This window comes from Dasypus novemcinctus, chromosome 14, assembly GCF_030445035.2.
Source record: "Dasypus novemcinctus isolate mDasNov1 chromosome 14, mDasNov1.1.hap2, whole genome shotgun sequence".
Lineage (NCBI taxonomy): Eukaryota > Metazoa > Chordata > Mammalia > Cingulata > Dasypodidae > Dasypus > Dasypus novemcinctus.
In genome coordinates this window covers 18,630,704-18,764,492 of record NC_080686.1, presented here as the reverse complement: position 1 = coordinate 18,764,492, position 133,789 = coordinate 18,630,704, and the positions used below count along the sequence as shown (strand labels likewise).

General features: G+C 38.0%; 2 protein-coding genes and 1 non-coding gene across 10 annotated transcripts; 1 reads left to right on the top strand and 2 right to left on the bottom strand.

Annotated features, from left to right (window-relative positions):
* Window positions 1-12,216: 12,216 nt before the first annotated feature.
* Window positions 12,217-68,731, bottom strand: TGS1 (trimethylguanosine synthase 1). 3 transcript variants are annotated; one of them, XM_058275541.1, is made up of 13 exons: window positions 68,151-68,731; window positions 51,772-51,836; window positions 49,781-49,953; window positions 48,608-49,430; window positions 45,635-45,752; window positions 43,376-43,462; window positions 40,580-40,754; window positions 38,778-39,084; window positions 35,598-35,753; window positions 34,113-34,256; window positions 29,223-29,439; window positions 28,494-28,572; window positions 12,217-14,990 (listed from the first exon to the last, which is right to left on the bottom strand). In XM_058275541.1, the coding sequence occupies exons 1-13, from the start codon at window positions 68,714-68,716 to the stop codon at window positions 14,868-14,870; spliced, it is 3,033 nt and encodes a 1,010-aa protein (XP_058131524.1). In that variant the 5' UTR covers window positions 68,717-68,731; the 3' UTR covers window positions 12,217-14,867. The 3 variants fall into 3 exon arrangements, with proteins under 3 accessions (XP_058131524.1, XP_058131525.1, XP_058131526.1); XM_058275542.2 differs by having other exon boundaries at window positions 67,967-68,292; XM_058275543.2 differs by having other exon boundaries at window positions 35,598-35,750; window positions 67,967-68,292.
* LOC111762058 (U4 spliceosomal RNA) lies at window positions 32,012-32,152 on the bottom strand. Its single transcript, XR_002795271.1, has one exon. It is a non-coding gene; the product is annotated as a U4 spliceosomal RNA (small nuclear RNA).
* Window positions 68,316-109,970, top strand: TMEM68 (transmembrane protein 68). Of its 6 annotated transcripts, XR_011645623.1 has the most exons (10): window positions 68,333-68,429; window positions 69,794-69,888; window positions 78,497-78,536; window positions 79,415-79,808; window positions 91,906-92,073; window positions 94,504-94,697; window positions 96,337-96,521; window positions 99,424-99,484; window positions 101,158-101,297; window positions 108,566-109,970. XR_011645623.1 is itself a non-coding variant. In XM_004450145.5 (8 exons), exons 3-8 carry the CDS (start codon window positions 79,484-79,486, stop codon window positions 108,668-108,670), a joined length of 993 nt encoding a protein of 330 aa, XP_004450202.2. In that variant the 5' UTR covers window positions 68,316-68,429; window positions 78,497-78,536; window positions 79,415-79,483; the 3' UTR covers window positions 108,671-109,970. The 6 variants fall into 6 exon arrangements, 3 of the variants coding, with proteins under 3 accessions (XP_004450202.2, XP_071063919.1, XP_071063918.1); XR_011645621.1 differs by lacking the exon at window positions 69,794-69,888 and having other exon boundaries at window positions 68,316-68,429; window positions 96,337-96,454; XR_011645622.1 differs by lacking the exon at window positions 69,794-69,888 and having other exon boundaries at window positions 68,316-68,429.
* Window positions 109,971-133,789: the final 23,819 nt, after the last annotated feature.

Sequence of the window (133,789 nt, the reverse complement as noted above, 5' to 3'; positions counted from 1 at the left end):
AATGAAAGAAAGTGCAGCCTGCCCAGGAATGGCGCCGTACACAGGGAGAACTGACACAAGATGATGCAACAAAAAGAAACACAGAGTCCCGTGCTGCTGACAACAACAGAAGCGGACAAAGAAGAACAACAGTAAATAGACACAGAACAGACAACCAGGGTGGGGGGGGAGGGGAGAGAAATAAATAAATAAATAAATCTTAAAAAAAAAAAAGGGCCATGAGAAGGAGGATTCAGGAATGCCACTAAGATTTTTGACTTGGGCAGAGAGATGACTGGAGCGGCCATTAATGAGTTTTTTAAGCTGCAAGCGACGTGATCTGCTTTACAATTTAGAAGGACCCCTCTCCTGCAGAGCTGACTAGGTTGATGGGGAGCAGCCCTGGAGTTGGGAGGAATGGTCAGGAGGCCACTGCAAAGATCTCTGTCAGAGATGAGGGGGATCTAAATGGGGATGTTATCAGTGTGATGGAGTGGGGGAAAGGAGACGATTTAGACTTATTTAGAAATTAGAAATTCTGGTAAGATGGATGTTGACAGTGGAAAAGGCAAGGACAAGACCTGAAATTTTGGTTTGGGCAACCAGATGGATATAGCAGCTTCCATGGCTTGCTTGCTGTATTAGTCAGTTATTGCTGCATTACAAATAACCCCAAACATAGCAGGCTATTTATTGATCTCACAGTTTCTGTGGGGCAGAAATCTGGGTATCTCTGGCTCATGGTCCCTCATGAGGTGGCAGTTGATCTGATGGCCGGGAGGTGGTCTCATCTGAAGACTTGACTGGGGAGGGGTCCAATTTCAGGCTTGCTTGTGTAGTTGTTGACTGGCCCCAGTCCCTTTTCACAAGGGCCTATCCATGTGGCAGGTGGGTTACTTCAGGGTAAGCAATCCAAGAATGCCCAAGATAAAAGCCACAGTTGTTTTTCAATCTAATCTCGGAGTGGACATCCCATCACTTCTGCCACGTTCTATAGGAGAGCATCAATAAGTTCAGCTCACAAAAAAAAAGACAACAAAAAAATGTAAAAAAAAAAAAGTAAAATAAAAGTATATTTGTATTGATTAAAAAAAAAGTTCAGCTCACAATCAAGGGGAGGGAGTTTATACAAGGGCATGAATACCAGGAGGCAGAGATTCTGGGAGCCACCTAGAGGTTGGGTATTGGTCAGAAACTATGCTTTTAGTAAAAAAGTTGCCTACTCTTGGTTGTCCGTTAATTAGATTTTATAAGGTATTGCAAAATGAAGCAAAATTCCAAGAAGAAACAATTATGAAAATGAAAATCAGTTTTTAAGTATCACATTAATTTTACTAAGGAGTGATAATTAAATCTGATGACAATGTAAAAATCTACTTCTAATACCATTTGTAGATTTTTATCCATTTTTTCTTCTTTTCATGCTATGATGTTTCCTGGTTTTCATTTCATATGCTAGACCATACAATTTCAAAAGAGCTGATGTCCACCTGTTATAGTTACCTGGGTAAAATGCAACTAGAAACCATTTCTCTTTAGAGAGAACCCTGGTGTCAGAAGTGTAACTGCTATTAGCAATCTGACTGGAAATGTAAAAAATTGTAAACCCTCGTTGTGAAATTCAATTCTGGGGAGACGAATCTCCAATTGCTTCAAACTATGGTTTATGTTTTCACCAAGAGAAGAACACGGGACTATATCAAGGCAACATGTCTTATCTAGAACAGGTGTTAACTTTTGTGGCTATAAATAAATACATGTGGTGAGTCCAGGCAGAGGAAGAGAGAAGAACCAACCACCCAAGGGGACTGGTCCCAAAGGGTAGACTTGAAATCGCGTTTCTCAGCCCACGCTGGCTCTCCTGGGCCCTTCTGTGTTTATCCTGAGGTTGAACAAGGACAGGCGAGGACAGCCTAGACATGCTGGCCCCTGCAAGGCTGGGCAACCACAGGACCACTTTCCTCACCTGACGAAGGGGACCTCAGACTGCCCTATTTTGTCTTAGAGAATATGCCATATATGTAAAAACGTTTTTAACTTATTTTTTTCATGGAGGTGAGATTCACATAACATAAAGTTAATCATTTTAAAGAGAACGATCCAGTGGCACTTAGTACCATCACCATCTGGAACTGATTCCAAAAACTTTTCTTCACCCACAAAGGAAATTCATACCCACTAAGCAGGTGCTCCCCATTCCCTACCGCCCCAGCCTCTGGCACCACTGATCTGCTTCTTCTGTGGCTTTACTTATCCTCGTGTAAGGGGAATTGTACAAGGTTTTTCCTCTGGTTTCTGGCTTATTTTATTCAACATGATGTCTTCAGGCCTCATCCAGGTTGTAGTACTGTATCAGAACTTCATTCTTTTATATGGCTCCATAATATTCAACTGTATGTACAACAATTTGTTTATCCATTCATCTGCTAATGGACACGAGCTGTTTCCACCTTTTGGCTTCTGTGACTAGTGCTGCTATGAATATATGCGGACAAGTATCTGTTTGAATCCCTGTTTTCAGTTCTTTTGGGTATATACCTAGGGATGGAATTGCTAGGTCATGTGGTAATTCTATGTTCACCTACTGAGGAACCACCAGACTGTTTTTCCATAGTGGCTGCACCATTTCAGATTCGCGTTGGCAACGTATGAGAGTTTGTTTCTTCACATACTTACTAACCCTTCTAATTTTCCATTTATTTGGGGCAGAGATTTTGTTAAATTATGCTAACATATTTATAACATAAAATTTTCCATTTTAACTAGTTTCAAGTATACAATTCAGTGTTATTAATTACATTCACAGTGTTGTGCTACCATCCTTACCAACCATTACTGAAACTTTTTCCCTGCTCCCCTACCCCCAGATAACCTCTAATTTACTTTCTGTCCCTATGAATTTCTATATTCTAGGTATTCCACATAAGTGGAATCATACAATATTTGTCCATTTTCCTGGCTTATTTCACTCATTATGTCTTCAAGTTTCATCCATGTTGTAGCACATATCAGAACTTCATTCCTTTTTACAGCTAAATAATATTCCATTGTATGTATTACATTTTGTTTATCTATTCATCAGTTGATGGACACTTGGGTTGCTTCCACCTTCTGGCTATTGTGAATAATGCTATGAACATTGGCTTGCAATGTTTGAGTTTTTACCTAGACGTGGAATTGTAATTCTAAATTTAACTTTCTAAGGAACTGTCGAACTATTTTCCACAGCAGCTGTACCATTTTACATCTCCACCAACAGTGTACAAGGGTTCCCATTTCTGTGTTCTCACCTACATTTGTTATTTTCATTATTAAAAAATAATAGTCATACTAATGGGTATGAAAGGGTATCTCATTGTGGTTTTTTCCCCTTCCCCTTCCCTCTCCCCCTCCCCCACCCTGCTGTTTTAGCTGTCTGTGTCCATTTGCTGTGTGATCTTCTGTATCTATTTCTCTTTTTGTCTTCTCATCTTTCTCCTCATCAATCCCCTCCCGGGTTCACTGGGATTCGATCCTGGGGACCTCTGATGTGGAGAGAGTTTCCCTGTCAATTATACCACCTCAGTTCCTGGTCTCTGATGAGCTTCACCTTGACTCTCCCCTTTGTCTCTCTTTTGTTGTGTCATCATCTTGCTGTGTGGCTCACCACGTGGGCACTGGGCTTGCTAAGTGGGCACTCAGATGACCTCATGGGCGCTGGCTCACTATGCGGGCAAGTTTCTCTTCTTTTTCACCAGGAGGCCCCAGGGATTGAACCGGGCCCTCCCATATGGTAGGCAGAGGCCTTACCACTTGAGCCACAGCCACATCCCTCATTGTGGTTTTGATTTTGCATTTCCCTAATGGCCAATGACGCTGAGCATCTTTTCATGTGCTTATTTGCTATTTGCTTATCTTTGGAGAAATGCCCATTCAAGTATTTTGCCCATTTTAGAAATTAGGTTGTCTTTTTATTGTTGACTTGTGGCAGTTCTTTACATATTCTGGATATTAAACCTTACCACATATATGATTTCCAAATATTTTCTTCCATTCCGTTGGTTGTTTTTACTTTCTTGATAATGTCCTTTGATGTGCAAGCTCTTAATTTTGAAGAAGTCCCATTTATCTATTTTTTTTTTCTTTTGTAGCTTGTGCTTTTGGTGTAAAATCTAAGAATCATTCGCTAATACAAAGGCCTGAAGATATTTCCCTATTATCTTCCAAGAGCTTTATATTTTAGAGCTTCTGTTTGGGTTGTAGATCTCTTTTGAGTTAATTTTTGTATACGGTGTGAGATAGGAGTCCATTTTTTTTTTTTCATTTTTATTCTTTATCCATTTTTATTCTTTTTCCAGTTTTCCCGGCACCAATTTTTGAAGAGACTCTGCTTTCTCCATTGAGTGGATTTGGCACCCTTGTAAAAACTCCATTGGCCATAGATATGTGGATAGAGATTCTCTGGAAATTTCAACCCTTTAAGTTTATAGCATCCCATATACTGTAAAATGCAAATCTGGAAATTTCACATTCCTGTTTAAGTCCTACAGCTCCTTATCACCTAAGGATAAAATCTAAATTCTTAAGCATTTTAGACTTAATAATAAGTTATCAAAAGTATTAAAATGTTCTCCAGAAATCTAGAAATGCACTATTCAAATGGGTACAACTAGCAACTAGCAGTATGTGGCTACCGAATATGTGAAATATAGCTGGTATGGACCAAGAAGTGTTGTTGAGTTTAAAATACACACTGGATATCAGAGTTAGTAAGAAATAGGAAGTAAAATAATTTTAAACTATTGATTAATAATTATATCGATCACAGTTGAAATGATACTATTTCGGATACAAAGCACTAAAGATATTAATAAAATCTATTTCACCTGTTTCTTTTTACTTTTTATATGGAAAATTCATAATTACCTTTGTGGGTCACATTATATTTCTATTGGATAGTGCCAATCTAGATGATTCTCATTAGCATTCTTTTGTTTTCCTACTGAGGTACCTACCTTAAATATGGAATACCTTACCCATTCCAAGCTAGAGAATGATCTCACTCTTCTCTTGCTGAAAAGATAGCTTTGCCAGGAACTGGCAGTCTGTTGTGAAAGTGAGTTAGGAATTGCATACGGGCTGGTGATAACGTGTCTCTCTTCTTGAGATCCCTCTTCCAGCTGCTCTCAATTCATCTTTCCTTGCCATCCTGTCTTGCAAAAGTCACTGTTTATGAAGAGGGACTGCTCCCTCACCTCTGGGCTGCCAGTCTAGCTAATGCCTTTATGTCGGAGAGATCCCCCAGGGAAGGACTTTTCTTCTGGGTCTGTGGAACAGCAAGGATCATGGATAGAATTAGGTGCTCTGTGTATGTGGATGACAAAACAAAAAACAAAAAGCAAACTTCTAGCAGTACCTGTGTTCTGTCACAAATACAAATTAGATAGTTTCTTGTTATATTCTAGCAGTTGCAGGTATCTTGAAATACCATTTACTTGTGTCACTATTTGGAAATTCCAATACTTATCAGACCCTCCAGTGATCTTATTTTATGTATTAATTTAAAAAGCATGTGTATTGCTATATAACAAATTGGTTCCTATAACATGTAGGTTATATATCAAACTTTTTGGAAATACTTTGAAACTTATACAACAGTTGCAAAAATAACACATACCACATACGGAGAATTCCAACGTACCTCTTCTCCTGCCGCCCTGATACCTAGATCCACCAATTTTACATTTTGCCACATAAGCCATTTATCTACCCATTTACTGAATACTTGAGTGTAGATTGTATATGTGCATACAACATGCTCCTTAAACAATACTGCCATGTACACATCCTAAGAACAAGGATATTCATTTATGTAACCACTTTAAGTGCAGTTACCAATTTTAAGATATTTAACATTGACACAAATCTTACAGATTATATTCCAAATTTTCATATGTTCCAATAATATCCTTTTGAGTCTTTTCTTCTTCCTTGCTAGATCCTATCCAAGATCGCCTGTGTGCATTTAATTGCCAGTTTCTTTACTCTTTTTTTTTTTTTTCAAACTGTGGGAACATATATACAACATAAATTTTCCTATTTCAACTATTCCCAAGTGCACTATTCAATGGTATTAATCACATTCACAATATTGTGGTATGCTCACCACCTGCCAGAATCAAAATTTTCCTGTGTTCCCAAACAGAAAGCCTACACCCATTGTGCATTAACTCCCTCTTCCCCATGCCCCCAATCCCAAACCACCTATACTCTAATTTCTTTTTCCATGACCTTGCATATTTTGACATTTTGTAATTACCATGGTACTTAAATTTAACATTTTAAATCTGTAACAATCTTGCTTGCTTTGCTATCCAACTTAACTTCAATATACACAAACTATGTTCCTATACTCTCTGCCTCCCTACCTTTATGTAGTTCTTCTCAAAAAGTACACATTTACACATTTTGAGTCTAAAATCACTGCTTTATCATTATATTTTATGCTCTTTAAATTCTGTAGAAAGTACAATGTGTAAGTTACAGACCAAAATTACAATAGTACTGGCATTTATCTTTATCTTTGTCATTACCCTCACTGGAGATTTTTCTTTATGTGGCTTCAATTTATTATTTATTGTACTTTCTTTTCAATCTGCAGACCTCTTTTTATCTCTTGTAGAATAGGTTTTGTGGTGATAAACTCCCTCAGCTTTTGCTTGTCTCAGAATGTCAATCTCTCCTTCATTTTTGAATGACAGTTTTGCCCGATATAGAATTCTTGGTTGGCAACTTTTTGCTTTCATCACTTAAAAATGTATCCCACTGCCTTCTTGCCTCTGCAATTTCTGTGATGAGAAATCAGCACTTAATCTTAACGAGGTCCTCTCATATGTGATATGTTGCTTCTCTCTTTGGCATTTGACAGTCTGATTGTAATACACCACAGCTTGAGTCTACTTGGGTTTATCCTCTTTGGTGTTTGTTGAGATGTATATATTTATGTCTTTCATTAAATTTGGGAAGGTTTTAGCCATTATTTCTTCAAATATCATCTGCTCCTTTCTTTCTTCTTCTGGGACTCCCACAATGAGGGTATAAGTGAGCTTGAAGGGGTCCAAAAAGTCCTTCCATCTCTGTTGACTTTTTTCATTCCTTCTTCTGCCAGCTCCAACTCCTCCTGGACCTGCTGGGGAACTTTAAATTTCTGTTACTGTGGTCTTTAGCTCTGGCTCTTTTTCATAATTTCCATCTGTCTTTTAAAATTCTCCCACCAACCCTGTCCCCCAGATGGTTCCCTCATCTGCTTGCTCATTGCTTTTTTTCTTCTGTTCGTTTTTTCTTTAGGAGGCACCAGGAACTGAACCCAGGACCTCCCATGCAGGAGGTGGGTGCTCAGTTGATTGAGCCACATCCGCTCCCACTTTTTTTTCTCATTTTGTTTGCCCATTGTTTATTTGCTTGTTGTCTGCTCATTGTCTGCTCACCGTTTGTTTGTGTTCTTTAGGAGGCACCAGGAACTGGACCTGGGATGCCCCACGTGGGAGGCAGGCACTCAGTTGCTTAAGGCATAGCTGTTCCCCTATTGAAATTCTTTCGAATTGAAATAACAAAATAGGTTGACCAAGAAAAAAGTGTTGAAGCATAATAGTAATTAGAAAAGGACTCTTATGAAACTCTTAAGAAACATATATACAAAACATAAATGAAATTCTAACTATGGTATTAAAATTTCAGATTATTTTTCAACAAAATAAAGTAAAATAGGAAAGGGGAGTAAAAGTATGCTGAAGAAGGACATACTTCCAAATTTACTCCAGTCATTGAAAGAAAAATAAAAGCTTAATTTTTTTTGATAAAATTTCAAAAGCAAAATAAAATTTTATGCTAATACTACATGATTAGAAATAAGATGGATAAATTGCCAAGTATCAGGGGAAAATAAATGCCAAAAGTCTAGCAGATGGAAATAAACTAAGTATTTTGAAATGAGATTATTCTGGCCTATCCCTAAATGCTATCAGAAGTTTCCTTATAAGGGGGAAGTGGAGGGAGATTCCACAACAGAAGAGGAGGCAGTGTGTACAAGGAGGTAAGACTGGATTGATGTGGTTCAAATCAAGGAATACCAGCAGCCACCACATGCTGGGAGAGGCAGGGAATGGATTCTTCCCTCCGGGGAGCACAGTCCACCAGTACCTTGATTTCAGTGCAGTGAAAATGGTTTTGGGCTTCCGGCCTCTAGAGCTATGAGGGTATCAAGTTCTATTGCTTTAATCCACCAAATTTGTAGTAATTTGCTAAAGCAGCCACAGGGAACTAATACAGTGCAGTAAGGCAGGGAATTAAACTTTTCTACTATATAAATGACAAACATGCACGTTAAGCTAAAAAACCCACATAACATTCTTTTGCACGGTCGTTTCTAAAACAGTATGACACAGAACAGGTGAAAAGTAAGGGATGGACCTTATCAGGGACAGAGACAGAGTGAGAGGGAATTTTAGAGTCAGAAAGAATAAAATTCAGACCAAAAGTGTTGAACTGGGCAAGGAACACTACTTTTTATTAATGTACAGCTCACCAAGAAAATATAATAATTGTGATAAACTTGTGTACCTAATGTAATAGTGAATCATATCAAGAATGTTAACCAAAACGTATTCTGTGTTCTGGTGCCAGGTCTAAAGGACCTGAGTACAGAAATTAAGAGTAAGCATTTAGAAACCTACAGCGATTTAAAATTGCAAATGTTTTTATTGTATTTTACAAAATTATCAGTCTCTCAATTCATGTTCATAGACTGGAAAACTAAATATCATGAAGAAGTCAATATTACACAAACTGATATAGAGATTCAATGCAATACCAATCAAAATTCCCAAAGCCTACTTTACAGAACTAGAAAAGGCAGTTACCAAATTCATTTGGAAGGGAAAGTGCACCTGAATAACCAAAGGCATTCTAAAGAAGAGCAACATGGGAGGAATTTCACTGCCTGACCTTGAAACATATTACAAAGCTACAGTGGTCAAAACAGTATGGTATTGGCATAGACAGACACATGGATCAGTGAACAGAACTGAGAGTCCAGAAGTGAACCCTTGCCTCTATGGTCAACTGATTTTTTACAAACATACCACATGCATGTTAATGGGACAAACCATTCTCTTCAACAAATGGTGCTGGGTGAACTGGATATCTATAACCAAAAGAATGAAAGAGGACCCCTACCTCACTCCCTATACAAAAATCAACTCAAAATGGATCAAAGACCTAATTATAAAAGCCAGGACGATAAAACTACTAGAAGAAAATGTAGGGAAACATTTTAAAGACCTTGTGGTAGGTGGTGGTTTCTTGCATTTTACACTCAAATGAAAGAAAAAATAGATAAATGGGACTTTTCTTTCCTCAAAATTAATCGTTTGCACCTCACAGGACTTTGTCAAAAGGGCAAATAAGCAGCTGTTCCAATGGGAGAATATACTTGGAATTGACATGTCTGATAAGGGTTTAATATCCATGATATATAAAGAGATACTACAACTCAATAATAAAAAGACCAACAACCCTATTAAAAAATGGACCAAAGACTTGAATAGACATTTGTTCAAAGAATACAAATGGCAAAAACAAAACAATAAAACCATGAAAAAATGTTGGACATCACTAGAGATTAGGGAAATGCAAATCAAAGCTATAATGAGATATTTCATACCTACTAGAATGGCCACTATTAAAAAGAAAACTACAAGTGTTGGAGAGGATGTGGATAGATAGGAACATTTATTCACTGTTGGTGGGAATGCAGAATACTACAGTTAACTGTGGCAGACTGTGTGACAGTTCCCATAGAAGTTGAATGTGGACCCAGCAATACCACTAATAGGTATATTCCCAGAAGAACTGAGAACAGTGACATGGATATCTGTACCCTCATGTTCACAGCTTGTGTTAATCATGATTGCCAAAATTTGGAAACAACCCAGGTGTCCATCAACTGATAAATGGATAAACAAACTGTAGTGTATTCACATGATGGAATATTATGCAACTGTAAGAAGAAATTACATCGTAAGGCATATGACGACATGGATGAACCTGGAGGACACTGAGTGAAGCAAGCTGGACACAAAAGGACAAATACTGTATGACTGTGTTACTATGAATTAAATATATTGTGTAACATATTATATATTTTATTTAAATAGAATGTAAGTATAAATCCATTTATAAAGACAAATTTGATTAGTAGTTATATTGGGCTAGGGAAGGAATGCTAAGGGGTGTGGAGCTTTTCTTTTTGGAGTAAAGAAATAATTCTAAATTTTTTTGTGCTGATATATACACAACATTGTGATTATACTAAAGGCCATTGATTATACACTTTAGATAGATCGTGTGGTAGGTGAATACATCTCAGTAACACTGCTAAATAAATAAATGGGCAAAAAGAGAAACAGCAGGGGAAACAGAGATCGACAGGTGAAGAATTTTCTTGCTTATTTATTATACTCTGATAATGATTGTTGAAGTGATGAGTGCACAACAGTGTGATTATACCAAATACCAATGACTATATACTTTGGATGAATTGTATGCTTTATTAATATGTATCAACAAAATTGTTGTTTAAAAAATACATATCGCACCTGATGCTGGTGTGGTTAACGGTGTGTGGCCTTGCACATTAGCCCATCAGACAAGACACAAAGACCCTGATTGGATGGAGCTGCTTAAACAAGTCTTACATGTTTCTGTTGGAGTGGGTTAGGAAAGTATTTTAGGGAAAGGCAACTTGAAATTTACAGGAAAATGTGTCAGGGACACAGAAGGTGATTTTAAGCATGAAATGTCTGGATCATTAGAATAAAGATCTGCCAGTAAATTAAAAACAACAAAAACAAACTAACAATTGGTCTGTATTAAATTGGAAAAAAATCCAAACTAGTCCTTCACTATGGACAGTTTTGAGACGCACTGATATAAAGCAAAACCTATTAGAAATACTAGGAGAAATAGACATTCATAATCACAGTTGAGTTCAGTATGCCATTCTTAGGTCTTATAAGGCCTCCAGTAATAAAGGATTAAGACCCTTCCTGATTAAGCTGGCCACATCTTAACTAGAAATAACATCTTCAAGAAATCCAATTTGGGAAGCGGATGTGGCTCAAGTGATAGAGCTTTCATCTACCATATGGAAGGACCTGGGTTCGATCCCTGGGGCCTCCTGGTGAAAAAGAGCAAGTGTGCACAGGCAGCGAGCCAGTGCCCACGTGGTGAGCATGAGGGCCCATGTGGTGAGCCAGTGCCTGCACGAGTGCCCGTGTGGTGAGCCAGTGCCTGTGCAAGTGAGTCACACAGCAAGATGATGATGCAACAAAGAGAGAGACAAGGGGAGTCAAGGTGAAACACTGCAGAAGCCAGGAACTGAGGTGGCACGATAGGGAAACTCTCTCCACATGAGGAGTCTCCAGAGGAGAAAAATTGAGAAGGCAACACAGACAGCAAAAACAGCAGGGCAGGAAGAGGGAAGGGGGAAAATAAATAAATCTTAAAAAAAAAAAAAAAAAAAAAAAGGCCCAATTTATAATGGGTTTGCGCACACAGGAATGGATTGAGGTTATGTTTTTCCGGGGTACATAATTCAGTCTACCATAGGTTACTATGTGCCTGTTTGGGGTGAAGGCACTCTTGGTAATGGATAATACCAATGGCAGCACAACACTGTGAATGTAATTACCACCACGGAATTATGTATTTGAATGTGGTTCAAGGGGGAATTTGTAGGGTGTACGAATGTTAGGAAAAAACACCCAACATAGGACTATATAACACAGTGAACCCTAATGTACCCTAAGGATATAGTTAATAGTATTATTTTAATAATACTGTTTCATCAGCTGTAGCAAAGGTACCGCACAAATGGAAAGTGTTAATAATAGGGTAAACTGTGCATGGGGTACACTGGAACTTGCGAGATTTTTCTGTAAACTACAACTTCTCAAATTAAAAAAAAAAGGCAGATATACATGTTCTAGTGTGGAAAAATATGCAAGATACAATAAAAAGATCAGGTTTCAGAACAGTATAATTCTACCCCACCCCAAACTGTATATGCATTATGCATAAATTTTTATTGCTTAGTAAAATGTCTTAAAGGATACATACTAAAGTGCCCTGATGCTTACCCTGAGGAAGGGGAGGAGAAAAGTGAGATCGGTGTGAAAAGCAAGAACTTAATTAAGGAGGTTCTCTGTTTCAGTTGTTTATTTTGCATTTAAATTGCTAAAGTACATAACATTTTTATAAAAAGTTATTTAATAAATTTTACAATTTTAACAAGGGAAAATAAAAAATACAGGCTTGGACTAGAACAGGTTTTATCCTAAGCAGCTCCGAGTGCCTCATTTTTTATTCATTTCTCATCTTTGAACACAGGGCTTACATAGAGTTTTTGAAGGTCCTCTTGAGCACTGACTTTTTACAGTCTCTCTGTGTCTAGTGGGGAGGAATGTTTTAATCTCGGTTAGACTTCCTGTTCTACCCGTACAAGTTCATGTGTGTTCAGTAAGACAAACTGGTTTTAATAGGAACAATATACAAGTTAAGGAAATGTGTGAAAAAGTGTATGTGTAAAAAGTGAAGTGACAAAAATCCAAAAACTAGAGATTTTAGTGATCTGCTTTTACCCCCTGGAGTGATACCCCAGCCCTAGGGACTGTGCACACAACTGCCTGTGACCAATTAATTCTGCATTATTTTAAAAGCCGTGATAAGTATACAATATATCACTGATGCTATGTGAGGAAAAAGTATAAAAACCAAGAACATTTGAGTTTTTGACATTGCCAATTAATAATATAAAAAAAATTAACCCTCAACAACTAGCTCAACTGCTACCGTACCGCAGAGTAATTAGACAAAAATTGCAACCATTTCAAGAAACTAAAATTTGCACTGCTTCTCCATAACCCAACAAAGTTGGTTTTCACTTTTCTTGAATAATTTTCTAGTACTTCCAAAAAAAAAAAAAAGGGAATGATTTCATCCCTCTAATCCCAGAGATGTTCTGTTAACATTTAACACACACTATTAGATCCCAGAGTTAATATCCCCCAATGGCCAGAGTCCTGTGTCACTGGTTCTAGGTCTAATTTCAGTAACTATTTCTACTACTTGTAAAAAAGGTTTATATATACTTTTCAGATGAATAATTAAGCAACACATATTATTCCTCCTTTAGTGCCATTTTAATAGAAAAAATAAACTCCTATATTACAAAATATACTTATTATTTTTGCAGTGGACAATTAAAAAAAAACACTAACTCTACAAAATAAGAGGATGTTAACAAGGAAATTACATATGAAGCAAAGAACATAAAACGAAGAAAGTTCAAGAAAACAAGCCTGAATAAATGTATTTATATTCTGGAGGTGGTAAAGATCTTTCTAAAGGATATAAAATCCTGAAGCAAGCAAGAAAAAAACTGATAAATCTGACTACATAACAATGAAAAACTTAATGTGTTGTAAAAAAAAAAATTACAAGCTGAAAGACAACAACAAACTGGAAACATATTTGCAATACCTACTAAAGACAAAGGGCTAGTGCTTTACTTCATAAAGAACTCATACACATTATTTAAGAAAAAGATAAACATTCAAAAACAAACTTGGTAAAGGATAGGAATAAGCAGTTTAAAGAAGTCAAAATTATTAAAAAAAAGAACCCAAATAGATGAAAATAAACTCAAAAAACCAAATAGATGAAAATATACTCAAATCTCATTCATAATTAAGAAACCCTATACAAACATCAAGGTACCATTTTTCTCACCAATGAGATAGCAACAAAGAAAACGTTTGCTACCCAGAGCTGGAGAATGTGCAGGGAAACACACACCCCTTCCATGGCTGGTGCACCACCAATGGGCCCAACTCTACTGAAAGGCAGTTTGGCAGTATCTGCCCAAATTAAAATGTACAAAGCCCAGCAATCTGACTGCTGGAAAATTACTCTATGGGTATACTTGTTCAACAGTATGCATTATACCTATGGACAGTGCAGAATAGTTGTAATTGCAAGAAACCAAAAACAGTCTTAAGTGTCCATCAATAGGGAAGTGCTTAATATGAGGTCCTGGGTTCAATCCCTGGTTCTCCCCCAAAACGAACAAACACACACAATAAAAAAAAATGAGGTAGATCTGTATGTACTGACAAGGAAGGCTTTAAGATTGAGTTTAAAAAAGGGGGGGGAGGGGAGTGCAGTAGAGAACACTGTTACCAGTGAGAAAAGAAAAGCTGTATCAGGGTATATGGTAATTCCTTTTGGTGCCCCCCCCTAAAAGGTATACAAAACTGCTGACTATGATTATCTTTAGACAGATAAAAAGGATAGGGGAAGGAGGTTCAGGGCTTTTACTTTTCATTTTGTACCATTCTGTACTGCTTATTTTCCTAGCCTTAAATAGGCAACAGTATTTCAATAAAGGTTAGATGGGTGGGGAGAATATTATTCATTGTTTTCTTTGTATCTCTATTAAACAAACATATCATTTGTGATATCTATATAAACATTAAAAAAAGTAGTTCAACCAAAACAGACAAAATTTAAAAATATATATACACACTGACATTAAGCACAGGGATTAGCCTCTTTTCATGAGACACTTACTATCCTAAGGTTATGATGCACATAGTTAATATCCTCCTCCAGTGATCTCAAAGCACTTCATTAATATTCATTAACCTCCCATTGAGTGACAAGTTCCATTCCATATGCTAATATAGGGTGTCTGGCATGAAGTCTCGGTGAATACAGGGAGGAATTCCAAGTGTTTTTATCTAATGATGTTCTGACCACTGCACGATCTTTCCTCCCTGTGTCCCCTTCATTTACGGTGCAGAGGCTGATTTTCGGATCAGGTCACCAAAATAAGCAGTGATTGTCTTCAATTTATTGTTAAGAAAATTTTGCTCTATTTCCACTTGCCCTCCAGGACCAGCTAAGGAAGCAACCTAAAAATAGGAACAGAGGAAAGTCACACATATGTAAGCATGATTTCAGAACAAATATTTTTTCACATTGTTTTATTAGATAATAGGAAGACTCTGGCTTTTAATTTAAGCCCTTTAAATAATGAGGCATCTCAAATGATCACTGCTACTTCCCAGGTAGGTATCAATGCAATAATTTTGTGGCAGAAATACCTGCTGTTTCAGACACTTTTGCTATTATAGGTAAAACCATGCTGCTAAGTTGCTGTATGAGCCTTGATATCGCCAATGCAAGAAGCTAAAGAACTAAGAGGGAGAGGAAATGAACAGATCCTTTCCAAGTCACTGGGTTTATTCATTAACAAAGGAATTTAAAGAATAATCCCTTTTGTGAAACACTTCCTCTTGTTCACTGTATCTTCTGCATCTACCCTCCCATTCATTCAACAATGACTAACTGCTACATGATAGCAGGAATATATCAGAAAGCAATACAGACACAATCCCTAATGTTCCTGAGGATTCTACTCTCTATCGCCCATTATTCCCCTCCGAATTGGTCCCTTGCTGTTTACCCAACTTGGACCACCTTCTCTACCTGTTGCGCTTTTTGAGATCTATTAGAAAATAATGACCAAACCCTTTATTAGCAAGCTAAAAGCACTGTGCCCTCTACTCCCTCTCCATATAACTGACATCGAAAGGATGTCAGTCAAATGACTAAGAACATGGGCAGTTAGCTAAAGATGCTTTTGCTCCATAATAGTAATGCTTGCATTTGACTTTGTAATATCTCAAACTAGCAATGCTTTACCCCAAGTTCTCCTATAGATACGGTTCTGTTTGGTTCAAATATTTTTTCTATCCAACTTCTCACAGGCCTATTATCTTGCAAATATATTACCTACTAACCCAAGATTACTTCATCAGGGCAGTTTATCCAAGTATCAAGAAAGATCAAAGGAGAGGGGAAGCCAGTGGGACCCTGGCCTGTCAGAGAACATAAGACAGGAAGGGACAGAAAAAGGGACACCCAAAGGATTAGGGACAGGTACAAAAAGATGTGCATTTTCTATATTTAATTCTGTAACTGGAATTGGCAAAACTGTAGTTGTGTATTTTACAAAGAGGGGTGCATAGCCGGTGTAGTTTTGTTCAGAGGGCTGACAGAGTCTAATCTCAGCTGTACTGCACAGCATTTGGTAAAAGGCAAATTTTATTGGGCATTACCAATGAGTATGAATTTTAAAGTATTTCAACTGTCTCTAACTTAGGAAAAAAGGGACAGATACAGAAATAGGGAAGAAATAAGTCATTTTATGGTACATTATTTAAAGGAAAAAAAAGGAGTTATTCCACCTTGGCAGGAACAAGGTCAACCTCAATCCTATGCCCCCAAAGGAAGATAAAAGAGATGGGCTGTTTTTTTCCTTATTAACAGAAAAAAAACAGAAGTCAAACACAGAATTTGTTATAATGATATAGAACACATATGCGTATGCCCCACTGTTAATAAGGAATAATATTAAAGGGAAATTAGGCATTTAAAAATAGCCAAGTAGTCTCATAGGGGCAAGTATTTCTTATAATAATTGCTGTATTTTATATTTTGTTATTTTCATGGCAATCTGATTTTTCACAAGGAAGGGCAAAATGAGGAATTCTGCCTTTAACCAAGAATAGGCAATGGCCAACATATCTAAAATACCAAAATTTTTAAAAATTACATTATAACTTAAGTTCGTCTTAGCCAAAAAACTAAATACAATTTTTGTCATGTGCAAATAAACACAAGTGAAAAAAGCAAATGTACATTCAATTTAGAAAGTCATTTCAATATGCTGACAAATAGGACCAATAAAACAAAACAAATCAATACTAAAAAACCCCGAAAGAATACATAAACAGGAATACTATCTATGTTCCTAAAAAGAGCATTCTGTGGAAAGGGAAAAATAATTTCTCATATTTACTTGAAAAAAATTTAAATGGTACTACACAAATGTATAGGTATTATTTCTGACATAGCTATAAGTAGGATTACATTAAAAAAAATTCTCTGTGAAGATAGTTTCTTTTCCTTTTCTCCACGCTAGGATTCTTAACCTTTTTTTTCCCATGGAATCCTTTGCCAGTCAGGTGAAACCCATGGACCCCTTCTCAGAATGTAGTGGCAGATAGTTTTATGACATTCAACATTGGCAAGGCTTTAAATTAAATTTTAGGATTATTCAAAATGATGTTTTACAACTTTCCCATAGTTTTAGCACCTGATAACCTAACATGGTTCAACATCTGCTCAAATGGTCATTTTTGGCAAACATCTAGAAATTTGAGTTTTCCCATGGTGTTATAAAACCATCTCTGCCACCCCTGCCAACCTTTTCGCAGGCAGTTATCTACTGCACTCAGAACATACCACATCAAAATAAAAATCATACAAAGTCTATGCTATAGTGCTTATTATTTAATAAATATGTCACACCATACCAGTATGTACCCACAAGAATAATGCTTTTTTGAATTTTCAATTCCAGCGCATAGCTCCCCTGAATGGGTCCACGAAACCCTGGTTAAGAACCCCTGCTCTGCACTGTTTAGAGGACTCCCTGGACTTGTGTACTCTGGAGAAGAGACAGGCATGGTGATGTGCTTACATGGGAATTTCCTGAGGTATATGACAAAAAAGTTAAAAACAGACCAAAATCTCTCTGCCTGCATTGATTTCATTTTGTAGCTGGGAGAGACAGATGATAGACAAATAAAACCAGTGTCATTCCTGATACTGGAGGAAAAGGAAAAAATGTATCTGTGTGCCAAAATATGAGAAAACAAGTTATCTATTGGTGTTTAGAAAGGGACTTTAAAAAAGTAACATGCTACTTTCAAATGATGTGATTAAATCAACCAGCCTTTCTATACTTTACTTACATCTTCACAACTGCACGTAATTTATAAAACATTTGAATTTTGGAGTTGGAAAGACTAAAGATTCTACAGTTCAAGTCAATAAAGAATGCTTTGTTTCAAGCAGACAATGCCAGCAACTTCCGGTTGTCCTTATTTCTTACCAGCAGGCTTAACTGATAAAACGTTATTTGGATTCTTCCCCTTTTTAGTTAAAGTTTAATAAACTGAGGGAGGGAAAGAGAGAGAAACAGAGAGAGGGAAGGTGGGAGGGGTAAGTAAGTAGGCAAATAAAATAGCAGCTCTGGGCTACATGCTTTGTTTTTGGAGTTTTACCTAAATATCTAGATCTACCTAAAGAAACCCCAGTTAGTCTGGACTGGAACTAGAACTAAGGACTATATTTTGATAACGTAAATTTTATTTTAGGCAATAGTGATTTTGGGGGATTGGGAATATAGAAACAGGAAAAAAATCACAATTAAGGAGGACTTCAGTAAAAGTTAAGGGATGGGAGATTTAAGAGTTATACACATATTCAAAATACCATCTTTAAAAGCAAAAACAGATTTCAAGTAAAAATGCATGATAACCAAATGAATGAGAAAAAATAACTTCCAGACTGGATTCTAATGGAAAAATATGTAATAAATACCAAGGGCAGCAATACTTATAAGAAAGCACAGAATAAAGCACTGAAAAAACATCCTATTACTAACATTGAAGAATTAAATCTGAAACATGCAAAACCTTGGTTCAAATGAAAAGATGACAGGTGAAAATGAAGAATATTCTTCACAGGGTCTCCAGCTCTCATGGGACAGGAGCAAGGAGCATCTGAAACACTGACTGAGACTAGAAACCTCATGTTACACAAGGAAGTGCCTTACACTTACACTTCAAACACTGTGTGTTTGTCCTAGGTCTTCCTTTGTTATATCCAACTAAAAACTACACAAAAATAAAAAGTAGGTAGGGTAAAAAATTTCTGATTAACAGTTTTCTGGTAGGTGAAAAAAGAAAAAGTGTTACCACTGGAAAACCAGGTAACAATCAAACATGCTGATATGCATTAAAATTCATCTCATTTCTTTGCACATTGTGTATACAAATGAGATTTCTATGCTTAAGTGATACATTTTTTTTCTGTTTTAGATGATTTTTAATATTACTTCAGGCTGTCACAGATATTTTAATGCTTCTTTCTTTTTTCAAATATTTACTTGTTGAAGAAAACAAATGTGATTTTAAAAGGCCACCATCATCAACAGTTGAAAAGTAAAAAAGCCTCCTTGTACTTCACAACCTATCCTACTTTAGTCTCCTAAGAGAGGGCTACCAATAACCAGTTCACTCAGCTTTGTCCCTCATCCATTCTCAGAACCAGATACCAGAAACATGCAGACTGTCCTTAAATTGAACAAGTTACACAAACCACAATGGATGAGAGGAGAAGGAAGCCCCTGGCTACTACCACAGGACACGCAGGTGGCAGAGTTAGAACCTGGGCACTCTTATTTTCTATTCAGATCGTTTACTCAGAAAACTTACTCAAAAAGGAATAAAGGAAATATACAGGCTAACATTCAGAAGTATTTCAGCAAAATTGAAACTTATGAGGCCAGTTTCCCAACCCCTATGGAGAATAATACATGCAGTATAACAACAAACAATAGATCTAGTTGCCCAGTGCAGACTTTCCAAGGGAAAAGCAGGTGATAAACATTAGAGGCTGACCTAATTTTTATCCTAATTGCAATGTATGATTAAGCAAGGGATATCACTAGTTACCAGGAGAGATAAGAGAATACCTGTGTGGCAGATAAAGCTCAGCAGCAAGGGTCTTCAATTTTTTCCATTAATTTTTAGCCCAATTGTCTTTTTCATTAAATGGGGATGGAAGAGAACACACAGTAGAAATTCTACCCTTTGACTCCTGTCTTCTAAAATTTTATTCATTGGCTCCCAATTTCATGGTGCGCTAATTACTATGATAACTGATAAAACTATCTTTTAGGTAATTAACATGGTCTAACTCTGTCATTGTGTTTCAGAATGACTAGGCTCACAATGAACTTTCTTAGATTACTCATGAAAAATAGCCAACAGATAAAAATCTAGAAAGTTGTTATGATGATCCAGCGAAATGTGCATGAGAACCTTATAAATTCTATCATTCACTCAAGAAACATCTATGTAGTATGTGAATATAAATGCAGGGCACTATTACTTCATAGGAATGAGTGTGCTTCTGAGTGTTCTGAGTTTTAAAAGCTTGCCGTTTCCAGGTTAAGCAGTTCCAGATGTATCAGAAGCCCAATCCATGGTTCTTGTCTTTCTTCCCTGCTTTGAGTTCCTAAACATGGACTAAAGGCTCTTCACCTGTTGGAATGACTTTATGATACTTATCAATTGGATATAATTTTGGCTATATGATAGTGTGCTGCCATTAGATCAGATTTCTGACAGATTTCTTACCAATCCTAATATTTACAATTCAGTAAGGACTCAATTTTCCAATTATTAAATAAGCAGATACTACAATTACTTAGAACTAAGTTTTTCAAAGAAATCAGTGGTAAATATTTATTGCATTCAACCAAAACCAAACATTAAAATGCTAATGAACTAAATTTAGTTACATTTAAATTATTTTCTAAATAACCATATTATGTAATAGTTCCTATATTTCTAAGTAGTTTTTTTTTTCAATTTTACTTCTCTCCCCTTTTCCTCCCCTCCCCTGCCCCAGTTGTCTGTTCTCTGTGTCTATTTGCTGTGTCTTCTTTTTGTCCACTTCTTTTGTTATCAGCGGCATGGGAATCTGTGTCTTTTTGTTGCGTCATCTTGTTGTGTCAGCTCTCCGTGTGGGTGGCGCCATTCCTGGGTAGGCTGAACTTTCTTTGGCGCTGGGCGGCTCTCCTTACGGGGCGCACTCCTTGCGCGTGGGGCTCCCCTACGCGGGGGACACCCCTGCGTGGCACGGCACTCCTTGCGCATATCAGCACTGTGCATGGGCCAGCTCCACACGGGTCAAGGAGGCCTGGGGTTTGAACCATGGACTTCCCATGTGGTAGACGGACGCCCTACCCACTGGGCCAAGTCCGCTTCCCTCTAAGTAGTTTTAATTACTCAAATGCATAGCTCTGTTCTTCTAATTCCGTATGGTGAGTTTTAGAAATGTTACCTATTAAATAGGTAACATGTATTAAGTTATTAGATCCAACTAATATACTATTAGAAGTAGGATAACTGCTACAATTATAAACTTTTCCTTTCTTAGATATGATGGAATGGAACATAAAATGGCAATGGGAGCCTCAAGACCTCTGCCAAAGAGAAAGAAGAAACAGATCCTATGGTTAAATTTAACATCAATTTCTATACTTAGAGATACAACTTTAAACAACTGCAGGATAAGTTTCATTTCCAGACTTAGGTCAATCTGTAAATATGTTCCTCTATCATTTTATTTATCAGGAAATAAAATAGGTGGGTCTCGACCCAACTGTTACAATGATGTCTGTCTGGGTTAGTCATGGGAGGGTGGAGTAGGTCCACTAGATAAATAACAGGAATTACATAAGGCGGGCCTCCTCCAGTTGATATCCAACACACTTCCTAGAGATGTTGCTTGATGTTGCCCTGCTTTCTGTAGTGGTATGGACATATAATAAATATGTACCTGAAAAGTACAAATGCTTTCGTTTTTCTGAGGTTAAACATGGTAATAGTTACGAAGTCAAACAAGGGTAAGGTACTGTCTTATCAAACTAACCAGGACCCATTCCTCTCTTCCCTCTGGCAAGAGACAGGGCTTCTTGGAGTAGAGATTAATTCACAAGTGTTTCATGCCAAAGGGGGTATCTGACAAGCCTGGCTGTTCAGCTTCCTTGGTAGACTAATAACTATCCTAGCTTGCTCACAGAGCCTGATCCATATTGTATAAGTTTACTTACATATTTGGAAAGCATGGTAGATTCAAAGCTAGTATTAGCTGGAATTTTATCACTGCCAAAGGAAAGGAGTGAAGGGAAATATACCAACATGCAGGCATCAAGTTGACAAAATACACTTACCCTGGGCTCTCTGGACCAGATCTAATCAGTCTCTGAGTTTCAGAAAGTGAGATATACCTTACCTCCAACAACCTATTACAAAATTTTTTTTCTAAATCTATTTAGTTCTTGAGTTTGAGAGTGAGAGTTTGGATAGGAAGGGATACCCATCCTGGAATAACCCCCAAAGAGAAAAAGGGAATAAGAGAACAAGGTCAGTGAGGAACCAGAAAAACATTTCACTAGGTACTGACAACAATTTCCCTTATATCTCCTACAAGGAGATATTTCAAGACAAGTTGTATGTGGAAAGCCAAGACGAGCTGTGTTGTATGGAGCTGACATTCAGTGAATATAAATATTCTCCAGGGTACAAATCTCCCTAATGGCAACCTTCTTCAAGCTAGTTTGTCTACCAAAATTGGGTCAAAACTTATTTCTTTTTATCTCCTCTTTGTCAAACAAAATTTCATTCCATTAATTGTCACAGCTCTCAGTAGGTTCTACAAGGAAAGCAAATGGATGAATATATATTATTAGGTGACAATCTGGCCAGAGGAATGATTCTGCTATAGCCCCAATGTCTTCAATAGTGGCTGGGAATAATGGAAAGGAAAAAAACCAAGCAACTAGCATAAAACCATTTTTAATATAAACACCTTCCTGTATATACAGATTTTCCAGGGGAGTAATTTCTATGACCGCAACATGAATGAAGAAGCTTTTTATTAACACCCAACCTAGGGGAGTGGATGTGGCTCAAGTGGTTGAGCACCTGCTTCCCACATAGGAAGTCCCAGGTTTGGTTCCCGGTGCCTCCTACAAAAATATAAAAGAAGCAAGCAAAACAAATGAAAAAACAAAATAAAACAAAAAAACTAGCTCAGAGGAGCCAATGTGGCTCAGTGGTTGAGTGCCGGCTTCCCACATGAGGTCCCAGGTTCAATTCCCGGCCGCCTGATCTCAAAACCCTCCCTCCCACCAACTAGGGAAGCGGACTTGGCCCAGTGGTTAGGGTGTCCGTCTACCACATGGGAGGTCTGCGGTTCAAACCCCGGGGCTCCTTGACCCGTGTGGAGCTGGCCCATGTGCAGTGCTGATGTGCGCACTGCTTCCAGCCACGCAGGGGTGTCCCTCGTGTAGGGGAGCCCCACGTGCAAGGAGTGCGCCCCGTAAGGAGAGCCGCCCAGCGCCAAAGAAAGTGCAGCCTGCCCAGGAATGGTGCTGCACACATGGAGAGCTGTCACACAAGATGACGCAACAAAAAGAAATACAGATTCCTGCGCCGCTGACAACAGAAGCGGACAAAGAACACGCAGCCAATAGACACAGAGAACAGACAACTGGGGCGGGGGGAGGGGGGAAGGGGAGAGATAAATAAATAAATAAATCTAAAAAAAAAACCCCACCAAAAACCAAACTTGAAAAACAAACCTAATAGTAGGTTAATACAAAAGAAAAATAACTTAAGGTAAAGTAATATTTCAAAGTCAAGGGGAATATCAAATTACAAAGAATATCAAAGCATGGTGATATTCTATACTTGCTGAAAATATGGGGAGAAGGGTACTTGCTTATATTGCTGGTTGTAGTATCAAGTGGTATAGTTTCTAAATAATACCTGACAATATTTTTCAAAATTCTAAATGCACTATGCATTTGTTTATACAATGAAGCAAAATAATGAAAGTCACTTAAATCAATCATCCATTGATAGGAGACTGCCTAAATTAAAATTATGGCATATTCATCCAACTGGATATCAGATCACCTCAAGAATGAACATGGAAGCTCTTTACATATACTGATAAAAGATGATCTTCAAACTTTATTAAATAAAAAAGGTTTAATACAAGTTGTATGAGTTAAAAAAGGGGAGAGAAGCACATCTATATTCACTTATTATGCATAAAAGGACTCTAGAAGAATAGCTAAGAAACTGGTAACACTGGCTACCTGGGAGATGGGAAAGTGAGTGCCTAAGAGATAGAGGCAGTAGATTTTCCCCAGAAATACCTTTTGAATTCTGAATGATGTGAACCTATGACCTATTCAACCAAAAAACCCCAAACTTTCAAAGTAAACTGATTAGGGGGAAAAAAGCTGTGCAATTAAGGGATGTTCAGTATTCAGAGAAGGTACCTAAGCCTTTTGGGGCATGCTCTGCCATTCTATGTTTATTTCAGGTTTTCCTGTACAATGCACTATGCATACAAAAGCCTACTGAAAGGCATGGGAAGTGCTAATGACTTGCGTGAGAATGTCCAGTTATTTTTTCTCAGATAACTTGTCAATTAAGTTTTATGTTTATTAATACATAACTTCTATAGGTCTAGGCTTTTGTGGTTTGAAATGAACTGTCCTTTATGGGAAAAATGCAGCCTGAATTTCAGACAGCAGACTCATAAATTTTGGGAACCTAACCCATTTGTAGGTTCAGGTTGTTGAGACATTTAACATGAATAAAAAAGTGCGTCTCTGTAACTCTGGGACCTCTCTCAGTCTTGCAATATTGCCTCTTTTTCATTTTTAAAACCCTATGTATTGGATGGTTTTTATGTTTTAAAAATAAAAAGTTGATTTCCCACAGTACTTCAATCTAAACACAGTAACAAACAAAATAATGTACTTAAAATCTCACCAGTTTCCTTTTTGACTTTTATTATTCTCTGATGTCCTTACTCCCTCTAGAGGCAGAAAACGTGAATGAGCTACAAACCCTAAATTTGGTTGGACGTTTTAAAATGTGAACCAAAACCACCACAAGTTAAAGAGAAAAGTTAGCTCTTTCTCTTGGGCAAGTGTTAATTTAAAAAGAACAAAATTAATCACTGTACCTTTAGCTGAGCAGTGAATTTCCCACTGTCATTCACGTACCCAAATGAACCCATCTATGTTTAATACAAGGATAAAATATAGGCCAGCAAAGGTCATACAGCCTTATGCGATTAGTGATGGAGAATAAGATTTACATATGAAAGAAACTATGGAATCAACATGTTTAACCTTATTTGGGAGTCTAAAAAGCAGCTCTGAATCACGAAAGTAGCAGTATAAAATGCATGAAGCAAGGGGACAGCACCTTTTTCTTATAGCTGATCTGGCACATGTAGTTTTGGGAGGCCTAGTATTTAGACACAATGGTTCATAAATACACAACAGGCAGCAAGATCTAATTTCATTTCTCTAACTCGTAAGGGAGGAGCTCAGACTTAAATAATTACTAAATTTCATTTATTCTTCTTTTAACCCAGAGAACCTCCGCTGTGGAATCACATAGAATCACTTAGGGAGCTGTAAAAAATGCTCTTGCTTGGGCCCTATCCCAGAAAATAACCCAGAGAATCTTCCTTTGTGGGCCATGGACTCTAGTTTTAAAAAGCCACTAGATGGATTCTACTGCACAGCCAGTGCTGAGAATCAGGGCTCTAAGGACTAGAAAAACCAAGAATAGGAAAGTCTGACTAATTGACATGTGAGAAAGTTCAAGAGAAACCAGTGGGTCTGGTTTCTGGAAGGAGGAAGAGAAATGTATTATATGGGATATTTATTCCTAACTTAAATCACTGTATCATTTCACACACATTAAAGGTATCTATTGTTTCATCTAGAGAAAACACGCCACCTTTTCATATCGGCCCTCTTTAAATCTTACTAAGGTTTAAATTCTTTCCACAGTAACTTTTTTTCCTTTTTTTTTTTTAAAAATGAATTCATTATATTCCACCAGTATTACATCATACTACAATAAAACATGTCAAAAAGGAAAACAAAGAAAGTATAAAGGGTTTTGAAAGTCATAATTTTCCATGTTCAAGTAAAAGGGAAAATAATACAGTTATTAGACAAAAGAATTCTGCAGACCTTTCTCAACCTGCCCGCAATTTGAGATTTCACATGACAGTTTGGCTAGTAGAACACCAGAAGATTTCTGCAGTGAGAGATGCCAGTATACTTTAGGTGACCCATTGGTTATTTTTTATTTCTGATCATTTTTTATTACAGTATCATTGGCTTTAATTACTTATTCCTTTCCTTGCTTAGAGAAGGAAAAATCATGACATACCTTTGAAAAATCCCACTTAAATCATATATGAATTAGCAGTTGCTTTTGAGTTGAATACTCATGACCCAAAATCAACGAAGTTAATTAATATTAACAATAACAATATTACTACTACTACTAATTTATCCACAGTAACTTTATACTAGGATCTTCTGAGTAATGGATGAGACTCTGCTGAGGGTCAGAGGTACTGTGATAAAGGCTTTACCTACATAATTCACTTATTCCTCACAACCACGATGAGGTTAATAACCACCCACAGAAAACAAAGAAGTAGCAGAGCTGAGACGCACACTTGACTCTGCCTGACTCTTAATATCTGTTTTATTCAGCCCATTACCTGAACATAACCCACATATTCCCACTTCCATGTCAACAATGTTCTGCCATTTTCTCAACCTCTGATAATCAAATCCTCCTTTACTTTGTTGCCATCACCCAGAAGTCTTTCCTGATGTCAGTCAAGAGAAAGCCTGAGCATTTCATCTCTACCTTTCCTAATGTTGCATTCTTATGATATATCTTTTTTTTTCCTTTTTAATTCCCATACTGGCTCCACTGCTGAATCCCTCAAGATCATCTCTGAAGATACTACAGGGAAAAATATCAAAGTAAAACAAACAATATATATTAAAAAAACAACAACCCAACAACACTGAGAAATCTGTGGAGAGACCCTGGATGCTTTGAATTGGTGCGTGTATGTGTGTGTGGGTGTGTGTGTAGGGGCTAGAAAGTACTGATTTGGCCTGGGGTAGGCTGCAATGTGATTGTGAGAAGATAAGACCTGGAAGAAGGAAAACCTGAAATCCTGCTCTTGTTCCTCCCTACCTACTACTGCCTTACAAACAGCATCTGCTGCCTCCCCAGGAAGAGACTGAGAGCTCTGGTTTATATTCAGGAGTAAAACCAGGGCAGTCTAGAAAGAAGTCCTGTGCTTGTGAGAAGCTGAGAGAATTCTCACTCCTCCCTCACTAACTCCGGAGACTAGCGAATGATATGCTAAGAAGGAGTACAGCCTTTAAAAGCTGCATTTGTCCAGCCCCTCTCTCAGGGGAGCGAGGTCCTGAGCTGGTGTTAGGTGACAGAATGACTGTGACCTTGTGGCCTGGGTCAGCAATCCAGAACTCACCCATCCTGTCCTTGCCAGGCATCCTTGGCTGACACAGACTAGGACAGTGGTTCTCAGCCCAGGCTGTACAGTAGAAATGACCCAGGAACCTTTTAACAACTAAAAGGTCAATCTCTTGGATGGGGCTGGATAGCCACAGTTCTTTCAAGTCTCCCATTTGACTGAGTCTACAGTGCAGCCAGGGTTGACAACCACTGAACTTGGCCTGGCCTTCCTCCTTATGCATCACCTAAGAAGAGGTGATAACCCCATAGGAAAACAAATCCCTGGGGAAAACAAGACACAGGAGGGTCACGAGTATTTCATGGAAGAAAAACATTTTGGATTATAAATGACATCAAATGCAGAAAAGATAGAACAGATTAAGAATTTAAAATTTGCCTAACATACAAGAGATACGTTATTAGCATATGAAAGAAGAAAACAATGGACAAAGCAGATAATTAACTGAAAAATTGAAATAAAAAACATGCTAGATGGGATCAACCAATAATAGATGGAAGACTAGCTTGAGGTAATCCCTAGAAGGGAAAATGAAGGGCCAAATACCCAGAGAGTAAAGATAAGGAGGACTGACAGCCACATAACAGATGTCCCAGAAAAAGGAGAACATAGGTGAAGAAATAATGGAGATAAATTCTCCTGAGTAGAAAAAGATGACAAACTTTGGAATGATAGGGCCAGTTTTCAGAGTACACAGGAGACAAGGAAAAACTCATACCTAGCAACATTATCACAAAATTTAGAACAAGAAAGACAAAAGAGTTTTACTAGAGTGCTCAGCATAAAGCAGATATATAACAACACGTTTGTAGAATAAGCAACAAAAGCTCCAAATAATCATCAAATCTGCATGAGCCAATCATTATACCAGATTCAATTTTAGGAGGGAAAAATGTGACTGAAATAAATGTTTACGGTAATAAGTGAATAAGGACATTTTGGATATTAATCAATTATAGAGAATTAACATAGTTTAAATGTTGCTGGCTCAAGTCAAAGTTCATCATCAGTTTCTATTTCTCTGTTCAGTCTACTCTTCAGAAACACCTAAAATCACTATTTTTAAGGTAAGTTTCAGTAAGGATTATTCTTGGCCTCTTTGATTATGTAGCACTCAATCTTCCTTTTAAAACCTACAGTGCTCTGTTAATGTATATGTGTGCCAGGAGCTGTGGAGATGACAATGAAACAGCCATGGATCTAACTGCTGGACACTTAGAATTTTCTAATAATAGTCAACAAGCCAGGGACTTCTCATAAACAAGTTCTCAGATAAGGAAATGCTTTGTATCATTTTCTGACGATTTGTTGTAATAGTTGAGCTGGAGGATCATAGAGGTTCTTCAGTAATGGCTTACCTGGTCAACATCAGCGTTTCTTGGAAGAAAATAAACGATATTATTAGTGATCTTCTGAGAAAGCCTGAAAATTTCAAAGGTGGAGAGCAGTTAAGGAGAAGTAACAATAATAGCAATTAATTTGTGATCAGAGAGCCATGTTCTTTACTTATATCATAATCCAAATGTATTTTGATATGTTGCAATAAGGTACAAGTTTAAGTCCTCTAATGGAACCTAAAAGAATTAAGTAGCAGATTTTGTAATTCAACAGCATACTGTCCCTGTAAGTCAGAGATTATAAATTAAGCGTATTTAATCTATTATCCTGGTGGTAGGCAACCAAGAGTCAGAAATAATGTGAAAATAGAAGGAACAAGAGTATATAATATCCAACTCTTTCCTCTAAAGAACAAAGACAACTCTTGCCATTACAGTCTATATTCTAAGACTTAAGTAGCAATTTAGAAATCATTTCCTGTTAGGAGTCAAACAAATAATACCTCTGGCGAGTAGGAGTAAAGAAAGGGACAAATAAATGCTATTTGTCACGGAATAATGGTTTGCTTCAGTATCTTGGAAGAGTAACAGGAAAAATTCAAAGATACACAAAAATGAACTGGAGTCTATCAAATGGCTATTAGAAAACACCTCCCTTCTTCACAAATTTCTCTAATTATACCACTCCCACACACACCCCACCCTCTCTACAACCACTGAGTATAAACTCTTAGGACTTTCAAAGGATATCCATCGGGAGACATCATTGTCCTAATGTCAAAGGTCTCTGCAGTGGCGTAGTCTGGTCCTCCCCAAGGAGGGCTGAGGAAGACAACATCTGCCTTTAAATGAGAAGCCAGCAGCAGGAAATCTCCACAGATGAACTCTATCTTATCAGCTATCCCATAAACTTCTGCATTATTGCGAGCAAGATCAATCTTAACAGGATCAATATCAATGGCAATCACTAAAAATGGAAAAGGAAAAATGAGTCAAATGACACTGATTGTTAGTTTTATAAGATAATTCATCTTCTGTACAATAATAACCTTTCTTAAAGACTAGGGGGAGTTTTACGTCTATTAAGATATTTGACAACATACACCAGCACTATAGACTTCAGTGTGAAGTTATTTTTCATCCAAATTATGAAGATTTATTTGCAGACTATGAAGAATTGTTGTACCAAGAAATAATGATAGAAGGACCTGGCTTTCAAAGCTGTCTCACTCAGCTGGCTTTACCAAAGCAAGGAGCAATTGTTCTTTCAGTAAAATTTTATCCATTCGAGCACAATTTTGCCTGGCACACGTCAGCCTGAATTTGCTAAGCTAATGCTGCCCATGGAAACCACAGGTCAGTCTATCATGCAGTATCTACTGAGTGCCAAAAGTGTGGTCAGCATTGTGCTTTATGCATGCTACATAAAGCCTGAGTTGCAGACCTTCGAGAAGGTTCCCAACTGCAAGTAAAGTCTCTAAAGCTGATTTCAGAAAAGCCAAATTTTCTCAAAATGTGACAACTCCTAACAAAAAATAAACCTGATAACTTCTAGAGAAAATCAAAATAGAACACATTTTTACAAACCTATATAGCCAAGTTACGAGGAAGAATGCAAAAACATCTGATGCTGCTGTTTAACAAGACATTACAGGTAGAAAGAACAGACAATATTATGTTTTCACTGAATGGCTTTCATTTAATTTATTGCAATTTCATAGAAAGTAATGCAAACATAAAGTTAATTTTAGCTCACATGTCTTTCTTTACATTACTCAAGTGTACCTGTATGTACACCACTGTGTTAATGGCAAAGTTTTATATTTGGAAGGGCTAAGGTTGTCATGGAAATGGAATTGTTTTCCAGAAATTTTTAGTTTTGAAATATGTTAACACTTGGGAAATAACATGCTAAATAAATCACTTGGACAATAAACACAAGCACCAATTATACGTTGCAAAATCATGGACTTATAATGCTGATTTTTCCTGTTCTAAATAAATTCACATTCACATCTTCAAGAGAAAAGATCTTGTCAGCTACTCAATCTGCTACATTTATAGTTTAGAGACAGATGTACAGATGTGCTGACAACACCAGAAATTCAAAACAAATTTTTAACATCAAGTCTATCCAGTTAATTCTCATGTTCTCATCTGTACTTCTTGGAGGCAAGTTTTGTTTACAGACTTTATAGAATGTAAGCATTCAGCCTATCACATTTATATTAAGGAATTAAATGCTGACAAATATCTGGTGACACTGCATAAACTGCACTGATCAACAATGGTAGCCACTAGCCACGGATGACTATTAAACTGAAACTGATTAAAATGAAATGATATTAAAAGTATAAATTCCCAGCCACTAGCTACATCTTAAGTGCTCAATAGATACATGTGGCTAGTGGCTATAATTATGGACAGCACAGATTTAGATCATTTTCAGAAAGTTCTTTGGGCAGGACAGAGTATGAACTACTGAAGTACATAGGGGGAAGAAAAGATCTCTAACAACAACAAAAAAAAGGAAAACTACAGATTCCCTAAAAAGTGCAGTATAGCATAGAGAACAACTATCTGGGTGGACATAAATCTGGCACAAAGGGATAACGTCAATTATAGATAATGTCATTTTCTCATATATTTATAATAAAGTATAATTATGTATGTGGATGTGTGTGTGTGTGTGTATATATATATGTGCACAATTATACTGTAACTGTTGTGAATTTCCTACCATCATGTGTCAACTCAACCACAGGAGGGAGAGCTTATATTAATAGCACTCTTAGAGTTCTGCTTCTGGTTTGGGGAGAAGGTCACCGGAAACGACACTGAACATACTGGAGAGTTAGTGAGTTTCCAGTTCCACAGGCATAAGCCAGACCTTAGCAGCACTGGGAAAGTGCACAGGGCTGTTAGCTGTCGCCTCAGGCTAGCAACCTTTAATAGTCTGCGATTAGAAGACCCTATGGGGCTACTGGTAGAAGTCTCCCTTTAGCCCATGATGCCTATTAGGAATCTTCCTAATTTACCAAATGCACACCAGGCTACGGAAAGCCTTGGCAACGACTTTCCATAAATATTTTGAGAAATTTCTGCTTTATCAGAAGGTATTTATTTTTTAATTTTTAACTTTTTATTTTGAAATACTGTCAAAATTACAGTAGTTAAAAAAAAAAGGCCCTACACAGAAAACTACATACTGCCTCATACCTACATCTACCATTTTTAACATTTTACCACCTTTACCTTAATCATTCTTATCTACCCTTTCACTGAACATTTGAAAGCAAGTAGCACACTTTAGTCCTTTGACACAAAATTTTCATGAAGTTTTCTAGAACAAGGATATTAAATTTACTTTAAATTCAGTCATAAAAAGCTCGTTATGGTTTTAACATACCTAAACCTTAGTTACTTTAAGTACCAACCTAGTACAATTATTTTTATGTCTGTTGTAAGACTTTACTTCTTCATATACCATCGGGAAAAACATTAATAACCACTTACCTCTCAACTACAAAAAAACTCAGGCTCTGTAGAGTCTGTCAAAAATTGCCAAAGTGGGCTTTATTTCAAGTCATCATAGCAGGATATTGGGAAAAATTTTCAACTAGTAATAATCATGGCTTGGATAAACTTCATTGGCTACAGTAATGCCACTGCACAAAGCTAAAATGCAAACTTTCTCGATCCACTTCCCCATGGATGACAACGTTTTTTACAGTGAGGGTGAGAACTACCATACCCATGGATATGTCACATTCTCGCTGCAGCAGTTATATTAAACGACTGTCTTCATAGGAGATTTCTTGCTCTTGCATCAATCTTGTATAGAACATTCAGATTTTGGAAATGGGAGAACAGTTGCTTGGGATGCTGGGTATCTTACACAAATCAGACTGACGTCATAGAGTGGGAGTTGATGGAATTGAGATGTTATCTGAGCATGAATTAGGGACTGTGAGCTGAAGGCGTTAAGGCAGAGTGGCTGGGTGAAGGGGTACTGAAACAGAAGGTGAAAACCTTATGGAGAAATTTCCGAAGGGGAGAAAAATCGCAAATGCTAATGTGGCAAAGACAGAATAGGTAATATTAGAGTTAGCAAAGCAAATAGAGAGAAGGAGCAAAAAATGCAACTAAAGAACCTAACCTGGTTTATAAGGCAGAAAAAGACATATCCCCAAAATAGACCCTTCACTTAACTATTAGCACTCCTACCTACTACTTCTTACAGCTTTACCACTTGGAAAAGTCAAGGAAGAGTCTTTTTATTTAAATTGAAATTGTTTAGCCTTCATAGAGAATGTCAAAAACTGTCAATGCTGACTATTTCAAGTCCTCATGGTACAGAATTGGGAAAAGTTTTCATTTAGCAATAGCGAGGTTAAGTATTCTAATTGTCATCTCATGATACAATGTCAAAATGAAGACACAGTTTACAACTTTTGAGGAAAAGTAATTTTTTAGACAATAAATTAATCCGTGATTGTTAGGGCTCATAGGAATGGCTTATCAAGGGCAAAAAGTGAATTCAAGGGAAACAAGGAAACTCTGGTATCTACCATTCTGGTAAAGATGAAAATAACTTTTATACAAGCAGTTAGGAAACCAAATCAAGTTAGCTAATACCAGGCCCTGGAACTTAGGAATAATCAAATAGAGGTCATCAACACTGTTCTGTTATCACTGTTTTCACTTCAACATTTTCTAGCCCTTAAATTATGCTTTTCAGAATCATACCTTCCTAGCTAACATTAACCAATTTATATAAATTAATGAGTCAGTTGAAATCTGCTGAAATGGAAAACTGTCATTGCTATGCTGAATATGAAGATATTGAAAAAAAAAGGTGAACATCTTCAGAGTATGACTTGCTAATAATGGATGTCTCTAAAATATCACATTATACGACATGTTTAAATGCATTTAGAAAGAGTGGGAATATCAGAAGAAGAAAAACCTGAACTGGCAAAGTACTTCACTTCTCAGCCATGAGAATTTGGACAAATTGTTCAATTTCTTATGTTTTCCACAGGTACTAGGTACTTGGCAGCAGACACCGATTAATAGAGAAGTTCTTTCTCATCTCTAGACAGTCATCCTGACCTCTTAGATAAGGTGAGCAAATGTGATTCTAAAGTCACACAACCATGAGGACAGGGTAATATTTAAAAGAGTTTTAGAGTTGCACAACATTAAAGCTGAAAGATAATAGAAAAGTTATCTCAATTCAATGACTCCTTTTTCAAGAGGCAAATTAAGGTTTCATGATGTCCAAAGTCATAAAGGTAATGAATAACAATGCTAGGACTCCCTTTTTATAGAATAGTCTCCCATATCAGTATTTTTGGCTTTACAGAATGGCATCACCAGCTGGCAACTGAGTCTGTATGATCTTGGGCAAGCTATTTAATCTCTTTACATCTCAGTTTATCTGTAAAATGGGGCTAGTCAAAAACATACTTCCCAGGATGGATGAGGATTAAAAAGTTAATACATGCAAAGCACTTACAGCAGTATCTGCTACTGGGATTAAATTATTAATAATAGCAAACATAGGCTGAGGTAAAGTGAAACATTTGCTGAATGACAGACAGTAAAATAGCTCTTTTCTATTAATGGCTAATTTACCTCTCTTTCCCGCTAAGGCAAACTGAATGGCATTTCCTCCAACTCCACAGAACGCATCCACCACAATGTCACATTTGAAGGACTGGCTGACACGGCCAGCAATGTGTTCAGCTATCTTCTCGGGTGTAACTGAAAACCAGCCCTCTAAGAAGAAAGAGCATTTCTATTCAATTTCAAGAAACCAAGCCAAGCATAAACATAGTTAATATTACTACTTATTACATGCTTTTAAAAAACTTAAATTTCTCTTTTCAAAAAATTATACAATTATAATGTACTGGGACCCTTTGGCAAAAGTCTGACATTTCTTAAGGGTCAGAAAAAAGCAAAGAGCTGATAGCAAAAGGCCTCAGAGCAGCAGAAGTAAAGGAGGAAAAGCAGATTCCTCATTATTTTCAGAAATGAAGTTCTGTGGTTGTTCCAGGGGATAGAAGACATTACCTTCCACCTCTCCCTACAAATTTACATTTTTCAGAAAGATATTTGTCTGAGCAAAATGATGAGCCAATTTTCCAGTTCCCTTTCCATACCAAAATATTAAATGGCTCTTCACTACCATAGAAATTAAAATATCAATTCCTTTTGTGGAACTGAAAGCTCTTTTCCAGTCTTATTTCTCCTAGAAAACTTCTACATACTTTCCACCATGGCTCAAGACCTCCTAATTTTGATAGCTTATCAAGACAATTTTTTAGGTAGCCCAAACATGAATGTGCGTATAAGCCTGCAAGATGGTTAAGTAAGTTCAAGGTCAGAGCAGGAACACTCAAGTCAGAATTCAAAGTTTCCAGTGTTAATTCATTAAATTACAGCTTTCTGCACTAGGTATTTCATCATAAAATGGTCTATTTATTTAACACATCCATTAATGACTTTTACTGTCTATCCTATAATGCTACAAAAACAGATTAAATCTGAACCTGAAGTTTAAAAAAAAAAAAAAAATATATATATATATATATATATACACACCCAAATCGTGAGCCATTCTACAAAATAACTGGCCAGTGTTCTTTAAAAATATCAATATCATGACAAAAAGGCTGAGGAACTATTCCAGATTAAAGGAACCTAAAGCAACATGAAAATTAAAGGCAACACATGACCCTATGTGGGAAAAATAAAAAAATGCTATAAAGGACATAAATAGGACAACTGAGGACACTGGAATATGGAATATAGACCACAATTTCTAACTATGTTAAATTTGGTAATTTTATTTTGTTACATAAGACAATATCCTTGTTCTCAGGAAATATATGGTAAAGATTTAAGTGTTAAAGGTATGATATATCAACCTACATTCAAATGGATCAGGAAAAAAACATGCATAGAGAAAGAGAGAGAATGATAGAGCATATGTGGCAAAATGTTAAAAACAGGTGAACTGGGTAAAGAGATGAAAATTCTCTGTACTATTCTTGCAACTTTTCTGTAAATTTGAAATAATTTCAAAATAAAGTTAAAATCACACATATACTTAACCTCTGTCCAGTTTAATCCCATCATCAAAACGGGAAAACAGCCTGTATCTCTGGGCCCAGTACTTTGCCAACTCAGGAACAGCAGCTATCTCAGGAGGAAGACCATTCACCCTTTTGTTCTTGTTTTTCTTCTTCTTCTTCCTTTTCTTTGTTTCTGCTAAAATGAAAGAATACAGAGAATACAGACGATCACTGTGGAGGGGAAATGTCACAGGTGTATTTATCTAACAGGATGGTCACATAAATAATTTTGGATTGGACTCCAGAACAAACATGCAATGACAAACCCAGAGAAGCAGGAGGGTCTAATGGGACCAGCACTGACTTCAGATTACAGTCTCCATTTTGCTACTTATCAGATCTGTGAGCCTGGAGAAGTAAGCCTGGCTCTTTAATCCAAGGAATGAATAAATGAATGAATGAATTGAATGAATGAGTATCCTACCTATTTACCTTCCAGGACTTTTAGAAGATAAATAAAAGTACTATTATAGGGAGTGGTTGTGGCTCAAGCAGTTGGGCGCCCGTCTCCCACATGGGAGGCCCTAGGTTCGGTTTCTGGTGCCTCCTAAAGATGAGCAGACACAATGAGCAGACACAGCAAGCAGACATAGACAGCAAGCAATGAGCACAGACAACAAGTGGAAACAATGAGCAGAAAGACAAGGGAGCCATCTCAGGAGGGGGGAAAAAGTATTATTATAGGTATATAACTTACTAGTTCTGTTAGCCAAGATATTTGCTTTAGTTGGTGAAATGATAAAACTCCTAACATTTCCCTTTTCTTCTTTAAAACAGACTCTTCCAAGGACTCATTAGGCTACAGCTGTCAGCCATACCAATACTCTGACCCTAGACACGATCCAGATTTTGGCCGCTGAGAAAACGGAACAGGTGTCACAGAGAAAGGATCCTATTCATTCTTCAATACTCTTTCTTACATAAGCAATTCTTATTAGTTCAGTCCCAGAGAGATGAGAAGTAACAATTATAAAAGTGTTTCTCAACAGAGGGAATGCTGACATTTCAAATGGAACAATTCTTTGTTGTACAAGACCGTCCTGTGCATTACTTAACATTAAGTAACCCAGAGTACTAAAGGCCAGAATTCATCAGGTCACTCTAACAACCAAGGTCTTCCAAATGCCCCTGAGAAGGTGGTACTATCCCCGGTGGGAACGACTAGCACTGTACCGTCTACTGTGGAAAATGGGATTTAGGAATTAGAGAACTTGGCACTGAGTCCCAGCTGGGCCACTTACTGGCTTTGTGACATTGGGCAAGTTTCTTCATTTCTCTGAGGAAATCCTTAGTCACAGAATGGGAATAAGTCCACCTATCCACTGGGCTATTTTACAGAATAAATGAGAATAAGGCATGTCAAAGCATTTCAGAAATCTGCAAGTGCTAATGAGCATCAGTTGTTAAAATGATGGTAAGAAATATAACTACCTTTCCGCTTAGAAAGGCAAAGTATGTGATACAAAGATCACAGGTCCACACACACACACAACAAGACTCAAATAAGGTATTTTCCTCAATATTGAATTAAGAAAGAAACTATGAAGGACCACAAGAAATAAAATTGTTTTCATTAAGGCAAATCTGAAATAATTCATCAAAAAAAAAATTGAACACTGTATCAAATGAAAGTTTCTACCTTACGAAAATCTAAATGTCCCACTGAATAAAATTATAATATAATTAAAAAAGAACATTTGGGAAGCGGACTTGACCCAATGGATAGGGAGTCTGCCTACCACATGGGAGGTCTGCAGTTCAAACCCTGGGCCTCCCTGACCCGTGTGGAGCTGGTCCATGTGCAATGCTGATGCGCACAAGGAGTGCCCTGCCACACAGGGGTGTCCCCCGCGTAGGGGAGCCCCATGCGCAAGGAGTGCGGCCTGAAAGGAGGGCCGCCCAGCGTGAAAGAAGTGCAGCCTGCCCAAGAATGGTGCTGCATACATGGAGAGCTGACACAAGATGATGCAACAAAAAGAAACACAGATTCTCGGTGCCGCTGATAAGGATAGAAGTGATCACAGAAGAACACACAGCTAATGGACAGAGAGCAGACAACTAACTGGGGGGGGGGGGGGGAGCTCAAAAAATAAAAAAGAACATTTGCTGTAAAAAAAAAATGGAAATAGTACAAAAAGCATAAAGTGAAAATATTACTATTCTCCATTCATTAGAGCCAACTACTATGAATACCTTTTTTTAAGGGATATTTATTTTTTCCCTCTCTTTATATTTTTTTAAATGTTACATTAAAAAAAAAATGAGGTCCCCATATACCCCCAACTTCCCTCAACCCACTCCTCCCAATTCAACAACCTCTATCATCATCATGGGGCATTCACTGCATCTGGTGAATACATTTTGGAGCACTGCTGCACCACATGGATAATGGTTTACATTGTAGTTTACACTCTCCCCCAGTCCACCCAGTGGGCCATAATCACAATAGTTCCATAGTAGAATATCAGTCAGTCCACTCTAATCCATACTCTATTCCTCCATCCTGTGGACCCTGGGATGGTTATGTTCACTCCACCTCTATATCGAGAGGGGGCTTAGACTCCACATGGATGATGGATGCAATTCTCCTACTTGCAATTGTAAGCACTCTTGGCTCCCTGGTGTGGTGGTTGACCTTCTTCACCTCCCTGTTAGCTAGCCAGGGTAAGTGTGAATACTTTTAATGTCAATCCACCATCAAAACAACAAACCACTGCTACCAAAAACAATCCTCCCACACACAAACAAAAAGCCACACTAAAAATAAAAGTCATAAAAAAGAATTATTAAAAAGAAAATCAGGGCAACACCAAATTTCAAGGGGTCTAATAGGACTTGGCCATGTTTAGTCAACAAAATAGAGGGCTGAAGTAGAGAACAACTGCAATGGCAAAAAGGTGATTCTCAAATGTAGTTCCCCATGCTACTTGTCACTTTATTACACTTGATCAGCAAGAGTAGAAAGTGCTCTGGGTGCCAGATCATAGCCATTAGCACATTCACACTTAATATGCTTTCTTTCAACTTAAAAATAAATAAGCAGTGAAGCAGTGAATTCTTAGGTATAGATCACTCAAATGTGAAAACTAGAGAAAAACATTTTAAAGAAAAAATGTATTTATTGAAATCCATGGACAAGTTGAGGTATATTTACTCTTACCTTCTGTTTCTATCTCAAGAGAGTCAGCTATATCCTGGGTCACACAATCTTGCTTTTCTGTAATAGCTGGTGCTATGTTGTCTTCTTTATCTTTTTCTGTTTCACACTCACCAGCTGCATATACGGAATGACACGTCTCAGGTTCTGGGTTACTCCTCTCAAGTGGGTCATCACTGTTTTTAACAGACACTTCTTGCTCTTCTGAATCACTGCTTGTACTAGTGTCTTGCACATTATTGTGTGAAAAGGACTCCTGTGATGCTTCTTCATCCATTGGTTCATTAACCCATTTAAGGAATTTTTCTACCTGGAATTTTAAGATGCAGGAGTTAGTTTCATATGTTTTACCCTTTGTGAACTGACTGCCAAGCTGTGGCGTAATTAATATTTATCAGCTCTGATAAGTACACTGCATCATACAAGCTAATGCGAGTAAATAATTTTGAGTTAATTGCAATTTATTTTCTGAACATACTATGACCTTAATTAAATTTTTTTTAAAAAGGACAAATGCATCAGATTGAACACAAGACTATGACCTTCCTGTTAACAATTAACAAAGAGGACAAGGCTGAAATGTCCCCAGTAGCATTCCATAAAGGCCCTTAACAATATAATTATGCTGTGAGATACTACTATTACAAATGTTCCAACTACTGTTGAATCATTAGTTTTAATTTTTCAAATTACACAGAGCCTTCCACAGTGACCCAGGCTACAATCTATGTTAAATGTTATTTAGCATCAAAGATGAACTCTAAGTAGAATATTCTGTATAAAAGCCAGTATGACTGGCCTTCATAGAGGTTAGCAAATTAGAATGAGAGTGGTAGACACAAGATAGGCATAGACAACAACCCAGAATCTTCCTCTGAGGGCAATGTACCTGTAGATAAATCAGATGTCTAAGGACATAACAGTCACATTAATTTTTTCCTCATCAATACTCAGCAGCCATGTTTCTGTTTTTTATCTATGGATAGACATATGGACAGTCTATTTCAGATATATCAGACCTTACTAAAATATTAAAGCCAGTAACCAACCAAACTGAAATATATAGTAAAATTAACACCAGCTATATATATGTTTGTAGCAGGTTTTGGAAGCATGCTGAAGTTAGGAAGGATGAATGTATTCTAAGGGTAACACAAAGTCATCATGGAGTCTGAGATTATGCTCCAGTGCCCTAAAGAGATCCTGGAGATGTGACTGATACAAATGTTCTGCTCCCGAGAAGGTGCTTTTTTCCTGTAACTGAGAGAGACAACTCATCAAACCAAGCAGCTAATTACTTGTTCCCCAAGTTCTCGGATAGCATGTAGAGCAAAGTCCACAAGAGGGGATATGAATAGTCAACAAAAATGTGAATCAATACACTGGTTCTGAGTTTCAAGCTATTAGGATGAACCATTATATCAAAGTTTGATCAATCACCCTAGATGAGCTTGGAATTAAGGCTTACAGTAAAAACTGTCTCAGAGTTTAGACTACAAGGATCCTACTTAGTCTCTAACTGATAAGAATTTCCCTCCTGTCTATAATTACAAAGGCAAGCCATTTTATCTATCTTCCTAGACACTAATACTTTGTTTTTAAAACACCTTTTCACATTATTCCCAAATTATTTTTTTCAAATTTAGTTTATACAATATATGCTTTCAGAAAGGAAAATGTAAAGGGATTTTAGGAAACTTTATATCCTGTAGGAACAGGATTCCTAACTGACTACAATTTTAAGGAGGAGTCAAGATTGCAAAATGAGATTCCATCTGTAAATATGAAACAAAATTTATACATACCTTACTCAAAGCTTTGCTTTTTTTGAAAAATGGCTTTTCTGATTCTTCGGTAAAAAAGATGTGTTTATTTTTCATGTTTATTTGTCTTCGCATATCTAGGAACTTTGACTTATGCTTCACATTCTTTTCTAGATACCTGACCCGCCGATGACTGAAATTTGAAATTGCTCCATATCTATGACCAAAGCAGAAAAAGCTGACTCAAACTTTTAAGTTCTATGAGACTGTTTCCTTTTAGAAAAAGTTAAACTAAGAATTTCCACTAGTTTTTTCCTAGTAGCAGCCACCGCTTTATTTTCATTTTTGAATTGATGAAACAAAGTTTAAAATGTAGAGGAGTATAAGATCTATTTTGTATATTATTAATTCTAAAATAAGTGTGAAACACTAAAGTTGGGAATATCAACATATTTTACATAGAGCAGAAAGCAGAAATTATATCGTAGAATGCAATAAAGAAATAGCAAAAAGGAAAACATAAACAAGTCATAACCCCATTGCATCTGTTAGGGAAAGAGAATTTTTTCTCTAGGGGGGTGATGCTAAAACTTTAAAAAACATATCTGAATTTATTCTAATTATCTTTAGAGTGGTCATTAATTCTTAACCTAAACCAACCTGAGTTTACAAAAGAAACAAACCTTTATTACCAAAATGATGAATGTCTGGTGATCCAACAATCTGAATGTTTCTAATCCTAAAAAATATACATGTCCTATGAAGCTTTTTTGACTGTTATCAAGCCTTATTTAACTTCCGCTCCTACAGACTATGAAGGACTTAGACTATTACATGTAACAGACCAGTTATAAAAATCCTGAATCGTATGGTTTTGAATGTCAGGTTCTTATTTTCTAGTGACATTATAAACTTCTTTATATTAAAAAGTTTATCCTATCCTCTTTTAAATAATTGGGTGCTTTAAATAGAAGGGGAATAGTTAAGTCTCAGATAACAGAATAAATCTCTACAAGTATTTTTTCCTAAGACCTACCCAAGTAATTTCTCAGTAAAATTAGGCGTAGGTAGTAATAAATTCTATCAGTAACTTAAAAGTGGCAGTATCAGCAAAACTTTTGCTCAACTTAATAATCTTTAGCCTTACATGACTGTATGATGACCTATGGTTGCCTTGAAGCAACCTAAGGGAGAAATAATTGATAATCTTTAAAGACTGCTCATAGTATAATTACCAGCATGTTTGTCTGAACTAATTAAAACTCCATGCATAAGTTGGCCATGAGACATTCCTCCTTTTCTTGTGACTTCATAATCCATAGGTAACCATTTAAATTTCAAAACTTACAATATAGCCAGACCAGAAGTTCCTACCCTTAGGAACATCAAAGACCTCTGTCTCAGGTTAAGAACACTGGTACCAGTAGGCATAAACTGTTGGTCTTCAGTGTGCCTCAGTTCAATTTTCATGTCATTTGTAATAAACTCTTCAGTTGCTCTTATATCATCATCTACTTATTAATATTTTCTTATATTTAATGCTTGTGCATTTAATCCTAGAGAAAACTTATGTTCACAAAACACCTGTACACAAATATTCACAGCAGCTTTATCTGAAATAGCAAAATATTAGAAACAATCCAAATTCCCTTCAATAGATGAATGGATGAACTCTGGCACCTTCATACAACGGAATACTATTAGGCAAGTAATAAGTAACAAGCGAAGCAGATGTGGCTTAAGTAACTGAGCACCCACCTATCACATGGGAGGTCATGGGCTCAGTTCCCAGTGCTTCCTAAAGAAGTCAAGCAAGATAGTAAACTGATGCGATGGGCTGATGTGGCAAGCTGACGCAACAAGAGATGCAAGGAGGAAAACATAATGAGAGACACTACAAAACAGGGATTGGAGGTGGCTCAAGCGACTAGGTGCCTCCCTCCCACATGGGAGGTCCTGGATTCAGTTCCCAGTACCTCCTAAAAAGACCAGCACACAACAAATAAACACAGCAAATGCAAACAATGAACAATGAGAGGGTCGGGAGAAATAAGTAAATAAATCTTTAAAAAAAAGGAGTTGTAATGAACTATTAGTCTATCCTATAACCTGGATGGACTTCGAGGGTATTATTTGTAATAGTTCCAAACAGGAAACAATCTAGATGTTCATTAAGTGCTAATTAAATGCTATGCCTTCATTGAAAGGATTAGGGACACGTTCAGTAACATTCGTTACTAAAAACGAAGTTCACTGTTGAGTGAAAAAGCAAGCTGCAGGATATGTGTAATAGTCTCATTTTTGTGTTTTATAAAAAGGAGAATAACGTGGGTACACATGCACATCATCATAAAAGCACACATACAAATAAATTTGGAAGGATATATGTCAAACTTTTGGATGCTGCCTACGTCTAGGAAATGATTTGAAGGAAAATTTTTCATTTTTTAATTATTACTTCTGTTTTAAGTTTTATTACTTCCGTTATTTAAAAAAAAAAAGGGTAGCGTGGATTTACACAGAGGGGGATATGTGAGGGACTATGAGCTACAGGGCCAGGTCTGAATTCCCTCTCGGGCAATAATGAGATATTGACCAAGTCAAACCTCTGAATTGCAGTTGCTTTAACTGTGAAATGGGAAAAACACTGAATTGCTATGAAGTCCAAGTGAGTTAATAGTTGTGAATATATAAAATGTAGTTTGATATTTCTACACTTGCAACATCGCCATACCGTAAAATACATTTTCATTTATTAGCCATCTGAATACCAGAGAGCTTTACGATAGCTGAAGTGGTTAGAATTTCTGGATGACAATAACATTTACGAATAATTACTTTTGTCCTGAGCCATGCTTGAATCCTAGAAGGGCACCATTTTCATCCAAGTCTGATTCTGAGTTTTCATCAATGTCCAGTTCATGGCTAAACAAACAAAGCAACAAAAGGTAAACAGGAATAAGCCATTACCTCCAAAGTCCACCAGTGCAAGCAAATATCAAAAGGTAGATACAATCAACCCCTGCAAACTCCCCTATCACAATAAATCAGAGCTAACAAATCCAGGGATCCAGGAAAAAAAGAACTTTTTAAATCAGGATTTTCCAAATGAGACAAAGGACCTGGTAGTGTTTAGAAGACGGTGATTAAGCCCTCAAATCTTAAAGCATGACAAGTCATTATCTCCATTTCATGAATATGCTACAACATGGATTTCCTTATTATCCTTTAGAAAAATACCAGTAAAAGCTGCAGTCTTAAACCTATTTCCCAGAGCAATTTGTCTAGAGGTTTTATTTAAAAACAAATAAGGAAACATTTGAGAAGTATCAGCCTAAGCCTCTTCTCCCTACCCCCTACCCCAGAAAAAATTGCTGAAGAATAACTATGAAGAAGACTAAGATAGTGACACAGTGATATCTAAGTAACTCAGGAGCATGAACCCATTAGGGATGACTTAGTGGGCCATTGTACCAAATAAACAAGAATGGTGAGAAATAATTGTTTGTTTGTCCTTTCAATTAACTTAAAACTCACTGAATATCTATCAACTACCTACCCGGTCCTAGGAATGAAAGTATACACACGGTCTTTGCCCTTAAGGAACTAGCAGGGGAGCTAACAAGCAATTCTACCATGTGGACCATGGAGAGTCACGCGGTTATGTCCAAGTTACTGTTTTACTAGAAGCTGTATTGAGCACGAAATCTTGTGTGGAGCACCTCATGTTCTATCAGATAAATGAAATGCTTCCAGCTAACCTCCAAATTCTATAATAATTCATCTTTCTGTATTAGTTTCGAGCTGCCAATGGGTTAGCTTAGACAATGGGAATTTACTGGCTCATGGTTTTGAGGCTAGAAAAAGACCAAAATTGAGGCACCAGCAAAGCCATGTTTTTCTCTGAAGACTGGCATTCTGGTACTGGGTGCCTGAGATTCTTGGGGTTCTTTGGCTTTTCTGTCACATGGCAATGCACAGGCTGTAACTTTTCCTTTCTCTTTAATGTTATTTTATGGCTTCTTGCTCTCCTATGACTTCTCCATCCAAGTCCAATTTCCTTTTCTTGTAAGAACTTCAGCCACATTGGATTAAGGCCCACCCTCATTTAGTTTGGGCATGTATTAACTAATGACATATTCGAAAGTCCTATTTACAAATAGTTCACACACCCATGACACCAGGAGTTGAGACCTTAATTTCCCTTTTGTGGGGGACATGATTCAATCCCCAGCATTTTCCTTGAGTATCTACAGCAATAGCATTTGACCACATCCTACCCTACAAAATCCTCTACTCGTTGAAATATGAGTATCAATGGTATAATGGAAAAAGCACTGCACTGGGAAGCAGTTTGTCTGGCCTCTGGCCTTACAGCTGCCATTGTTCTTTGTAACTCAGGGCAAGGTATTTTATCTTTGTTTTGCCCTAGTATTCCTATCAATATAATGAGAATATTCAATTGGATATATCTGAGATCTGAGGTCTATTTCAGTAGTAAAATTCTGTGATAATATATATTCAGACTTTTAAAAAACTAAAACTTCCTAGAGAAAGATACCATATCTAATTATTATTAGTTAAAAGCTACTACTCATTTTTTTGTCCTTCCCCCCCTTTTTTTGTCTTTATTTTTTTAATATTACATTCAAGAAATATGAGGTCCCCATATACCCCCCACCCCCCTCCTCCTCCCATAACAACAACCTCTTCAATCATCATGAGACATTCATTGCATTTGGTGAATACATCTCTGAGCACCGCTGCACCTCATGGTCAACGGTCCACATCATAGCCCACTACTCATTGACCATCTACTATCTTTAGGATACATTACGTGTTAATTTTAGTCCTCCCAATAATCTCACACAAAAAAAGGTTATCAGTACTATTTTATAGAAAAGAAATTAAGAAATGTACCTAGAGTTTCTAAGAGGCGGAGCTGGGATCCGCCATGGTCCCCAGAGTCTTGTCTATATACCCTGCTTCTCCTCCTCTCAGAATTAGCAATGTGGTACATGTAATGAACATGTAATAACATTCACTCATGAATATGCTTGTCAACACATTTTGGAGAGACATTAAGATGTAACTTGCCTCCTTTTGAGTTTGGATGGCTTATCTTCAGGTGGATCTTCTTCACTCTCATCTCCATCAATACCATTGGTGTGTGGTCTCTCTTTGCTTGTGTTTGCTCCTGCCAACTCTTGTGAATCTAAAAAGGCAGAAATATTACAGTGGATTTCCCCCTTGGTTTGACAGCTCTTCCGCCATTTGCAAAGGCCATCAAAATATTTCAGTACCTTTCCTGCAAAGAACTATCGATGCACATCAGGCAGAGTGTCAAACCACATCTACCTATTATGTGTATCTGAATATAGATAGAAAAATTCATAGCTATGCCTATTAAAAGTTTGAAAGTTTCCATGATCTAACTACATAAGAAGCAAACTAAGACAACTTCTTCCTCATAGCTGTCCAAATATGACACAAATTAACCCACAATGTCACCTTTTTAAAAAATTTCTCCCCCTTCCCCCCCCCCCAGTTGTCTTCTCTCTGAGTCCATTCGCTGTGTGTTCTTCTGTGACTGCTTCTATCCTTATCAGTGGCACTGGGAATCTGTGTTTTTTGTTGTTGCATTATCTTGTTGTGTTAGCTTTCCGTGTGTGCAGCGCCATTTCTTGGGCAGGCTGCACTTTCTTTTGCGCTGGGCAGCTCTCCTTACGGGGCACGCTCCTTGCACGTGGGGCTCCCCTACATGGGGACACCCCCAAGAGGCATGGCACTCCTTGCGTGCATCAGCACTGCGCATGGGCCAGCTCCACACGGGTCAAGGAGGCCCGGGGTTTGAACCACAGACCTGCCATGTGGTAGGCGGATACCCTAACCCTGGGCCAAGTCCGCTTCCCCAAAGTCATCTTCGTGACAGCTATTAACCATTTCAATCTAAATGACTCTAAATATAGCATGATCATATTGATTAAAAAGGATTTTTCATTAAGAAGCAAGTATAGGGAAGCAGATGTGGCTCAAATGATAAGAGTGTCCACCTATCATATGGGAGGGTCCAGGGTTAGATATCCAGGGCCTCCTGACCTGTGTGGTGAGCTAGCCCATGTGCAGAGCTGGTGCGTACAAGGAGTGTTGTGCCCCACGTGCAAGGAGTGTGCCCTGCAAGGAGAGCTGTCCCATGTGAAAAAAGCGCAGCCTGCCCAGGAGTGGTGTCACACACATGGAGAGCTGATGCAGCAAGATGACGCAACAAAAAAGAGATGCAGTTTTCCAGTGCCGCCAAGGGTGCAAGTGGATACAGTACACATGGCGAGTGGACAGAAAGGGCAGACAACTGGGGTGGGGGGGAAGGGGAGAGAAATAAATAAAATAAATCTTAAAAAAAAAAAAAAAGAAGCAAGTATAGTTAATTGTCTTTAGTATAGTTCTTAAAAAATAGAATTAACAGCAAGATAAACACCATCATTTAAAAATGCTATTTTTAAACTGTGGTGGCTCAAAAGAGGCCCATATCTGTCTTCTGTATTTCTTCAGACTGGAATAAACTGGGTGGGGTGGGACTAAAAGTAGAAATGTACCTGTAGGGTGGAGAGTAGAAAGCTTCTACTATGGAGTGAAAGGTTATTTCAGGGAGAATACCCAATTCATAAACAGTAGAAAACGTATTTATTTAGAAATACAACACCTACTTTATATTTTGTGACCTCAAGAGAGGATCAAAATCTAAAATCTTCACATTGACTCTAATCGCAGACACACCAGAGCTAATTACAGAAATGACCAATCTACAAGAACAACTAAGAGAATGGGCAACAGAAGGCAGAGCTTGGGAGGTTTACTGGTCTGGCAAAGGAAAAAAGAAAAGATAAGGGAAGATAATGAAGTAGTAAGAGACAGATCAAATGTGACCAGTGTACATGTAAAAATTTTATGGTCAAAGTAAGTTCAGAAAGGTATTAGAAGAGTATAATCTTGGGGGGAAAAAAAAAAAAGAAGAGTATAAGAAGACTAATAGATGAAAAATAACATCAACATAGAAAGAAATGAGAATACTAGACTGAGATGAGCTTCACTAGAGTTACCTTTGATTTCTTAGGAATTCTAATGGGAACTCTCAATTAGATGAAGATCACAATTTGAGATGAGCAAAGCAAACCCAACTGTTAAGAGAAAGGCCCCCCCCCAAAACAACAACAAAAAACAAATTAAAACAAAAATGTTTCACCTTGGAATAAGGCTGAGAAGAAAGTTTCTGTGTATCAAATTTCTCCAGTATACAACATCAAGGATGCTAAGATGACATCTTAAATCACTAGACTTTAGGAAATTTGTAATGTTTAAAAATTTCTTCCTCTCTCATTTTCCTTTTGCCATCAATTGGTGGTATCTTTCTCCCTAGCATGAACATTCTCATCCCACCCTACTCTCTCTGACTAACATCTAATACTTTTTACTGGTTTCTTTAGTCCTGACAGCGATGGCAGTCTGCACAATGAGGTTATTTTTTTATTACTTATGCAGGAATCAACCAAGTTATTTATCCAGAATACTTTACTGATAAGAATCCTGAAATCAATCTTTCCCCTTATGAATGAATATCATGCCCTGTTGAGATTCTTTATAGAGCAAGACTTTACTCGTCCTGAATGAATTTTACATACTTATCATCAGGTTTGACAAAAGTCAAACCTATGCTCTCTCAACTATTCTCTAACTCTGCCTCCTATGAACTCATTTGCTTTGGAGAATTGGTGCAAGTTCAAAGATCACTCTAAGTTAGTTATAACAAGGGATTTCTATGTTTTACTTCACTGGCCACCAAGGTACAAAAGGAAGCAATGATACTTTTGAGAACCCCATGCAAATGTTCTTTTTGTTAAGATAACAGGGTAGAAAACAACTTATGGTAAAAAGATGGATTAATTTCATTATTATACTATAAAATACAGCTGGCATTATTTAACTCTACTATCAAAGGATCAGTGTTAGCTATTTTACAAAATAGATTCATTTCCCTAATCATCATTTAACAGAATAAATCATGACTAATCTTACCCTGAGTCACCTGGCTTGTGCTTCTGTTTCCAGACAAGTTCCTTTTCTTGGTTCCTCCATCACATGGTTCACTCTGGCCAGAAGCAGGACATTCTCTTATGTTGCTAACGTCACTTAGACACTGATGACTATCACAATTCAAAGAGGAATCTAACTGGCTCAGTTCTAATTCCTCTGAATTCAGAGTCATATTATTAATTCCAACAAGTAGTTCATTATGATCTTTATCACTTGAACTACAGCTTTCGTTATCAAGCATAACAGTTGAAGACGGAAAAGAAATTAAATCTACTTTCATGCTAGTTTCATCTTTCTGGCCATTAACTTCTGTTTTAGACTTATAAGTATCTGTATCACAGCTTTGTGAAGCATCAAAAGTCCAACCCTGAGCTTCCCAATACTGAAACTGTTGTAAATAATACCAATAAAGTTGACTATAATGTTGCTCCCATTCTTCCTTTGTATTAGGAGAGTTCCAAGGTTCAGGAGAGAGAGTTTGATCTGAATGTTTTTCTTGCCAGCTTTGCCATAATAGTCCTCCTCCATATTCATTCCAATACTTTTCCCATTTCTCTGTAATTTCTAGTTTTGGAGATAATGCATTTTCAATAGGAAGATTTTCAGTTTCAGTGTCTTTTTTGCTTTGAAGTTTACATGTTCTGGTGTTCTCATACTGCTCAACTGAAGATGGATCATCTGAAGCCAAAATGTCATCTTCATATTCTTTTCTCCAAGAGTCTCTCATAATTTCATCTAAGTACTTCTTTTGTTGTTTTTTCTTTTTCTTTTTTCTTTTAACTTTATTTCTGGCATTCATAGACACCTATATTAGACAAATGATAACTTGAATATAAAATACACTTCTTAAACAGTAAATGAAAGTAGAGCTCAAGTTTATTTTGACATTAAACAAAATACCTTTTATCCTTCCACCCTACCCCAAACCAAAAAGAGAATCTTACTCTGTCTCCAAGAGGAGGAAAAGTGGTAATGTGGGACAGATCATGACTTGCAGATTTGGTTAATTTATATGTACATTTATCATTTATTAATTTAAAATGAAGTGGAATGCTCTAATTCATGACACACATTAGATCCAGGATAAAAAAATAATTCCTCATGATATTTTCTGAAGAAAATAAATAGGACTTTTAAATGTAAATGAATTCTTACCTCAAAATTCTTATATGCAGATATCCCACCAAACTGAAGGGGCAATCCCATACTTCTCATGAGCTCAGCCTCCGAATCAAGTTCACTTTCATCTAGGCCTGTCCCTTTGCTGTCACGTGACTCTGTAGTGCCACAGGAAGGACTCTCTTCCCCCTCTTCTGTGGGTTGGTCTCCTACAGATGGCATTTGTGAGCTTAGTTACAGAGAAAATTTAGAGGCAGGTTTCATTATCCTCACTTTAAAGAAGCTGAGATCCAGACTGATTACATGACTCTCCCAAAATAAAGCTGTAGAAATGTTACTATTTTTCAAGGAAAAAAGGTATCAATGGAAATTTGGACTATTAGCAGAAAAAAAACCCTAAGAATCAAGAAGAGATAACTCTGGAATCTAAGCATCTTTTAAAAATTTTTAAAAAATATATTATAAAACAAAAAGACAAAAACAAGCCAACAGACAAAGATAACCTTGAGTTCTGGTTCTGCCTGCCTTCCATCCTTCTAGCTGCTCACTCAACTTATGTTTATTGAGTACCCACTGTGTTGGGTACTGTGCAAAGTACTGAGGATATAAGAGGAATCAGGGAAAAGTCTCAGTTCCCAAGGGAATGTAACCATGAGTGAAACCCTTACATTTTCAGATTCTACATCTGCAAAATAATTGAACTAGATTACTGGATTTAAAAGAATGACTTTTGGAGCTATATTTAGGAGCTATTAATAAGAAAGGTGAATGGTACATTTTCAAACTCTGCATAGATACTTCAACCATAACCGGGAATTAGATACTGGAATTCCATGTAAGAGGTAATGAAAGGGTTCTATTTTTATTAAAAGTCTGAATCCTCTGACCTGGAATATCAGAGGATCTTACATAGGAAAAATGGAGAAATCTCATGTGCACAAAAATACTTCTAAAACAGACTCCTGAGAGTGAGGGAAAATGATAACCTATTTCTATAATGATGGGGATACCATTCACCATTTGATTCAATGAACTTATGAAAGCTCAGGAAAGAGCAAAGTGAGACAAATGAATCAGCTAAGTTTTACTTTCCTCTTATGGAATACATATTTAAAAATTTTTTTTCATATTTTTAAAATGTTCAGTGGAAGCCCAGTGTTTAAAAGAAACCTTATGTTATGTTCAGCATTGAAAAACAAACCAAGTATTTCATCCAGTGTGCAAATGACGAAATGGCGACTTGTGAGAGTTAAAGGATTTTCAAGGTAATTACGATAAATTTTCCTTGCACCTACTTGGCCTGACTCTATGCTGCAGTTTTTCCAGGGTCTAGCAACATAAAAGATCTATGTGGAAAAGACAAATGGGGTACAGGTAGGGAGGTCTGAGAGAGGCCAAGAAGGTTTTCAATCAACTAGGTGAGGCTCATGAATAGAACAAATTCTGTTTGTTTATCAGGAAAGTTAACCCAGATAACTACCTTCTTTTAATATTTCTCTTCAGGAAAAAAACTATGGGCGCTTACTTGATATTTACTCTGAATCACTTATCTATACCCTAAAGTGCTGATGAAGAAATTGCACATTTCCTACTTTCTAAAACTCCAAATTCCAGGCTGTTCTCTAACAGTTGTCTATGATCACAGGGTTATTTGTAATATATTTTTCTTTTTCTTTCCTTAACTGATTTTGACACATATTAATAAAGCATAAATCCATCCAAAGTGTACAATCAATGGTATTCAGTGTAATCACATATTTCTGCATTCAGCACTTCAATCATTCTTAGGCACTTTCATTATTCCAATAAAAAGAAAAAACCAAAAAAAAAAAAAAAACCAGCCACAAATCACCTCTCAATCTCTTTATGCTTCTCCTGCTGTACATAACTGCTATTCCTTTTCCTTCTCTCTAGAAATATATCATTTTTTATGCTAACAAACTAATATAGCATTATAAAAAATTATAGACAAATTAACAGTTTTATAGATAATTTTAGCAAAAAAGGACTATATAGTTTTACATCACCTGTGTTACTGCCATTGCCTTTGACATAATAGCCTTTTAATCCCAAATGGTACAGTTTTCGATCCCTACAAAGCAAATTAAACAGTCCATAATGAAATAAATTAAACTATAAATTTAGAGAAAACATGAGCTTAAGACAGCACAGATTAATTAAAAAGGTTAAGGACAGAAAAGCAATTGGCTAATAAATTTTCCTCATCTATAATACAGAGATAGTACATACTTCAGTGGGGTTGTTAAAGGACAGTATACGTAAAATATTCAGCATAGTGCCTGAAACATTTACAGTAAGCATTTATAGTTATAACTACTAATTATAAAATTATATATACAGTCAGTTCTGGGTAGTGGCTATGGGGAGAAGAATCCTATTCTCTTTATGATACAGGAACAATGACATATTCTCTAACTTTTGATGGATGAATATAGTACAAAATAAAAGTGGAAGGACTTTGATTATGCATATATAAATCCACATTCAGAACATACTCTATTTGCAAATATATCAAACTATCCACCATCCTTCAGAAAAGAGACTCATGGTCTGAGCAAAGGTTGTTTTGGGGACTAACATACAATAAAGTTCTCACTTAAATATTTTATCAAGCTGAAAAATAAAACAATTTAGTCAAACTGATTTTTAAACAGTGAATGGTTAAACTTTTTCTTACATAATTTAAAACTCTTCTTTACCTTTTAAGATTGGAAATTATATAACCAAAACAAACCTAATAGAATACTTTTTTAAAAAAGCAGATTGAAAAAAAAGATTTATCTCTCCCCCCTTATTGTTTCGCTTGCTGCGTCTATTTGTCCTTTTTTTAGGAGGCACCAGGAATCAAACCCAGGACCTCCCATGTGGGAGGGAGGCGCCTAATTGCTTGAGCCACCTCTGCTCCTTTTCTTGGGTCTCTCATTATGTTTTCCTCCTTGTGTCACTTGTTGTGTCATCTTGTTGTGTCAGCTTGCCGTCTTGCTCATCTTTCTTTTTTGTTATTTTTAAATTTTATTTATTTTTTAATTTTTTATTGATTTTGTAAAAATATTAGATTAAAAAAAAATTATATGAGGTCCTATTCAACCCCACCACCCCCACCCCACCACTCCTCCCCCAGCAACACTCACTCCCTTCATCATGACACATCCATTGCATTTGGTAAGTACATCTCTGGGCATCTCTGCACCTCATGGTCAGTGGTCCACATCATGGCCCATACTCTCCCACATTCCATCCAGTGGTCCCTGGGAGGATTTACGATGTCCGGTGATTGCCCCTGAAGCACCATCCAGGGCAACTCCAAGTCCCAAAGGCGCCTCCACATCTCATCTCTTCCTGCCGTTCCCCATAGCCATCAGCCACCATGTCCACTTTGCCCATTCCAATGCCACCTTTTCTCTGTGGGCCTTGGATTGGTTGTGTCTGTTGCACCTCTATGTCAGGAGGAGGCTCAGATTCCACATGGATACTGGTTGCAATCCTTCTGCTTTCAGTTGTAGGCACTCTAGGCTCCATGGTGTGGTGGTTGTTCTTCAACTCCATCTTCGCTGAGTGAGGTGAGTCCAATAAATCAGATTGTAGGAGTTGGAGTCTGTTGACGCTCAGGGCCTGGCTATCCTATTGTTAGTCCAGAGATTCAAATCCCCTAAATATATCTTAAACCCCAACACCAACTACAATTCCAGTAAAGTAGGATGAAAGTCTTATGAAAAGAGATCCCATCTGAGTCCAGTTCCATCACGCAGAAACACCAGCTCCAAAGAAGGGCCATCTGACATGGCAGTGAACCCCGTCTGCCATGACCATAGAACCAGTGGGTCTCTTTAGCCCTCAAAGGAACCAATACCTGGGGATTGCATCCATTCCATCTGTCTTCCAGACTCTGCTCAGCTGTGCACAGGGGCAATCCTTCTGACAGCCTCCAGACTCTTTTCTAGAAACTCGTAGCCATATAAACTCATTTCTGCTTTCCATTTCCCCCTTACATTAGGTCAAACAGCATTTTAAAGTCATGTTATTATATGTAGACAGGGATATTCTGCTGATCCGCACTGAACCTTTAATTCAAGGTCATTTTCTAGTTCCATCTTCAGCTGGTATTTGGTAGTGATCCCTCGGAGCCAGGGAGGCTCATCCCCGGGTGTCATGTCCCACGCTGGGGGGAATGCACTGCATCTACATGCTGAGTTTGGCTTCGAGACTGGCCACATTTGAGTAACATGAAGGCTGTCAGGAGGAAATTCCCAGGCACAGTGCTGCTCTAGGCCTTGTTCTTATTTCAGGCATATAGGCTCACAAGCATAGTCATTAGCATCATGCTCTCCCTGTTGGACCCTCATTCCTTCCTGGTCCTTACTGTTGCACCTGGGGGATTGCTGCTGTTCCCCTAGGGACCACGACAGAGCACCTCCGGCCAGGAACTCAGTAGCCCCCCAGCTGTAGTTTTTAATTGTTGCCACTATGAGTATATCCAAACATCACCATGCACCCTGGACATATGCCCTGTACAGCTCCCTGTCAGCCATATATCACCTGTTGATAGTATCCTATACCAGTATTCCTCCGCTGTCATTGTTGAACCACTCTGTGATCCAAAACTTCTTGAAAATTGAAGCCCAATATAATGTCAGGTTACCTTACTGGTAAAATGGCGTATAGCGATGGGTTTAAAGGTTAGATATTGAATACATGTTGACTTGGAAAAATTCTACATACTATCTTTTTTTTTCCCCCTAATTATTTTGAACTTCTCTTCACAAGAGCCCTAGTCCACAGTAATTCATATATACAATATACAGTACTCCCCCACATCTACCATTAAACCTTTTCCCTTCCACAGAGATATTCTTATAACTTATTCATATCATATTTACTTAAAGTGATGTACAGATTCTGAGACAATAGCTTTCAAACAAGGTGACATCCGTGCTTACATTGTGTTCCATACTTTTAGGATATACAGTTTTCTAAATTTTTAGTTATCCTATGTTTTACATTGTGGTTTACTTTATTAGTCTGTCGTCCCCTATATGTTTATGGTGTAATATTACATGTTTTATATCCATCCTTGTGTAATCTCGTGAAACTCCTCCCTTACCCCACATTTACTTTGGTTCCACGCATTTAACATCCATTTTCCCATCCCCTTGGTGCCCACAGCGACAGCCAACCTCCATTTCCCGAGGAGCCCTGTCCAGAGATACTTGCAACAGTGTTCAGGGCCTACCTTGCTCAACTACCCCAATGCCCTGGGAGCCACCCTTTCTCTCGAGAGAGATACAGTTCCCTCTATCTGATGGCATTAGTCCTCCCGAGGATGTGGGTCCACCCCCACTCTCATTACTTGGGTCTCTACCGAATGGTACCACCCACTCTGGCAAAACGAGCATTGAGACATTCCCCAGGAGCCCGCCTCGCATCCGACCATCCCCTCCGAGCATCCTAAACAGGCAACCCTCTTAATTATATTTTGATACGATTTTCTCAGCATTTTACTCTCGACCAACACCTGACACTCTCCTATGTTCGTATGCTACCCCTCCCTCCCCCCACTGTTGGGCAATATTACCCATCCGCCCATCCCCAGCCCCCCTCAAACCTGCAAAGCCCCACCCAAAGGCAACCCCTTACCCCCATTTTATCTCTTCTTTGTGTTCATACTTACCGCCAGCTCATCATAAATTCCACCCCTGCAGACGTCGGCTTACATCCTTCCTCCACCCCCCGATTTCCTGTAAGCCTATTTTCCAGTCTCTAGCTCTCTGAGGCAGTTTTCTTATTTCATATCATTGAGTTCATGTAGTATTTGTCCTTCAATGCCTGGGTTGCTTCACTAAACATAAGGTTCTCAAGATTCATCCGTGTTATCACGTGTGTTTGTAGTGTATTTGTTCTTACAGCTGAGTAGTATTCCATTGTGTGTATATACCACATTTTATTGATCCACTCATCTGTTGATGGGCATTTGGGTTGATTCCAACTTTCGCTGATAGTGAACAATGCTGCTATGAATATTGGTGTACATATATCGGTTTGTGTCCTTGTTTTCAGTTCTGCTGGGTATATACCCAGCAGTGGTACTGCTGGATCATATGGCAAATCTATGGTTAGTTTTTTAAGAAACCGCCAAACTGTCCTCCAGAATAGTTGGATCCTTCTGCATTCCCACCAGCAGTGGATGAGTATTCCCCTTTCTTCACATCCTCTCCAGCATTTGTATTTTTCTGTTTTTTTCATAGCTGCCAATCTTATGGGAGTAAGATGGTATCTCATTGTAGTTTTGATTTGCATTTCCCTGATAGCTAGAGATTTGGAGCATTTTTTCATGTGCTTTTTAGCCATTTGTATTTCTTCTTTGGAGAAGTGTCTGTTTAAATCTTTTTCCCATTTTTTAAATGGGTTGTTTATCTTTATATTTTCAAGATATAGGAGTTCTTTATATATGCAAGTTATAAGTTTCTTGTCAGATATATGGTTGCCAAATATTTTCTCCCATTGTGTTGGCTCCCTTTTTACTTTCTTGACAAACTCCTTTGAGGTGCAGAAGGATTAAATTTTGAGGAAGTCCCATTTATCTATTAGTTCTTTTGCTGCTCGTGCTTTTGGTGTGATATTCATGAATCCATTTCCTATTACAAGGTCCTGTAGATGTTTCCCTACACTGCTTTCCAAGGTTTTTCTGGTCTTGGCTCTTATATTTATGTCTTTGATCCATCTTGAGTTGATCTTTGTATAAGGTGTGCGATGGTAATCCTCTTTCATTCTTCTACATATGGCTATCCAGTTCTCCAGGCACCATTTGTTGAATAGGCCACTCTCTCCCAGTTGAGAGGGTTTGATGGCTTTATCGAATACCATATGGCTATATATGTGAGGTTCTATATCTGAGCTTTCGATTCGATTCCATTGGTCTGTGTGTCTCTCCTTATGCCAATACCATGCTGTTTTCACTACTGTAGCTTTGTAGTATGTTTTGAAGTCAGGAAGTGTGATTCCTCCTATTTCGTTTTTCTTTTTCAGTATGTCTTTGGCTATTCGGGGTCTCTTTCCTTTCCAAATAAATTTCATAGTATTTCTAGTTCCTTAAAGAAGGCTGTGTTGATTTTTATTGGGATTGCACTGAATGTTTAGATCAGTTTTGGTAGGATAGACATCTTAATAATATTCAGTCTTCCTATCCATGAACAAGGAATATTCTTCCATTTATTTAGGTCTTCTTTGATTTCCTTGAACAGTCTTGTATAGTTCTCGGTGTATAAGTTTTTTACCTCTTTAGTTAAATTTATTCCTAAGTATTTGATTTTTTAATTTACTATTGTGAATGGTATTTGTTTCTTGATTTCCTCCTGATCTTACTCATTATTGGTGTACAGAAATGCTACCGATTTTTGCGCATTGATCTTACAACCTGCGACTTTACTAAACTCATTTATGAGTTCTAGAAGCTTTGTTATAGATCTCTCAGGGTTTTCTATGTATAGGATCATGTCATCTGCAAATAGTGAAATTTTGACTTCTTCCTTTCTGATTTGAATGCTTTTTTTTTTTTTTTTTATCCCTCAATAGAACCAATATGAATGCTTTTTATATCTGGTTCTTGCCTCAGTGCTCGAGCAAGTACTTCTAAGACAATGTTAAATAGGAGCGGAGACAATGGGCATCCTTGTCTTGATCCTGAGTTTAGAGGAAAGGATTTTAGGATTTCTCCATTGTAAACAATGTTGGCTTTAGGTTTTTCATATATACTCTTTATCATGTTCAAAAAATTTCCTTGTATTCCAATCTTTTGGAGTGTTTTTATCAAGAAGGGGTGCTGTACTTTGTCAAATGCTTTTTCTGCATCTATAGATATAATCATGTGATTTTTTCCCTTCAATCTGTTTATATGGTGTATTACGTTGATTGATTTTCTTATGTTGAACCATCCTTGCATACCTGGAATAAATCCCACTTGGTCGTGGTGTATAATTCGTTTAAAGTGTTGTTGGATACGATTAGCAAGTATTTTGTTAAGTATTTTTGCGTTTAGGTTCATTAGAGAAATTGGTCTGTAATTTTCCTTTCTTGTGGTATCTTTGTTTGGCTTTGGTACTAGGGTAATGTTGGCATCATAGGAGTTTGGCAATGTTCCTGCTCTTTCGATTTTTTGGAATAGTTTCAGCAGGATTGGTGTTAGTTCTTTCCGGAATGTTTTGTAGAATTCTCCTGTGAAGCCATCTGGCCCTGGGCTCTTCTTGGGAGATTTTTAATGACTGATTCTATCTCTCTGCTTGTGATTGGTATGTTAAGATCATCAATTTCTTCTTTCGTCAATATGGGTTGCTTATTTGTTTCTAGGAATTTGTCCATTTCCTCTAAATTGTCATTTTTGTTGGAATATAGTTTTTCAAAGTATCCTCTTATGATAGTCTTTATTTCTGTGGGGTCAGTGGTGATATCGCCTTTCTCATTTCTTATTTTGTGTATTTGCATCTTCTCTCTTTTTTTCTTTGTTAGTTTCGCTAAAGGTTTGTCAATTTTGTTGATCTTCTCAAAAAACCAGCTCTTGGTCTTGTTTATCTTTTCAAGTGCTTTCTTATTTTCTATTTCATTTAGTTCTGCTCTTATCTTTGTTATTTCCTTCCTTCTTCTTCCTGTTGGGTTACTTTGTTGTTCTTTTTCTAATTCCTTCAAATGTGCAGTTAGTTCTTCAATTTTTGCTCTTTCTTCTTTTTTGATATATGAATTTATGGCTATAAATTTTCCTCTCAGTACTGCTTTTGCTGCATCCCATAAATTTTGGTATGTTGTGTTATCATTATCGTTTCAAGGTAGTCATTGATTTCTTTTGATATTTCCTCTTTGACCCACTGTTTTTCTAAGATTGTGCTGTTTAATTTCCAAATTGTGGTTTGAAACCTGGGCCTCTGTCCCTTGCAAATTTCCAGCTTGACTCCACTGTGGTCAGAGATATTGTTTTGTATGATTTCAATCTTTCTGAATTCATTAAGCTTTTCTTTGTGGCCTAGCATATGGTCTATCTTGGAGAATGATCCATGTGCGCTTGAGAAAAATGTATATCCTGCTGTGTTTGGGTGTAATGATCTATATATGTCTATTAGATCCAGCTCCTCTAATATACTGTTCAAGTGTTTTGTTTCTTTAGTGATTCTCTTTTGAGATGTTCTGTCCAAGGTAGATAGTGGTGTATTAAAATCTCCCACTATAATTGTAGATGCATCTATTGTTTCACTTAGTTTTTCCAGCGTTTGCCTCACATATCTAGAGGCACCCTTGTTAGGAGCATAAATATTTATGATTGTTCGATCTTCTTGACAGATTTTCCCTTTCACTAAAATGTAGTATCCTTCTTTGTCTCTCACAATTGTTTCACCTTTAAAGTCTATTTTGTCTGATATTAATATAGCTACTCCTGCCTTTTTTTGGTTATTGTTTGCTTGTATGATTGTTTTCCAGCCATTCACTTTCAATCTCCATGCGTCTCTGAGTCTAAGATGTGTCTCTTGTAGACAGCATATGGATGGGTCATATTTCCTTATCCAATGTCCCAGTCTGAATCTTTTGATAGGTGAGTTTAATCCGTTGACATTCAGTGTTATTACTTTCAAGGAATTATTTGTGTTAGCCATATTTTGATTGGATTTGTGTTTGTCATAGTTTGTTTGTATTTTTTTTTCCCTTCTATTTTTTCTTTTTTTGTTGCTCTTATACTCTCCTCCAACTCTGCCTGTCCTGTTTTTTCCTTTCTTCCTGCAGAACTCCCTTTAGAATTTCTTGAAGGGGAGGTTTCTTGTTGGTATACTCTTTCAGTTTCTGTTTATCTGCGAATATTTTGAACTCTCCATCATATTTGAATGCTAGTTTAGCTGGATAGAGTATTCTTGGTTAGAAATTTTTTTCCTTTAGTACTTTGATTATATCATACCACTGCCTTCTTGCCTCCATGGTTTCAGATGAGAAATCAGCACTTAATCTTATGGAGCTTCCCTTGTATGTGATGGTTTTCTTTTCTCTTGCTGCTTTTAGGATTTTCTCTTTGTCTTGAGCATTGGATAATTTCACAAGTATGTGTCTTGGGGTGGGCCTGTTGGGGTTTATGACTAGTGAAGTGCGCTGTGCTTCTTGGATATGTACATCTGTCTCTTTCAGTAGATTTGGGAAGTTTTCAGCCATTATTTCCTGCAACACTCCTTCTGACCCCTTTCCCTTCTCTTCTCCTTCTGGAATGCCTATAATACGTATGTTTGAGCATTTTGCATTGTCATTCAGGTCCCTGAGTCCTAGCTGGATTTTTTCTATCTTTTTTTTTTTTTAAAGATTTATTTATTTATTTAATTTCCCCCCCTCCCCTGGTTGTCTGTTCTTGGTGTCTATTTGCTGCGTCTTGTTTCTTTGTCCACTTCTATTGTCGTCAGCGGCACGGGAAGTGTGGGCGGCGCCATTCCTGGGCAGGCTGCTCTTTCTTTTCACGCTGGGCGGCTTTCCTCACTGGCACACTCCTTGTGCGTGGGGCTCCCCTACGCGGGGGACACCCCTGCGTGGCACAGCACTCCTTGCGTGCATCAGCACTGCGCATGGGCCAGCTCCACACGGGTCAAGGAGGCCCGGAGTTTGAACCGCGGACCTCCCATATGGTAGACGGACGCCCTAACCACTGGGCCAAAGTCCGTTTCCCTCTATCTTTTTATCGACCCCTTCTACTATCTGTTTGATTCCTGATGTACTGTCTTCCACATCACTAATTCTCTGCTCTGCCTCTTCTAGTCTGCTGATATTTGCTGCAAGTGTATTTTTGATTTCTTGAACTGTGGTGTTCATTCCCATCATATCTGTTATCTTTTTGTGTATGTCTGCAATTTCCCCTCCGAGTGTTGTCTTCATGTTGTTAACCTCTTTCATTACTTCATCAAATTTGTCGGTGATAAGTGTTCTGAAATCTTTCATTGCTTGAGTGAAGTTCTGTTCCCCTTCCTGATTTTTAGTTTGTTGATTGGATTCAGCCATGTTTTCCTGATTACTGGTTTGGTTTGCAGGTTTTTGTTGCTGTCTGGTCATCATTTTATCTTGACGGGTTTAATCAGTTCCTTAGCTTCTTTGTCTACTCTTGGAGATTAGTTAGCTGTTGTTTTTGCGTAAGTGTTATATCTTCTCTTTGTCACTTTGTTCTTCTTATTCTATTTTCTTGTTGCTGGTAACGTTCACTTTAAAGGAAAGTATTAGTGCTGGGGAAAGGTAATTGTGTAAGCAAGGAAAAAGTGTAAGGTAGTATTGGTGATATATGTTAACAAAGCAAGAATATGAGATCTGGGAGGATGGAGATTAGATTCATGTAAAATTGTGTAGAGTTATAGCAGTAGGTAGAGTACCTATTATGAGGTAGCTGACTCAATATGGGAGGAATATGGTTATGAGCTAAAAAGCTATTGTTTTCGTGAGAGAGGGAAAGAGAAAAGAAAGGTAATAGTTTCAAGAGTGGATAACAGACAGAAAACAAAACAAGGGTATTAGGAATTAAGAGTTAGATACTTTGTGGATCAAAGAAAGGGAGATGGGAGGTGGAATATAGGAGAGACAGTAGATGATGGTGGATATCAAGATGTAGGCGAAAGGGGATAGTGAGGCAGTGGAGGATGAGAGAACCCAGCAAATGTGAGGTGTTCCCTGCAGCACCTATTGTATAATTGAGTTAAAATAAAATAAGTAGAAAATGAGGGACAAGAGGGAGAGCAAAAACAGAAAAAAGAAAAAAAGAAAAAAAAAAAAGAAAGAAGAAAGGAAAAAAGAAAAAGGGGGGTGGGCAAAGGGTGGGGAAAAGGTAGGGGTAAGAAAAAAACATATACGCGAACCACAATTGCGACACCAACTACAACAACAACAACAAAAAACCCTAAATAACTGAATAAAAAAAAGACTTTGGGGGATACGCTGGGAGAAAAGACTAGGGGATAATGTAATATTAGCAATCAGGACATTAAAAAAAGTAAAAAATAAGATAAAATGAAAATAAGAACAAAACAAAATGAAACGGTAAAGAAATAATGCAAATGTTGAAGGCTTGGGCATTCAAGGACCTCAGATGGACCTCAGGGCGTGATGGATTCAGGGGTGGAAAGTCTGAGATATTGAAGACTCAAGAGGTGTGAGTCTCTGGGGTGTGGGCCACCAGAGTTTAGGGGATTCAGACCTGGCAACCTCTAATCTGGTCAACAGGAAGCCTAGGAGTCCCGCAGTGTAACACAGCCCTCAGGGATTCCCGCAGCTGGGTGCCAGCCCTATGGGGGAAGTCAGATCCGCAAACTCTATATTATGTCTGAACCCTGCAATTCACTTACTCACTAGGGTTTATTTTTGTGGATATTTCGTCAATTCAGCTTTTGGGCCGCTCCCACCCTATGATCCCACAAAACGGCCACCTGGGGGCGCCTCTACACCGCAGCCAATTTAATGACGCAGCTCTGGAGCCCGGCCCGTGGGTTGGGCTCCAGTTGGAAACGCCAAAAACAGATTCCACCACTGGAATTCCCAAGCTTCGCAAAATATTCCCCAATTGGCTTCCAGACGTGTCCCCCTCCCTCGCTGCACCCTGTAACAACCTCCCAATTACATCCCTTTATTGCCAACAATCTGATTCCGTTGCAGATTGGCAGCCGGGCCTGTGGGGGCGGGGCTCCAGGCAGAAGCGCTATTATTTGTGTCCGCAATCAAAGATTCCCCCGCTTCACAACAAAACACCATCTGTCTCCCCAAATCGATCTGCAAAGGCGTCCCGTCCCATCAACCCCCCAACAGCCCGCCCAGGACTCGCGAATTCCCCAACACCGCAGAGCCACCAAAAAGCGTGGCCGCAGTGCGGGTTCCACGGCTCCACCCACCCCCAAGGAGGGAGCAACCCGTGTGCAGGTCTCACCTCCAGGCAATAGAACCCAAATTATATCTTATAGACCAATCCTCTCCGTTACCTTCCCACCAAATCGATGTCCAGACACTTCCTGCCCTGCAAAAATCCCGAAAAAGCCTGATCCCAGAGAACCTCCGGCGGCGCCCAGCTGCCTCTTCCCAGGAGAGACGGCAAGGCAAGCTCCTTGCTCGTCTTCTTTAGGAGGCACCAGGAACACAGTCCAGGACCTCTCATGTGGTAGGCAGGAGCTCAATTGCTTGAGCCACATCCAATTCCCCAGAAGATTTTGCTATTAGTATTTTCCTCTCATTAAATTCTGTCACAATAAATTCCATCAAAACTACCGTAATGCCAATTTCAAGTTGTAGCTAATACTACTTTCTTAATGGACCTATGAGAAAGTCAACAAAACAAATCTCTAGTGTATATGATCTACTTTCTTTTGACACTTTATGAAAAATAAAGTTGGCAGTGACTCTCAGCAGGGCAGTCAACAAGGATGGGGCACAAACATCCTTTGGCAACAAGCTCACCGGGCCCCATGAACACATGGCACTGAGAGGGGGAAATGGAAGTTGCAGAGGACATCAGGAGTATGCTTGCCAGCACCCAAGGATACGGGGCACTGGGGTGTCAGGTGGAGTAGATGGAGAGTATGGTTAGAGTACTGGTTATATTGAGCAAAAATCCTTATTATTTAAGGATAATAATAGCCAAGATTTTCCTTGTTGGAGGTGGTTATTTAAAACTGTGGGGAAAGCGGACTTGGTCTGCCTACCACATGGGAGGTCTGCGGTTCAAACCCTGGGCCTCCCATTCTCGGGACTTGGAGTTGTCCTGGGTGGTGCTCCAAGGACAATTGCCAGATGTTGTATGTCTTCCCATGGCCCACTGGATGGAACGTGGGAAAGTGTGGGCTATGGTGTGGAACACGGGACATGGGGTGCAGCGATGCCCGGAGATGTACTCACCAGACGCAATGGATGTGACATGATGATGGGGGAGAGTGTTCCTGTGGGGGGAGTGGTGGGGGTGAATGGGGACCTCATATTTTTTGAATGTAATATCTTTTTAAAAAATGAATAAATTGAGTAGAATTTGGAAAAAATAAATAAAGTCAATATTGTAAATGAAAAACAAAAAACCCTGGGCCTCCTTGACCCGTGTGGAGCTGGCCCATGCGCAGTGCTGATGCGCGCAAGGAGTGCCGTGTAGGAGTGTCCCCCACAGAGGGGAGCCCCATGCGCAAGGAGTGTGCCCCGTAAGCAGAGTCGCCCAGCGTGAAAGGAAGTGCAGCCTGCCCAGGAATGGTGCCACATACACAGGGAGCTGACGCAACAAAAAGAAACACAGATTCCTGGGGCCGCTGAGAAGGACAGAAGCAGTCACAGAAGAACACACAGCAAATGGACACAGAGAGCAGACAACTGGGGGTAGAGGGGGGAAGAGAAATTAAAAATAAATAAATCTTTAATAAAAATAAAAATAAAACTGTGCAAACAAGGAAGGATAGAAAGAACCCTAAAATGTTGTTAAATGAACTCATGGTTTTAAAAATTTATATACACAGAAAGTTTTAAGTGTGTATACACATATTTTTATATGTATGTGACATAATATATGCTGAGAGGACAAAGAAGCACTGACAATCAGGAGCAACCAGCATAATGAGTGCCTAGATCTTGGTTTCTAAATATAATTCTCGACTAAAAGGAACCAGGTACCTTGGAGACTTAGCAATTCCAGTTGGAGAATGGGTTGTAAAAGATAAGCCAGGGCCATCTTTTAGTGCCAGAACGTTGGGAAGTGCTTACAGACAACTGGGAACATATCAAAGGACAAAGGAGCCACCCCAAAGGGGCCTCCACTGACCAAATTTGAGACAATTTGAGCACCAAAATAATGATAACAATGGAATATAATCCACTGATGAGAAAGATACTATTTCTGATACCTTGGCAATAGAAAAAGTTTTGTTACATTAGCTATACTCCCTACAAGGTTATCGTCTTGAGTTTGACCAGTGCAAAACAATTCACTGAACACAATGACTTTGGAAAAACAAGGACTAAATAAACAACTGCTAAATTGAATTGTAAAGCTGGACACTAGACCTAGACCGTAGTAACCCCACTAAGATACTGTTCTTCTGAGAGCTCTGACTAAGCAGCCATCTCATCATCACACTTTTGAACACAACAACTATCAGTACCATGCCTAAATCATTTTTTATCCCGCTACCTGATCCTTCGGTGGTAGAAATACATGCTGAATGAATAAATTCTGGAAATCTCTGAAGTACAAGTAGCAATTCTTCTACAGATAAGGGACCGTAGACCACTTTCATTTTCAAGTAGTAAAAGGGAAAGGAAGTTCTTTCTGAAAGAGGTGAAATGAGATCCTAGAAATGTTTCATAATACTGGGGTAACAACTGAATTTGTTTTTTGGATTAAACAAGATAAATGTGCCTAGAGAGGATATTTTTTATAGCAATGCTTCCATAATTTGTTGAGTTCCCTTTTATCTATTATTTTATTTTTAAAGTTGAAATAAAGTTTTCCTAAAAAAAAAGGAAATGTACCTAACCAAAGGCCAACACAGCTAATTTTTGGTAGAGCTGGGATGTGAAACAAGATAAGAGTCTGTCTTTAAGGACAGTACTCTTAAAATTCTGCTGCAGGAGCTTGTTGGGGGCGGGCCGGTAAAGGAATTAGATAATTCTGTTGTATTGTAAGTGAAATACAGAAAGCCCCACCAGATACTGTAAAATGCATCTGATCAGAGGCAAATCCTGGCTCTTCAGTTTCCAGAACAGTCTTCCATCTCAGTAACTCTACATTAGTATTTTAAAGTATTTCAACAGGACTCTGGTTGTTCAAGTGACTTAAGATCTTAACCAAAAAGATTTAATGAAATCATGTTTTCCATACCAATCAGTGGGATAGTAGGAGTCAAACAGACATGGGGCAAAATTCCAGGGCTGCCACATACTAGGGATGTGAATTTTTAAGCCACTACTGTGACTCAGTTTTCAACTTGAATAAGATAAGGACAAGACATAACCTCAGGGGGCTGCTGGAAAGCTTACATGAAAAATAAACAGTATGAAAGGTAAAACAATTAGTGCTTGGCACTTAGAAAGTCGTCCACACAGTGAATTTTTTTTTCCTTAAAACTTGTCAGTTCAAGTGGATATTTTTAGTCCTCATTTCACTTGATATTTTAGCAGCTTTCCAAAGTTGATTACTCCTTCCTGGAAATGCTTGGTCACAATATACTTGTGCTTGCCTTCTACCTATTTCCCACTTGATTCACCTTTTCTGATCTTTAAAAAATGTTAGAATTCCACAAGAATGGACCCCACCCTTCCCCCCCCACCCTAAGTACAAATTAATGACTTCAATTACTATCTAGACATGAACGGTTCAAATTTTTAAGACTAGTCCAGACTTCTCCAGAGCTTCAAACCAAAAAATGCAATTACCGGTATCATTTACCACTGGAGCTCTCATAAATACCTCAAAATTAAAATGTGCAAAGTTGAACTCCTGATCTCTTCGCCACTGCCCCAAAATAAGATCCCTGATTTTCTAGTGGTTCCAGTTGCAGTGAAAGACATAAATACACACCAGAAACCAGGATGTACTCCTTGACCTATTCCTCCTTCCCATTCTTGGGCCCACATCCAATTCAATCCCCCAACACCAAGAATATTTCTATCTTATCCTCTTTCTCCATATTCACTACCATCTATTTTATCTTAGTCCAAGCCACCATCCATACTCTCTTGCTGGGACAATGGCTCTAAGCTGTTTTCCTTCAAACCACCTCCACAGAGCAGCCGGAATAACCTTTGAAAAATGCCATCTAATCATGTCATTCCCCACCTTAAAGTTTGACCATGCCCATCTCACTAAACCTTTCTCCTTTCTTTCTATCTCAATTTGTTTCACTTTCACAGACTTACTTTTGCTCCTGCAAGGCCTTCAGAGTTCTACCTGCTGGGAATGTTTTCTCCCACTCCATCTTTAGCCCTTGTATTTCCACTCACCCTAAGGCCTCTTTTCTACTTTCTCAAAGAAATCTGTGACCCTTAGAGAAAAGTTATTTGCTATCACAGCACCCTGTACCTCTCTCTCGACACTTACAACCATAATTAATCAAATATTTGTGTAATCGGTTGTCTTAATATTTCGTTTCTCTGCTGCAAAGTAATCTCAAGTGTAGACACAGGCTCCATTTTGTACTCCAGTGCCTACCAGTGTATCTAGTAGGAGCAGAATAAGCATGTGTGGAATATGCATGAACACATGCATGCATGAATACAAAGATGACAGATTTTGTTTTGAAAAGGATCACTTTTTACATTAGAATTGTCATAATGTTTCTTTTCAAGTTAATATTTGGACTGCTTTAAAAAATCACATGATTAATAGTTAAAGCAAGTACTTAAGTGACAATTTTGGGAGTAACCCTAGATATCAGGGAGATAAATTCTTTTACACAGAATTCACTTCTGCAAAAAGAATATGAAAAAATTAAGGTAAATATACCTGTTTTAAAGATGAAAAAGACTTAAGTGGCTTAAACTATACAGGTAATATTGAGAATTCAATATATTCTCATCCCCGGAATCCAATTCTCTAGTCAGTTTCCTATACACAGGCTATCTTCCATGGAAGGCAGTTTGTTTGTTTGTTTTTTTCTGAAGGAGATACCAGGGACTGAACCAAGGACCCGGTACATGGGGGGCGTTCAACCACTGAGCTACATCCACTCCCGCAAGGCAATTTTTATCCGAAACAAATGTTTTCCAAAAATAAAGCAATCGCAAAAAAACTAATGTAAATATAGTTAAAACTTTTATCTGCGATAATCAAAAATTCTTAGAGAACTCAGTATTTTAAAAAGATGTCAACCAAAACAAAACACCCGACTTCAAACCTTCACCCTGTGATGTCACATCTACCTAGGAGATTTCATCCTACGTTTTCACTTTCCCTCTATTTCTAAATGGCTCCAGTTTGTAAATATCAAATTTACATATCGGCTACCACTTTTTTCCCCCCTAAGAGCCTACAGAATAGGTTCCGTTCTTCAATTATTAATAATAATGGCTGCGGGGGAGGGGGGGGCACTCAATGATGCCAGAGGCTGTTTTTCTGCAAGCACCTTTTTGCCCAAGGGGCAAATATCCTCTCTGGCCGTGGTTTTGGGGATCGGTTACAACCATGTTTGCAACACCTATATCTCTGGGAAGTGATGGTGGCAGAAATGAGGAGAAACGCGTTTTACTCACTCCACGAACGCCCTGGAGCAAAGGCAGAAGATCTTAGAATCCTCCTCCAGGTCCTCGACGAAGAGAAACATTTCGGCCACGCGGCTCCACTTCTCGCAGCACATTTTACCGCCTACCGCCTGAGGCTCAGACCTGGCGCTCAGGTCGGACCTGTTTGGGTGTCGAGGGCGAAAGGGAGATTTACCGGGCCGCGCCGGGGTCCCGCGGACTGAGCAGTGAGGAATGAATCCCGGGGCGTTCGAGAGGAGCGAGGGAAGAAAACTGAAAGCCGCCACAGGAAGTGGGTCCGCGAAAACGGAAGGGGCGGTGCGGAGGAGGTGTAACATCCAACGCGGCCCGGGCGCGGCGGCCGCTCGGCTTCCTTCTCACACATTGCCTGAAAGAACCGGCCGCGCAAATTTCCTCGCTTCCCTCGGCCGCAGGGCCGCGGATGAGTTTCCGGCACCGCTCGCTCGCGCCCGAGGTGCGTCGCGTCCCTGCTCTCCCGCGCCTCTCTCTGCCGGGTGTCCCTCGGGGGCGGTCCGTGTCGCGGGGTTGGGAGAGGCGGAGGCCGCGCGTCCAGTGTCCAGGGCAGCCTGGAATCCCCGTAGTCTCCAGCCGGGGCTCGGCTTCCGGCTCGGGCGCCCGCGTGGCCCGACCCGGAGGTTCCGTCTGGGTCAGGACGAGCCCGCTCCTCGCCCCGCGTCGCACTCGCGCTCCTAAACCTCCAACTTGGCGCGTTTCTCTGGTCTCGAAGGGTGGGCGAGGCATCTCCACCCTCACCGGAGGCCTCTGGTTTTGTCGGTGACTTCCCTTCCGGGACTGTGGGTGTATAAAACCTGAAAGAAAGGTGGGGCTCACGAGAGTTTAGTGAGAAGCCGCGTGGGTGTTGGTTGAGTGTTACTTCCAGACACACCAGGTGCGGAGTCCTGGTTATGCCCCTTTACTGGCGTGTGATCTGGGCAAGCGATTTAATCTCTCAGAGTCTCATTTTGAGCATCTGCAAAACGGGGGCGATGAATAGTACCTGTTCATAGGGATGCTTAAAGGACTGAATGAAACAGTGTACCTCAAACCTCCCACGTGTGGTACAAGTTTGAGGCGATCCCTGCCCCCCAACGTCAGGCGCAGGGTTTGCAGTCTGCAGGATGGGTTTCGGCTTTCAAGCTGCTTAGTGATCTAATAGGAAAAAGAGATGTGCACCTAAACAGGATAGAGAAAGTGGAACAGCACTGTCGAATTTGAAAGGGGCAGTCTGTATTTGGTGCGCGGCTTTCGCTGCGACTGCCCAGGCAGCTTCCTCAGAAGCAAGGCCAGGCTTGAAGTGTGTGGGAGCCCCTAGGACTCGGGGCGTGCTATTAACGCCAATACGTCAGTTGTGTTTCTTTCGACCTATATGAAACTGGGTTAATCCAGACGTTTAAAACGGTCTCCCAAGATTTTGGCCCCATTTACCAGTGAGTGGATGTTATAACCCAGCTCCTGCAGGGCACGGGGAGGGGCTGCCGCGAGACCCAAGGACTCGGCAGTGTCAGAACACGAGCGTTATTGGGACTTGAGGACAGGAGAGATTCTCTCTGGTTGCAGCGGTCCAGAGACTGAAGGTAGCGCTCTGCACAGAGGCGGGAAAATGAGGGGCAATATATAGGGTCTCAGAACAAAGACATTCCATAACGGCGTTACATAACTGGAGTCGGGTGATGCTGTTGTAGGAAGGAATTGTACAGTCTGGAAAAAATTACAGTTTATGATACCATCTGTATGGTGTTTCCCTGTAGGAGATTTCTTATGTTTTAACTTGTGTCCTGGGGCATGCAGGCTTTCTACTGTGGGCTCTGTCTCCCTTAGGGAGGGGAAGCCAGGGCCAGGGACCTACTGGATCCCAACACTGGAAATGGAGGATTAATTTTCAGATGAAATGTTTGTCTTGACTGAAATATTAGGTAAGCGTCACCTTTATTCCTGGTTTGAAGTAGAATGCTTATTCACTAAAACTCACTTCTAGACATTTGTTAAACCGTTTTTAAATATGCAAAAAAGAAAAAGAAGAATTCATTTGTATTTCAGTGACTATTTCTTTTAGTTGGTATTTTCAGAATTTTTAGTGTGACTCCTGTGCAAAAAATCAGAAATGGATCTGCTACCGTCTGCTACCAGTATGATGGTAACAGTCCTGATAATGGGTTTTTAAAAACAGACTTATTTCCTAAAGTTTTATAGAAAATAAACAAAAAGTCCTCTGTTAAAATTTACTGGTTTTTGAACTATTCTGATTTTAAAATCTATACGGTTAATTATAGTAAACAGACTTCGCCATCAACACCAATATGGTGCTTTTTCAGCTTGTCATCCTTTTCTTAAAAATCAAAATTGCATATGTATTAGAAATGGGAGAAATGAGATGCTTTATATATGATCGCAAGTATCCGTGTTTTAGTATAGTTTTTTTTTGGAGGGGGGATAAGTAGTAATTTTGGTGACTAAAATATCTTCCAGAAAATTACAATTATAACAAAGTTTTTATTGGATTAAAATAAAGATGGTGATAAGGAATCAGGTATAACCTATAGTAAATTAGAGGAGGAAAAGGCCAGGTGGACATACAGAGAGAATAGAAATTGCTCTCTTAATATTTTCAACCTTTCTGTTAAAAGAGAGATATTAAAGAAAGTGTAAAGGAAACCAGACCAGGAATTAGGAGAATTGGGTTTAAGTTTGGCTCTTCACTGAACTTGTTCTGACTTTAGACTGGTTGACTTGTCCTTTTGTGTTCAAATTTTATCTGCAAATTTAAGAGGTTGCACTCAAGTTATAAAGTCACTTTCTCAAGGTGTCAAAAGTAACTTATTTTATCTACTCAAAACCATGTCATTCACACTCCTCAGATCTGTAGTAGCAAGTTTTAGCACACTGTCTTGGTCTACATTTTCGTCAAAGATATGGATAAACAGTTCAAATCTGTAGTTAGCCAGCATTTGTTAGGTGTCTCCTATGTGCCTGACATTATTCGAAAAACTTTATATCTGTTTTCTGTTTACTCATATATCCACAGTGTCAAGAACCGTGTGTGACACAAAGTACTTGCTCAGTAAATACTTGTTTTCAATGGATGAACAAGTGACATTGGTGTTCTCTGAGTCACTTCCATTCTTGTACACCACACCCTTCTTGCCTGGTCTAGGACATGGCCTCGTCGGTGCATCACCACTGGCATTAAAAAATACTTTCCTTTCTCTTGTCTTAAAAACAAAGACAAAAATCTGTCAGCTACACATTCCCCTCCAGATACCCACGTGTTTCTCTGTTCCTTTGCGCAGCAGTGTTCCTCTAAAGAGTTGCCTGTTTTTACTGTTTCCTGTTCATTTCCTGCCATTTTCTTTTGAACTTACTGTGCCTGATTTTCATTCCCTCCTTTCATCAAAAGAGCTCCTATTAGGTCTTGCCAATGACTTCTGTCTTGTCAAATCCCATGATCAATTATTCCTTTACTTACTTGACCTCTCAGCTGCCTTTGAAACAACTGAACACTCCTTTTTTTAATTTATTTTTTCTGTTCACATTCTTTGCTTTTATTTAATTAATTAATTAATTAATTATTTATTTAATATTCTTCTTTCTCGAAACATGTTCTTTGACTTCCAGGAAGCCACTTCTGGAAGGAGGATGCTATTTTCTCATCCTCTCTTCCACTTTTAAAAAGTTGAGTACGCCAAGACTCAGTGTTTGAAAACTCTTCTTTATTCTAGATTCAATCCCTAAAGAAATCTTTAGCTTCATGGTTTTAAATATTGTCTCTATACTGACAATTCCCAGATTTATTTCTCCATCCCTGACCTCCCTGCTAAACTCTCGATGCTCCTATCCAGCAGCTTATTTGATGTCTCCACCTGGATGTCCAATAGACATCTTCAGCTTAATTTATTCAAAACTCAATTCCTGGTCTCCACCCCACTCCAGACCTGCTCTTCTTGCAGCTCCATCTTTTTTACAAGCCAACTAATGATGATGATGATGATGATGGCAGTACTTCTGTGATACTTACACAGTGAAAGACACTGTTCTAATCTGTTTTACATGTAATTATCGCTATTATTGTTCATCTGTTCACAATAGTCTTATAGGGCAGGTTCTGGTATTATCCCTGTTATAAAGATGAAGAAACTGAGACAGAGATGTTAAGTAACTTGCCGAAGGTCACACAGTTGGTAATTGGCAAACCCAGGCCAAAAACCAGTGAAGCCATCCCAGATTTCTCTCTCTCTCTCACTTACATTCTACATCCCATTCATCAGCAAATCTTGTTGACTATATCTTCAAAATATACCCAGAATCTGACAAGTCTTTTACTGCCTTCACTCTGTAATACTGTCCAAGCCACTTTTATTGCTCATATCAGTTATTGTAGTAACTTCCTACTGCTCCCTACAGTCTGTTCTTAACATAGCAGTTCAGGTGACTCTTTTAGTCTGCTAGGCTACCAAAATGCACTATTAACAGAAATGGGTTGGCATTTACAATGGGTGTTTATTAGATTGTAAGCTTATGGTTTTGAGGCTGAGAAAACTGCCCAAATCAAGGCATCATCAGGCGATGCCTTCCTCCTGCAGCCTGGCTGCCAGTGATGCTGGCCGCCTGTCACATGGCAAGGCACACGGCAGCACCTCTTCTGGGTTTCGCTGCTTTCAACCTCTGGCTTCCTCTGGCTTTCTCTCTGTGTCTGTGACTTTCAGTCTGTGCTGCTTTTTTTGAGTTTCTGTGTCTCTCTCTGTATTCATCCCATTTATGAAGGACTCCAGTAAGAGGATTAAGACCTTCCCGCTTCGTGCCCTAACTGAAGTAACCTAATCAAAAGGTCCCCCCTACAATAAGTTTGTACTCGCAGGAATGGATTGGCTTTAAGGACATGATATTCTGGGATCCATAAAAGCCTCAAACTACCACAGTGATTCTTTTAAAACCCCTCAAGGAGAGTACCTGTCACTGCAAGCAAGCCAGTTCCATCCTTCTGCCCCATGGGATCCAAGCCCTCTCTCAGTCAGAAACAGAATGGGCATCACTATCCCCAAATCGTCAGCATTGAAGAATGAACAACTATAAGTGGGGAATGCAACTATGGGCAAAGTAGACTTATTATTCTAGCAGTGGAAGAACTTGTATCATTGATACAAAGACAGTGGCCACCAGAGGTTCTGAGGGGAGGATGAGAGAAGAATAGGCATAACATGGGGCATTTTGGGGAGATTGGAATTGTCCTGCATGATACTACAATGATGGATACAGGCCATTATACATTTTGTAAAAACCTATCCAATTGTGGGGTGCACAGTGTAAACCATAATATAAACTATAGACCATGGTTGGTAGCAATGCTTCGATATGTGTTCATCAGTTAAAACAAATGTACTGCACTAATGAACGATGTTATTAATAGGGGGATGTGTGGGAGGAGTAGAGTGGGGTATATGAGAATTCTCCCCTCAGCCCCCTCCCCCCTTTTTTTGAGGTACCGGGGCAGGGGATTGAAACCGAGACCTCAAAATTGGGAAGCTGTTGCTCAACCTCTGAGCTACATCGGCCCCCCTGAATTTTTTTTTTCCATTTGTTTTGCTTGTTTTTTTGTTTGTTTGTTTGTTTGTTTTTAGGAATTGGGGACCAAACCCAGGATCTCCCATGTGGGAAGCAGATGGTTAACAGCTTAAGCCACATCTGCTCCCCTCCCAACAGCCCTCAAGTAATCTCACCTTTCTGCTCAAAGCTCTCTGATAACTTGACGCTGTCACTCAGATGAAAGCGGTGGCCCTTACCCTGGCCTTCACAGCTCTGCAGTGCTGCCCCTCTGTGCCCATCTGCTGCGCTCCCTGTCACCCTGCCTCAGCCAGCCTGGCTTCCTTGCTGCTCCTCCAACCACACCCAGCCCACGTTCTTTGCCCTTGCTGGGTTTTCTTTTAGGAATTCTCTTCTCCCAAATATCCACAGGGTTTGTTCCCGCACTCCCTTAGGTCTCTGTTCAAATGTCCCTTTTAGAGGGGCCTTCCTAGACTACCCTGTGTGACTTTGCACCCCTCTCCTCCTGCCAACCCTCTCGCTGCCCATGGAACTCTCTATTCTTCAAACCCTGCTCTTTCACTTTCTCCATAGCACCATATTATTGTCTGACGTGGCATATATTTACTAGTTTCTTTTTTTATTGTCTATCTTCCCACTCTAAAGTGTAACTTGCATGAGGTAAATGGACTTTATTTACTGCTCTATTTCCAGGGCCTGGAAAAATGCCTGTGACACAGTAGGGGCTCAGTTAATCTTTAAAAGATTTTTTTAAAAATTTTATTTTATTGTTTTATTTTATAGCATTGTTATAAGTTACTCTGTTAACACAAGATAGTAACTATAATAGGGACAAATCTGCTTTGGTCCGTGTTTTTTCTCCCCCTTTATTTTTGTTCATCCCACAATCTTGAGGGATTTGGGATATTGTACTCTCTGCTTCAGGCTGAGAGGGAACTTGGGTATTGTGGGGCAGAGGAAAGGAATTGTTTTGCTTGCAGTTGAAAATACTCCCTGTTTTTGAAATGGGACTTGTCCGTCATCATCATTTTGTTAGTTGTCCAGGATAAGCCCTAAGAACTGGAGAGTGGGGGTTGGCTGGGTTACAGAGCTTAACCAGCATGTGAATAATCTGAAGATTTAAGTCTCTGAGAAATATTTAACAGGTACACTGAAAATTGTAAGTTCAAATAAAAGGAGTAGAAGAATCATAATAGGAAGATTATAAATGAATATAATTATGCTATATTGGGGAAATAGATTTTCATATATTCCATTTAGGGCCTACTGAGGGGGTGTTGATTTCATGAGGCTGAATGACTTGCCTGTGGTGTCCAGACATCCCTAGAGAGGGGCTCAGTTAATTTTTTTTTCTCTCAAAGATTTTTTTTTTTCCCTCTCCCCTTCTTCCCCCCCCGCCCCCCAGTTGTCTGCTCTCTTTGTCCATTTGCTGTGTGTTCTTCTGTGTCCACTTGTATTCTTGTCAGTGGCACCAGGGATCTATGTCTCTTTTTGTTGCATCATCTTGTTGTGTCAGCTCTCCGTGTGTGCGGCACCACTCCTGGGTCAGGCTGCACTTTTGTCGCATGTGGCGGCTCTCCTTACAGGGCGCATTCCTTGCGCATGGGGCTCCCCCACGCGGGGGACACCCTTGTGTGGCACTGCACTCCTTGCGCGCATCAGCACTGCGCATGGGCCAGCTCCACATGGGTCAGGAGGCTCTGGGTTTGAACCTTGGACCTCCCATGCGGTAGGCAGATGCTCTATCCATTGAGCCAAATCCGCTTCCCTCAGTTAATCTTTATTGAATGATTTTCTGAAAACAAAACTGAGACAGGCTAAGTAACTTCTGTAAGGTGTACAAAAAGTTTTGTATTTTTTTTTCAAGTACATTTTGTGGAGGTGTAGAAAATAGTTGCACATTTTTAACTGAACATAAGTTACACTGTAAGAAAGCTATCCAAAAAGCTAGAGCACTCTTAGATTGATAATAATAGTAAATATGTCACATTTACATGTCAGATATTGTTCTAGGCCTTTACACATATTAATTCCTTTAACCTGCAGAGTAAACCTATAGAGGTAGATACTATAATTATCTCCATTTTACAGATTTTAGCAAACTGAGGCACAGAGAGGTTACTTCTACATGTTGTTTTCACTATCAAATAACTGGGGTATGTCACAGGGTGTCTGACTGGTGAAAGGTTAAGAAACTAAGGTTTGATGAGTAGCCGAAAGAATTTGGCAGCTCATGAGGCTGTGTCCTGAAACCTCAGAGGTTGTCTAGTGGGGGAAGCTCCATGGTGCAGAACAAGGTCTAGTAGGTAAGAATTACAGTGAGGGAAGCGGATGTGGTGCAAGGAGTTGGGTGCCTGCTTACCACATGGGAGGTCCCAGGTTTGGCGCCCAGTGCCTCCTAAAGAAGGACGAGCAAGACAGTGAGCTGACACAGCTAGACGACACAACAACGAAACACAATGAGAGACCCAACAAACAGGGAGTGGATGTGGCGCAAGTGATTGGGCACCTGCCTACCGCATGGGAGGTCCCAGATTCCGTTCCTGGTGCCTCCTAAAAAAGAAGACAAGCAGACAGATAGCACATAATGAACAGACACAGAGAGAAGACAGTGAGCGCAAACTATGGGGAAGGGGAAAAAAAAAGAAGAAAATCTTAAAAAAAAAATTATGGTGAGCTATAAGAATAGGAAGACCTTTTTAGTAGTATGATGGATGGTTTTTGAAGAGGGAGTGGGACGCCTTTAGAGTTTTCTCTTCCGTAAGGGTTTAAATCAGGGCCAGATGGCCGTTTGTGGGAGGGGGCTCTTGCATGAGGCTGTTGAGCTACCGCTAGGTCTCATGAAGCATCCCTGTAATCTCTCACGGGAGCTCTGCCTATGCCCTGTCCTGCTTCCCTTTACTGTGTTCAGTAAGTATATATAATAAATCAGATGCAGTGGAGGATACGAGTCAATTTTATTACCTGTAGGTGGAGGTAGGTACTAAATAAAGTATTAAAATCATAAATTTTTACAATCCTATTAAAACTCGAAATGAGACGATTCCGGTGGGTAATCTTATTAAGTGGTAAGGGTCAGATCGTCAAAATGTTGATTGATTTTTAGGCCTAGGAAAAACTCTTTTCAGCATATTTAAGAGGTTACCATAAACTTTAATTAATAATATTTAAGGGCTTTCTTATTTATTGAGATATAATTTACATACCATAATATTCACCCTTTTAAATTGTGCAAGTCAGTGGTTTTTAGTATATTGACAGGGTTTTACAACCGTTACCGCTCTCCAATTCCACAACATTTTCATCATCCCAAAAAGGCACTTCACTCTACCCCAGGGGTTCTTAAGCTTTTTTGTTCCACAGAAGCCTTTGCCAGTCAGGTGAAATCCATGAACCCCTTCCTAAGCCCACACTATATTGTATATTATTTAGTAAATAGATCACACCCACACTAACACTTCCCCACAAGAATAATGATTTTTTGAATTTAAATTCAAGCTCATTGACCCCTTGTTAAGAAACCCTGCTCTACCCATTAGGACTCACTTCCCATTCCCCTAGCCCTGGCAAATCCCAGTCTACTTTCTGTCTCTATGAATTGGTATAGTCTGGAAATTTCATATAAATGGAATCATACAATATGTGGTCTTTTGGGCCTGGCTTATTTCACTCAGCATAATGTTTTCAAGCTTTATCCATGTTGTAGTATGAACCAGTACTTTGTTCATTTTTATAACTGTGTAATATTCATCATATGTATATATCACATTTTGTTTACCCATTCATCAGTTAATGGACATTTGGATGTTTCTATTTTTTGGCTATTATTAATATCTGCTGTGAACATTTGCATACAAATTTTTGCAGAAATATGTATTTTCATTTCTCTTGGGTATATACCTAGGAGTGGAATTCCTGGGTCATGTGGTAAGTCTATGTTTAACTTTTTGAGAAACTGCCAAACTGTTTCCAAGCAGCTGTACCATTTTACATTCCCATCAGTAATATATGATGGTTCTCATTTCTAATTTTTCCACTTCCTCACCATCACTTGTTCTTTTCTTTTCTTTTCTTTTTTTTTAATTATAGCTCTCCTGCTGGGAAAAGTTCTCATTTTCAAAAGTATTATGTTTTGCGACATTGAATTCCAAACGTTCTGACACTGGCAAGTTATAATTTAAGTTTTATCTCTTTAGATAGATTGATTAGAATATAATGTAAATAAAGCCCAGGTTGTGGTTTTATAACTTATATCTTTATATCTTATATGTTACCATCACATGCCCAGATTCCTCTCAGGTAAACACTATTGCTTACAAGGAATTCAAAGTGCATGCTCTGCCAGTATATCAGCAAGATAACGTGGGCACAAAGACAACGTACAATTGCATTTGGGTGTCTGTCTGTCCCTCTCCTTCTATCCCTTTCTTTATTAATTTCCTACCTCTTCCACAAAGTATTTGAGATGATTTTCATTAAGATGATATATTATGGAATATGATAAAACATCTCTAAGAGTAGCTTCAGAGCCAGAGAAATTATGAATGGAAGAAGGCAATCAAAGAAATCTTATGTAAAAATATGATCATAAGGGCTAACATAGTTGTACTGGTTTGGCCATGAGGTTTGGTCTTGAGCTTACTATCTGGGAAGGTTAACAGAAGGAGACATAGTAATTTACACATCTTAACTTCATACTTTTCCTCTGAAGAAGCTAAGCTTTTTATGGCTGAGTTTAAAAAATATAAACTTTCTGATAAGGCTTTACATAGTGGCACTAAACAACATAGAAACATGTTCTCACTAAAGCAATGGGAGTATGAGTACAATTTTTAATTATGCTACACTAGTGTGAGACTGTAATCACATTTGCCAAACATTTGTAAATATATTTTGATGTTTATTTTATGGAAATCCTAACTCTAGGTATTCATGATCATTTTTTTAAATCAAATTTTTCTTCCATGTGTATTCTATATTTTCCAGAATACATACAGTGAAGCTTGGGACAAGATATTTATTTATGGTAAGTCAAGTTACTGTGTTAGAGGATAAGTTGATAAATAATTGTACAGCTGTATTTTTAGTCATTTAGGATTAATTAAGTTTTATTGTGGTAACGTATATAACATGTAGATAACAAAATTTCTCATTGCAACCACTTTCAAAGATACAATTCATTGGTTTAACCACATTTACAATGTTGTTCTGCCATCACCGCCATCCATTATCAAAACTTTTCCATCTTTGCAAACAGAAACTCTATACCCGTTAAGCAGTAACTCCCCATCTGCTTGTTCTAGAGATTTCATGTACGTGAAATCATATGGTATCCTTCTGTGTCAGGCTAATTTTATTCAACATGATATTTCAAGGTTCATCTATGTTATAGCATGGGTCCTTTAAGATTTAAGAGAAATTTTAATGACTATAAGATAAAAAACAGTACTGATAAATTTTTAGTATTCCATTATGTCACTTTCAAAAGAACAGATCTCTTTCTCTAGACAATATCCAAAAATCTGTGTCAGCTTTTCCTCAATATTTGGGTGACTTTTAATGAATTAGATATTGATGTTTACTTTTATGAAGAACAGTTACAATAATCTACTTTAAGATACAGGAATGGATCAAATTATTAAGATCAGTCTGAACTTTCACTTCCTCAGCTATATTTTCCTTTCTCAGTTACTGCTGGTATGTCATTACATAAACTAAACCCAGCACACTCTGAGAGGACAGATGAAACTTTTTAATTTTCACATTTAAACCCAGCAAAGTTAACCATGAACAGTGTGCTCGTTTTTGATATTAAGAAATGACTTTTATCAGTATTTATGCAGAATAAAACATTTAATTTTTTAGCTGTGAAGAGAATAACATTGGATTATTTTTCCCTTCTAGAAGCAAAATTGAAGAGCTGCTATGGAAATGAAGAAAGAGACTGACTTTATCATTTTCTCCTAAAGAAAAATGATAGACAAAAATCAAACCTGTGGTGCAGGACAGGATTCTATGCCCTATATGATTTGTCTGGTTCACATACTGGAAGAATGGTTTGGTGTGGAGCAGTTGGAGGACTATTTGAATTTTGCAAACTATCTCTTGTGGGTTTTTACGCCACTAATACTTTTAATACTTCCTTACTTTACTATCTTCCTTCTCTACCTTACTATTATTTTCTTACACATTTATAAGCGGAAGAATGTTTTAAAAGAAGCCTATTCTCATAATTTATGGGATGGTGCAAGGAAAACTGTGGCTACTCTGTGGGACGGACATGCAGCAGTTTGGCATGGTAAGCAAGAATGCTTTGATGTCTATGTGTTGATCTCTGTATGTGTGGCACTGAAACTATTGCCACTCTGTTTCATTGAGAAGAGACTGAAAAATATAATGGAAGGGGTATTTACTATTTCCTTTTATCTATTTGCAGACATTATCCATAGAAATATATATATGTATGCATATATATTTTTCTTAAAATGATTTTTTCCAGACATCAGTTTGCTAAATAATCACACATTAGTGTAGACCATTACGGTAAGCTAAAATATATAAATTTGCATTTAAAACATCTAAAGGAATAAAAGAATAATTCATTAAAATATTATAGAAAAATTGTTTTGATTAGGTCAGCATTTATATCTGTTTTGTTCAAAATCACTTTAACTTTTCCAACATAGAGTAATGGATGTAGAAAGAAAGATTAAAGGAAATATAATTTGTACACCTAAACTTACCCAGTTTGTGCTTGATTCATTCTAGGGTTCATTGTGTCTTTCTGAATAAATGAGATGGCAACACATTTCTCTCCAGAATAGCCATTCTTGCCTTTGTTATTTGAGAGATTGTGATGTTGTCCATTTAATGATTGTTGGATCTCCTTTATTTGACTAAATTTGTCCTCTAGTGGCCTGTTTTCAAGGACTTGGTGTTTCTATCAATTTTCACTCCATTATAATGCCATTACCTTATTTATTGTTCTCTTGTTTCTGGACTAAACTTTGATACTGAGGATTTAAGAAGCATGAGACCAAGATAGGCTTCTGTAAATCATGTTGAACATTGAGGTCAAGGAAGGAAGCACAGATTTTGAAACAGACATTTGAGCATATTGCTCAAGGCTGCTATTAGCAAAGGTTGCCAGTGACATGCTCACTAGGCTAGCGTATTGTTGTTTTACTACTCACTCATACCATGCACCTGCATATCTATGACTCAGTGCCAGATACTGGCAAGTTCTTGTCATGTCTTAACTCCTAAATCCTCATCACGTAACAGATAGGTTTTATATATTCACCTCATTTTACGTACAAGGAAACTGAGGCACAGAGAGGCAGTTCTTTACTCAAAGCACACCAGGATGCAAGGAAGCAAAGCCAGGATTCAACCTCAGACATTCCAGCTCTAAACCTATGGTCTGTGATCTGTGCCTTGTGGTAAATCTCTCCCAGGTTGGGGACTTGGGCCAGAAGCAGTAGATTCAACAGGTTTGCAAAGAAATAAGGGACCCCTTTGCCTTTGATGTATTGAATTCTTTTTTCTTATAATCCCTCCCTTGTGGCATTTTTGCATGCTGTCTGCTCTGTGTCCATTGCGTTCTTCTGTGTCTGTATTTTTTTAATTTCCCCTCCCCCCCGTGGCTTGCTTGTTGTCTGCTCTCTGTGTCCATTCACTCTGTGCTCTTCTGTGCTTTTGCTTGTCTCTCTTTTTTTGTTGTTGCATCACCTTACTGAGTTGGCTGTCCGCGGTGCCTGCGCGTCGGGCGGCGCTCTGCAGCGTGCGGGTGAGCCTGCCTTCACAAGGAGGCTGGGGATGCGAACCCAGGGCTTCCCGTATGGTAGACGGGAACCCACAAACGCTTCCCCGATGTATTGAATTCTTAATCTATACTTGTTAATACTTCAGCCACTGCCCATTGGGTACAGCTCTCATCCCCTCCCCTGGTTGTTTGGCAGGAGACAGGAGGACTCCATTTTTTAGGAACCTGCTGTTCACTGTCAGTGAGATGGTGCCAATGGAGTTCAGTGGCATCTTTTACCATACTTGTTGGGCATGTTTCTTCCTCTCCCATACACGTAGACCCTCTCCTATCTTTCAGGAAATATGAATTAAAAAGAATTTTAAGCTCCTTGTAAGGATTTATCCACATTCAAGTGATGAACTTATTTGTTATTTGTAACAGGAGATAGAAGTTTTAAATTTTTATTTATTTTCGATGCAGAACCTTCACAAAAAGAATATACAGTTTTGAGGTATTTTTAAATATGCACCTATAGCTCTGGAAGTCAAATATATAGTTCTTAGCCTGTTTCTCTTTGGGTCAGTTTTCTTGAAATGTATTCATAAACCATACATGTCATCAAAATTATACAATCAATGAATCACAGAGTTGTTCATTCATCACTTCAGTCAATATTAGAGCATTTTCACTACTCCAGAAAAGAAAAAAGAAGAAAACAAAAACAAATGAATACCCTTCCCCCCAGTAGTCACTTCTCAGTCTCTTTATCCTTCTCCTGCCATACATAACTGTCTTAGCCTGTTTCAATATTTTATTTTGATAACTTTCTGATACTGTATTTTGATAGGAGAAGTAAAAGTTTAAGAAAATTTTCTTTACTCTGTTCTTTAGACATGTATATAAAACTCAGTTTTAATTCATGTTTTTTAAAGAATCTTCAAGGGATTAAAAAAATAATTTAAAAATTTTCACTGTACAAAATGTAGCACATGTAGAAAAATATAAAGAAAGTATTAATCACATAAAATGTACCATGCAAATGAGTTCTGTTAAAATTTTGCAAAAACAGCACAATTACCAAATTAACAGTGGTACAGTACTATTAACTAAACTACAGATTTCATTCAAATGTCACCAGGTTTTCCACTAATGTCCTTTTTCCAGGATCATATATTGTATTTAGTTGTCATGCACCTTTAGTTTCCTTTAATCTATGACAGCCCTTTAATATTTTTTCTTGTCTTTCATAACCTTAACACTTTTGAAGGATACTAATATTTTGTAAATTGTTTCTCAATTTAGGTCTGATGTTTCCCATAATTAAATTGAAGTTATGCATTTTGGCAAGAATGCCACAAAAATGATGTTTCCTTCTCGTGCATCATATCCAAGGTTCATGACATCTTATAACTGGTGATGTTCAGTTTTGATCACTAGGTTAAGGAGGTGTCTGCCAGGTTTCTTCACTGCAAAGTGACTGTTTTTTTCCCTTGGTAATTGATAAATATCTTTTTTTTTTTTTAAATTTTTAAAAATTTACCCCCGCTCAGTTGTCTGCTCTCTGTGTCCATTCGCTGTATGTTCTGTGACCGCTCCCATCCTTATCAGTGGCACTGGGAATCTGTGTTTCTTTTTTGTTGCGTCATCTTGTTGTGTCAGCTCTCCGTGTGTGCAGCGCCATTCTTGGGCAGGCTGCACTTTCTTTTACTCTGGGCGGCTCTCCTTACAGGGTACACTCCTTGTGCATGGGGCTCCCCTACGTGGGGGACAACCCTGTGTGGCAGGGCAGTCCTTGCGTGCATCAGCATTGCACATGGGCCAGCTCCACACGGGTCAAGGAGGCCTGGGGTTTGAACCGCGGACCTTCCATGTGTTAGACAGACGTGCTACCCATTGGGCCAAGTCCGCTTCCCTGATAAATATCTTGAAGAGCTACTTTGACACTTTGTAAATAGCTAGTTTCTCCTCAAACAAATTACTTAACTTTTCTGAACCTCATTTTTCTCTTCTGTAAAATAGGTTATTGTAAAGATTCAATGAAATTTCATGTGAAGTACTTAGCGTGGTTCCTATTCCATGTTTTAAATAAATGTTAGCTATCATAATTATGGAACATCTTTCTCTGATAAATTGGAAAGGACTTAAATGCATCTTTTGCCTCTTGATCATTAACTTCAACTTAACACACCTACTATGTTCAAGGTCTCTAGTATTTTCAAGATATAGTTTCAGGCTATCACATTTTTTACTTATTCCCAGTAAGAAATGAATTTTGCCACTTGTATATATGGATATGTACTGGTCTGTTAAAAGCATGTGTCCTTTCTACATGGGACTTTATTTTCTATTCTCTTCTCTCTTATTTAAAAAGAAAAATGTGGGTCATGTCATAAACCACTAAAGTGACTTCATAATTGACTAAATTGATTTCAAAATCCATTAAAAGATCACAATAAGCATTTGAAGATATGGATATACCTCTCTATAACAGGAAATGTGGTATGGGGGGAGGAGCTAGACAACTCTGGGTTTGCATCCTGGCCCCACTGGGTAAACTTGAGTAAGGTATATGGGCTCCTCTCACTTGTTGTTCTTCATCAGTGTGGACTCATTAAGATAATAATTTTTAAGAGTCCAATTCAGTGCCTGGCATGTAGATGCTCAGTAATTAATTCCTTTTTCTTCAATGCAAAAATGAAATCATTATTCACAGAGAAGAAGGCTTTTGAATGAGACTTTGAAGAAGAAAGGAAAAAATTACAAGTAAATATTTCAAACCACTGTAATTGAAAACTAAATGAAGTGGGAAGTTTTGTAGGAAAATACAAATGATCAAAATCAGTTCAAGAAGAGAGAAACAGACCAATGACCATAAAGTAAATTGGAAAAGTGATCAAAGTCTATTTCCTTTTCCCTCCACAAAGGGCCCAAAGCCTGTAATTCTACCAAACTTTTAAGGACCACATTGTATAGCTGTTTCAGAGCCTAGAAAAAATATAGAGCTATGCAGTTCATTTTGCAGGGTGGCATAACTTTGCTATCAAAACTAAATCAGGAGGGCATACGGAAGAGATTTATAGATTAGTCTCTCATAGAAAATAGTTTTATAAAGTTCTGTATTTATGATAAAAAGTCTTAGCCAATGAAGACTAAAAAGTATTACTTCAACTAATAAAGGGATTGTACCAGAAACCTTCAACAAACATGATATGAAATGAAGAGGTATGAAATGCAATTCCAGTTAATAGGGAACAGGGCAGGGATGCCATCACCACTATAATTCAAAATTGTCATGGAGGTCCCAGAAATAAGTAAAAAGATTACAAGTTGCGACACATGAAAGAACCAAGTGAATCAACTAACAAACTTACCAGTACTAATAAGATTGTTTAGGAGGGGAAATTGACATAAAATCAGCATAAAAGATTAATAAATTCCATGTCATCAATTATCATTTTAAAAATGGAAAAAGGGCAAGTTCTAGTTGGGACCAGAGCTAATGAAAAATGTTAAGAACTCTGTGGAAAAATCACTGATGGGCATCAAGAAAGAGCTGAGTAAGTGAATGGAGCATGTCAACACAAAAGATGCTTCTCTACCACCCACACCTTCAGTTCACCTCCTAATTCAGTGCAATTACTACTGAGTTTTCATGCAGCTTCTAATATTTGCACAGAAGTATAAACAGATGTATAAGAGTGTCCAAGGAAATTTGAAAAAGAACCAGAGATAAGGGAGTATTTTCCCTATCAAATCCAAACATATGAAGCTGTAAGGATAAAATTGCAGTACTGGTGCTGGGAAATGGTTTTCACAAATGCATCTAACAGATTAAAGAGTCCAAAAAAGTGGATTTAGTAAATGATAAAATGTAAGTTAAAGTATCATTGAGCTATTTTCCATAACATTGGCAAAATTTTTTAAAATTGTTAACATCAAAGGATGAGAATGTGGAGAAATGATAACCCTCATTTGATGCATATGGAAAAGTAATGTAATAAGCCACTGTGGAAGACAAGTTGGTAGTATCTATAATAATTTAAAATGAGCACATTACATGTCCAATGCTTCCCCTGCTTTGTATTTTTTCTATCAGTGGACTCCCATGTTCAATTACTGGGATGAATATCAATGGATGCTCATTGTAGCAGTATTTGTGAAAAATTGGAAACAATCCAATTGTCCCTGGATATGGAAATGGTTATATCATCTCTGATAGGAATTTACTATAGATTCCTTTATAGCCACTAAGAAAAATGAAGATTACTAGATGTGCCTAGTAACACATTGGTGGACCTCCAAGATATATTGCTGAAGAGAAAAAGTTAAATTTATAACTATTTACAAGAGGATATCATTTATGCTAAACAGATATACACAAACAAAACAGCAAAGAAAATGTAGGATAGGGTATATTCAGGATTGGATTAGGAATCATTTGTGGCTGAGAGGTATGCTGAGTGACAAACCAGGAAAGGTAAACTGAAGCCAAGTTTGTAACGGTATTGATTGCTATGCTGGAGAGTTTCAGTTTATTGTTTTTATTTTTGTACTGTTTATGCCTGTTTGTTATTCAACAGTTCATGTGAATTTTGGAGAGGGGTTAATGAGTGGGGATAAATATTTTATAAAAGTCACCAGTTATGTGCTTTTTTTTAAAACAAAAATTGTATAGTAGCAAAGTATTTGAGGTGGTTTTTGGAAGGTTTTTAGAAATCAATGTTTTGATATGTTTTTCTTACATATATATGAAAAGACTTTTGAAAGTAAATCTGAAAATTCTCAAAAAATTTTGATGGTTAAAACAGAGAAAGCTAACAAGGAGCCTGATAAGTATTTTTCTTCCTTGGAGTGACCCAGTGTACTTTACCGAGTAGCCATGGTCTCAGGCTGCTACAGTGGTCAATGCACACCCAGTAAGAGGGCCTCTCTAAGCATGTGTATCCTCTTCTATTGATGAAGGAGATGTTCACTGGAACACAGGGGATTAGGCACAACTAATTTTCTAAAATGCCATTGAAGTGACGTTATCTGTGATGCCAGCAGAGATGGATAGTTAGAACTCGGGCTTTGTGCCTCACAGATTTTGATGGGCTAAAGCTTGGTGTTTTATTTCACACCCATACATCAGCAGTGCTCAGTGGGGGAAGTCCTTAAAAATTATATTTGCTGATGCTGTCATTTTCAATGCCACTCCGGCTATGAGGCTTCTTGGAGTATACATTTTCCCCCCACAAGATATTTATGTTTATTTTTCTTACTTGCCAGCTATTGGTTGGATATAGTCACATGATACATAACACAAACATGTCCCCCATTGGTCACATGTGACTAAGATAGAAAAAAATTAATTAACATTGGAAAACTTCTTTTAAGAGGAACTAAGATGAAGCTACAAAATAGCACCAAATCTGTCACAAATGATGTCATTGTTACCTTTGAGAAGTCATTCCTTTAATCACATGAGCAATTTGCATCTATGCTAGATGGACTTTATTTTGTAGGTACTTTCATTGTATCTGCTTTCCTGAGGAAGACCTGAAGGGTAGCGTCATAGTTCATTTACCATGGTTTGCAGGTGTAGAGGCTCAAAAATGTAGTTTAGATGGCAAATTTTGATGGGATCCATCTCTTAGAGGTAGACTATCATTATCTGAAGTCATAATACCGATATCTAAAACCAGAAGGCCTTAACTAATTTGCATAACCAATATACTTACTATGTACATGTGATTACTCGACCTTTACATCTTCTCTCTGTAGGCTCAACTACATGGAAAGCCAAAAAATTGAGAAGGTGCTTAGTGAGCATGGGATCAGAGCAGGACAGTTAAATAAATCAGTATTTAATGGCTTCAATGAAGAGAACCATACTCATCCATCACAAGAATTGAGGGATGATCTCACTCATGGAGCCTCGACTACTTGAAATGTGAGGTTGATTCTCCTCTGGGCACTGGTTGGATGGACAAGGCCATTAATGGCCTTTGTGGCTCTGCCCTCTCTGAACTTCCACTGAGCATCAGATCCCTTTTGGATTGAACCGTTATGGGCAGTAGTCATGGAGCCTGCTCTTTGAAATCAGCCTTGGGAATTGGAAGGGGGGCAGGATGGATTTAAGAGAGTTTTTGAGGATAAAATATACAGAAATGGGTGAACAAGTAGGTGTAGTCTAAGGGAAAAGGAGGGATTAAAATGCTTCAGGGACTCTCCTGCTAGACAGGGAAAGATGGCACAGAAGATACTCTGCCATAGGAGCAGAAGCACAAAGGTGGGGAAGTATATTTAGGGACCCCCAATTAGTCCATGGCATACATGCCTACACTTGGTAGGCAAATTGGGACGATCTTGGAAATTTTGGACTAGAATGGTTATCTGCTGGTACAGATAGTGGTAAGTATGATCACACTTGGATTTTAAGAGTGACACAGTTTAATAATATTAGTGTTTAATATTTAGTGGCACTCTGGTGACTATAGTTTTTTCAGTAACTGAATTGATCAGTTGAATTTTTCTGTTTTCAACCAGTTGATTTGGTATGTTAGATAGTTCAGTTTTCCCCCTAAATTCTTTCTCTTTGTATTCTGAAAAGGCAGAGAGAACCTCAGGAATATTCATCATAGAATCTCTTCATCTTTTGGGGAATTTCAGCAAACCACAGTGATTGTCCTGTAAAACCTAAAGTAAACTGAATTACTTGAATTAGAGTTAGATGATTGGAAAGAGATGTGATAGTGTGGAAACATACTAAATCTTGGAATTACATCACATGTAATTTTTTTTTTAGGAGGTACTGGGTATTAAACCTCAGATCTCATACACAGGAGGCAGGCACTCTACCACATGAGCTACATGTTTCCCTACATTTAATCTTTAAAAACATTCTTTTGAGTGTATTTGAGAAACTCCCAAGCAGTTTATTCCTTCAACAATAGAATCACAAGGAGTACACTTCATTTAATTTGTTTACTGAAGATATAATACTGCTCTAAAATTTAAACGGAAGCCTTTGAATGTTTATTTCTTAGGCAGTCAAACAGTGATAAACTAAAGGAAAGAAACTGAGAGTTGTAGATTTCGATATTCTGACTTTACTTATGTCCTTAACACATGTCAAAGGCTTTTTTGGGGAACATGTCCTGGGAACTTCCTTTCCTTCTCCACGTGTATCCATTCAAGATTTCCCTTCCTTCCATCCTTCCTTTTACTTGGAGCCTGGATTTGCCCTTGAGCTCTGAAGTCTTGCTTTTTTTCCTTTCTTTTTCCGGGCCAGCTGAGGCCTGAAAGTGGTGAGACAGGAAGGAAAAGAATTTAGGACTTGTACCTTGATCACCATTCCATCTACGCCTCAGAGTATCACTTCTCAACTCTTGTGATAAAACACCTGGGACATTTTCCTCTGAAGCATAGATGGATTTTACTTAAAATCTTTTGTAATCCCCACGGCCCACTAACTGCACAGGATTGAAAAATGGATTGGTAGCAGTGTAAAAGACAGAAAGCGAGCCAGTCTCCTTACTTGGGGGAGGAGAAAAATGGGACCACTGGGAAGCCGACTTTGAACTGGGGTTACTTTGGCAGAGAGCCTCCCTTCCCATCTCACCCCTCTTTTCATTTTGTTGTTCACTTCCCTTGCTAAAACCCTTGTTCCCGTTTACTGTAACTTGGGATAGAGTTTACAGTACGGCAGGAAGGAGAAGTAAGGGTGGCATGAATCTCTAATCTCACTTGTACTACAGAAGAGATGTTTTCTTGACATCCAGTTCAAATCTGTGATCATATCCTCTCCCCAATCCACTACACATAGTAAGGTTCCTTAAAGTCATTTTTAAAAAATTAATAGAGGTGTTTCTAAAGAATAGTTCAAATCTTTAAAAGGAAGTCTTACATTTATGAATAAATAAAAGTTGACAGCATTATTACAATATACACAGGCATATAGCAATTTAAAATGACATTTAGTTTTGCATTGGGTACATAGTTAAGAATTTTTCTCATTTTTACTAATGACTTTGTTTTATGACTCACTGATAAATTTTACTCTAGGTTGTATTATCTCATGTGGAAACTATAATTTGATGGCTCCTGCCCTGGTCCTTTTTACCTTCCCCCTTAATTTGCTCATCTTAACTTTTGAAAACCTGCTTGTAACAGGACTACGTCATGTACTCCTGTGGAGCTTCCTTATCTCAAGCTTGCACAGAAGTGTCCAGATATTTCTAAGACAAAGCTAGCAGATTTAAGTGTTTTTGATTGTTTGTGACTCCTAGAATAATCTTAATTAACAACTGAGAATAGTCTTAAGTTCTAATATTTTCTCGGGTTGGAACTTGAAAAAGTTTTTTACCCTTATAAAAATTATGTGATTCTCTGATCTTACATGATTTTTCCAAAGAAGTCCATGTAATTGTTTTTATGCATGGACTTTTTTTTTTTTTAAGATTTATTTATTTATTTAATTCCCCCTCCCGCCCCCGGTTGTCTGTTCTGTGTCCATTCGCTGCGTCTTGTTTCTTTGTCCGCTTCTGTTGTCGTCAGTGGCACCGGGAAGTGTGGGCGACGCCATTCCTGGGGCAGGCTGCATTTTCTTTCGCGATGGGCGGCTCTCCTTATGGGGAGCACTCCTTGCGCGTGGGGCTCCCCTACACGGGGGACACACCTGCGTGGCACAGCACTCCTTGCGTGCATCAGCACCGTGCATGGGCCAGCTGCACACGGGTCAAGGAGGCCCGGGGTTTGAACCGCGGACCTCCCATGTGGTAGACGGACGCCCTAACCACTGGGCCAAGTCCGTTTCCCTATGCATGGACTTTTAAAAGTTAATTTTCCAAAGGTCTATTGTACAAAGACCATTTTTTTCCCTCCTAAAGCATTTGGCTAAATGCCTACATTATCCTTTCTTTAATACTTTAGTGTGTTTTCCTACTTAATCTCAATGAAACTATTTAAATCAGGAAAGTTAACACTGATACATTACCAACATCTAATCTTTATATTTCTTTAGAGTTTATAGCCTCTCCATTTAATCCTCTTATAATTTACAACTCTGTCCTGAAATTCCTAATCTGATTAGGGATATTGTCTACCTTTTCAACTAGATTTTTTAACATTAATTACAGTTACTTTATTTTTTTAGATTTATTTATTTATTTATTTTATTTCTCTCCACCACCACCCCCAACCCAGTTGTCTGCTCTCTCTGTCCATTCGATGCATGTTCTTCTGTGACTGCTTATCAGCGGCATTGGGAATCTGTGTTTCTTTTTGTTGTGTCATCTTGTTGTGTCATCTCTCCGTGTGTGTGGCACCATTCCTGGGCAGGCTGCACTTTCTTTCGCGCTGGGTGGCTCTCCTTACAGGGCGCACTCCTTGCACGTGGGGCTCCCCTACGCGGGGGACACCCCTGTGTGGCACGGCACTCCTTGCGTGCATCAGCACTGCGCATGGGCCAGATCCACACGGGTCAAGGAGGCCCAGGGTTTGAACCGCGGACCTCCCATGTGGTAGGTGGACGCCCTAACCACTGGGCCAAGTCTGCTTTCCTATAGTTACTTTAAAGTCACTGTCTAATAATTTCTATATCTGGGTCTGGTTTTGTTGATTGTTTTATCTCAACAATGGAATTCTTTTCCTTGCCTTTTTGTTTGTCCCATAAATTTTGATTGAATTCTGGCCCATTTGTAAAAGAACAATAAAGACTGAGGTAAATAGTAACTTTGCATGGAAATTGACATTCCTTTCCTGTCAGGCCATTACTGATTGGGGTGGGGGTTGATTCAAACTATTGAGTAATCGAACTGGATTTCGTTTTGTTGTTCCTATAGTTAACTCTTAGTTCAGCAGACTTCAAATTCCTCTCCTACCTTGTGCATGGTATAGGGCTTGGAGTCCAGAGAGTTTTTCTGAGGGAAACAGGCCCTGCGTGCCTGGGGCTCAGGGTAAGGCATTCTCAGGGTTCCTCTCTTTCCTGTGAGGAACTTTACCTTGTGTATGTGGAGGTTTTGGGCGGGAGCAAGTTTCCTGCCCCTCCCCCAGTGGTATCTGATCTCTGTTTTTTGTTATTTCAGGATCCTAGGCCTAAGCAAGCTTACTGCTGCCCACCCTCCATCTCCCAGCAAAGATGCCTTTGCTTCTACCCCTTCTCCAGCAGTTAGTGGGCTTTTGCCACCACCCTGCTTGAATGCCCTTCTCCCCGAGTGGGGCTGTGATATCCCACACCAGGCACCGTCCTTGCGGACACACCCTCGCCCTTCTGGGGCTCTGTGGATGCACTTCTCATGTCACTCGGGCTCCAGCCCCCCCCCCCCCCCCCACCCACGGATCTCCTTTTCCATCTTGGGCCCCAACACCCCGTCCGAGGCTCTTCTGCATGGGCACTCTCTCATCTCTGCTTGGGCTCTGATTGCCACCCGTGTGCGAATACCGCACCCCCTACTAGAGCTCCACTTCTCCCCCAGGCTACCCCTCCACACAAACGCCCACTCCACCTGGCCTATCTGGTAGCTGTTGGGTGCTTTATACCAGAAGGGAAGGGAAGTAGAAGACGAATGCCCTTGGGCAAGAAAAGACTAAGTTGCCATATTTATTGACCATCTTTAGTACAAATAAGCTAATAAATATAAGTATTTGGATTTTGTCTTTCTTATAGGTTATGAAGTTCATGGGATGGAAAAAATACCAGCAGAAGGACCAGCACTTATCATTTTTTATCATGGAGCTATTCCCATAGATTTTTACTACTTCATGGCTAAAATTTTTATCCAAAAAGGCAGAACTTGCCGAGTTGTTGCTGATCACTTTGTCTTTAAAATTCCAGGTAAACGGTGATATTATAAATATTGTCAATATTTAATTTAAAAAAATATTTAATTAACGTCATCAAATAATGTGATAGTCTACATCTCTGAGCTCTATAGGTTCATTTGAAGGCACTCTTTGCCTTTTTAGGGTAACATATTTGGGGTGCCTGTTTGGGAGTATCTTAATTATCCTGTTTCTGTAATAAATCTAAATATAAAAACATAATAGCCCAAAATATTATCTAATTTATTTCTTTATTAACAGATATTTAATCATTTTTTCAAGTTAACTTTAAATTTTAAAACATAAATTATAACTTTTGCAAAACAGATTAATTTATTTGGTATGGAAAGTAGTTGATTTTTCATCTAATGACTCTTTCTATGAGATACTGATTTGGGGAGTTTAATTTTACTGTAATTAGATTTCGAGAGAGCCATTTGAAATTAGTAAAAAAAAATATCTAGGATATATTTTGTCTTCATATAATGGTATATTTCCTCAGAAAAACTGCTAAAGAGTATTTTAGGACTCTTATTATACTTGACTTGTTTGGTAGACTAACTCTTAAGATTGAGGATTGCATTCTTTTTAATCTGTTCATAAAAGCTTTGTGCTTTTTTTTTTTTAAAGATTAATTAACAAATGGTTTCAAACACAGTAGAGTTTTAGAAAAATCATTCTTAAACTCTTTGAGATTAAATATTGTTTTCTTCTGTCACTAAATCTCTAGAAACAAGCCAAGAAAGTTTATATTATGCTCTCTGGAATTAAGAAAGCAAAAGCCAACCAATCAACCAAACAAAAACCAAGAGTGAATTAAGTAATGATCTACTTGAGTGCTTTTCATAAACATGGTTAATGCTTTGGATCTCATTGTGTCCCTAAGAAATCATTTGTGTTTTATGTATAAACTAAACAGGCTCTAATGTTTTCCTTTAAAAAGTAATATAATCACTTTATAATAAATTTGAACTAGAGAAAAGAATATCATTATAATCTCACCACCCTAATATAGCCAGTCATCATTTTGACTTATTTTTCATTGAAATGTTTTTCATGTATTATACAAACAATATTATGTTCCTTTTTAAAAAATTTAATGTTAGCATTAACATTTTACATTGTTCTATAAGGAACAGTTTTCATGAATGGCTAAGATATTTACTTAACTAATCTTCTCTTATGGAACCTTAGGTTGCTTCCATTTTTTCTTTTTTCTCTTTATAAGTACTAGGATGTGAATATGTTTAACATTTGGCTTTTTTAAGAAGATGTCTTCCTTCCTGATCCTTTCAATATTTTAACGTCATTTTACCTTAAGTCCTTACTTCATTGCTTTCTGTGTACATTAATGTGGTGTAATTAAATCATGATACTTAATTTGTGTAAGACTGAAGATTTTAAAAATTGTGTTGTATTTTATGAAATGCACTATGAGAATGCATCAAGTTAAATCAGTGACCTTTTAAGATAACATAAGGTAAAAATTATTAATATTTGAATCCTAAAATTATTTATTATCTTACTCAGACAGGAACAGCCTTTTAAATGTGAGAATTTGGTTAGTCTTCACTGTTTTCATCACCCATTCTCATATTTCCCAGTCTTGAGGGATAATATATATTAACACCAGACCTCTGGTGTTTGGGATTTGATTAAAATACTTAATTATTGACAGGATTATTTCTAAATAGTTAGAATTTGAAAAGCTATATAATATTAAGACCTGGAATTTGCTGTTTCTGAGTCAAACATCCTCACTTTATCAAAAACCTTTAGTGATGTTTGCTGTTACTAATGATTTTTAAACATTTAATTATAGAATTAGCATCAGCCAGCTTTTAATTTCAGTGGATTTGCTTATGGTCTTGCCGGTTTGGGTAGGGCTAGGCATAGTCAGGTTCCCATTCTCTTGAGTGGTTCTCTTTCTTTAGGTTAATGGAAGATCACACTTTTGGTTGGTGATGGGATGCCATCTGTGATTGTTCTGATAAAATACTTTAGACAGTGTTTGGTCATGAGATGCAGTGGGAGGACCTTTGGATTACATATACTTGGACTGGAATCTCTGCTGTGCCCCTTACTAGGTGTGTGACTTTGAGCAAGCTATTTACCTTTCTGAGCCCCTTTCCTCAAAATGGGGATAAGAATCCCTATTTTCCAAGATTGTGGTGAGAAGTAAAGTCGGGATACATAAAGTAGCCACAATAATGGTGATCAGTAAGGAAGTGATCAGTAATAGGTGATCAGTAGGAAGTAGCTATATTAATAGTAGCAATATTAATCTAATGTTAACCTTAAGAGATTTTCCTGATTTAAAAAAAGTAAAAAAAGTTTACTGATTCCTATATGTATTGTAAACTATGTAGGTTTTAATACCTTTTATTCTTGGGGAATTTGAATACTTGCTTCAGATATATCTTAACGCTAATGTCTCTTACAGGATTTAGTTTATTACTTGATGTATTTTGTGCCCTCCATGGACCAAGAGAAAAATGTGTAGAAATTCTGAGAAGTGGTCACTTGCTAGCTATTTCACCAGGTGGTGTCCGAGAAGCCCTAATCAGTGATGAAACCTACAACATTATATGGGGTAATCGTAAAGGCTTCGCTCAGGTGGCAATTGATGCCAAAGTGGTGAGTTGTATACAGTTAATTATTAAAGTCAAACTTAGTCGAATTAAAAAATATAAGAATTTAGATACTTTCATTGCAATACTTAAAAAAAAAACAGTGCAACTCTTTTTAAAGGCACCAATAAAGAAATAATTCTTGCGCCTGGGAAACCATCTTTAAAAATCATTATGGAAATTCTGCAAAGATCCAGCAAGGTTTTATTTCCTATTTCAAAATCCCACTGCTCTTCATCAGATTTGTAAAATTTTTTGTGTTCTTTCAGTTATACTTTTTTTTCACACTATAAGTGTAATCAGTCAAATTCTATGCATTTTAATCCTTTGATCTGGTTGATTGGGGCACATTTTAGTGATAGCTGTTGATTGGCTTCATTACCATTCTTTTACCTGTGACCAATTCATATAAAAATCGGACTCAAATAGTATATGACTCATATCATTTTTTTAAATCAGCAAGTAGTGATCAGCTATCTAATAGTATGTCTAAAGATAAGAAGTAGATATTGGTATAATTTAGATATTTTAAAAGGCTTTACAAATGAGTTTGTTAATAAAACTAAGTGTTCCTCAAGGATTCGGTGTAATTATTCTACTTTGTAGAGTGGAGCATCTGAAAGCCATTTTGTTCTTTTATTTTGCCTTTGGAAAGTATTTCTCAGCTTTATGGTCTCTATATTGTGCTTAATCCTATGAAACACTTATTTACTACTTAAGGACTGTTCTTTGTTTTCTGTTTGTTTTGGTTTTAGTTTTTCAGAAAAAGGAATCATAGTACTCTTGACAGGTCAGTTAGAAACTGTGGGCAGTAACGTACATGTTTCAGTTTTTGGTGAGCTCATTGCTGCCATATAAAGACACCAGTTGGCATTCTTAGCTCGTCTGTCCATGTTGCAGATATGGGCTGTTGATTAGTACAGTCTTTAGTACAGTGCCCAATTCTTCGTAGTCCCTAAGTATTTGCTGAAGTGAATGAATTAAAAAAAAAAAGATTTTTAAATACTAGAGGAAAGATTTTATATTTATAGTGTTAGGGATATAGAATAAACTTGTAACATGTTTTACTTATTGTCCAAAAAGTTTTAAGCACTGATACGGAAAGCAAAAACTTAGACTATGTGAACTATATGAATAATAATATAATAATATATATGCATGGTTGTATAGAAGTTAGTTATAATCTATGTAATATATATTAAAGCAAGGATAGAAGCTAAACACCTAATCAAAGATAGTTCAGTTTGCAAATGTGTATTTTGAAAGAGTTATTCCTTATAATATAAAGATGAGAAAAATCAATTTGAAATTATATAAATTTATTCTAGGATTTTAATTCTTCATCCTTAAGCTTCAAGTTTTAAGTAAAATTCTTCCTGAAAGGAACTCCTTGTCTAATCCTTTAAAAACTTTATAGATAGGAGTTTTTTCTTTTTTACAAAACTTCAAATAACTTCAAATAATCTCCAAAACAGCTTTTTACAAAATTAAAAACAAAACCCTCTAATGCTGCTGATTTACAAAATAGCATGGTCAGTTTGGTAAACATTTGTACCACCCCAGAATTTTGTAGCGCTTTTACAGGCTTTATTTTGCAACTGCCAGACAGTAAGTAGGTGACGTATGTAATTATTCCAATGTTACAGATGAGGAAACTCAGGCACAGAGAGATGAAGGGATGGAAGGCAAGGCAGAAGCAGACAGAACATTCAGTTCAGGACTCCAGGCAGCTGGTGCTAGTGCCATCCCTGGCGGCATTTCACAGTGAGTCTGCTGACACCAAGACTGAAGGGCCTTCCAGATACTTGAGGGACATCTTTCAATAATACATGTATGTAGTTGTAAAGGCAGGTATGCTATCTGGAAAAATCCCTTAATAATTGCCAAAAAACCACCAGAAGCTACTAGGGTACATTTAAGACTATTGTTGCAGAATTACCTGCAGTTAAACCGTGACATGGTAACGGAAAGTAAGGGGGGATAATTCCAGGTTGTCAATGCAAGTTCACAGAATGTTGTTAGAGAATAATTAAGATTCATCTGAAAGATGACAGATTTGATTTAATGTAAATCTCTCTTATTTTATGAATTCCTGAGAATTTGATAAGAATTTTTACATAACCTCATGTCTAAATAAATTGGGAAAAAGTTAGCTCATTTACTCTAATTGGAAAGCAAACAACAGATGTAAAAGAAAATAACATTTGTTTTAATAAAATTCTTTAGATGTGTATTATCTCACTTAACCCGTAAAACAGCCTTTGAGATAAGGGTAATTGTTATCCCCATCCTGTATTTAAGGAAACTGAGGCTTAGATGCAGTATGTAAATTATCCAGAGGTTCCAGCTTTTTTAGTGGCAGTCAAGACTCCAAGGCTATGCTAAACTGATTGCCCAAGAATAATTTTAAAAAATACACATCCTCTCTCCGTTTCTTGCACACCCGTACAGAGATAACATGTATATATCTATATAACAGTTCAAGTCCAGGTTATTTGTACAACTATTACGTGTGAAAAGGAGCTCAAGGAAAGGAATGCATAATTGTACAACAGAGTCAAGTTGTGTTAAGGCGATGTTTGTGGCTCTAAGGCTGCAAATTGGACTGCACATTTAGAGACCATGTGCCCAGACTATCTATAGCCAGTACACGGAGTCTGCTAGGGTAGGCTTTCTACTGTTCAGTGGGTTCCAGAAATGCCCAGTCTCCAGAGAGTTGCTATTTACTGGATGTTATGCCACCTGCATAGTCTGTCCAGAGGTATTTGTAACAGACTCCCTGGGTCTTCCTTTTGGCAAATGGAAACCCAGCACTACTGGCCGCAGGATGCAAAATGGTGCGTAAATGATTGAAAGCTTCCTGTTCCTCCTTGTCTAATTCCCAAGACGTTTTACAAATATTTGAAACACTAGAATTTCGGCCATCATTTTATTTTACAAAACCAGTGGTGGTTTCCTAGATCATAATCTGAATTTTTACTGAAGAGCTCAGTGTACTTTATCTTTTTATGGGTTGGCTTTGTGAATTGCCTCCATCAAATTGTAATTCCTTTCCTTGACTGCTTTTCTTTACCTGACTTCTTTCCTCTTCCTAACTGGTTTTGAGATTGCTTCTGGCTATTTCTGGCCCTTTGCACACAGAGAATACCAACTAATTTATTGGAACATTTTCTCCCTGTTCTGTTTATTGTTTACTCATTAATTCATCCATCATGGTTTGTTTTTTTTTTAGCACCTTGTCTGTTCCAGGCACTGTTCTAGGTGCTGAGGATACAGCAGGGAACAAAACAGTGTTCCTGTTATTAGGACTTCCGCTCTGGTGAGGGGAGAAATATAGTAACTAAATAATGAGTTAGATATATGTGCAGTAATAAGTTTTTTTTCTATTTATTTATGCTCTAATCTTTATTATTCCTTCTCTCTGCTCTGTTTGCAGTTTTCTTTTTTAAACAAATCAATTTTATTGGTACATACTAATAAAACATGCAGTTCATCCAAAGTATACAATCAGTGGTATTTGGTATAATCACATAGTTGTGCATTCATTATTTCATTCATTATTAGAGCATTTTCATTATATCAATAATAATAAGAAAAAAACAAGCAAATAACCAGAAAATTCCTCACCTCTCAATCTATCTATATTTCCCCTGCTGTACATAGATGTTCTTTCTGGCTATTCTTACACAATTATTCATTTATTTATTAGGCAGTTTTATTGAGATGTATTCATATACCATACATTTTAAGTTTTATGAGGAAAGCTATACCTGTCACCTTTTTCCATGAGTCTACCAGATTTTACTGTTTTCCAAAGCTGAATAGAAATGACTTTAAATATCAGCTTATTTGAGTATTTCAAATCTTGCTTATTATGGCAGGTAATTCTGTATTAGCCGTATACTGAAGCTAGACTATCCATATGGTACTTGCTATACACATACATACAGTTTTATTTATTCTAAAACATTATTTAATTCATTGTAATTTGTGTACATTTTAAAGTGCATTATTCAATTTTTATCTACTCCAGTATTTGCAGTGGTATAACCCCCAGGTCTCCAGTTTTAGAAATTATATTTAATCATTGATAGTCATGGAAAAAATAAAAATCATTAACTTGTAGGCAGAAATTCTCCAAACCTAATAATACAAAGAATTCTTTAAAGTGTATGCTTTCCTTACTTTTTTCATAAGTCTTTTATTTACTTTTCATTAATATTAAACATTTAGATTCAACAAGCTCACAAAGACAATGTTTCACTAATTTCATGACAGCATCTTAATAAAATCTATGTCATTTATATTTCTCTATCTTTCCCCTTAGAGAGAATAGCTTACTCTTTGTACTACTATCTTGTAATTTTTCTTGAGTGAGTATACTCCTGCAAGGTTCACTGAAAATATATAAATATAAATAATTTTATATTTAATAAAATTAATGATTGCTGTAGTTTTTAGTTTGTTCAAGGGGTTATGTGGAATGTTAGAAGGGTTGCTAAATGAAATATTACATATGACCACTAGAGGGCAGGGTTTCCAACTCATATTTTTACAGACGATCAAGTTGCATTTAGTCTGATAACTCACACTTAGTCAAGCCTAACTCTGTTCTAAAATATGTTATTTTCATAATCCCAAACAGGCCCTCAAAAGTTTATATTAGTGGCTTAATGGAGCCATTAAATGGATTAATTTACTTACTTTCTAATTTGCATTCTCTTTTTCTTTAGCCCATTATCCCTATGTTTACACAGAATATTCGAGAAGGATTTAGGTCACTTGGAGGAACAAGTAAGTCTTGGTTTGCATGTTTTTTTTTCTAATTTAAATATAAAATTTTAAATGTAATATTTAAAGTGTGTGGGCTTTTGAACCCTAGAAGGAACCTTTTAAAATTATTACTTTAGAAAATGGATATACTATTTAAATTTTGTTGTTTTGTTTAAAGTCTGTATGATGGCTGGATTTAAGTTATGGTAGTTCTTAGACTTTAGGCTTTTTAAAAAAGTATAATAAAGATATTGAAGCTTATTTGTAATGGACTTTTAACATTTCAGAGCAAATAATTTATTGTATTAACCCACATTGCTGAACTTTAGAACACATGTATTTATTACCCAGATTATCTTTTTAACTTAATCCTGATGAATTTAGAGTTTTAGAAAAGGATGGTAATATGTTATTGAACTAAGATTAATAGCCTAAGGAGATATCACTTGCTTTGCTTTACTTCTGAACTTCTTATTATTTTAATATTTTGGATCCTAATACATTTACATTGACGAATTCTTTTTGGCTGCCATTAATTTATTAATAAAAGAATAAGCTTTGAGTCCAGTTATAGGAACAATAATGATTGGATGTACTTTTTCTTTGCAGTATCTCTGTGGTTTTAACTTTTTATTATGAAATTTTCTGTTTCTTCTTATACTGTGTAGTTCTTACATTTTGTTTGATTGTTTATACTTTGTATGCCAACTCTATGGTTGTTAGTGATCCCAAAGAGCTTTCTTTTATGATACTTTGGTATTTTGTTGATATTCTGTTATGGTTTTAGGTCTTAATTTTTTTCACTTTTTTTTTTTCCCAAAATTTTTAAGGTGGAAAGGCAGATTGATGGGATGTTTCACTTTTGTTGTGAATTATTTCTTCTAATTTCTCTCATCCCATTTCTTCTTCAGAATTTAAGCGGCAGACCAGAAATGATTCTCCTTTTACTTCTTTAATTGTAAAGTGCTTTTGTTTTTCCTTTATGACAATTTTTAAAATTTTCCTTGACTTTAAAGTTGAACACTTTAAAAAGTAGTGTCTAGTGATTTTTTTCTTCAAAGTAATACTTTAGGTTTTATGGTATAATCTGTTTCCATATGTAAACAGAATTTTAAAATTTGAATACAACCCATGACTATGGATTACATGTTGCTTACTGTTCTTTGGATTACTTTGATATAATGCGTTTGATGTGTTTTTTAAGACTTAGTCTTAATCCATCGGTTTATTTTACAGTATTACCACTTATTGATTTGTCCAGTCAAATTTCAGATGTGGTCATTAGTAATTATTTGCTTTGCTGCATTAGTTTTGTACTTCCTAATTTACAGTAATCTTTTTAGTTCCTTTACTAAGTTTATTGGTTCACTAAAGTCTCGTGTTTACAAAAATCTATTTGATGCTTCAAATATTTTCCTTTTTTTTTCATTTAGCTTATTTATGAGTCTAGATTTTCAGCTTCTGCCTTTTGGTTTCTAGTCTTATCCTTTGTTTTGCAATAATAGTAATTGAGTTGTCTTTTAAAAATTCTCACTTTTAAAAGCTCATCTTTAAAACAAAATATTGTATTAATTGCCAGGAGGTGATACCCTCTGTCATTTTTCTATAAGTCTTACATAATTAATGTGAAAAGTTTAAAATTACAGGCTTGGGATATTTAACCAATTAAAATGGCTTTGTTTACTTTAAAACAGGGTTATTTAAATGGCTTTATGAAAAATTCCGCTATCCATTTGCTCCAATGTATGGAGGTTTTCCAGTGAAATTACGTACTTATTTAGGTGACCCCATTCCATATGATCCAAAGATCACAGCAGAAGAATTAGCTGAAAAGGTAAAGTATACTTTCTAAGTCTTAGGACAAATTTTTCTTTTGTTTAAAAAAAATGCTATTTTCTGTTCATTTATATATCCTATAACTATGGTCCTAGCCATGGTTCTCAACCAGGGGTGATTTTGCCTCCCAGGGTACATTTGGCCACATCTGGAGACATTTTTTATTGTCATGATTGTGTTGGAGGGTGGGAGTGCTATTGGCATCTAGAGAGGAGAGCCCAGGCATGCTGGTCAACATCCCACGATGCCCAGCCCAACCCCACATCCCAGAATTATCTGTCCAGAATGCCGTTAGTGCTGAGCTTGAGAAACACTGGTCCAGGCAGTGATAATTTAAAAGTCCGTAAGCAATCTTCAGAAGAAGAAAGCAAGCTGTGGCCTCCATGGAGAGAAAGGAATTCTTCTTGGGGTGCAAGGTCTTGAGAGGAAAATAAAATAATGGTTTAGAGTATGTGTGGGTTCTGAAGTCAGGCTGTTCCTGGCGTCATTGTGCGGTAGCTCTGGAACCCCGGCCTCTCCTAGTCTGCAGGGAAGAGAAGAGCATCTGCTCTTAGAGATACTGGGCAGTTGGTGGCTCATGTTCAGTGTTTAGAGCTATGCCTGGCGTGTACTAAGCTTCTGTTGTAATCTTAGGAACTTGCGATCCAGGAGGAGATAAGGTTATAATAATGCTTTGCATCCTCTGGGTTTCTCCATCTGGCACTATTGACGTTTTGTGGAGGTTGTAGTGGCACTGTCTTGTGCATTGTGGGATGTTTACCAGCATCCCTGGCCTCTACCCACTCGGTGCCAGTAACACCTCTCTAGTTGTGATCATCAAAAATGTCCTAGACATTGCCAGTTGATAGCCCCTAAGAGCACGGTCTCCCCAGTTGAGAACCACTGACTTATGGTTTGAGGAAGCACAAAGGAATGGTCTCTTAAGTCACATCAGGGAGTCCTCCTTGAGGGAGTGCTTGAGTTGAGTTTTGCAAGACAAGAAGGTGTCAGCAGGACGAAGAGGTTGAGGTTCAGGAACCAGAACGTGCCAAGGGATGGCGCTGTGAAGTGGCTTGAAGTCTTTGGGAAACTGAGGGCAGTTTGGTAGAGCTAGAAGGGAGGGGTCTGGTGGGAGATGAGACTAGAAATGCGGGAGGGGTCTGGATTATGAGAGCCTATAATTGGTTTTATTTCCTGAAATCCCAGGGGAGCCATTGAGACATTGAAAGCAGGGTGAGTGATGTAATTGCCTTTTAAAAAGTTGGCTGGAGGCAATATGGAAGCTGAGTTTGAAAGGGACGGGTGGAAGCTCCAAGGGGAGGAAATTGCTCTCTGAGAGGGATAAAATAGGAAAAACTTCACAGAGCCAGGGCATTTGTGGTGGGTCTTGAAAAGTAGCACGATTTAGACATGTGGACTTGGGGCAGGCGGAAAGAGTCCGAACAAAGGAAGAGCGGTAGCAAAGACTATGCTCGCTTGGTGCCAGCATTTTGAGCAGCCTAATGTAACAAAACAGCAATGCTGGGGCACACTGTCCAGCAGTGCTGGGGCACACTGTCCTGCAGGTTCTCCTTTGGAATGCAAAGCTTGGAAACATTCTGAAGGCCCTGAGGAGCCTTTCAATGAAGAGGTCTGTGTAACTTCGTTTCAAAGAGCATATGCCAGCTTTATCTGGCTTTTCCCCCCTTGAATAACACTAAATTACAACCTGTGCAATAAAACTTGGATAATCACTAGCCTAGTTGGTAGGGTTTGGTAGAGAAAAGACTGGAAAAGAACTAGGGCTACATTTTTCAGGGCTCGAAATATCAGACTAGGGAATTTGTCTACCAAATACATTTTGATTATGTTTCTATTTAGAAGCGGCTCATATCACTTCCTTTCAGTTTATTTTGGCCAAAGCAAGCAGTATAACCTTCCTCTATATTGGTTTGTGAAGATGATTCTGGCAATCATGTTTACTTAGAATATTGGCAGAGGAGAGATCACAAGCAGAGAATTTAATTAATTCCTGTGGCCCAAATGAAGGATAATAAGGACCTTTTGTGCATATGCCACTATTATACATAGAATTCCCTCTGCTGTTGTAGCTATATATAAATAAAAGTGTACTCTTTAAGAGGAGACAATATGCTATTAATTTTTCTATCTGTGGTTCCCAGCACAATGTCAGGTATTTAATTAGATCTCAATAAATGTATGATGAATGAATGTGTTAGATAATGATCTCCTTATCTACTTGAAAGGGAGACCAAGGTACTGTACAATTTGAGAGGTTTTTACAAAGGTAGAATCCACCAGACTTGAACACTAATTATATATAGTTGTCTGCAGGCTATCTAGAATACATTTCTTTCCCTCCCTCCCTCCCTCTCTTCTTACCTCAGACATGGGAAGCAGGTGCTCAACCACTCGAGCTAAGTCCCCTCCCCGGGATGACTATCTTTGATTATGAATCCTATCCCAGGCCAGGGGCTAGGCCTTTTGCATACGTAGTCTGATTTAATCCTCGCCTCCACCCTGTAGGCTAGCTGTGGTTACCTTTGCTTTACACAGGAGAAAACCAGGTGGTTCTGCCAGCTTAGTAGATTATGCTATAGGAACAACCAGCCAGACTCTCAGAGGCTGGCAACAGAAGCTTTCTTCCTGTTCCTGTTTCATGCCCATTGAGGCTCAGCTGTGGCTCATTGTCTTCTTCCCTCTGGGTCTCAGGCTGAGAGAAGAGCCCCAGTGTGGGACGCTGCCGTCCTCATGACAGGAGGGAAAGGTCAGGAGAGGAATCCAATAGGGCTCCTCCAGCTTCTGCTTGGAAGTGACTCCCACTGTGCATGTTAGTGACCCAAGCAGCTCCCACGGCCACTGGGCTCCATGGAGCAGGACCCGTTCTCCCACAGCGGGCCAGAAGGGAGGACCCTGGTAGGGAGAGTAACGGATCACTGCCATACAGCCTTCCTTTCTGGGACTTGGAAGCTCAGACCCCTGGACAAGGTCGTGCCGCTGATATGTCAGAAGCTCTCACAGAACTAATGTTGGTGATAAATTAGGTGCTTTGTTGTCCATGAACGTCATAGTTAGAGAACTGACTTTCAGTTCTTCTGCTGGTTTACAAAGAATATTCCGTTTCTCTCTCTGCTTTATCCTGAAAGTAAAATCCTCCCACACTGGGTTTTAGAGTCAGGGCAGATTCTCCAAACAGCTTGACTCTCCTCTCGTACCTTTCCAAAGATGCAGCCCAGTGGCCTTTCCACCACGAGTGAAACCTCGCTCTTTGGCATTGCTTTCGCCCCAGCCTTCCTTTTTAGTAAAATAACCAAGTTCTTTGCTCCTCCCTAAAAAGTACATTCTCCTTTAGGATATCACCAACTTCTCTTTTGTTCTTTTTGGGTCAGAGCTAGCTAGCAACACTTGAAAAAACAAATCTGTGAATGTTATGGTCTCATTAGGTGATGGAGAGAAAAGGGGGGAAACAAAAGCCTGACCTGAAAGTGTAAGGAGCGGGTTCTAACCCGTGCTCTGCCACTGAGCAGCTGTGGCACTTTAGATAAAAGATATATTCTTCTCTAGGTCTCAGTTTCCTTATTTGTACAATGGAGAAATCGAAGTAAATGATCTTAGAGTTCCTTCTTAGTCTAAAAATAAATGAATCCTGTTCTCTCATTCTTCTCAGTTGAGGAAAATATGTTTCTATTTAAATTCCAGTGACCTGATTTTTCCTACAAGGGTAGAAAGATTCATTTACATTCATATCACTGGTGGAGTTAGATATTTTATACGTTCAAATTTATTAGAGTAAAATCTTACCAATTCAAATTAAGGAAGAAGAGTCCTTTCTGAATCACTGAAATAACTCAGTTATTGCCTCTATTTACTTTCTATACTTTGTTATCAGTACTTGAAGTAACAAAACTAGTCTACCAAGGTATAATTTAGTAGAATTTCTTGGGTAAACTCACTTAAATATAGTTTCCATATTCATATTTTCAATCGTACATTTACATTATTGAAATAAAGTATACTCAAAGGATAGTTGAAATTCTTTTGAGAGTTATTATATTAATAATGTAAACAAACTGTAGTAAAATGATTACTGGTTTATCACTAATTTGAAATTACTAGCATCTAAATTACTATATATGTAGAAATAGCATTTAAATTAATATTCATATGTAGAAATAAAACTTCATTTAAAAAATGAGTGATAGGGAATGGGAAGTTAAGGCTTAAAATGTACAGGGTTCCTAGTTGGATGATAGAAATGTTTTAGTAATGGGTGCTGGTGATGGTAGCACAACACTGAATGCAATTAACAGCATCAAAATATACATCTGAATAAGATTAAAAGGAGAAGTGTAAGATTGTATATGTGATACCAAAATATATATAATTTTTAAAAATCCATGACCTATGCTATACAAACAGTGAACCTAAGTTGAACCATGGACTTTAATTATACAGTTATAAAGATGTGCTCTCATCAATTAGAACAAATGTTTCAAACCAGTACAAGATTGGTGGTGGGCTTGTATATGGGTATACTATATTTTATGCACGATTATTCTGTAAGCCCACAACTTCTCTAATAAAGGAAAAAAACCTTAACCTATCACCCAAAATTATATTTATCATTATTTAAAATGTGTTCATGCATCATTATTTAAATCCATCTCAAGTCTAATAATGGCCTGAAAACAAATGGCACCAGCTACAGTTGCATTCTACATAGGTGTTACTGGTTTGTCTGAAGTTCTCTCTGGGAGAAGAAAGAATTTATTTTAGGATATATTCCAGAATTTGAGCTAAATGACTATCAGAGTAATACAGGATGCTACAGATTTTGCTTTATACTCTAAGTTTCAATGCATTTTTTGTCTTCAAAATTTTTCCAAAAAAAAAAAGAGGTGATAGACTGTTCAGGCCTTTGATTGTAGAGAAGAGCTATTTTGTAAACACCATCTTAATATGAATTAAAATATGCTGTAATAATCCAAAGAGGATGCTTGGAATATTTCCTTGAAGTTCTGTCTTCTCGTCATTCTTCTGTTTCTATGTTTTCCATGTCTGTCTCTGTTTCTCTCTCTTCATTCTTGTACACATACCCACACTCCCACACATATACGTAGACTTATTTGTATATACATGTGGAAGGAAGATGGAAAGAAGTGGGTAGATTGAGTGGCTGGTGGGGGAGATAAACTGATGGGCCCTGCCCGTGGTTTGGGCCCTGTGAATGAGAAGCAGGAGCTGTGGAGGATGGCTCCCCAGGTTTGGCTTGCTCAGCGATTGCTACTCAGCGAGGTGCGCCAGAGTGACCTCACTCCGTGCGTGTTCCCTTACTTGGCGAGGTGCCACGAGTGTCGTTACTCAGCGGGGTGCATGCGAGTGTCATTTCTTAGGGAGGGAACTCGGGATAGCACAAAGTACGAGAGGAGGATTGGTTTAGTCTTCAATTAAGCATATTGAAGTTAGGTGCCTTTGAGTATTCAGGGGAAGTCATACTGAACATAGGTATCTAAAGTGGAAAGGGCTGGAGATAATACGTTCTGGCATCATCAGCCAATGAATGATCATCAAAGCTGTGGAAATGGATGAGTTTACTGAGCCGCTGGGGAGTAAGTCAGTGCTTGGTTTGGGGAGCGTGAGTCTGCAAAGGAGATGGAAAGGGAGCAGCTAGAGGAAAACCAGGAGAGCGGGGCTTCCAGAAGCTCTGCTTAACCATGAGGGAGTGGTCCATGGTGATAGAGAGGTCACCTCAGACGGAGACCAAAAGATGGTCCTTTGGACTTAGTGGCAGAAGGAAGTCATTGGTGATCTTTGCAAGAGCTGTATTTTCTTGATGCATATCCCTGATATTTCTTCATCCCCAAATCCTTGACACCTTAGTGCATACTAAACAAAGTCTATACTTTTTTCCTTTGGTATTTAATTTCATCATGCTTTAGTTGAAGACTGTTTTCTTTTAGTCTTCTCCCTCACACCTTTTGAATACATACCTGGAACTCCAGCCAAACAGGCTGACTCTATTCCTTAAGCAGTCATTGACTTGTGGCCTTTGTGCCTCATGCTCCTTCCTTTGCCATTACTGGAATCTTCACTGTACTTCACACCCAGACCCAGTAATACCATGCACCCCTGGTTACTGCCCCCCAAATAGGCACTCAGGCTTGAACTTCTGAAGACTTTCTAGTCACGTGTTAGATCTTGCACATCACAAATGATCTTAATTATTTTGTACTGGATTCTTTGTACTAGGTTACAGGCTTCTTGAGATTAGAAACTTGTTTCATTAACAATACAACTTCCAGAGTATCTCCTGAATGAGTGAATGAATATAATTTTTACAGTAACTCACTCGATGGCCCATAATTTGTGTGTCAATCCTGTGCCAACTGCCTCAATACATCTGTGTTGTATAATCTTAATAATGACTGTGTGAAACAGGCATTGTTCTCATTTTACATGTATGAAAGCTGATGTTTAGGGAGGTGTATTTGTAAAATGCGTCTTTGGGCGTGGGTTTCGTAATTTTAAAATTTTAAAAGAAATGAAGCTCCAATATTTGTAAAAAGAAGACTCATTAGAAAGCTTAGGGTCTGTGTATGTATGTATAAATGAAACTGATAGATAGCCATATACTGATTTAAAAGTAAAGAATGTTGAAATTTGCAATGCATTTAATGGGAAACATGGTTTCAGAATATTTCTTGATGTATCCTAAATGACATTTCCATTCCTATAACTTAATCGAAATTCCCATTAAACTGTCTAGAAATCAAGGTAAAAACCTACAGTGTAACAGCGCATCCTTAGTTTTCCTCACCTTTTGTTATTGCATTGCCTGATATAACTTTGGTGTGTACGGCGATGAAAGGAAAATACATTAGCGTCTACTAATGACTAGAAAGGACTGATACTTCCATTTGCCTGCTAGAAATTACCTTTTTTTTTTTTTCATTTCTCTGGTTTCTTTTTCCTTCAATTTATTGTAGTGTTTATACGTGCAAGGCATTGTTGTGCTCAGTGTTGGAGAAATACCAAGGCTATTTCTGCCCTAAAGAGCTTTAGTGTCTGGTATGTAAATAGTTATGGGAACAGTAACTAATTCATGGCATGAAGAAATAAGTGTAAGTAATATGTTCTGAGTATACTGAGAAGAAAGGCAACCATGCTGATGGGAAATGGAGACCAAATACGGAGGAGGACTTCTTGAAAGTGGTACTTGATGAAAACCTTTATAATCTATACCAAGAATTGAAAAGGATAATGGTATTTCTTTTGTTTTCTTAATAGACAAAGAACGCTCTTCAAGCTTTGATTGATAAGCACCAAAGAATACCAGGAAACATTATGAGTGCTTTGTTGGAACGTTTTCATAAAAAGCAAAAGGTCAACTAGAATATGATTTAATACATTTATATTAGTACGTTGGGTTCTATAGTACTTTCTTTTAAATTTTATAGGTTCTATAATTAATATTTTTTAAAAATCATGTTAATAGGCATTTTTCACAGAACTTGTTTAAAATTGTATTGTCTTAATTTTGTTTGTTTTGCAATCAATTGTGTCAAATTTAAATAATAACTTATTTCATACCTAATCATTCAGAAAATGATCATATTTCATACGTAAATTCCTAATATATGATAAAACATATGGATTCTTAAAGTTGGGTTTATTAATAACAGCAATCTAAGTTAAACGGACATTCCTGAATAATGCATCAATTTCTTTTTCTGTTGCACTGAGCTAATTTAGAGAGATGGCATAATCAGACTTTATTAGGGAAAAAATGCTTTTTTATATCTACCCTTCATTTCTTGTGTGACCCTGGGTAAGTCATTTAAAAGTTTTTGTGCCTCAACAATTCACTTTTTCTTATGGTGAGGAATATTATTTTAAAGTTCTTTGTATTTGCTATGATTGATAACTATAGAACTGAAATTAAAATTGAATTAAACAATACCAAAATCTTTTAGAATTTTATATATATATATATATTCCATAGACTATTTAAATTATTCCTTCAGATATGATGTCCAGTTGCCAAGCACAGTGAAAAAAATATGTATTGTTTTCCAAATTGGATAAAAAAGAAATTAGGAATAAGATTTATAATTATTACTATTTTTAGTATTTATTATATTTTTAATAAGATTCTACTTACAAACTATATAGTGTGCTGTGCTTTGTCAGTCCTATAATATGGCATTTAGTAGTGTAAGGTTTAAAAATTACCATTGTGCTCTGCATTTCATATGTCAGAAGCTGATTCTAGTTAATGGAAGTAGAGCTAAAGAAAGCTCTGCTTCTGCTCAGCATCATGGCTTATTCAGTTTGACTTTGCAACCAGTCAAATGGTTTATTGTTTTAGTAAAAATATACTTGAATAATGAATTTATTTGTGTACAGAACCCTCTGAAAAAGTAATGGTGATTTGTCTCCTTGAAAACTGAATTTAAAAGTATTTAAACAGAAAGTATCAGAAATCAAGAGCAGTATCTCCCTCTCTCCCTTTTAGATGTAAATTACTTGGATTTTTGTATAGATTTTTGTATTATGTGTATATTTATGATATGTGTAATGTGTATAAAATGAAACAATTTAAAAATAAAGGAAAACTGAATTGTGATTTGTTTTCTTGTGAAATTGCACATAAAATGAAACAATTTAAAAATAAAGGCAAACTGAATTGCAATTTGTTTTCTTGGGAAATTGCATGTGGCATTTTCTTATTTTAAACAGATTTTTTTTTAAGTTTTGCTGTTCATAGATTTCCTACCTGCAATCTTATTCTTTTATCTCAGCCATAAGGAATAAACCTTACTTTTTATTCTAATAAATGCATTTTAATTTCAATTTCAGTGAAAAGAGTTAATTAATAATTATTTATTGCTTTTTTCCCCTCCAGTAGTAAGTGGTGTTTGGTTCAAAATTGATAAAATTTCCATAATGAATGAACATATGATGAAAGAAAGAATGAGAAAATTATTTTTAGTCAGCTGCTGGGGTTTTAAAGATTGAAGAAAAAAATTCATTGCTAAAGTAGTGAAATTTATAATTTTTATAGTACAGTATTTAAATTTTACAGGTTTACTTCAGACATCTTTTGGTTCCCTGATGCTAATAGGAAGGCTTCCTGTCTCGCTCGATAAGATCTTTATCTTTGGTGTTTGAATTTAAATTCCATTTTTAAGAGTCAGAAACCATGACTAAATATAGAAATGTATGTAATAATGGAAAAGGGATGCATCAGTTCCTGACTTTTTTTTAGGGAAATGTTTAGTCAGAATCTGATGAAAACTCGGGACTTCCCAGAAATATGTGCATGGCACACTTTTATGGGAAAAATTTCATACCCATTTTAAAAATCATTTCGAGACAATTTCAAGCTTACAGAAAAGTTGCAAGAGTATCACAAAGAACCCTTCATGCAGATTTGCCAATTAACATGTTGCCACATTTGTTTTATTCTTTCCCCTCCTCTCCCCCTTCCTCCTTTGTATATCTGTGGGACTTTTTCTTCTGAATCATCTGACAGTAATTTACAGATCTCATGCCCCTTACCCCTTACTCTTGGCTGTAAGGCCATCCATTTATAAAACCACAGAGCAACAATCAAAATCAGGACATTTATCATTGCTATAATACTATAATCTCATCAAAAGACCAGATTTTACCAGTTGTCTCGCTATCCTTTATGTCACATTTTTTTCTCTATTTAGTATCAGGCTCACACAGTGCTTTTAGTTTTCCTGTCCCTTTAGTTACCTTTAAATCTGGAATGATTTCTCAGCGCCTCTTTAATGACATTGACACATTTTTAAAGAGGATCTCCCATTTATTTGGTAGATAATCCCTCAGTTTGTTTCTTGCCTGATGTTTCATCCTTTGATTCAGGTCATGCATTTCCAGTGGGAATAATGAATGAGGTTGTGCCCTTTCCAGTGCATCACATCAGGGAGCTTGCAATGTTGATATGTGTTGTTATTAGTGGTGGTAATTTGGATCACTTGGTTAAGATGCTGTCTGCCACATTTCTTCTTTGTAAAGTTTCTGTTTTTCCCTTCATGATCATTTTACACAGTGAGAACTTGAGACTAAATATCTGTTCCTCATCAGACTTTGACCCACTGGTTTTAGTATCCTTTGAGTCTTGCCTGAATAAATTATTACTATGAAGGTTATGAAAGTGTGATTTTCTAACCCTTATTCTACATTTGTTAGCTGACATTCTCCTGTAAGGAAGAGCTGTCCATTTCCCATCCCTATTTATTATCAGTATGTACTCATGGCATTCTTATTTTATTCAAAAGATTATGTGGATACTTTTGAGTGGTCTAAATTGAGACTTTTTGAAGTTTATAGCATTTTTGAGCCCTGGAAATAATAGATATTTGCAAAGGTAACTGGGGTGTTTGAGTTCATGTTTGTGATTATTTTTCAATTTCAAAGATGATGTCTCTCTGTGAATGTGACTACATGAATAGATGTGTCCCTTCCACATTGCACATTTTGACGTCTTTCCGCACATCAGGTTGGTCTGTGGTGGTAGGGTTATTTTCACATTTTGGGAGGCTTCATGATATTATTTTAGATAATAGTTCGTTATCTGTGAAACATTTCTTCTGTCTTGAACATCCCATTTAGTTCACTGTCTGGGAGCTATTTACATATTCTTTTCTTACCAATCTCCACTATATGCCATACAACTGTGTTGAAAGTCAAGTACCCATTATTTATTCTAAACCTTTATTCAAACATTCCATTTAGCGTTATCCCCACATTTAGGATTATTGCTTTACAGGTATTACAGAACACATTAGTCAATCTCATAGACAAAGTCAAATTCCAAGAAGAAATCCTCAACTTTTAAAATGAGCTGTCTATATATTATCATATAGAAATCAAGATTATATCCCTAATCTTTACAGCTCTATATCAGAAGATACCATTTTCTCCAAGAGCTGTTTATTACACTTTGCTTTTCCTCCAAACTTCTCTTTATTTCTAATTCCAGAACTGCCTTTGGCTTTTTCTGGGTCAATAAATGAAGAAAAGAAGATTCACAACAAAGTACATATAGTAAAAGCCCCATAATTTTGTCATCGAGATGGAGCTTAATGCTTTTACCTATTAACTTGTGCAAGTTAAAGTACAGGCTCATTCTTTTTTTTTCTTCTTTCTTTCAATGCTAACAGCCTATAATCACTGTTTACTAAGCTCTCCATAAAAGAATGAACTCAGGAAGTTGGTATTTGTGAGAATGCCTCTCAGGGTAAATAGTTCTTAACTGTGCAGACACAAAATGAGGGAAATGTGGATGCTTTAAAAACCTAATTAAAACCAACTCTGTCAGGCCCTGAGATTTAAATTTCGTGAATAAAATGAGAATTTTCTCTTTTTCACTTCATGCCTTGTCTGTTGCAACAAAATGTCACAACAAATAGATTCATCTGAAAGTTTGAGGAGGAAGAAAAGCTATCTTAAAGTAGGAAGAGTTTTTCCATTTGCATTTCCTGTGTCCCTTGAATGTGGGCAGCTTCCCCAATCTCTTCCTAAGAAAGGTAGGGATTTTAAAAAATTTAATCAACTACAACAAAAACTTATTAACCGAAAATGTGAAGCCACGGAAAGGAATACCATATATATAGTTCACTGTAGCCCCTTGTTATGCCCATTTAAGTAGAAATTTGATTTCTGGAAGCATTTCGAATAGTAAAGAACTTGTATCCCTTGGCTACTTCTGAGGTCCCCTGCTGTAACTTTTCCCATGGTTTTTAAATTAAGGTGAATAACCACTCTCTCAGCTTTCCAAAGATGACATCACTGGTTCCATGTCTGTGCAAAAACACCTTTCCTTTTATTTATTTTTTAATGATTTATTTTTTATTTCTCTCCCCTTCCCCCCGCCCCCCCCCAGTTTCTGCTCTCTGTCCATTCGCTGTGTGTTCTTCCGTGACCGCTTCTATCCTTATCAGCAGCACCAGGAATCTGTGTTTCTTTTTGTTGTGTCATCTTGCTGTGTCAGCTCTCCGTGTGTGTGGTGCCATTCCTGGGCAGGCTGCACTTTCTTTCACGTTGGGCGGCTCTCCTTACAGGACGCACTCCTTGCGGGGGACACCCCTGCAGTGGCACGGCACTCCTTGCGCACATCAGCACTGCGCGTGGGCCAGCTCCACACGGGTCAAGGAGGCCCGGGGTTTGAACCGGGGACCTCCCATGTGGTAGACGGACGCCCTAACCACTGGGCCAAGTCCGCTTCCGTACCTTTCCTTTTAAATCCAATGAATCCTAAATATCTGTATGGAGATATATTTGTAGTAATTATTCTTATCTACATATTATAATTTGCTTAATATTTTTCCAATTGTTTACATTATGTTAAATTTCCAAACTGTCTGACTTTTCAGGTTTGGGACCTTTGTAGATAAAGCTCCATTTAGAGCTTGAATTGAAGCATTTTAACCCTATTTTCTTAGTATGAGAAGTAGACTCATCAGACAAGTGCAAATCCACCTCTAATAAGAGATGCTACATTGTTTTTCTTCCACAAACAGCAATTTTAAAAAGATTATTTACACTCTGTACCTATACCAAGCAAAAATATAACAGCTAATTGTTTTCTGAGAAAGGGTGATTGAGAGATACATTTTGAAGATCCTGAATTCCTTCATGCTTGTCTGATAGATTATCTGGGCATAGAATTCTACAATGATAATCATTTTCAGGATTTTTAAATCATTTTCTATTATCTTCTAAAGCAGGGGTTCTTAACCGTTTTTGTTCCACTGACCCCTTTTTCAGCCAGGTGAAAACCATGGACCTCTTACTAAGTCCACACTGTACTGTGTATTATTTAATAAATATATCACACCCGCACCAACACACCCGCACAAGAATACTGTTTTGTTTTTCTTTTACTTAAATTCAAGCTCATGGAACCCTTGTTAAGAACCCCTGTTCTAAAGTATCCATTGCGTCTCCTGTTGTGGAGGCAGAGAGATTTAATGATCGTGTATTGAAGGCCAGGACTCAGGAATATTCGTGAGAAGGAAAATTTATTACAACCAGCCGGGCCTGGGGACGCCTGTTCAAAAACCCAAGTCCTGAACAGAATTCCTGGGTTCCTTTTATACAGAGGATGTAGGTGTAGGGGAGTCAAATGGTGCTTTTATGAAAAAAGGACTTTTCTTCGTTTCTTAGAGTTTGAAGTGTTGTCTGAGTACCAAATAGGTTTTGAATTAACATATCTCCCACATTCCAGGTAAGTTTGAATTAGCATATTGCCTACATTCCAGGTAAACTTGAGTTAACATATCGTCTGCATTCCGTCTGGATATAACTTTGAATACATCCTTTATGAAAATTAAAGCCTATAGGGTCTATATTACTTAATTGGCTTTTTAGTAACTAGGCACATTTGTATACAAAATTAGATAATTTTGAATTCATGCACAGGTTATATTATATTCCCCCCCTTAGGCCAAGCTTAAGTTTATTAAGCTTTGGCATCACTATTTCCAGACTTAGGGAGTGGGCCACTGTCCGTGTTTTTACTGCATTATTTATTAAAGTGTGAACTCTAGTTATTACTGAGGGGAGGAAGCAGGGAAGTATGATGAGAGCATGGGAGGCGTTTCGGCTGTTCGCTGTTTTGACTGATTACCCCGCCTGTCAGTCCTCCAGTGAGGGCCCAAGGGTAAAGTCCTTGGGGAATATCTGGGGCTTTTCCTTGCTCTCAGAAGTCTTTGTTCTGGATGGCAGAATCCTGGGGGTGGGGTCTTCCAGCAGCCGTCCTGGGGGTTACTGACGTCCACGTGGACTTTCTGCCAGGTTCCAGATCCGTCTCTTTCCAGCCTGCTTTATTCTCCCCTCAGAGAGTTTACACCTTTAATCTTAAAGGGGTGCTGAAGGGAGATGATCTTTCTTCTGTAGCTACTTCCTGCTGGTTATGGGCTATAGTTCTTACCTAACAAGGTGTAAAAAACCTATTATTTTATTTTGATTGGAGGAAGATGGATCTGGCATCCTGCATGAAGCTGGATGAAGTTTTCATATGGCCAACAAGATGCCCATTCTGGAAGAAACAAACTGAATTAGAATTTTGAGAATACATGATCCCTCTAAGATGACAATAGACCACAGAAGTAGAAAAGTTCAGGTGCCTGCAAAGGCGGCGCCTTCCCAAAGTTGGTGAGGAACAGTATATATATATATATATTTTAAGTTATTTTATGCTGTTGGTTAACTGCAGGGGGAAATTGCAGTAGACAACAAGGTTAGGTACAAATTGTCAATATCAGTTTTTATGGGAGAGGAGAGGATTGAGAAGAGGCATTTCTCTTTTCAGTTAAGCCAAAGGAGATGAAAAGAGGTAAGGTTTTTAAAGGAAGTCTGGTTTGCCTTTTTTTTTTTTTTTTTTTTTTTTTTTTGAGCATTAGGCATTTGGGCTAGAGTTAAAGGAAACGTTTGTTTTTGACATAGCCATTACTTAGCTTTGTCTCTTGAAGAGGCATCCCAGGCTGTCCAATGACTAGTACTCCTGTTTTGTTAGGTGCTTCTTGTGAACTGGTACCCTTGGGTAGCTAACTTTATTCAGGATTAGTACACCAAGCTAGATATTCCTTTAGCTTTAATAGCTGTGGGAGTGATCAGAACTACAGAGTAAAGCTTATGTATTTTGGCTTTAATTGAGCAACTTGTGATAAATTTTTTGACTGTTTTTACCAGGCTTTGTTTTTTGAAAGCCCATTTGGCTCAGCTGGTTAGAGTGTTCCTTCCCAGATGAGTGTCTTGGTGAAGTTCATAAAGGCCTTTTTACTGCATTGCTCCTGGCAGGTAGACCTGAGCATGTCCAACAAGCCACCCATCAGTGTATAGGGTGAACCCCAGTCCAGCTGCCCTGGTTTGTTTACCCTGGGCACACTGTGGAACTTTAAGTACTAGTACAGGTGCTGGAATAAGGGGTAGGAGGGAAACCTGGATTGAGAGTTTGACACACCATTATTTGCACTTCGGGCGTCTCTAGTAATTGAGACTGGTATTAATTAACCAACTACCTGTAAGCCACTGGTGGCCCTGGGCTCAAGCACATTCTTTACCTGGTGTGGGGTGAAGAATGTGAGAGGTTACCCCCAAGTTAATTCGGTGGCTTTTTTAATTAAAAAAACTGTTGACTTCACTGCTTTTAGGCAAGGTGGCCATTTTTGTCTTATAGGCATGTTCATTAACCACTCAGAAAATGAAATTGATCAGGATGTTTAACACATGTTCAATGTTCTTTTGCGTTTGATTTACTAGAAGTATTACCATAGTCATCAGACATATATCTAGAATAGGAAATAAGTACAGTACTTAATTCTAATTAATGTACTACTCAATGCATAAGTCTTTTCTTGAGCTGCAATTAATAGCTTTAAGCTTCAGGTTTGCAGTACTGTACAGGTTATTTCTCCATGGGAGCGAGCTATAGTGCCAATTGTGTGTAAGTTCTACTTACAGTATTCTGGTATTCATTGCTCCGCTTTGTATATTCTTCAGAGAAGCTGCAGCACTGTTGATCCTAAAGAGAAAGTAGGGAGTAGATTTTACCAGCCTGGTGCATAGTGCTCTCTGGCACTATGAAACAGTGCCAGTCTAGAGATGATATCCATTGTACATTTGGCTGTACTGAGTCACTGTTGGCTGCTGCAGGAGTTTGAAACTGCAAAAGAGTTCCCATACACTTCAGGAGCATAACCAGAGATGTAGTAGATACTTTTATTGTTTTAGGGGTCAGTGACCAAACTAGCCAATAACTCACATGGAGAGGTACCCTGCAGTGTATTGGATGCCTGGTTTGAATGCACAAGAGACTCTGACAATGCTGAAGTTTATCTCTTGATTTTTATATATCTTTCAAACATTTTTAATGCAATGTGTTACAAATTAAATGAACTTTTAGTACTTTGCTTTTTACTTTTACACTTTTACCATGAAGACATTAATTACACAGCTATTTTATTTTAGCAGTAGAGGAGAAAACATTTTTCCTCTTTTTTAAATGAAATCTGAAGATTCCCAATGGAATCAAGGTAACTTTTCATTACTACCACTTGAATAGGCACAATGAGGTGACTTCCAGACAGGTTTTATTGTTATGAAGTTACTTTTTGCCATTAATACTAATTTAGATTTTTAATTAATAGTGACTTTTTAGAACTAGCCATTCAAATGCTTTAATTTGGAAAATGCCCTTACAAACTTTTTATACTTAAACACAGTTACATAGACTGGTTAATTTACCTTAGATTACAATTAGCAACTGATGAATTTTACTTTACGCACTTAGGAGAGGGCAGATTTACATTTTTTTTACAAACTCAATTTCATTAAACATGAACCTACAGTTTTTATCATTTTATAGTCCAATACATATAATGTTAACCTTTTAACCTGGTATCCCATAAACCAAAGAGATAACACTCAAGCCACATAAGTTGAAATTGTTATTGTTTAAACAAAGAACATTGTTTTCTTTTTTTTCTCTTTCTTAAAATCTTGATAAAATTTTAAAACTGAATAATCTTAAAAGCATACTGACTTCTGAGCTCTGGAATATAATTATTTAATTTGCTCTAATTATAATTTAGTAAGGATTTTTTTCATAGCTTTTAAGGACTTTTTCTTTACTTACTGAAATTTGGTAATAGGATTAGTAATTACCCTTATTTAAAGCTGTTAAAAGGTTTAAAATGGGGAACTACAGGAAAATCTGACTTCATTCCCCACCTAGAAGACAGAGTTTTGATCCCTCAGAGCTCTAGCAAAGAGAAGGTTAAAGAGCTCAGGAAAAAAAATTATTCCTGAAGAATTATTTGTTAATTTGATATTACCATACTGATATACAAAGATATAGCTGAGCAAACAGGCAGACATGAATAATTTGACAGGGAAACACAACTTAGTTACTTAAAACTTTTTTTTTTTTTTTTTACAAAACAGGTTTAACTGTAAAACACTTGAACGATTTCCCTGAAGGCTTTCTTTTGCTGGCTTTTCCAGACTAGAGTTTCCCAGTTTCCCCCCTTTTGTGACTTTCTTAATTAGTGGCTTATAACCAAAATGTTTCCACTGTTATGGTACAGTTTTTCTTTGCTTTAGAACCATAAACAGAGGCAAGGGGTGGGGCCAGACTTGCAGTAACCTTCAGCAAAGGCAAACTCAGTTTATAATTGCTATTACAGTAGTTGCAGTCTAGGGGTAGGTGAAATTAGTTATAAAATAACCATAATTAAAGTAAGTTTAAGTTATAATTACCATTACTGTAGTAAGTACTAGATAGACTTGAAGTAGCCATAAACAAAGGTAAATTAGTTTAAGATTACCATTACAGTAGCTGAAATCTAGGCTACATCTATTCCACTGTAATAATTTCAGTTGTAAATTTTTTTTTACTCTTTTATATATAAAGGTACTTATACAATTAATTTGGACACCTTTATTTATTAACTATGCGATTAAAACAATTGTATTGGTAACAACTCTGTGCAATTTTTCTGCCTTTCCAGCAATTAAATAAATTTCACTTGTGAGTTATGCATTAAATCCACTAGTAAGACAGTATTGGCATTTAAAGATTCATTTTTAGGTTACCTTTCACCATTATCCAACTTGTAACAGGTGAACCCCAGATCTGATTTCCTAGGCACAAGCAAACTGACAAAGGCTATGCACAGATTAAAACAGAAGAATTTTGTATTTAGCATTTTTAGGAATTCTTTGATCTTAATTGATGGCACATGAGGTTTTGCTTTTTTAAAATTTTGATCACTACACTATTTACACCTTTTATTGGCATGACTGGATTTAAACTGAAAAGTTTGAGGTTTATTTCCTTGTTTTTTAAAAGAGACATGACATGAGGTTCCTAGGTTTCAGATCTATTTGTTCCTTTTCTTTTTCACACCAGTTTAACTGGATTTCAGAGTTTCCCACTGAGGCTGCTGGGTGGCCATGTGGACCGCCAGCAGCCGGGACTTCCTGATTCCTGAGAAGAGACTCCCATGGGGCGCCTGCTGGCATGCCAGAAGCCGTGCTTATCATTCCAGGAAGAATGAAGAGACACCCTTTTAGTCGACTGACCTGGCGTCCCAGAGTTCCAGCCTAACCAAAGTTCACCATTTCACACAATTCAATACCACCATCCGAAGGCATGGAAACATGCACTATCATCGAATAAACCGACAAACACCAGAGAGCCACGGCACACAGACTGAAACACAAAGCCCATCGATTTGACTCGTAATTTCCGTTTTTCCTGTATGACTGTTTTTGAGCTACAGCTTGTTAATTATTGCAACCTCAGCAAGGGGGAACTTCTAACAGGATTCTTTGCCTACCCTTGCTGTTCACAAAACAAGCTCATTTGCAATCCAGCACCAAAACAAAGACCTATTTCTGGCCAAACCTTTCCATTGCTCAACTCATTCAGACCAAACTTTATTACAAAAACCAATCTACTTTTCTGTAACCAGGATTTTCCAAATCCAGACCAGTCTTTCAGGCTGCATTCAGGTGGAAAGCACTAGGATACTGATGCCTCATTTCCTATGGGCCGGGGGGGGGCAAAATAAAGACACAAGCGGAGACCATGCCTCTGCCACTGGAACCAAACCTCCCCTATGCCAACCCAGTTAGCTAAAACCAAACATCAGGTTTTTTCCCTTTTCTTTTCAGACCTGCAGAGGACGACTGCCCCCTGGACTTTTGGAGGTACTGGGGTCCTCTTTGGGAGCTGATTAGGTCCCCCTTCTAACATTTAAAGTTAGGCTTTCCTGACACTATGCCCCCCGGGGGAGTCTTACCCATCTGGTATGGGGAGATTCATTTTCTTTCTCAGGATTTCCTTTTAAACCCTTTGGTATGTCCAATTTCCCCCCAGGAGGACTCTGGTGGAACCCAAATCCTCTTTCTGGACTAAAAGGGGTCCAGGGGTGCTCAGATTTGGAGTTCACCTGAGCCCTTCTGGTTTCCTCAGAGGTGTCCAAAAGGGGTGGGGATATGCTGCCATCTCTGGCCTTCACTGTGATCCAAGACGAGCCGCCAGGAGATGTTGTAGAAGCAGAGAGATTTAATGATTGTGTATTGAAGGCCAGGACTCAGGGATATTCTTGAGAAGGAAAATTTATTATGACTGGCTGGGCCTGGGGACTCCAGTCCAAAAACCCGAGCCCGGAATAAGATTTCTGGGGGCAGGGGAGTCAAATGGTGCTTTTATGACAAAAGGACTTTTCTTTGTTAGTTTCTTAGAGTCTCCTTTGTAGTGCAAAGTCAGCCTTAGACAATATGTAAGCAAGGGCCTGTTGGCTGTGATTATGGGCACTGAAGTGTGAATTTCACGTTTCACAAAATATTTCCCCCCAAACATTTAAAAATGTAAAAATCTCTTTGCTTCTATATTTCTTAAAGTTCTATTTTGTGCTTTTCTTCAAATCAGATCAGAATTTACAGCCTCCTGTTTTTCTTTTCATTAAAGTTAATTGATCCCAACCTCCTGTTTCTTGATCCCATTTTAAAGCTTCTTTTTAATTACTTGAAACATATTATTCATGGAATGTAATATAGTAGAACCCCCCAAATCCGACATTTTTGAATCTCTAATTCTACTGTGTGTTTATTCTCATTGTTCTAAATCAGTGGTTCTCAACTGGGGAAGATTTTGCCCCTTAGAGAATGTTTAACCAAGAAATTTTTGGTTGCCACATCTGGAGCGGGTATAGGCCATGGATGCTGCTAAACATCCTACAGTGGAATATTCTATATATTGACTGGGTTGTTGGTTAAAAGGATGATTATGTGTGTAAAAGAAATTATTGAACTCTACATTTAAGATCCATGCATTTTACTATATGTAAGTTATACCATACCTCAATAAAAATTTTTTTTAAAATCCCAAAAATGTATTTTTAATTGTAATATTATTGTGCTGATTAGATTTTAGTCTACAGTATCACATTTGATTGCTCACACATAAATTCAGGAGAGGCAGGTAAGTGTTCAGCTCTTCTAAATCTGAGATTAAAGGTGAAGTCAAATGTTGGATTTTGGCATAAGAACAGTCAAACAAACCTGTGTCAGAGAAAGATATATGTCTATATGGGGACTCAGAATAAAGTGACACCATAAATCGATGGGGAAGGATGAATTATTTAGTAGGTGGCTTTTGGGGAAACTGGCAGATACATGAGGAATAAAACTGATCCCTACTTAAGATCACATATGGTAGTGTACTCTATATGGATTAGGAGCTGAATGTAAGGGTAAAATTATAAGTTAATAAAATATAGGAGAATCTTGTGATCTAGAAATGAGAAAGACCTTTTTAAACAAGACCTCCAAAGTATATATAACCTTAAAAATTTTTTAAAAACATGGACATGATCATATCAAAATGAAGTTAGCAGATTGGGAGAAAATTATTTAAAATGCCTAAAATTGACAAAGGACCAATGCCTACAATCCAAGAAATACCTACAAATTAACAAGAAAGAAAAATACAGAAACACCAGTAAAAAATAGGGGAAGGGGTAGAATAGACTATTTATAGAAGAGGAAACCCAAATGGCCACAACTGTATAAAGAGATGTTCCGATTCTTTAATTACCCAGAAAGATGTAATGAGATAGTTTATTAGTTTTTTTAAAAAATACAGACAACTAAAAGAAAGGGAAAAATTAATCTCATTCCTTGGAAAACACAATAAAGACCCTTTTTTTTTTTGGTTATCAAAGGGTTGTTATCTCAGAATGGCAAGTGAAAAGAAAATGAACAACTCATTTTAGTTTCCTAGGCTGCTCAAATCAGATACCATGAAATGGGCTGGCTTTAACCAATGGGAATTTATTAGTTTTTACAGGCTGTAAGAATGCCCAAATCAAGGTGATGCTTTCTTCCTGAAGACTGGCTGCTGGCAATCCTTGGGTCCTTTGCCACATGGCAAGGCACATGGTGTCTACTGGTCTCCCCCTTTTCTTCCAGGTTCTGCTGATTTCACCCCCTCCTCCTTCCTCCTCCCCTGGCTTTCTCTTTCACTCTCTGTATTCATTCCGCTTATAAAGGACTCCAGTAATAGGATTAAGAACCATCCTGAATGAGGTAGGTCAGGCCTTAATGGAAGTAACCTCAGTTCAAAGATCCTATTTACAATGGGTTACACCCACAGAAATGGATTCCATTTAAGAATATTTTTTTCTGGGGTATAGATTCAAACCACCCCACAATTTATCTGTATGAGTTATTACCTTAAATTTTTTTCTCCCTTAATTTGGTAGTAAATGCTACCTTGCTTTGAAATTTAAGATACAAATGGATTGTGAGGAAAATAAAATCAAGATAAAAATATGGAAGCAGATTCCTGGTAAAGAAACGTCTTTCTCTTGATGTGCCATATTGAAGGCATTGCCAAAATCCTTTCTGCTTTATTAACAGTGCCTTTTCTGATACAGAAGTTTTAAAATTTTGTTTGTGAAATATTTGCATATGTATGTTGTTCTGGTCAGCAGCTGTGTTGGTTTGCCCTGCATTTAATCAAAGCTGGATTAATGTTTTCTCAGTGGTTTTACTCACTTGTAGTACTGAGGTTAATTCTTGGTATTTCAGCAAGGAGGTTGAAAACAGAACGGCCCAGTTGTGGAGCTTCTGATGACCTAGCCTACTCGGAACCTGAGGGATGCAGTCGGCAGGGTTTGGCTTCCTAGGCACAGAAAGGCAGAAATGGACAAAAAACGGTGTGTGTGCATGGTGGTGGGGATGGGGGGTGGGCGGAGAGGAGGGCCCTTGTTGGGCAGGGATCAGCAGAGTAACCAGCTCAGGATAGGATCTGACAGCAGAAGAGTGGCAGCAAGTAGGAAAAAGCTGCTGCTTTGAGATCGGGACTGTCACTTGCAAGCAAGCCCAGCTGTAAATGCCCACAGAGGTCAGTCACCCAGGGCATTGTCCCTTGTGAGGTTAACCTACTGTATCCCAGCCACCCTTTCATTCATTATTTGTTGAGCACTTTCTGTGGGGCAGAGCTTCAAGCTGATGCTCCAAGGGAATCAACCTGCAGGTGTGTTTTGTTTTGTTTTTAAGTTTTCAGTGTGAACATCATTTCAGGGGTGCTGTCACGCACATTCCAGGCGCCTGGCCCCTCTTGCACCAGCCTGAGTCACACCTGCCTTCCACTGGCGTGAGCGCTTGCTCAGGCTGGAGCTGGGCCAAATTGGGTTTTGGCCCCAAACTACATCTGGGCTCCAGAAGAATCTTCAGCGTAGCTGACCTTTCATAACCAAAGCATCCTTTTGTCCTCCCTTCTATCGCATCTTTAGTTTGCCTGCCTAGTATCCGAGTTGGCACCCTGACAACCCAAGGGCTAGCCCATAGCCGGGTCCTGGTCTCCCAGCTCAGAGCTTCCTGCAGTGGCTCCTCGGGCAGCTCTGTGCTGCCCCCACCTATCAGCCGCTCCCCTAGATCTCCTATCAGCCCGGGTTCCACAGCCCCACTTCCCTAAGGGGAGACTGCAAGTGCCTCCCCCACTCCCCCCCCCCAAACCCCAAACCCCAGCTGAACCTTGAGAAGGGCATGAATTAACCATGGGAAACATTTGGCTCATACTGAGTTTATAGTCAATATGAATCACAGATCTTTTTCACAAGAACTGCGTTTAAGCCACAGAAGGATATGGGTTTATTTTCCTTAAAACCAGGGCATCGTTGGTTACCAAATTGGTATCCATTCCTTCCTTTCTTCTTTCCAACAGAACACTTGTTTTATTCAGGTTTTGGCTCCTTCTCCAGGAAGGCTGCATCTCAGGGAATGTGACTCTACTTGCAGCCCCCAGGGTGGACTAATTGGTTGGCAGGTAACCCCATTCCCTGGATTGGTTAACTAATCAATCTGGCCTGGGAGATGGGAAGAGAGGATTGCTGGGGTCTTCTGGGAAAGTTCTTTCTCGTTTCTCTGAGTCAGCTCCTGGGAACATTGCTTTGTCTGGATTTATGGCACATAGATGTGAGTCTTGGGACTTCCAGTTGCCCTAGCCTGGGACGACGCGAGCATTAGAGGAGGCTGAGGAGAGAGATCTGCAGGGATCTAGAGATGAAGCCGTTAGGTGAGGTCAACCCGCCATGGCATTGTCTTCTGGACTTCCAGGGTGTGAACCAACTAATTTCTCCCTTGTTTAAACTTATTCGGGTGGAGGTTTTTAAAAAATTACTTCCAGCTCACTGATGTACAGATCAAATAACATGTAATTTGTTACATGTTAGTTTCCTTTCTCCCTAACCTTGGGGTGGTTGCGTGATGTGGGGATTAGGTGTACGAGCCTTCACAGTTCTGGGATAGTTTCCTGGCTCCACCACTACCAGTTGTGTGACCTTGCGCAGAATTACTTAGCCCCCCAAGCCGCAGTCACCTCAATGAAAAGCAAGGGTAAGAAGAGCGCCTGTCTCCAGGTTTGCTGAGAGTACAGATGGCAATCGTCCACTTGAAGGGTTTAGTAGCCGATGCCATCTTGTTGCTTATTAGAGAGAGTACAACGTATAGGTATGTGGATCTTGATAAGCACTCAATACTCAGGTACACATTAGGTATTGCTATTTACTTTCCTGGCGTGAGTGTGTGTGTCCAAAAGTTCAACTTTTGGACCTACAGTATATTAAATACAGTATATTAAATAATATTAAATTTATCCCTGTTGAATTTTTTTATTCTTTACTTCACCCCATCATTCTAAGGTATCTTTAGCTCTTCCTGGCTCTATCACCCAACATACCAGCATTGCTTTCTAGATTTTATCTGCTTATTATTTTAAAAGCTTTATTGGAATATCTTATATTCCTTACTGACACATCTTTCTAAATTTTATTTATTATTTTAACAGTTTTATTGAAATATCTGATATGTCTATCCCCACATTTGATATGCAAGTCTTCTCAAGGGCTTAATCCAAGTTGCTACCTAACCTGGTGCAGGGTCTTTTGGCCTGCCATTAGATTTTCTTTGAATTTTATTTGATTCCTCTCTGATTTCAAGCCCTCTTTTCCTCCTTCTAATAATTCTATGGGATCAAAGTGGTTATCTCTATTATGAAGTATATCAAATGGTCACATTTCTAAAGAGAAACGAAATGGAGGCTCCCAGAAGTTAAGGAACTTGCCTACAGTTGTATCCCCAGTAGGAAACAGAGGGAGACATTCAACCCCAGCTCTCTGCATCTGAAACCTGCTCCCTTTCCATGCCACACCTGCCCCTCCTTCTGCCCTCAGCGCTGAGCCCAGCTCTGCCCCACTCCTCTTTCTGCTGTTTAAAAAGACCCTTTGACTGCCGGGTAGTATCATCTCATTTGGTGCCTCAGCCTGGAACGCTGTTCCTCATTGTCCCATTTTGGAACTTCTCTTTGGATTTTTGCTGTGTTCTTCCATCATTTGTACCTGTTCTGTTAAACTTTGAGATCAGCAGTGAGAAATTTGTGCAGCTACATAGGTTTCAATGTACACCCTTCCATTGGTAAGGTATTGTGAGGACTTGTTTTTTCCCAGGCGCTCATTCCTCTCCAGCCATCTACCTTCTTTAGAAACTCCAGTTATAGGATCACACTTCTTTTAACACCAAGATTTCTGTGCTTGGAATTTCTTGCTCAGCTTTCTACTGAAGATCTATCTTGTCCCTTTTCACCTTTCTTATCTGTTCTTTCTTGTTCATAATCGAGTCAGAATAACAATTCTTTTTATTCCTCTTTCCACGAACTGCAGGATATAATTGACTTCAAGGCAAATCAAGAATTTATAAATCATGTAATTTGTTTGTTTCTTCTTGGTCAAATGAGATCCTCAGCTGAGGTTTTCCTATTTCATGACTGCTGTCCATTTTGGAGGTGAGGGGTGAGTTTTCTTTTGTCTTTCCCTTTATTTCACTCTTTCTGTCTCATAAAATATCCTCTCTCTCATCCTTTACTTCAGAGCTTTTTTTTTTTTAATACTGTGAGGTGCACCTTCTTCTTAAAAAAAAAAAAGGAATAGTTATACACAGGAAAAGAAAAAATTAAACTGGAGCAAATTTTGATATCACACATGCTTCAGCTTGTCAAAATGATGTATTTGTGTTCTAGTGCATATTAGTTTTCTTTAGTCTTTAGTAACTTAAGGATAAAAACTTTCTTTTAGGGAACTTTTATCCCCTATTAGCACCTTAGCCTATTTCATACAAACTTTATCCTTTAATAAATAGTTTTGGTTTGTGGTGTTAAAGGCAATAAAAATAATCTATCTTATCCTCAATGATCTTTCTGAAGGAAACAAAGTCCACCTTGGCCTGTAGACAATTTTAAGAACATTCCTGATTACCTGGTACCCAGCTGATGATGAATTTTTGATGTCTTCTTCTTTTCCACAAAATTTTTAATTTACTTTTAAATTACTCATAATACAATCCATTCTTTTTGATGCACAGTTCTAACAGGTTTTGAATGCAGCATCACGTACCCACCACCACAATCAAGGTACAGAACAGTTGTTGTCCACTCCCAAAGTTCTGCCATATGGCACTTTTGTAGTCAGACCTTCTCTAAGACCATTGGCTGATGACTGCTCTTCTGTTTTCCGGCCCTAAATATTTGTCTTTTCCAGAATGTCATATAAGTGGAATAACACAACATAGCCTTCTGGGTCTGGCTTCTTTCACTTGACATATTACATTTGATATTCATCCATGTCATTAGATGTATTTCTACAGTTTGTTCCTTTTTAGTGCTGTGTAGTGTTCCACTGTATGGGTGTACCACAGTGTGTTTAGACATTTCCCAGTTGAGGAATATTTCCCCCCCCCCCAGTTTTTGCCTATTATGAATAAAACTGCTGTAAATATTTGCAGACAGGTTTTTATGTGAACATAGGTTTTCATTTCAGTTATATACGTACCTAGGAGTAGATGTTCTAGGTATATTTGTTTCTTGGACTGCCATAACAAATCACCTCCAACTTGATGACTTGAAACAATAGAAATTATTCTCTTGTGATTCTGGAAGCCTGAAGTTCAAAACTGAGGTGTCCGCAGGGCTGCTTTCCCTACAAAGAGCCTAGGAAAAGTCCATTCCATGCCTCTTCATACTTGCGGTGGCTGCTGTTTCCCTTGACTTGTGGCCCCATCACGTCAATCTCTGCCCTGTCTTCACACCACCTCCTCTCTGTGCCTCTTATAAGGACACTTAACATAGGGTTTAGGGACCACCCAGGTAATTCAGGATGGTCGCCTCATCTCAAGATCCTTAATTACACCTGCAAACACCATTTTTCTTAATAAGGTAACCCTCACAGGTTCCAGGGATCTGGGCATGGATAGATTTTTTTTTTTAACAAATCAATTTTATTGATACATATTAATAAAGTATACAATTCATCCAAAGTGTACAATCAATGGCCTATACTATAATCACAGTTGTGAGTTCATCACTTCAGTCTTTATTAGGGCATTTTCATTATTTCAATAATAGACAAGAAAACGCCTCACCTCTCAATCTCTGTGCTTCCCCCATTGTACATAGGTGCTGTTTTGGTTATTCTATCCTAAGTATATAATCAATGACTTTTAGTACATTCACAATGTTTTGCATTCATCTTCTCAAAAAATTTTAGAACTATTTCATTACTCCAAAAAGAAAGACTCCACACCCCTTAGCATTCCCTCCTCAGACCTACATAATCTCTCATCTTTGTAAACTGATTCATATTTACATTTTATATAAATGGAATCATGGACTATGTAGTACTCTGTGTCTGGTCTCATTCACTTAGTATAATGTTTGTTTGATCTGACATTAACATTTTGTCTCCTGACTTACATTTGTTCAGCTTCAAAGGAAAACCTCTTATATACGTAATTGTACCCAGTGTTTTGTTTTTTTTTTTTGAGGTGAGACATTTTTAGAGGAAAACCTTGCCAGCATCCTTTTCTGAGACTTCAGTTTTATTGTGCTCGTTTAAAAATCTTGTTTCTCTAGTCTGAGCGTTAGCCAGACACAACCGGGCTTCAAACCTGAGCACCTCGGGGCGTAATACTCTCCCCCGCCCCCCAGCTCACCTTCCCCGCACTCCCCCTAAAGCTGACGCCTTGAGAACTGCAGACGCAAAGGGACCTTGGAGGTAGTTACCTTGTGACTGCAGAAGCTGAAGCCCGTCTAGGAGCGCCCGACTAATCAGCAATGAGGAAGACGCTAAAGCCTCGCGACAGAGAAAATAAGGGATTTCTGGATGCCAGACCACGGTTCTTTCCGTTGCCTTCACTTAACAAACATTTGCCTGCCAGGGAGCTCTGGGTCGTTGTCCTTTAGGTAGATGCTAAACCAGAAGACATTTCTGTGGGAAGCAGCTCGGCAAGAAGGAAAGCGCACAGACTTGGAGAGCAACAGTCGTTCACATCCCGGCTTGCATTTAGGAACTGAGTCATCCTAAGCTACGTTGTCTCTTAGTGTCAGTTTCCTCATCCGCAAAACGTGGAATAGTGCCTGACCCGGCCTCTCCTTTCACTTTCAAGTACATCATTCTAGCTTACTTCCAAGATGAGGTCTCTTGCAGGTTTTACTACGGGAAGTATTAATTTTTTTTCTTACTGTAATAACACACTTCTGGGTAATTCCTGTCACAATGACACATGGCCATGCCCACATGTGAGTGAGGAAGTGAGTGGCAGTGAGGAAATATAATTAAGTATAAGGCTGAATTCTTAATATGTTTGCAGATATATGGGGGATGGGGACATAAAGTAGGAACGATTGGAAACTCTAAATATATGGTTGATAAGGACGATTCTTGACATTTCTTAAAAACGTGTTCCTTTCAAAGGCTGCCAAGTTAATATACCTGAATCTGGTTAAGGAGAAGAGTACAAATCCTAAGGAACACAATGTAATTTAGGGGCATATAAAGAAATTCCACCATGGGCGGGGCATGAATCCACAAAAATAATTAATCCAAGGGTCATCTCAGTGCCCCCTATTATTAATATTTTAACATGTCTGGAATTCATCCACCCAGAGGCTCATTTTGTTAGGATAGTTGGAAATGAAAACTATATGGAGCCCACAGACTCCAAGCTCAACTTTCGAGAACAAACCCTAACTCAGTTGATGACAAGAATGAAAAGTGATCATCACTCTGCTTTCAGGTTCCAGAGTTCGGTGAAAGTTTTGTTTTTCAGAGGAATTTCGGAAACTACCTGGTATTGAGTGCCTTCCAAGGGCCAGTAAATGCATTCTCATACTTTTTAATTCCATTACTGTAGAGTCCATGATTAAAAAAAAAAAAATCAAAATCACATAAAACAATTTCAAGTTTTTAAAAAAGTATTATTTAACCTCAATTTATAGAACCAATGAACAGAATGTCTCCAGAATCATGTTACTCCCGGACTGACCAAAAAGGTGAAACGAAGTTAAAAAGTCTCAGATAAATATATCAAACACAGTTCCACAGAAAAAGGCATTTGCGTTCTAGGAACAGTCCTAACTTTCTAGCATTCCCACTCCCTTCGGTCCTTTCTCCAAGTCTTTCAGGGCTAGGTTTTCGTTCTCAACAGTGGAGAGATGAAACCCCACGACTCCCGCACCCTTACTGGGCGGACCTTCCCTCCCGCACGACCCCGGAAGGTGCGTTCTGACCGAGATATCTTTTTCAGGATCACCATTCAGCCCAGGAACGGGTCATATATTTAACATTATAAGAAGCTGCCAAACTATTTTTTTTTTTTTTTTTTTTTTGTAGTGGTGGTATCCTTTTGCATGCCACCAGCAATGTATAAGGGGTCCAGTTGCTCTGCACCTTCACTAGCTTTTGATGCCGTCGGTTTCTTTGGTTTTAACCATTCTAACAGGTATGTAGTGCTATCTCAGAGGGATTTTAATCTGTATCTCCCTAATGACTAATCATGTTGAGCATTTTTTTCATGTGCTTTTTTCTCCCATCTGTATGTCTTTGGTAAAGTGTCTTTTTAAAGCTTTTGCCATTTTTTTTTGGTCTTTTTATTTTTTTTAATGTTACATTAAAAAAATATGAGGTCTCCATATATCCCCCACCCCCCTCATCCCACTCCTCCCATATCAACAATCATGGGACATTCACTGCATTTGGTGAATACATTTTGGAGCACTGCTGCACCACATGGATAATGGTTTACATTATAGTTTACACTTCCCCCAGTCCACCCAGTGGGCCATAACAGGATATACAAGGTCCAGCAACTGTCCCTGCAGTACCACCCAGGACAACTCCAAGTCCTGAAAATGCCCCCACATCATATCTCTTCTTCCTTCTCCCTACCCTCAGCAGCTACCATGGCCACTTTTTCCATATCAATGCTACATTTTCTTCCATTCCTAATCACAATAGTTCCATAGTAGAATATCAGTAAGTCAACTCTAATCCATACTCTATTCCTCCATCCTGTGGACCCTGGGATGGTTATGTCCACTCCACTTCTATATCAAGAGGGGGCTTAGATGCCACATGGATGATGGATACAATTCTCCTACTTGCAGTTGTAGGCACTCTTGGCTCCCTGCTGTGGTGGTTGACCTTCTTCACATCCCTGTTAGCTGGCTGGGGTAAGTCCAATAAACCGGAAGGTAGGAGTTGTAAGTCTGTTGAGGCTCAGGGCCTGACTATCACATAGACAATCCAGAGATTCAGGTCCCCTGAGTATACACCAAACCCCAGAGCCAACCACAGGCCTGGTAAAAGTAGCAGGAGAGGCTTGTGAACAAAGATCACATCTGAGTCCAGCTCCATCACACTCAGGAACACAAACTCCAAAGTAGGGCCAACTGACATGGCATTGAATGCCATCTGCCATGACCATAGAACCTGTGGGTCTCTGTAGCCCTCAGAAGAACCAATACCTGGGCTTGTATTTACTTTGGCTGTCTCTGGGACCCTGCTGAGGCATGCATAAGGGTGACCCCTCTGATGTCCTCCTGACTCTTTTTTGGAGACTCATAGCCTTATAAACTCATTTGTCCTTTCCATTTCCCCTTTTTATCGAAGGTCAAAAAACAGTTTTTAACACCTGATTTTACATGTAGGCTGAGGTATTCTGCTGGTCTGAGTTGACCCTTTTATTCAAGGTCTTTTTCTAGTTACATCATCAGCTGGTGCTTGGTAGTAATCCCTTGGTGCCAGGGAGGCTCATCCCTGGGAGTCATGTCCCCTGCTGGGGGGAAGGTAATGCAGTTACATGCTAAGTTTGGCTTCGAGAGTGCTTTTGCCAATTTTTAATTGTTTATTTTCTTATCATTGAGTTTTGAGTCTTCTTTCTATCTTCAGGATACAAGTCTTATGTCAGAGACGGGATTTTCAAATTTTTCTCCTAGTCTTTTCATACTCTTAACAGTGTCTTTCTCAGACCTAAAAAAAAAATAAAATAAAATAAAATTAATTTTCAGGAAGTTCAATTTATCATTTTTTTTCTTTTATGGATCATGCTTTTGGTATAGTATCTAAGAAAATCTTGCCTACCCCAAGGTCACAAAATTTTCCTCTATTTTTTTTCTAAAAGTTTTATAGTTTCAGTTTTTACATTTACATGTTCTATTTTCAGTTAATTTTGTATAAGGTGCAAAATATATAGGTCAATTTGGGATATAGGTATCTAATTGTTCTACCACTCTGTTGAAAAGACAATCATTTCTTACTGAATTACTTTATATGACAATGACAATTACATTGTCAAAAGTCAGTTGGCTCTATTTGTGTGGATAAATCTCTGGACTCTTCTATTTTCCAATTATTCATGGGAATTCTATGGATATACAATTGATTTTTTTTAGGAGTTATTGGGGATTGAACCTGGGACCTCATACATATGAAGCACACACTCGACCACTAAGCTATACCTGCGCCACACAATTTATTTATTTTTTTATATTGATCTTGTGTTCAATATAACTTATTAGTTATAGGAACTTTTTTATAGATTCCATGGGATTTTCTGCATAGACAATCATATTTGTAAAACTAGTTTTTTTTCTCCTTTTCCAATATATATGCTTTCTGTTTATTTTACTTGTCTTATTGTACTTGCTAGGACTTCCATTACAACAATGAATAGGAGTCATGAGAACACATATCCTTGACTTGTTCCTGATCTTAAGAACTTAGATTTAAAAAAAAAAAAAACTTTATTTTAACTTCAAAAAATAAATAACTTACAAAAGCAGCTCAACAAACCGTGGAAGCATCACCTTAAAAAATCCTGTCCACATACATTTATCTTATCCAATTCCCAAAACAAACTCAACTGTTTCTCCATTGTTCTGAAAGATGAAAAAATGAGCTCAGATTAGTTAAATGACATGACCAAGTTCTCCTTGTTAATAAAAAAAATGAAATAAAAATATTTGATCTCATAAAACTAATATCGTATTCCTTTTTTATCTTTACTATTGATATAGTACCTTCTTTGCCTTTGCTATGAAACTATTACAATATTGCTGTTAACTATTGTCTGTAAGTTATAGTAGTTGTATTTTCCCCATATATCACCATATTCTTAACACCTCGTATAGAGGAACATTCTTGTATTTGTATTAATAACCACAATCCTCATCTATCACTGAAATCACTGCATTATACAGTTCCCAGATTATCCTCTAGTTTGTTTTTCAATTAACATTAACCTCCCTAGGCTACCCTTTCAGTCACAATCATTTATAAAATCAGCAGCGTTGGTTATACTCATTATGATGTGTTACCATCAACTCTATCCAAGACCTTACGATCTTAAACATGGTGTTTCCCTCCATGTCTGCTCATTTTCTCTGCTCCTTGTGTTTGCTCTTTGTCTCTACTCATTGTGTCTGCTTGTTGTCTGCTTATGTTCTTTAGGAGGCACCAGGAACTGAATCTGGGTCCTCCCACATGGGAGGTGGATGCCCAACCCCTTGAGTCACATCTACCTCCTGCTTGTTGTATCTGCTTGTTGTGTCAACTCATTGCATCTGCTCATCTTCTTTAGGAGGCACTGGGAACCGAACCTGGCACCTCCCATGTGGGAGGTGAGCGCCCAACTGCTTGAGACACATCTGCTCCCAAACATGGTGTTTTGTAGATGCTCTTTATCAGGCTTAGGAAGATCCCTTCTATTCCTAATTGCTGAGAGTTTTTATCAAGAATGCATGTTGAATTTTGTTATTAGGGCACTCTTCTCCTCAACTCTATGAACAATTCAAGATTGAACAAACACAATCAAGTCAAATAATGCCAACTTTTCTACCTGTGTCTGCATTAGCATTTGGTATGCAAATGAAGCATTATTATAAGTAGCCTAAGAAAAAAAGACTTCAATGACAAATTGCAGTGACAGTTCTGGGTTCAACTTTATACACAGGGTCTTTCACTTCTCTGAATGCTTGAAAGACTTAAAATAGCATTTTCAAAATAGCTCTGGAAATGGTTTTACAGGTAGTGGCATTAGTAAGTACTTATAGAAGCATATGTTTTATCACAGCCC

What these genes read in the sequence shown, in the direction of transcription:
- TMEM68 (XM_004450145.5), top strand. Translation starts at nt 79,484, where the DNA reads ATGATAGACAAAAATCAAACCTGTGGTGCAGGACAGGATTCTATGCCC. An exon ending in TGGCAATTGATGCCAAAGTG is followed by an intron (nt 94,698 to 99,423) that starts GTGAGTTGTATA and finishes CTTTTTCTTTAG; the next exon opens with CCCATTATCCCTATGTTTAC. An exon ending in TAGGTCACTTGGAGGAACAA is followed by an intron (nt 99,485 to 101,157) that starts GTAAGTCTTGGT and finishes ACTTTAAAACAG; the next exon opens with GGTTATTTAAATGGCTTTAT.
- TGS1 (XM_058275541.1), bottom strand. Translation starts at nt 68,716, where the DNA reads ATGCCTCGCCCACCCTTCGAGACCAGAGAAACGCGCCAAGTTGGAGGT. An exon ending in CGGGACCCCGGCGCGGCCCG is followed by an intron (nt 51,837 to 68,150) that starts GTAAATCTCCCT and finishes TTTGCTTTGTAG; the next exon opens with GGATCGAAAACTGTACCATT. An exon ending in AGGCAATGGCAGTAACACAG is followed by an intron (nt 49,954 to 51,771) that starts GTGATGTAAAAC and finishes TGCCATCTGTAG; the next exon opens with GAGACCAACCCACAGAAGAG.